The 143,288-nt window shown below is 44.8% G+C and overlaps 6 protein-coding genes across 19 annotated transcripts in view; 3 read left to right on the top strand and 3 right to left on the bottom strand.

Annotated features, from left to right (window-relative positions):
• The window catches only part of nck2a (NCK adaptor protein 2a), a 44,621-nt gene extending 38,965 nt beyond the window's left edge, over nucleotides 1-5,656 (top strand). For 2 of the 3 annotated variants that reach the window (XM_061842490.1, XM_061842491.1), the window contains 2 exons: nucleotides 2,522-3,273; nucleotides 4,769-5,656. In XM_061842490.1, coding sequence (XP_061698474.1) covers nucleotides 2,522-3,273; nucleotides 4,769-4,963 — 947 coding nt within the window. In that variant the 3' untranslated portion in view covers nucleotides 4,964-5,656. The remainder of the gene's footprint in view (nucleotides 1-2,521; nucleotides 3,274-4,768) is intronic. The other variant, XM_061842489.1, reaches the window with a different exon arrangement.
• A 2,241-nt stretch (nucleotides 5,657-7,897) lies between these two features.
• ecrg4a (ECRG4 augurin precursor a) lies at nucleotides 7,898-12,026 on the top strand. Of its 2 annotated transcripts, XM_061842498.1 has the most exons (5): nucleotides 7,898-8,018; nucleotides 8,130-8,540; nucleotides 9,840-9,890; nucleotides 10,003-10,166; nucleotides 11,711-12,026. In XM_061842498.1, exons 2-5 carry the CDS (start codon nucleotides 8,471-8,473, stop codon nucleotides 11,858-11,860), a joined length of 435 nt encoding a protein of 144 aa, XP_061698482.1. In that variant the 5' UTR covers nucleotides 7,898-8,018; nucleotides 8,130-8,470; the 3' UTR covers nucleotides 11,861-12,026. The 2 variants fall into 2 exon arrangements, with proteins under 2 accessions (XP_061698482.1, XP_061698480.1); XM_061842496.1 differs by having other exon boundaries at nucleotides 7,909-8,540.
• uxs1 (UDP-glucuronate decarboxylase 1) lies at nucleotides 10,079-32,789 on the bottom strand. 2 transcript variants are annotated; one of them, XM_061842487.1, is made up of 16 exons: nucleotides 32,099-32,789; nucleotides 29,746-29,773; nucleotides 29,577-29,625; nucleotides 27,253-27,296; nucleotides 26,406-26,466; nucleotides 25,934-26,114; nucleotides 23,078-23,182; nucleotides 22,723-22,782; nucleotides 22,250-22,371; nucleotides 19,093-19,212; nucleotides 18,229-18,272; nucleotides 17,350-17,410; nucleotides 17,030-17,087; nucleotides 15,756-15,859; nucleotides 13,148-13,297; nucleotides 10,079-10,201 (listed from the first exon to the last, which is right to left on the bottom strand). In XM_061842487.1, exons 1-15 carry the CDS (start codon nucleotides 32,184-32,186, stop codon nucleotides 13,148-13,150), a joined length of 1,275 nt encoding a protein of 424 aa, XP_061698471.1. In that variant the 5' UTR covers nucleotides 32,187-32,789; the 3' UTR covers nucleotides 10,079-10,201. The 2 variants fall into 2 exon arrangements, with proteins under 2 accessions (XP_061698471.1, XP_061698472.1); XM_061842488.1 differs by lacking the exons at nucleotides 10,079-10,201; nucleotides 13,148-13,297 and adding an exon at nucleotides 13,309-13,763.
• A 3,697-nt stretch (nucleotides 32,790-36,486) lies between these two features.
• On the top strand, nucleotides 36,487-59,758 carry tmtops2b (teleost multiple tissue opsin 2b). Its single transcript, XM_061841579.1, has 4 exons — nucleotides 36,487-37,089; nucleotides 44,573-44,898; nucleotides 51,300-51,533; nucleotides 59,240-59,758. Exons 1-4 carry the CDS (start codon nucleotides 36,708-36,710, stop codon nucleotides 59,450-59,452), a joined length of 1,155 nt encoding a protein of 384 aa, XP_061697563.1. The 5' UTR covers nucleotides 36,487-36,707; the 3' UTR covers nucleotides 59,453-59,758.
• On the bottom strand, nucleotides 51,589-133,892 carry st6gal2a (ST6 beta-galactosamide alpha-2,6-sialyltranferase 2a). 10 transcript variants are annotated; one of them, XM_061841569.1, is made up of 10 exons: nucleotides 123,933-124,049; nucleotides 110,618-110,675; nucleotides 96,484-96,707; nucleotides 85,193-85,352; nucleotides 84,894-85,032; nucleotides 74,777-75,813; nucleotides 70,672-70,769; nucleotides 70,461-70,562; nucleotides 65,893-66,067; nucleotides 51,589-57,494 (listed from the first exon to the last, which is right to left on the bottom strand). In XM_061841569.1, exons 5-10 carry the CDS (start codon nucleotides 84,956-84,958, stop codon nucleotides 57,247-57,249), a joined length of 1,725 nt encoding a protein of 574 aa, XP_061697553.1. In that variant the 5' UTR covers nucleotides 84,959-85,032; nucleotides 85,193-85,352; nucleotides 96,484-96,707; nucleotides 110,618-110,675; nucleotides 123,933-124,049; the 3' UTR covers nucleotides 51,589-57,246. The 10 variants fall into 10 exon arrangements, with proteins under 10 accessions (XP_061697553.1, XP_061697554.1, XP_061697558.1 ...); XM_061841570.1 differs by lacking the exons at nucleotides 96,484-96,707; nucleotides 110,618-110,675 and adding an exon at nucleotides 133,769-133,787; XM_061841574.1 differs by lacking the exon at nucleotides 84,894-85,032.
• A 181-nt stretch (nucleotides 133,893-134,073) lies between these two features.
• Nucleotides 134,074-140,979, bottom strand: jam2b (junctional adhesion molecule 2b). The gene is made up of 10 exons (XM_061841496.1): nucleotides 140,818-140,979; nucleotides 138,534-138,599; nucleotides 138,182-138,292; nucleotides 137,925-138,074; nucleotides 136,828-137,009; nucleotides 136,580-136,688; nucleotides 136,381-136,488; nucleotides 136,085-136,103; nucleotides 135,971-136,013; nucleotides 134,074-135,891 (listed from the first exon to the last, which is right to left on the bottom strand). The coding sequence occupies exons 1-10, from the start codon at nucleotides 140,858-140,860 to the stop codon at nucleotides 135,853-135,855; spliced, it is 870 nt and encodes a 289-aa protein (XP_061697480.1). The 5' UTR covers nucleotides 140,861-140,979; the 3' UTR covers nucleotides 134,074-135,852.
• Nucleotides 140,980-143,288: the final 2,309 nt, after the last annotated feature.

The raw sequence follows: 143,288 nt of genomic DNA, 5'->3' as shown, positions 1-143,288 counted from the left end.
CCAAGGGACCCCTCGTCTCTTCTCCCGCACGCCGACGAGTTTCATGCTTGTCTTTATTCAACGCCCCCCCCAAATTTCCCCCATTTCCAACGATGGAAATGACCCCAAAGTGCAATCGGAGGCGACATTTTTGCGGTATTTCAGTGGGGCTGCGCGGAAAGAACTGCGAGATTAGCCGTCGAGACGTGCGTACTAACAAAAAGCTTTTTTGACAGAAGCCTCAAACGTCACACGAACCGTTTAGTTGTCAAATACTACGCGTCGTCGTACACCGGGACACCAATTTTTCTGCCTGTGATGTCAAAGCTGTCAGGTCGTACCCAACTTGACTTACCCCGTCTTAAAAGATCAATTTTTATGGGGATTCTTTTGACATAATTACATAAAAGTCTTCTCAAGCACAAAGAAGAGAAAAAGCAATTTTTACTCGATCGTTATTCCATAAACGAGGCCTGTCACGTTAGATATTTTACGGACTCGATAAATTGTCGGACGGCTGCGTCACTAACTGCTATCGGGCTCGTTGAACGGCGTCAAGACTGGTGTTGGCTCCGTCCAAAACGCCGGAGCCTTTGCTCCGTGTGCACGATCCGGCACACTTCAGGAAAAGTTAACCGTTTATTGTGTTCGCTAGCGCGTGAAGTAGCGAGCTAATGCGCTAAACAGGGCTGGCGGCTGTGTTTTAAAGGTCAGCGTCCCACTCGGAGTTGTTAGTCCCCAATAGTTCCGCGGAGTTAACTAAGCATAAGCTCAGCGGCACACGTTATTCTTGATTTCAGAGGCATTAAATAATAATCTTATCGTGACGGGTATACTGTAAACCGGGGGTGTCATTATGACTGCGAATCCATAAAAATGTGTGCCTCATCATATTTACCCAGGAAATTTATGAACTAGTTTTGGAATCAGAAATCAAGGGTAAAGGGGTTTCTAACTTATCGTTGTTTGGTAACACAAAAATAGCTCAAAGTTATCATTTATGACATGACCATTCGAAGTTCTGGGACAGATTTGAACAAAAAATCATGGAAGCCGAAACACGTGATTTGCCTCCGCGGGCCACATAAAATCACGCGGCGGGCCGGATCTGGGCCCCGGGGCCTCGGGTTTGAGACCTGTGCCGTAAACGATGTATTAAAATGATTAAAATACAATCCCGGTCTTCTTCAGATGTGTTTGAAGTTTCCCAAGTGGGGAAGTCGTACAGTAGCTTTGATGCTGGTTGTAGCGGACCCTTGGTGGCTGCTCCACTTTCCCACCCCGACCCCCCCACCCCTCCCTGACTCCGGCTGTCTATTTTCAGCCTTTTGATCAGCATCGGATGCGCATGCTCATGTCACGACTCCACAGAACGGGCAGGCCAAATGTGATGGGGGGGGGGGGGGGGGTTAAAAAGTGCGCCCAGCGGGGCGTCGCGGACAAATCGATCTGCCCTGCGCCGCTCGGGTTTTCTCACCATGTCAAGCGTTAATTTCTTCTCTTTTTCCCCTGAGGAACGCTGACCTGCCTTTTTTTTTTGTCGCCGCGTTCTGACGGAGAGAGGGTTGAAACCCGCTTCGGCACCGTGCCGCGGTTCCCGAGCGGATCCACAGACTTAGAAGCGAGGTTGCGCCGAACGGCGTCCGTGCTTGCGGATTGGTCGTTGACTGTCTCCAAGGTCACGGCCAAGATGTATGTCTACTTAAAAAAAAATTTTAATAAAGTATTCAAAACTTTCATTATGTAATTGCGGCTGATAAGAAAAGCATTATTGAGTAATATAATCAGGAATATAAATCATTCTTTGCACAGGAGGACTAATACTGTAATTTCCAGCCTATAAACTGCGGCTTTTTTTCCCACACGCTTTCAACCCCTGCGGTTTATGCGGCGATGCGGCTAATTTGTGCATTTTTTGTAACGGCCGCAAGGGGGCCGCGCTTTGCAAAAAAAAAAAAAAAAAAAAAAAGTCGCTACAGATACTTCAATGCACTTCCAGCCTAGCGTACTCTACTACTAAAGCATACGTTTTAAGCAAAAAAAAATAAATATATTTCTTAAATTATTTTATTATATAAAGTATTTAAACTATACTTATATTTCTACTATGCAGTTTGTTATCAGGAAAAGCTAAAAAAAAATGCCTTTAAAAGCCAAATGTTTTTTTTTAGGCTTGGAACGCATTATTTCCTTTTCCATTCATTTTAATGGGAAACGTCGATTTCAGTTTTCGAACACTTCACTTTTCGAGCCATTTTCTGGAACGGATTGTGGTCGCGAACCGAGGCATCACTGTTCTTTTGTTTTACATTTAGTTGGACAGTAAACTTCAATTAAGCTCAGCAATAATTGGCTTTCAGTTCATTTTGGGCCTGCTTGTTGTGAAGCGAGTTGGTGCAGCGCTCTCATCTTGAGCTTATCCTCACAAGTCAAAGCATTAAGTGGTCTGAACGGCAGGTTCTCGGGTCTGCAACGGATTCCCTGCAATGAATGGCTGAAGGCAGATTTTTCAAAATTGTGCCCGGTTTTCTTTTTGCCTCAGGTTTGGGAAAAACAAAGAGGAAAACAAGCGCCCGCGACGATTCGCCGACGCCGAGCTCCGACACCGAATACCCGACCAACGGCAGCGGGGGGACGGGAGGAGGAAGCGGCGTCGGGGCGGCGGAGCGGATCAACGACCTCAACATCCCCGCCGTGGTCAAGTTCGCCTACGCGGCGGAGAGGGACGACGAGCTGACGTTGACGAAGGGTTCCCGGGTGGTGGTGATGGAGAAGTGCAGCGACGGGTGGTGGCGAGGCAGCCAGGCGGGCCGCGTGGGTTGGTTCCCCTCCAATTACGTGCAGGAGGAGACTGGAGGGCCCGATGACCGGGAGGGGGGGGATGCCTTACGGATATACCACACGCAAGGGACCCCGCTGGCCAACGGGACCGCCGGCGCCCTGGACCTGGTCCAGACCCTCTACCCTTTCAGCTCCGTCACGGAGGAGGAGCTCAACTTCGACAAGGGCGAAGTCATGGAGGTGGTGGAGAAGCCGGAGAACGACCCCGAGTGGTGGCGGTGTAAGAACTCGCGGGGCATCGTGGGCTTGGTACCCAAAAACTACGTCGCGGTGCTGGACGAGCCGCCCCGCACGACCGTCTCGCCGCACAACCGCCACGTGGCGCCGGCGCGCACGGGCCGGTTCGCCGGGAGGGACTGGTACTACGGCAACGTCACCCGGCACCAGGCCGAGCGCATTCTTAACGAGAGAGGGGACGACGGCGACTTCCTCATACGGGACAGCGAGTCGTCGGTGAGTCCAAACGTGCCATTTGTCTGCGTACGATTCGGTTAAACACGGACAACAAACGGATAAAGTATAGATGCGCAAAAATATACATTGAAATGAAAAAATGGCAATCGCAATGTGATAAAATAATGACTCGCGCTTTGAGTCATCATGCACGGGAAATATTGTGCACTCTCCTTCAGATGAACTCATTCGTCATTTTTAGTCTCTGCCCTCATGAGCTCCGTTGATTCATCACGTTTAGGTTGCTGTTGCTCACGTTGACCGTGTGCGCGTTTGATTTGATGTGCCGTAATTCCCCGGCCTACGGAGCGCACCTGGTTACAAGCCTTACAGAGTACTTTTGTAAAGGAAATACCATTTGGTACATACGTACGCCGCAGCTGCAAGTGCCCAAGTTGAAACGTGAAATATTTACAAAGAAAGACGGCACGCAGAAAGAGTTTAACGCTAGTTGCGGCACTATCGCTAACGCTAACGGGGCCGGTTAAAATAAAACTTAGCGGTAAATATTACTGAGATACGCCAGTAACACAGGTGCAACATGCTAGCACAGCGCTAACGGGGCCGGTAAAAGTCACTTCCTCGGCACATATATTCCACGGATCTCATTCTTCCCTTTTCCGCTTGAGTGCCCCCTCGCGGCTGTTATAAGAAATGCGCAAATCAGCCGCATAAACCGCAGGGTTAAAAGCACGTGGTGGGGAAAAAAGTCGCAGCTTGTAGGCGTTCGGTATTCCAAACCCCGTACGGAACGTAATGCAATAGCATCACAATGTCGTGTCTCAAAAGCGTCATATTGTTTGTTGACTGGGATGCGTCTTGCGAAAACCATGGATAGATTTATTTATTTATTTATTTGAAATCCTGAGTCGCTATTTAGTCGTTAAATAAAACGACCTCGATTTGAAAGTCACAATTCAATTCACATCGGGTGCTGTAAGGAATGAAAAATCCCGAAAATAAAACCTCAGTATTACCCGTTTTAATTCCATTTAGAATAAAAACTGTTTAGTTGGCCTCACAGTTCTGAGGTCCCGGGTTCGGGTCCGGGTCCGGGTCCCCACCTGTGTGGACTTTTGCATGTTGTCCCCGTGCCCGCGTGGGTTTCCTCCCACACCCCAAAACCACACAACAAGAATTTGGCACTCTCAATTGCCCGTAGGTGTGATTGTGCGTGCGGCTGTTTGTCTCCACGTGGCCTGCGATTGGCCGGCGACCGGTTCAGGGTGTACCCCGCCTCTTGCCCGTTGACAGCTGGGATAGGCTCCAGCGCTCCCCGTGACCCTCGTGAGGATAAGCGGCTACGAAAATGGTTGGATGGATGGATAAAAACTGCTCACGGTAAATTGGCCAATAGATGAATGATGCTCCAAAAAAAAAAACCATACACGGAATGTAATAAAACTCACACAAATGATCATGATGTGATCATCGGCACTTTTTTTTTTGTTTTTTCAACGTAAAAGTGAGCCCCGGACGCCCGTTTGTGTTTCAGCCCAGCGACTTCTCGGTGTCCCTGAAGGCGGCGGGCAAGAACAAGCACTTTAAAGTGCAGCTGTGCGACGGCGTCTACTGCATCGGCCAGCGCCGCTTCGCCTCCATGGAGGAGCTGGTGGAGCACTACAAGAAGGCGCCCATCTTCACCGGCGAGCACGGGGACAGGCTGTACCTGGTCAAAGCGCTGCTGTGAGGCTTGAAGTGGGGGGTGGCAAAAGTTGCGCTAACGCCGTTTTACGAATCCGAGCCTTATTTGGACCTCACCTTACTAAAGGCCGTCAGGTAAAACTCACTCGAGCTCGTGTGGCGGGTGAGCACGGAGGGGTCCCCCCCCCACCACCACCACCACCACCACCACCAACCGCCGGGGTCTTAAAACTCCCGACGTGATGTCACACGCGTCACGTTCAAGTACAACCTAACACCTTTGCTCTTAATGCAAACACAGCCGGGGGGGGGACAAAACTCGACAACTAAACATTGATTTATTTGTCTTTCAGTGTCTTCTCTTTTTCCTCGTTTGAATTTCAATTCCTCTTCAGAGGTGTCGACCGTTGCGACGACTGCGGGAAGCGAGCGGAATCTTTTTGTCAAAACATTTTTCAGTCGTCCGCGAATGCAACGGAGCCGACTGACGATTCGTGTGCCAAATATTACGATTTTTTTATTTTTTTTTTTTTTGTTTCTCATCAGATTCCAAGAAAACCAAAACATTGACTTCATTAATAATTTCAAACAATTCTTTTTCTGTCGGGGGTTGGTGACACGCGTTATTATATATAGATATATGAAAAATCTATCTGAATGTTATTGAACATTATTTAATTCTCGTCTCCACTGTATGTACATATTCCTAAATAAGACACCAAGCGCTCGGGCATCCAAATATGGTACTGTATCACTGATGTGCTGACTATTGAAATGCTTTTGTTCAATAAAAAAAAAAAGGAAAAAAAGTGTTTTTTTTTTTTTTAATAAATGACAGGGTTAAACGTTAATTCCCATTCAAGCAGTGCTGGAATTTTGTACTCCAGCGGTCTCTCGATTTACAAATAGAATTTCTTCCGTGACGCCCCTCAAAAGTTTCTCCACCCCTTGAAACACAAACAAAACGTTTATGAAATGTTTGGGGAAAAAAAAAAAAAAATGCTTACTTTTGGATGAATTTCATATTGGCCAGGATGTGAAGTATTAAAACTATACAAAAAGTACAACCATTCAAAAGATTTAGGATTAAAAAAAAAAAAAAAAAAGAGACAAAGTTTGGGGTCTTCGATTGTACATCCATTATCCAAGCCCCTTATCCTCACAAGAGAGCTGGAGCCTATCCCAGGTAGCTTCAGGCGATAGGCGGGCGTTCCGACATCACCAAGTGGGTTCGATCCCACGCTCCACCACCAGTGACTCTTCTGACATAAGGTTTGTGCTTCGTGATAATGTTCAGCACATTCTGCTGTGGGCTTTTTGGCCACAAGGGGGCAGTATAGGATATACAGACGAGAGACGCACTGGCATCTGTGGACGGTTGCCAACTGTTCAGTTTTTGTTTTGCATCTTAAATGGTGCGGTGTCATCCCTCATACCCATATCAGTCATTTATCAATCCATTTTCTGAGCCGCTTATCCTCACGAGGGTGGCAGGAGTGCTGGAGTCAATCCCAGTTATCAGGTCGGAAACGGGGTACACCCTGAACTGGTCGCCAGCCAATCGCAGGGCACATAGAGAAAAACTGTCTCACAAATGATCAGTCACACCGAGGGGCAATTTAAAATCTTCAATTAACGTTGCACGTTTTTGGGATGCGGGAGGAAACTGGAGTGCCCAAACCCTACACAGGCAGTGGCGGGATTTGAACCCCAGTCCTCAGAACTCCGAGGCTAATGCTAATGAGTTGGCCCACCGGGCCAGCAAGGTCAGAAATCACTCAGTGAGACAGAATTTGGCAAAATATTGAATTAAGTGGTGGATCGGAGCATCGCTAAAAACGCCGGGTCTCGCTGGAGCAATGCATCAAAACACATTTTGTTTGAAAATACATTATTAGGGGTGGGGGGTGGCAGACAAAAACAAATATACAGCGATGCCTCGGTTCTCGACCACAATCTGTTCCAGAAAACGGTTTGAGAAGTGATTTGTTCGAAAACTGAATCGATGTTTCCCATTACAATAAATGGAAAAATAAATAATGCGTTCCAAGCCTAAATAATTGGGATTTAAATTTTTTTTTTTTTTTTTACCTTATACTGATAATAAACTGCAAAGTAGAAAAAGATGTATAGTTTAAATACTCACCACAAAGCGCATCATGGGTCAGCTGGTCTGCCCGCGCGCAATGCTATTTCCGGGTTTTGTCGGGGGCGTTCGAGTACCGATTTTCGTTCGAAAACAGAAGCAAAAAAAAAAAAAAAATCTCGAAATGTTCATTCAAAAACGGGGATGTTCAAGAACCGAGGCTTTACTGTATATAAAATATTCTATAAGTGACTATTTTTCTGGTTCAGCCTCATTTTCCTATACTCAGGACTCAATGGAAAAGAATTGTTCAAATTTGGGGGAAAATATACAAAATCCATTCATCATCTGACGACAGCCTCCACCCTGAACTGGTCGCCAGTCAGTCACAGGGCACATCTCGACACCATCACCGAGCGGGAATCGATTCCACGCTGGCCGCGCTGTACCACAAAGTGCAGTATTCTCAAACTCCCACTAGGGTGCAGCAATGGGCTTACCATCACGTTGCTATTCAGCACAGCACATCAAGTACAAAAGCAATGTCAGAAACATCGAAAGGCCTTTTCTTCTTCTAGACGTGGGATTTATGTATTTCGATGAATCCTTCAGTAGACATAAAAAAGGGGACACGTTATATTATTATTATTATTATATATTTTTCAAAAAGGGCAGCACCAACAGTTAAACCGAGTTGACTTCAGTCAATCTTACAGAAGTTTTGCCCCCCCCCGCCTCCTCCTCCCTTTTTCCCCTCAAGGCAATCGCAGCGCACGTAAGCTTTTGATGACCCCGTTTTCAGAGGTCACGGGGGGGGGGGGTGGGGGGGTGTTTCTTCAATGCGCATCTGTTTCCCTTCAGGGTTTTTGTTTGATTTTCCATCTGCGAGAGCAGCTCGTGCTGGAGGACGGAGGCACTTTCAGCTCATTTTTCTGCTCGCTTTGCCCTCAAAAGTCGAATAAAAGGGCTCACTGGTGCGTTCGCGATAACAAATGGCTGCCTTATGAAGTTATCGGTACTGTATCATATCAGGGACAGACGGGGGTGACGTACGGGGAGTTTTGAACACTTCTCTCGCCCTTTTGCGTTTCACAGCAGGCCCCGATTCCGCTTTTTTTCTTTCCAGCTCTCGCATTCCATCGCATGAAACGACTTTCAGCTTCTGGAATTCCCAATAAAAATCTCAGCGACTGAACGCATCAAACGCGGCTCCAAAGGGGAAACGCTTCTCTTCTTTTTCCACTACTGCCGGGGACGCGTTCCCGAGGCACCAAAAGAAACTTCCAGCTGCGGTCCCGTTTCCACAGGCAACATTCCATCAGCGAGGGAGCGTGGAGCGGCGCCCACTTCTCCCCCCCCCCAAAAAAAAGCCCCCCTCCCGGTCGTCACTCCGCAGTTGCTGCCGGCCAGCTCAGCTCCCGTGCAAGACGATTTCTCGCTCGCGTTGAGCCGGGGGGGGGGAGAAAGATGGCATCCCAGCTGTTGAGTTTGAGGGTCTTGGGGTTCGCCGCACTGCTGACTTTCTTGGCTCTAACGGGTGAGTCCCAAACGTTACTTTCGATGTTTACGGCGGGGAAACGCGACGGCTCGGGCAGAAATTGGGAAATTCTAATCAAACTGAGGCATTTCCGAACACGGACGATAAACGACCGCAACTGTATCGGCGACTTAATAGAGGAACCCATTTTGGGCCCTGGAGCTTGGAAAACGGCTGCACGAGGATTTTCCCCTGGCCGTGGGGCCATTTCTGTGTTGCACGTCTCAGCATGCTGAGGAATCTTTTAGTGCAATTTGGTTTATTTTCGATAAATAATTGATGGTTCTTACTAAAAACCACAATAGTGTGCAGAGCTGCAAAATCATTCGTGTAAGGGGAGTCAGCTTTAGTCTCCATCCAAAAGTCAATACATGTCTGGCTCCGAGTTCTGAGGATCGGGTTGGAAATCCGGCTTCGCCCGTGTGGAGTTTTAAAATATATAAAAACAACGTGAATTATTGTAGCATAAAAGTTTTTTTTTTTTAATTAAAAAAACAAATATTTTTCAGCTAAAAAGTAGAGGAAAAAATAAAGATCACATTGGATACGGCACCACCTTTTCTTTCTTTTTTAGGATTCCTTAGTAATTTAAATTCTCTCAGTTTTATGTTGACTGCATCGAGGCGGTTGAGAGGGTTCATCCAGAAGCCCCCCTCCCCCCGGGCCATGGAAAAAAAGAAGAGTGGAAAAAGTGAGTCGCTTTTCAAACTGTGGAAAGAGCGAATTTGCAAAAACAGCACATTCTTCCATCCATCCATTTTCTTTTGCCGCCTATCCTCACGAGGGTCGCAGGGAGCGCTGGAGCCTATCCCAGCTGTCGACGGGCGGGAGGCGGGGTACGCCCTGAACCGGTCGCCAGCCAATCGCAGGGCACAGAGAGACAAACAGCCGCACTCAGAATCACACCTAGGGGCAATTTAGAGTGGCCAATTAAAGATGCGTGTTTTTGGCGTGTGGGAGGAAATTGGGAGTCCGCAGAGAAAACCCACACAGGGGAGAACATGCAAACTCCACACAGGCCGGGATTGAACCCGGGTCCTCAGAACTGTGAGGCCAACACTTTACCAGGTGCTCCACCGTGCTGCCCTCTTTTGCTTTTTGTCCCACACAATATTAGGGACAATTTGTCTTTTCGGTGATTATAAATTGTGTTTTTATGGTTGCTTTGCAATTGCAATGTGCGATGTAAATGGAAAGTTTATTATGGAAGTCAGTTCACATCACCTGCGCGTCCCCGAATGGCTCCCGTTTCGCGCACGGTTGGTCGAGGTTTTGACGTTTTCCTTTGGGTCCTCGCAGAAGTGGCGGGCGACGGCAAAAAGCTGCACAAGCTCTTCACAAAAAGAGATGGCAAGTTTCAACACAATCTCAAAATACCCCACAAAAGTGCACAGTTTCACCTCGACGGTATTACAAAAACAAACAAAATGTGTTATTACCTTTTTGTCGCGTGTCAACGCAGCGGCAGCGGCGGCTCTTCCCGCCGCCTCTGTCGCCGTGTCGCCCTCCAAAGCTCGAGAGTTTCTGGCCGCGCTGAGCCGACGCAAGAGGAACATTTGGGACCGCAGCAGACCCGACGTGCAGCAGTGGATTATGCAGTTTATGTACATGGGCTATGACGAGCAGGTGGGTTGCTTCCTTCGTATCGGGTGAGAGGGGGGCTACAATAAAGCATCCTCAACTCGTCAATTAGTGAAGAAAAATGCGTCTAAATATTTGGAGTCAACATTGAAATACAAAATAATTTACAAAATGTAGATTTTTTTAAAATAAATTCACCCATTAAATTAATAATCATCTTTAAGTCTCATATTATTATGTAACACGTACTTAAATATAAAGAGTAGAAATTAACATTTTTTTATTTTTAACAGTTTTGCTACGGTTGGTACTTGGGATTTTTTTTTCAAGTCTATTTTTATTTTTTGTTGGATGATAAAAACAAATAAAATGTGTTCCCCCCCCCCCCTCTCTGCGGGCATGACTGTCCACACAATGTAAACTTTTTACACCAAGTGTCACAGAAAAACTAAAGTTTTTATTCCTAAAAACTATTTTTTTTAATTATTAAATTCAATTTTTAAATTAAGTGACTACCATCACCACTGGTTTAGATATGGGGGAATTCATAATGATTCAATTAAGTTGCACAAAAATGTTAAATTGTACGAAAATGTCTAAAAACTAAGGCAGTGATTTCCATATACCACTAGAGGGAGCCAGTGTACAACCAGGCATGCTTTTTTTGTTTGTTTGTTTGTTTGTTTGTTTTTTGCAACCGCCCGCCCGGTACTTGGAAGTACATTTATTTTGTGGAGCGGCAGCAAACATCCATTGACAGGGGGAAACAGGGAAGGCGTTGACAGTCATTACAGAAGCTAAATACCAACGGGGCAAGATGGATGCCGTCTGAGTTTTGCGATATGCAGCTAATCATCGGCAGAGGCGGAGACCGGAAGAACCACAGAAAAGTATAAAAGTCGTTTTGCCTTTCAGCTCCTTGCAAGAGAGATGATCAAGTTGGAGGGGAAAAAGTACTCAAGTAAAAAACAGTTGAATTAGTGCATTCAAAAGCATTTAAGATCATCCTGAAATTTCCTTAAAATGATCCAAGTAGCGAATATTGCTCAGTGACTGTTCTCGCAATGTCTTTGTCGTGCTGGAGCAAAAGCAAATACCGGAGACAAATTCCTTCCGTGTTTTTGACAGACTTGGCAAAATAAAGATCATTCCCATAATCACAGATGCGTACATTGCTGCTGTCCATATCCACATCAGCATATATAGCACTTATTATTCATGTACACTTCGTGCTTAACTGTACGCATGTATTCTGATATTCTCGTGCGGCGTTACTTTATGAGTCAAGCCGCTGTGAGAGCCCCCCATTGTGGGCCTGATGTACTTCCGACTACGTCATACGGTATTAAAAAGGGGCACCGGGGGTCAGCCGTTGTCGCAACGTGACAACGAAACCCGAGAGAATGTCGACACTTGAGCCTTGCCCAAGTGTCTCCGAGCACGACCACCTTTGTGGACGACCTTTGCCGCCTCGTCAGACAAAAGGTGAACGCTGTCAAGGCGTCGGCCTTTTTCGTTTGCCCGCTGAGACTCTGCGGGCCGCTTTATCCTAACGTTGTTTTCCGTCCCCGTCTCCTTCCCGTGGCCAGAGGCTGGAGACAGATTTGTCCTACTGGATGGACCACGCGCGCGCCAACGACCAAGGACGTCAGCACCACTACGATGAGAACGCGCCCATCGGCCCGCGTGACCCGACCTCGTACCGGCACGGTGCCAACGTCAACTATGACTACTATTAGCGACTAATGCGCCTTCCTGACGTGAGAAGAACAAAATAAAATTAAAATGCTTTTTCTCCTCCTTTCCTCTGAAATACAAACCGCTGTAAAAACAACTTTGATTTATAAAAAAAGATAGAAAATGTTATCACATGCGAATAAAGTCTCCTGCTCGTTCTGCTTCCTATCGCATTGCATCTGTCCTATGATCATTTCATTTGAAATCCAAGGTTTTCTCGACATCGCTTCATTTTTTTTTTTTTTTGGAGGGGGAGGGGTGCACAAAATGAGGAAAAACAAGCATGTATAAAAAAGATTTTGAACAGAAGTTGTGGGGTTTTATTTAGAAAAGTACAGAAATCTGCAGCTCATTCCACCCCACCACCCCAAAAAGGGCCAAAGAAAAGAAAAATTATATTGGGGTTTTAGTTACATTCCTTTTTCAGCAGAGACCAAGTAAAGTAAAAGGGTTGAAACCAAAAAAGGTGCCCAAGTGGAAGGACAGACAGAGTTAAAAAAAAAAAAAAAAAATGTCAGGATTTGAATCCCGTCACTTCCCATGTAAATCACAGATAACTTGAAAAAGCAACATTGAATTAAAATGAGGAAAACTCACTTTTGTTGCATTTCTTTTATAGACTGTAAACATTTACCTGGTAAAAACTGGCCACACCAACTGAAAAGTAATAGCACTATTTACAAAAAAATAAAAATGATCGCCGATTACTTCCGCATCAAAGCATGCCTAAAAGTGCCACGCTTGAAATAAGGCAATGAAATATGTCGCTGGGCCTTTTGCTTTAAAATTATTTCCCACCATTTTCCGTGTAATGCATTACTGATAACCAAAAACAAACCACACAAAAAAACTTCTGTATTGGCCAGTGGCTGAAGGGGGGAAAAAAAAAAAAAAAAAAATTTAATCTCATTTTCCGTTATTGTGTTATCGACTGGAGTCTTGTCTTTTATTCTGCTTTATCGCCATTTTTTGTAGAAAAAAAAAGCCGTTTGTTTTAACAAAATGAATTGTGCATGAAAAATTTATTTGTAGCTTATTGGTCAGCATTTCTAAATGGCACAATCTATGGTAAATCCCCTGGAGACAAAAAGCTATCATGCATTCTGCAATGCTGTATTTATGTACTTCATATAAGAATATGCAGCCAGTGAAAAGGTTTTAAATTAAAAAAAAAAAAATGTAAAGAAAAAAAAGTTTAGAGGTCAGTGACATAAAAGAACAAGGTTGACCCACGTGTTCTTTTACCACCATCAGTTAATGTATAAATATATTAAAATCACCATATTCACCTATGAATAATGCACATCCTGACGATCCAAGATGTTCCCCAAAGTGAAGCGCGGTGTCACATGCCCGCCCACCCGCCGGTGCCGGCGGGGCAATGAATGAGTCTTTTTCTTCGGCACCAAACGAGAATGACATCTCTTTGATAAATCTATCTAAAAAAAAAAAAAAAAAAAAAAAAAAAAAAAAAAAACGTCAAAAAAAAAATACATAAGCACTAAAGCGCTTCAACAGTTTTATATGGCTTAAGCACAAATTGACAGAAAAAAAAAAAAAAAAAGATACTATAGGCTGTGTTTGAAACGATTGGCTTGTCCGACCTAAAAAGCTCAGGCGAGGGAGGCCTCACAGTGCAACTTGCAACTCCTTATCAAGGCAACAATCAAAAGTCTCGTCACAATAAATATTCCAGAATGCGCCTCTGTGCAAGCTCGGGGGGAAAAAAAAAAAAAAAAAAAAAAAAAAAAAAAATGTAAAAACGGGTCCTGCTCAAATGTGTCTCGGTCGGCCTTTCTTCATGCGGGCCGCTTTGGGTTTGGGGATGTACTGGTTGTTGGCCTGGTGCTCCAGTTCTCTGCTGAAGTACTGGACCGTTTTCTTGAGGCCCTCCTCCAGGGGCACCTGTCAACGCGCAAACACAAAATGACTCACTCCAGCTGGACTGCTTGTGTTACACGGACTGCAACCGCACAATTAAAAACAATAAATACGCCCACGTAACCTACACGTCAAAAAACTGAATGGAAAAAAAGGGTGGAACGGTGGATCAGCGTTGGACACGGGTTCGATCCCGGCCACGCCTGTGCGGAGTTTGCATGTTCTCCTCGTGGCTGAGTGGGATTTCTCCGGGTGGGCATTCCGGTTTCCTCCCACATCCCCAAAAAACATGCAACATTAATTGGACACTCTCAATTGCCCGTAGGTGTGATTGTGAGTGTGTCTGTTCATCTCTATGTTCCCATGCGATTGGCTGGAAACCAGTTCAGGGTGTACCCCGCCTCCTGCCCGTTTACAGCTGGGACAGGCTCCAGCACTCCCCGTGACCCTCGTGAGGATAAGCGGCAAAACAGAAAGGATGAATGGAAAAAAGTTCCCCCTCATTTCTTTATGAGGCGGATGTAGAATAACATCTGTACTGAAGAATTTGCAAGAGTTTATCTTCCTTTAATATGTGAAAAACGGCAATGTAAAATTTATGACGTGCATTTGACATTTGTTTCTCCCCGATGCCAATCGAGAAGGCCGTCTAACAATAATGCAAATACCACGAATTGATTATATGTTTAGCATACAAGCAATGAGCTTCTCCTTCCATGTTTCACTTTTAAAGTACAAATGTATCGTACGTGTACAGTTGCCAAGAACTCAACTTTGACAGTACATTCTATGATGCAAAGTACAAGTTATTAAAACATTTTATGATGTCAATCATCTGGAAATTGTTTTATGGGACACTCGTTTCATAAAAATGCATCCTGTAACAAATCATTGTAGTCTTTTTGTGAGCTTGTACGAGTTTGAGCTTGTAAGTGCCCAGTTAGTGTAGCTCATAATTTTTTTTTTTTATGCCGGATGTAATCCTATGAAAGCCCAACTTCGACTTGAATTTAAGGCTTCAAATCTCTTGTCATACTATTTCAGCTCTCTCAACGGTTTTATTACCTTCAATTTTCTCTCCAATAAAAAAAAGCTGTAAGTCAAACAATTTTTCTTTTACTGCCTGATTCCATATGATATGCGAGGCTAATTCTACTGACATAATGAAAATGAAAAAAATATTTTGAGCATACCAGTACTTATACATGTCTTGTGAAAAAGATGTATTCACTCCAATGCGATATGAAAGGTCTCATGTTTATATATAATGTGGAGGCACGGTGGAACAGCTGAACAGCGCAGTACTGAGGACCGGGGTTCAAATCCCGGCCCCGCCTGTGTGGAGTTTGCATGTTCTCCCCGTGCCTGTGTGGCTTTTCTCCGGGCACTCCGGTTTCCTCCCACATCCAAAAAATATGCATTCATTGGAGGCTCTAAATTGCCCGTAGGTGTGACTGTGAGTGCAAGTGTTGTCTATCCCCATGTGCCCTGCGATTGGCTGGCGACCAGTTCAGGGTGTACCCCGCCTCCTGCCCGATGACAGCTGGGATAGGCTCCAGCACTCCCGCGACCCTCGTGAGGATAAGTGGCTCGGAAAATGGATGGATGGACATATTATGGTAAATTTTCACCACTCATCTGAGAATCATGAAGTCCTCGCGAGCACTGCAATATTGATGAGAAATCCAAAATATTGGGGATTTCACTCTGATATTCTCAGAGAGCTCGGGGGATAATTAGAGATGCCCACATGCATTTTGGCGATGCATGGTTGCAGTTTTGTGTAATTTTTCCTCTTTTATGAGCGTCAATGGAGAGGAAAAGATTGACTCCCCCCAAAAACCCAAATATTCAGGATTTCATCCCGATATTTTCCACAGGTGAAAGCGGGCATTGCTTTTCTGGAGTTTTCCATTGAAAGTCCTGAACGCGAGACCATCGCTATTCACGCCAGAACATCAACAGTTTCGCCGAGTTACTGACAACTTGATCGAATGTTTACGGGGGGGCTCATACCACGGGTTCCCAGCCCAGCATCATCTTGGCTTTTTGGATGTCAGGCCTCCTCCTCTGTGGGTCGTCCTGGGCCTCGGGAAGGAATTGGATCTGACTTTTACTCACTGCGGGAGAGGACAGAAGCACTGAAAACATATCTAGAGCTGCTATGAGTGCAAAACAATTGCATAAACATTTCCATCAAACCTTGTTCTTGTCAGAGCGCGAGTGGTGGAGGAAACTTTTTTTAATTTACTTTTGTTAACAATTTCAAGCTCGACAGAAGTCTCGTCTCTAGAAGGCCTGCTCCCCTTTTTTTGAACTCTCAAATCCAAAAGATTATTCATCTGTTCCAGAACCCACAGGAAAGATAGAAAAATTGGGCTTTTAATGTGGCACATTGTGTTTGGAGTGAAATGGCTAAAACTTTAATAACATGTACAATTATAAACTATTATTTTTGGCCCACCCAATACACAACTTCACTGATGGAAAAAGAAAAGAGAAAGAGAAAAAAATTAAACATTGAAAAACCTAAAACACTGAAAACTTTGCAAAATGATAAATTCTTTCTTAAAAAAATAAATAAATAAAGAAAAGAAAAGAAACCATTTACTCTGCCAGGTCTAGGGCTGGTTTGACTAGACCTTGATCATATACAAAAAACGTTTGTGGAAAAAAAAAAATGCAGCGTGTGTTGTGTATTGGGTGAGCCAAAAATAATAGTTGAAAACTGTACATGTTATTAATGTTTTAGCCATTCCACTCCAAACACAATGTGCCACATTAACACTTTTGATCATACTGTGGAGTGTGCTCTCTTAATCTTATTCTAGCACATCGTAAAGACTCCGTTCCAACACCAATATAGAATCTTGTCCTCCAAGACAGAAATCTCGCGTTAGCCCATGAAAAGAAAGAAACAACATAGCGACAACTGAGAAACACTCGAGGCAGCATGAGTAGGCAAAACATGTTTTGATTAGCTACTCATATGAGCATTTTATGAGTCTGCCTTTGCATTACAGCAATCATCGTCACCTGAATGACATTTGCCATTTAGCTTGCGCACTATTTGAACAGTAAATGACTTCAAACCTTCACAGAGACTTAATCCATTTCTGCAGATGGCGCATTCTTAATCACTTTAAGGAGGAGGGTACGGAAAAAATTGGCATTACAAAATTAGCGGAGAGGTAGGGGGGCTTGACCAGACCACCACTGAGATAGCAGGGGTCAAGAGATGGCGCATAAACAAAGAATGACAACTCTCTCCAGCGATCGGAAAGCCTTACCAACTAAACTTTTGATGAGCTGTGCGAACTCCAGGATGGTGTGCTCCTCTGGGTTCCCCTGTAAATTAAAAAACAAAAAACGTTTGGGGGTTAGAAATGTGATTATGAAGAGTATGCTATAGGTTTACAGTTAGGAGCAAGTACAAGGTCAGATGTAAGGGTTGGAGATGGTGGTTGGGAGTGAAAGAAAGGGTGGAATTTGGGAATTGGTTTGAAAGTTTGGGTTGGGGTTCTAGGTTGTGAATTAGACGTTAAGGAATTAGGTTGGGGTATAAACATTATGAGATAGGTTCCCTATAAAATGCAGAAAAACAACTCACCAGATTGACAGGACTGCTGATGTTACTGTTCATCAACAACACCAGGCCATTAACCAGGTCACTGGAATTCCAATCACACATACAAATGCATTTATAAAGGCCTCTGCTCTTTTTTTAATTTCATAGCGCGAGTGACGTTCCCTGCCAATTATTTTGGGCCGTTATAATAACAAAAAGATGCCCAACTGTTTCAGTGGCTCTCCCGTTCAAGTTCAGCGGGATAAAAAGTGCAAAGAACAGTCAAGACGTGGGAGTTACAAGGAGTGATAGAGGAAAATTAACTTTTAAATTGCTTGCATAGATATGGTGTGTATTGATTTTCAAAGAAATCTTTTATCAGTTGCAAACTTGAACTGTCATATCTCAGAATGGTCAGGAACCGAGGCCCTCCCCTACCTGGACAGACCAAAGGGTGTACTGAAACGAGTGTAATACGTTAAAGAGAAACTTCCTGAATGAGTTTACGTCCATGAAGCCACTTGAGAATGCCGAGTAGCGCTTCAAATACTCTCACCTCTTTGATTACTTCTCGCGAGACTGATCTAATGATCCAATTACCCAAAAGGAATGCGACGCTCCTCTGTCAATGGCCACCGCACCTTTCATGTGCTCAACACGGATGACATTTGAGTCAGTTTCTGCCAGCATGGCGCAAAATTTCATAAACATTAATTGAGCCTTAAGGGGTGTGTATATTCAGGGTAATGAATGCAATAGCATCCATTAATTGAGACCGTTTTTTTTTTTTTTTTTTTTTTTAAAAACACGTGTATTTGTTGCCTTTACTACAAGAACTACAGCTGAATTGACAAACACTCGGTGGCGTGTCAATGGACATAGCAAAACAAAATTTCATTTACGAAGAATGTGCCTGCTTACCTTACATACTGGAAGGCTCTTGTTTGGGAACCAGTGCCGTAGACCTAGCACAGAAACACATTCATTAGCATGGCAATGGTGTAGCCATGTTTCAAAAAATGCATTACATTTTGCAGCAATATCAGTAGTTAATTATTTCTGCCTCGATCAGGTTCTCTGGTGTAATTGCATTTTACATTCATCTAAATTGAAAGACAGCTGCTGCTCCTATACAGTTCTGCTCCAAATCATGTTTTTCCCGTGATAAGAAATTATTTTAATGTATGAATTAGAGTTTCATGCAGGAATGTTCTATTTTCTGTCAACATATAACTTCAGGGTAACTTGACCAACACCAAGACAAAATCAAGTTAACCAATTTGGAATCACTTTTACCATCATGATATATTCTTCAACCGACTCAACACAACAATACAAAAGTCAAAAAAGTCAAAAGAAAATTAAGTATACAAATTCTATTAAGCTATTTTTTGGTGAATTATTTAGGCTAAGAAAAAACGCAAATTAAAAAAAAAAAAAATACCAATGTGTTAGCTCTAAATAAAGGGATTACACCAATTGTCTGTCACTATCCCATACATGCATTAGGGTTTGGTATTTGACAAAATTTCTTGGTCTAGCTATGATGAAATTAATGCTGAAATTGTCTTTACATCATTTTTTCCGAGGATGGGAGAAAGTATCTTAAAAAGTTGTGAACGTCAGTCTCCGTGCCATTTTCATATTATCTTCTTAGATGGAGCTCAACCTCTCCAGAGTCACGTTGCTGTGCTTGCAATGGGTTCAAAGGATGTCGAAAGTGGAAGAGAAACTATCAGAAAATTTTCTTTTGGGGGTGGGGGGTGGGGGGGGGGTGGCACTTACAGTGAGTGGTTCCCCCTGGAGAGCCTGGAGGATGAAATTACTGACAACTCGCCCATCATTCATGTGCATTCGGGAGCCGAACGTGTTGAAGATTCGCGCCACTCTCACCTCCACTCCTTCCTGAAAGCACAGAAAATACAGGAAATCCCTTGAAAAATGTCAATTGTTTTCCCCATTTACTTTTAACATACCAACTCTATTCAGTGAGATTGGAATCGATGCCTTTTGAGCCCTTTTCGATTACATGGGAGCTTTCTGCTAATAAATGTTTCATATAAATTATATAAGTGGAATTTGGTCCAGAAGACAAGATCATGCAAATACACACAGCAGAAAAAAAAACAAGGTCACGGGCATCTCACACACTTTTGAAAATCCTTGGCCTTCACAGGTACACTAATGTATCAACTCTCTCTGAGGTGCGATGTGGAGAATTTGGAGGCTAAGCAACATGAATAAAAACATGAAAATTATCCAGAGGGTTCTCTGCTAAGTGGGGAATTGGGAGACTGTGGACAGGTAACCGCATATATTCAGCGCGATGAAGAATAACACAATGGAAGCAAGATATTGAAAAGGTCATACGAGTTGAGTCGAGTCGAACTGAAAAGTGGTGAGCAAAAGCTACTACTTTGCCATGCATTCCATTCAATATTAAAGCACACACAAATGCACATCTTAAGAGTTTGCGCTCGAGAGAAGGTCAATTATTTCATTCATGTTAATGAGGTTAGACATTTATATCTGTGTAGGCTGCATTACTCCTTATTTAATGTTGTATTCATGAATTACTTGAACGAAAACACAATATCAATCGCTTGACTTCCGGGCAATCACTTGATATCGAATTTTGTTAAAATCTGAATAAATCTACAATGGAAGGAAAATGAATGAATTCTTTAGAATTTCTTATATTTTTACACAATTTGATCAGACTAATCTTCATCTGAATGGCAAATGGAGCTGCGATGAGCACTCAGGAAAAACTGATTGGCAACAAATGTCAGTATATCTACCCAGGCACCTAATGTGTTATTGGTTAAATAATAATAACGATAAATATAATAAATTATATAATGATAAATATATTGGAATACCATGATTACTACATCAATCACCAGCTCCATTGGTGAATTGCAAAAAGCGAGGTTTACTCTTTCTGTTGTGTTATTGTCATTAAAAAAAATGGGAGAACGTAACCCGTTTGTGTGGTGTTAGATAAAGCAGACTGATTTAATTTCACCACATTTAATGACCAATTTGTGTAGAAATTCCATAAGGTTCACAATTTTCCCCTCTCACTGGATTCTTTTGACTGGTATCCATCCAATCCTTACCATACTCACCGTCTTTTGTGACTAAACGTTGCGTGTTTTTCCAAACTATCCACAGCGTAATTATAGCCAGCACATGTAAATGTTAATGGATTTTGATTACATGACTGGCCAATAGATGGACGACGCGATAGTCTCAACCCCTGCGCACCGGTGACTGACAGTTGATTATTGAAAGCAGAATGTTTCTAAGAATTATCCCAACGAGTGTTGGAAAAAAATAAAGAGCAGCTGAGTAGGGAGCAGAGGCTGAGGCCGATAAATAAATATCACTTGCCTGGGGGAAAGGCAACAGAAGTCAATCATATCAGACCATTAAAGGCTGGCATCAATCACATCTAATCAGGGAAAATTCTTCTTGAAAATGACACATCGTTGGATCAATTTGTGCCCTTCCCACTGGTTTGAACTCTATTCATCTTGTGTCCCTAAGATGTTTTGATATGCGAAGGCCAGTTCATATTCAGCTGCTGAACGTGTAACATTTTTCACTTGGAATTACAGCTAATTTAGAGGCATATAAGGTCACTTGTTGCTCATGCTTCAATTCTTCAATTCTCTCCTTTGGAAGAAAGCACACTGCTTCTTGTGAAATCACACAATTGGTCCTGGTTCACACTTACGTTACCCTACTCCGGTTTAATGCCAAAGTAATATAAATAAAAAGCTACAAAGTAACACATCTGCCGCACCAATCTGATCTGACTGACTGGTTCGGCCACACTTTCAATCCCCGCAGCGTGCCGGGCCGTAGCACACCCGCGCAACTCATTATCCTTCGTTGGTGGTCGGCGGGACAAACCTTGAAACTACATACGACCTTGTCCTCGTACGTCAGTGTCAGATTAAATTTTCATCACACGGTAAACCTTGTTTTTTTTTCCACTCAACTACATTCTAAACATTAGCCACAAAATATTTTCTTGACTTTTTCAAAACAAATTTGACAAAACATTTTTCAAGACCTGGAAATTTTTGTTTCAATTTACAAAATGTTCCATGTTTATCATGACTAAACAAAATCTGTAAAACGTTTACAATGTTTTTTAACCCTCAGCTACAGTTTAAATAAGACCGTCACAAGATAGAGAATATTATTTACTGTATCCACAGTGGAACCTTGGGTTAGAGATCTTATTTATTCTTTGACCCCATTTTTAACCCAAAACATGTATAAACCAAGGTCATGTTTCCCATTGAAATGAATGGAAATGCAATCAATCCGTTCCAGTTCCAAAAAACTAAGTTGTACTCTTTTTTTTCCAGTGTGGTTAAAAATAAATAGTGCAATGTAGGAGTAAAAATACAATTGAATATCTAAATAACATGAAAGAAACATAACTGTTTACTGCTAATTAACTAAGAAGAGGGAAATGGGAGGACTACAGCTCATCCTACGATAATATTGGGAAAAATTCAGATTTTGACTCTCCCGCTCACGCCATCACCAGCAAATACTCCTCCTTTCTGTCAGTCTATTAAAGAGGAAAACAACAACAAAGACAATTGAATACCTTAATTTGCTTGGATGATGCAGAACCAATGTTGGTTACACAAAATAAGAAGTACCACAGCACAGAATTTTCTGCGAATCCATGAGAGGTGCTTTCTTCTAAAACTTTTGCAGTTCCTGTTTTCTTCTTCTGACTGTTTCGCCCTCCTTTGGCAAATTTATTGAGGTGCAACAGCCCACAAAACGTGCACGACAATTTCTAGAGATCAAACTGCTGCTCATGCCTGTGATTGGGGTGCCACCCGATAACTATTAAAAACTATAAAATTGTTTGATTGCATGATTGCACAGTTGAGTGTAATAAGGATACCTGCTTCATGTAGGAGTAACACATGGTCTCGGCGACACGTTTCCCTTCGTCGTAGCACGCTCGAGGCCCAATCGGGTTTACGTGCCCCCAATACTCTTCATTTTGGGGGTGTACTTCAGGGTCTGGAGCAAAAAAAATATTTCAGTCACGTCAAAGCTGATCAAATTGCATCATTGAGCACTCTGAAAATAACAGGTTAAAATAGACGTGTCCTGATCCGCTATTTGACGTCAGATAATGAGCCACGATCAGCCCAAAACCCAGTATGGGACGATATCGGAATGCCCCTAACATATGTGATATAAGCACTCAGATCATTTACTGGCCTCGGACAATCTTCAGTCGGAAAGACCCAGCTGTGTACAGAGCTGCAGAGCCGCTTATCAGCACGAGCAGACAGAGGGGAAAAGGGCCCCGGTGTGACCGGAGGGGGGGGAGCGCCGCTGTTGGGGTGGACTAACGGCTAAGCTTACCTCCATAAACTTCAGAGGTAGAAGCCAAGAGAAGCCTGGCGCCCACTCGTTTGGCCAAGCCTAAGAGATAAAGCAGTCTTTGTCTACATGGCACAAAGAAGATGTAACCTTGCGATTAACGGTGAATGCATGCAGAAATATGGTGTGGGCCAAAGGGCACATATTTTTTAGCAAATACACTCACAATGCACAACCACACGTTACTTTACAAGACCAGTGAACTATGGTCAGGCAGTACTCATTTTTTAAATCCCACTACACATATTGAAACTATCATTCCATTTGATATCTAAAACAAATGTTATTTAAGAGCAACGTTGTCGTCGTAGAACCACTACACCCCAATTTCACTCACCAAGCATGTTGAGAGTGCCGATGGTGTTGGTCTTAAGAGTTTTGATGGGGTTATACATATAATTCGGAGGAGAGGCTGGAGAGGCCAGGTGGTAGATCTGATCCACTGCCAAAAGAGAAGAAACAAAGTGTTCGTTCGCGTTTTTCATTTTTCAACTTTTTTGTTTTTAAGAATTTACAAGAATCCGATGCTTTCTGTCAGGCTGGACCAATGAGCTGAGGCCTGAGAATCGTTTTTAAATTGTAAATGACAAGCAGTCCCAGTCACATTTGATTATTTGTTTCTGTTTTACTGTGAGGTTCTAGGAAGAAACTACTTTTCCGAGGCTTCAGAATTAAGTGAGCTTCGAGACACAACGGACGCATTTCCAGAGCAGACAAAATCAGAACAAATCTCCAGAAGAAGCTGGAGTCTTAAATCATTGATTAACTCCATTGGCAAGCCAAACCATTTTTATTTCTGTTTTTGTAAAGAGAGTTCGATTTTTCATTGCAATTTGTCCTCATCTTGGAACAGATATCGATTTCGTTTGTACTTTCTTTTCACAGTGTTACATGACAGGACAGGGTGCCTGATAATAATAATCTGCAAAAAAAAAAAAAAAAAAGCACACATCTGAAAATGTCTTGCCTGTTCATTGAGCTGAGTGACAACTACAAAGGTCATTGCTGATGTTCACATAATTAATTGAGAAAATGTTAGTAAAAGCCCATTCCATGTTCTCCCGTGGGTAAAAGAGTCAACCAGAATTACATTTTTGCATGCTGTAATAATCCTTGCATAAAAGACACGCCTCAACAGTCAATGAAAAGGCGTGGGTCGGAGGGCTTTTTGAAAGCTAATGATTTCGTTCCACTTATAATGTTTGGGATAGGGTTTTGTCCTGGTAAATAACTTTACCATCAAGTGTGCTCTCGAGAAATCTGTTGCACAACATAATTATTGAAATTTTAGGAGCACAGTATGGTCTTAAAATTGTTTCAAATACCACTACATCAGTTTTACACACAAAAAAAAAGAAAAAAAGTCTTGCATTTTTCATTGTTGGTCCATTTAAGTACAAACACATTTACCGTAATTCCCGGCCTACAGAGTGCACCGGGTTATAAGCCTCAACTAGTACATTTGTAAAGGAAATACCATTTGGTACATACATACGTCGCAGCTGTGTAAAAGCTGCAAGTGTCCATATTGAAACCCACAAAAAAAACGAGATATTTACAAAGACGGTACACAGAAAGAGTTTAACGCTAGCGCGGCGCTAACACTAGCATGGCACTAATGGTAACGCTAGCACGGCGCTGGTAGGGACGGTTAAAAAAAAAAAAAATGAACAGCAGCAACGGGCTCGCACAGTGCTAACGCTAGCGCACCACTAACGTGGCTGGTAAAAGTCACTTCCTCGGCACATATATTCCGGTCTCACTCTTACCTTTTCCGCTCGAGCGCCACCTAGCGGCCGTTTAAAAAAAAAAAAAAAAAAAAACGCACAAATTAGCCACATCACCGCATAAGCCCCATGGTTGAAAGCATGTGAAAAAAGTTGCGACTTGTCAGCCAGAAATTATGGTAGTCAAAAGTATTGTTGGGGACTATCACTATCCAATACTAGTTCATCTTTGACAGCTTTCCAAGTTGACGTGGATATTTTGACTTCTAAAGCTGTCAGTGGAAGTCAACGGTCGCAAAAATAAAAATTAAGCCCTTGTGGCAGCTGTTAAACACTGTACGCATGTTGCCCCATTCAACTGTCACCAAGTAGCATTATCATGACCTGAAAATGTGATGCTACTTTGTCAAACATTTCTCTTATGCCCACAAAGTTGTACGTCCAAGCCTTGAAAACATTAACACATAACCCCTCCGGAAGCCACAATACTGCCAGTCGAGTTGTCGTGGGACTATTCTGCGCGACAACAGGTTACTGTAAATTGGACACGAGCCTCAGTCCACGCACTAGCTGTTCACATCTGACTCCCCCCACCCCCGTTGCTCTTAAGAGCGCCTTTCTCTTCATGAAGCGTGAACACTCACAGCCGACGACACATCGTGTTTGAAAGCGTCCACGTCAGCCAGCATACTATCCAAAGGGAAGCTCCAATTCCAAGGTACAGGATATGTATACCTAATTACAGATTGCAACCCTTGATACATATGAAGGTGCTCAAGTGCTTATATAGTTTTATGCTGTATCACTACAATCACGTACTACATTGTTCTCAGTCTAATTTGTGCATTTTTTTCCCAACGGCCGCAAGGACCGGTGGACTATATGTGCTGAGGAAGTGACTTTTACCGGTCAGCCTCTGTTAGCGCTGTGCTAGCGCGTTACTGCCACGTCTCAGTTATTTTTACCAGTATGGTTTTTTTTTTTTTTAAACCGGCTATGTTAGTGCGGCGCTTGCGTTAGCGCGGTGCTAGGGTTAGTGTAGCGCTTGCGTTAGCATTAGCCCAGCGCTAGTGTTAGCGTAATGGCGCTAGCGTTTAACTCTGTGTACCATGTTTCTTTGTAACTATCTCGGGCTTCAATGTGGGCACTTGCAGCTTTCACACAGCTGCGGCCTATGTACGTACCAAATGGTATTTCCTTTACAAATGTACCGGGTGAGGCTTATAACCAGGTGCGCTCTGTAGGTCGGGAATTACTGTATTTAGAAACAAATTTCCAGGGTCTTTAACTGTGTGACAATTTTCCAACACCAAAATCACTTTTGAGAGATTGTTTGAAGCACCTCGCTACAAATTTGAACATCTGTTGTTCCTTCGGCCAGGATGGTTCAATTTCATCTCAGGGTGCAATGTGTCAGGAGTGGAGGGGGGGGGTTGGGATTCAATCAGTTTTTGTCATTCCCTCACCCTCAATGTAGAGCGGCTCCACTACATCATGATTGATGAGCTCAAAGTTTTCGTGGCCAAGCCAGTGCTCCACGTTCCTTTTTCTCCCGGTGAAAAAGTTGTCCACCACAGTCACTTCGTGGCCATCCATCATCAGCTTGTCAGTCAGGTGGGAACCTACGAAACCCGCACCACCAGTAATCTAAGAAAAAAAAACACATTTTGATACAAATAAAAAAAACGGATGACATAACGCAACAGAACAGAAATATGACAGGCCTATAGGAACATTTTTAATGTGAAAAAAACAAACCTGTGCAGGGAAACAAGAGATGCACACATACACGACAATCTGCCCATCCAGCATTGTTATTTTTATAAAGATAAGCCACAACAAAAGCACTACAATGCTCACAAAATGAATAACATAAAAGCAACATCGTGCTCCAGCCCAACTGTGAGTGCAATTGCACATTTTGTTTGTCTTACTTACCAGAATCCTCTTTCGATCCTTCTCTGACAGAAATTTCACAGGTGGATATTTTTGAGAAAAACTGGAGGAGAGAAGATAAACAAAACTTAATATGCTGAAACATCTCCAGGGCAGAACCGTACACGAGGCGGAAGCTAAAATAAAAAGCCTGGGATAAATATTTTGCGCAACACCCGTGTTGCGCTCGTCTCCGACAAAACGTACCACTTTGAATGCGTGTACCTGGAGCGCTAAAATAAAGAGATGCAAGACGCTTTTGATTTGTTGCAGCAGCTTTGACATCCTGCTCTGTCATACGTGAACAAACTTGCCATTTTTGCTGTGGCGACGTCCAAAAAGGAAAAGGGAAAGCTAAACACAGTTGTGGAGCTTATGCTTTAGATATTCAATATTTTTTTTACTATAGCTGCAGAAGTCCTGACACGTTTTTTTTTTTTTTTTTTGAGTGATAGTTATGCTCAAATTTTGGGTTGAATTCCAAATTGTACCACTTTTGACCATTCGACTATGGAGGGTCCATTGTACTGTATGCATCCATCCATCCATTTTCTTTGCCGCTTATCCTCACAAGGGTCGCGGAGCATGCTGGAGCCTATCCCAGTGGGGAGGAGGCGGGGTACACCCTCAACTGGTTGCCAGCCAATCGCAGGGCACATGGGGCAATTTAGAGTGTCCAATGAACGTTGCATGTTTTTGGGACATGGGAGGAAACACAGGCGGGTCCAGGATTGAACCCTGGACCTCAGAACTGTGATGCCAACGCTTTACCAGCTGATCCACCGTGCCGCCATGTGTAAATGTTATGCTTGGGGAAAAAAAAAAAAAATAAGGACAATGAAACAAATACCTGTGCTCCAAGTCACGAATCTTCTCGCGGAGGGGAGCCACAGCCTTAAATGACACGACAAGTGCATGCAATCAGAGCACATTTAGGACGAGTCCCTATAAACAAAAATGTCTCTTGTTCTTTGTTCTTGTTGCTATCCTGTTCCTAGTTCTGTATGTCGTACCAGGGCAGCACCGAGTGCTGGAGAAAAATTCCTTGTGTGTTTTTACACACTTGGCCCATTAAATCTGATTCTAATTTGAGCACGCTGGTGTGACACACAGGATTTATATAAAGTTCTTAAAAAAAAAAACATACATCATTCGACCCTACCAAAATGGTCTTTTGGGCAATTTCGAGTCTTCAGTTGACCTACTAGGCATGTTATTGGGATGTGGGAGGAAAGCGGAGTAGGTGGAGAAACACCACGCAGCCACAGGGAGAACATTCAAAATACACCCAGCCGAGCCTGGATTTGAACCCGGGTCATCAGAACTCTGAGGCAGATCTGCTAACCAGTCATCTAGTGTGAGCTCAGTTATTTTTATACGGGGGTTGAAAATAATGCCACATAAAAGCAGTTTATTACAAAATTACAAAGACCATGAGCATACATCAAAAGTTGTAGAGATTACCCAGGTTAACCTCAGGCTTAAAGACAACGGAAATATCAGACGTGATATGAATGGAAAAAAGACTGAAAAATCGCCAAGGGGTCTGGGGGCTGCAAGCATGATCAAAGGATGATCACCAATTTTAACGTGCAAGTTTTATAAATTGTATTATGAATCAAATATATCTAGTACATCCATAAATAAATGCTATTCTGCTTTCAAAATGTACACAATATGATCGTTCATTACTTAGGTGCATACCTTTACACCCAAAAATTACAAATTCAACTCAGTAAACTACTAAATTGAATTCAGATTTGCATCATGGCATGCAAGTGTGCTTTCATAACGGTGTTTATCGTATCCATTCAACAACGTTTTAATTTCTTGTTTTTGTAAACGATTGATGATTTTTACAAGTGATTGCTTCTGAACTCTCACCTCGTTATTGGCCACCCTGTCTGCAGCTGGGGTTGGTTGTTGGCTTTGGGTTAACATCTCAATGTACCAGCTATGGAAAAGTTCGTTTCCTTGTTTCCAGTTGTTTGATGTGTTTTTGTCATTTCGCGTGAACTTCCAATGCCTTGAAACCTCTTGATCCCTAGTCAATAGTATCCTGACACCACGTGCACGATGCTTTACCTGGTCGATCGATTTTGCGAATGAAGTCGCTTAACAGAGTGGCGACTTCCTTCTTTCCAACGGTATCGACGATCGGAACTTATTTTTGACATTTCTATCAATTTCTTTCACTCGAGAGGCGTCTTTCCTCTTGAGCACCGCCATCGTGATGACTTGAAAATGGCCCCGCGAACCGCCTCGTATACAACAAGCGTTTTCATTGGTCAGGAGGAACACATTGGACCAATGAACAGACGCGTACCTAACGTTCCACCTCGCTTCCAAAAGTCGGACCGGAAAATAAACAAGTGTGGATTCTGGTACGGGTTACAATCAGAATATTGCAGAAAAACGGAGAATACATGTTTTTTTTAATCAATGCCATTTAAAAAGACGGAATTCTGCCTTTAAACAGAAAAATCATCTGAAATATGTAGGATCTTATGAAGGGTGTTGAAGAGATGCTGTCCCATCGGACACATTGGAAGCTTCTTGGCAAGGATTAGTCTGATTAAAGCAATGTTCGTCTTCATTAAAAACAGCTCAAGTAGAAAGGAATTAGTTCAACACCGCCTCTTCTGTTTTATGGCTAATCTTAATTTTTCTGTTGTTTGTTTTCGATAACCATCACATAATTCTCTTCTGGCCTACAACCGGGGCAAGCGCAGCATGATTCTGGTCACCAACAGACCATCTGACTGCTCGTATCGCGATCATTAGTAAATGTGTCATTTATAGCTAACTACTGATGCCGCGGGTGGCTTCAAAGCAGCGGGACATTAGGTTGCGAGACGGCGAGGTATATTTTGACGATACATTTACCTGTGATGCTTGAAACCATAAGGTCACTGCGATCAAGGGAAAATGGGAGCACCTGCTACGCGCGATAAGCCGTGCGAAAAGTGATTAGAATATGCGTTATGTAAACCGCGGCACGTAAACGCGGTGCTATCAAATGGCAGACTGGAGGATGAAGCAAATAGCGGGGGAAAGTAATTATGCCTGTGTAGAATACATAGTGCAAGTTTTTTTGGGGGGGCTTTTTAGAACAACGTAGAGGTCATAGCAAATGGTCAAGTGTAAGCAGGGATAAATGTCAGTGCCACTCACTTCATCAATCTTCTGATCAATCTTCACCTCTCCGTTCTCTTTTATTGATCTGCGACGAGGGAAAATCAACAACAAAGACTAGTGAGCAAGGGGGGAGGAGGATAATGGCGGTTACAATCAAAAGCAGTGGCTCGATGTCATCAAAAAACATACGAATTAAAATCTGTACCTCATGTTTGTATATGTTCCCCAGACGGCTGAAAAAGAGGACAGATTGGATTGAAACAGCAGAACAACCAACCAGCCTAATCATGAATGTTTAATTACATTTCTTGACTTTGCTCACTAAAAAGCTTTGCTTTTGAAGATCCTACGTTTACCTACAGCATGCGTAATCATTGGCTCCAAACAAGCCTCACTAAACACACCTCATACATCCTTGCCCATGGGGCTGATACGATAATGCATTAATTATCGTCCCATAAAATGTGAGACTTTATTTCAACACAAGCAACCTCAGTTAGAGTAGTAGTACTGTGTTGACAGCTAAATGTAGCGCAATATTTATAGGGCTCAAAATGCTAATTTGTTTTCAGAACTTAATAGTCATTCAGACACTTAAAGTACACTTGTACAGTCCTGATACGGGTCATTCCACAGATGTGGTGAAATGTTACGAGCAAATATTAACGGCAAAATAGATTAAAAGGGATCAAATAGCAATCAGGTATCAACATGTAGATATAAACTAATAATGTATCAAGAATTCCCCACCAATTATTCAGCAATAAACCATGTCAAAGGCATTTTTGTGGTTATGGACCAGCGGCTAAGGGTGACAACAGAAATAGTCACAGTATGAAAAATATCGGCAAAATCATGCAAGCACTTCACCATTGTCTGCTAAAAGTGTGTGCCTGCCACTCAAACAAAGTTAATGAAATTCCACGCCGAGATTTCACAAAAGACTCTTAATAAAAATGGGAATGATGCTCGTAACTTTGGCAATCAAAACGCGTAATGAGCAAGTGGCAACTTAATTTCATAACCGTAAAAACCAACAACAACCATTTTACAACAGCAATTTGGAATTGATGCAATAATCTCCCAAAATAATCATAGAAAGATCAACACTGCCTTCCATTTTTAAGTGTCAAAAATGGTCGACTATTTTGTGACATCCATCACCCAGAACCATTTTCAGCTTACATACGGCAGAATTTGAGATTGATGGGCCAGTAGAACCTGGTGTTTGCAAGAAAATATCAAAACGTTTCAAGCTTTGGTCTCAAATGGTCAACTCACTAGCAATGATAAAAGACAAGTTTATGTATTAGTAGATGGTTTCTTTACATTTTGAACAATCTTTGACCAAAGCATAACTTTGTTGATAAAAATGTCAACGTTGTGTGGTGCACTATGGATTGTTGCTAGTGCTTGGAACACAACACAGGCACTGACAAAGACCGCTGGTGTCAAAATTAGGCACAGGTCTAAATGGCTGTATCATCGTTTACCAACAGTGAGTTCTGTAAAGACATTTTGTTCATTTTGTACAACAAATTACATAAAGATAGTTGGTCAAATGATTGAACTGGAAGTTAAAAAGATGGTGATGGAACTCGTCAGCGTTCAAGCTTCAAGTTGACGGTCTAAATATGAAGGGCATCATACCAAGTAAGGAAACTCGAACTGAATAATTCGCTTGTCCTATTAAATTATGATACCCACTGAATTCATTCAGCACCTGTTAGCATTCAGGTCCTTCATTCTCCATATTGTATTTTTGGTCAATATTCAATACATCCATTTTTTTCGCCGCTTATCCTAGCTGTCAACGGGCAGGAGGCGGGGTACACCCTGAACTGGTTGCCAACCAATCGCAGGGCACATGGAGACAAACAGCCGCAGTCACAATCACACCTAGGGACAATTTAGAGTGCCCAATTAATATTGCAAGTTTTTTGGGATGTGGGTGGAAACCGGAGTGCCTGGAGAAAACCCACGCAGGCACGGGGAGAACATGCAAACTCCACACAGGCGGGACCAGGATCAAACCCAGGTCCTCAGAACTGTGAGGCCAACACTTTACCAGCTGACCCACTGGATCCCTTTTGTCAATATTAGACAGTAAATATTTTACTCAATACTTTGCGGTGCATTAACAAGTTGGACATAAATTGGTTTGTGAACCTGCTCTCACCCTAGTAGTTGTTTGAAAACTTTCCAAAGTTTTCATACAATAAACAGCTTTCCATGATCATATCTAGCAGTGTTACAGGAGACCACTGGTCAATAATGGTAATATTACATAAACTATGTATGTTTTTATCCAATGAACCCCTGAATCCAACATGTACTTTTCAAAGTTTTACCAACACATTTTCAACAAAATGACTCAAGTTGTTTAGTTTTTCTTACGTCACAAATTCTGTACAACTTCAGTGGAGTGACCCATGCTGTGTATCAAATCCCACACATAAATCTCGTTCTTCATGAAATCATAATGATACATATCATGTTTAGAAGGGATGAATAAGGTAAATGAGCAACAAATACGGCACTTGGCATTCAGTACTCACAAGCGATGTATGCAATCAACGCGATGGCAAAAAGTAATTTCACCATTCTTCTGTTTAATCCTGTTAACAGCCAGAAGACTCGCTTCATCCTCCGCTAAATGCAACGAGCCACACGTCCGCGCCCAGCTATCGCATTCTGGCTCCCTCAGGTCTTTAGTGTTCTTCAGTTCTCAGAAAAGTGTCGGGTCTTCTGACTTAACTTGTAAAGCAGCTTCACACTCTCAGCTGACAGGCGAGCTAGCTGGTAGCTGCTGCTACGTCAACGCCGATCAGAAGCCGTTTACGTGGCTAACCGAGTAGCACACGTAGGTAACATCTGTGGTCGAGTGGCAGGCTACAACATCGGCCGCTGTCATTTTTACGACATTTCAGCCATTTGATGTCCGACTGCGCTCACCGGCCTGCTCACATTAATCATTAGCGGATGTGTCTTTTGCGAACATTTAGAAAAGTTTATGCTAGGGCGGCGCAACATTTACGCACAGCAGCCAAAGAGCGGTTAGCACCCTGTTAGCAAATTCAGACGACGAGGTAATCGGCGGCGAAGCTAAGGCAGTCACAACACGACAAAAACAAAAGACGACGCTGCTTTTATGTTTGTGTTAAACGTGAGTTTCCCAAATGACACGACCCAACTTGTTCGAATATAAACTATCATCTTCCTGCATGCCGTTATCTTCTTCGAAGCCGATAGCTGTTGGTCAGATGTGAAGCGGCGTAATACCGCCTTAGCTGGTCGGGAGGGATCATTACAACAATATATTCATTAAAAATTTTCACAAGCACATTAGTCATGTTAACCTCACCGATAAACATTCATGATGGTTATAGATACACTATATTTATTTATAATATTTAAATTGATAGACAACAAGGTTGGTGAAAATGTCATTTATCCAGTCGGTACACACACACACCCATCCCTCCTAAAATATTTGTTTTTGTTGTTGTTTGTTTTGTTTTTGTTTTTGCTTCACTTGATACGAAAGAAAAAAAATAATTTTCATGTTTTTATCGGCTACATTATTTGACCCATTGTGTGTGCGTGTGTGTACAGACACCAAAACTACACTTGCTGGGAAGTTGAGTGCGATTACATAAATATTATGTCAACTCGCTTGAGTTGAGTTTAAAATGAGTTTTAGTTTGAGATGAAGCAGATTAACTTCCCCCCCCCCAAAAAAAAAGAGAGTTTGAGAGGAGCAGGGACAAAATACCGTGCTCGCATTTATGAGGCTATCTTTCGAGGGAAGACACCCATATTCAAACGAAGAGATTAATAGCGGTGTGCTGTACATAACTGCAATCCATCCCTTGGTTTAATGATTCATGAAACAGCGATTGAAATTTCCACGAGAGGAGGAGAATCTATATGATGTTGGTGCTGGAATATGAAGAAGTAGCTAGTAACAAGGAACAGAAAGAGCGCATCGAAAGATATGGTAATTGAGAAACATTTGAAATTTACTATTGCTGTTTGATTTTTTTACAAGTGGTGGCTCTAGGACTCCTGTGGTGTGTAATTATGGAGGAAGATGTTTTTTTTTTACAGTACTCTACATACTATATGCTATTATTACAGCATCTTGTCAACGACTGCATAAACAGAGTATTAAATAGAATGTTTGAGGTGGAGCCGCAGTTGGAACATAAATGCACATATTTTTAAGAAATCGGACATTAATTCTTCTGGTGCTGGGTTAGGTTGGGTTGTTTCATTCCATCTTTTTCAATGCAGTGTAGACGCAAAGGTGTGCATGTGCATAAACAACAAGATGCGATAGTTGATAGCAATTGGAAATCAGTATAAAATTGGAAAAACATAATTTTGAAGATCCGTATTTTTTTAAGCCAAGGGAAGAAAGTATGTTACGATCCTAAAACCTTATAAACTGGACTAAGATTTGAACGTTCCTAACTGTTACACAGAAAAGGGTTATGAGCGTGGCTGGAGCACTGCCAGGAGGGGCGTGGCCTGGTCACCACTCTGGGCGGTGCCACCTCTGCCACTCGTCAGAGCGTATTTGGCATGTTAATTCAGCGTGTATTTATGTCGGAGTTTTTGTCATGGGCATTTGCCAGTTCATTGAGTTTGCAACGGGTCACCGGGTGCAGACACTGCTTCGGCAATAAAACCCATTGGACATTATGCCTTTGTCTTGGAGTCCTGCATTTGGGTCCTCCATCCCCGCACCGATGGGTTGTGACATAAAGTGAACACAACGCGAAAAAAATTGTAGGTCTCTAACTTTGGGGTTCAGGTTGTGAAAATGCAAATTTTCAAAAAAGAGATAGAGACATACTCCAGCCTCTGCTGTTTTTTTTTTTTTTTTTTTTGAGGGGGGTGGGGGTGGTTTCATATTATTTTTATTTGATTATGATGGATTTAATGGTGCTCATGGGGTTTATCAAAGATTTGATGTGGATGTTTGAAACCAAAACCTAAACCTTCATTTATGAATTCACAGTTCTGTTATCAAAGACATTCATTAGCAAACATAGCGTCATATTTTGATCTTTCTATTTCCATCCTGTCCCAAGCTGCGTCATATCTTCAGCTGATTAAAAAAAAAATAAAAATCCCCTTCGAGATCATTTACAGAGTAAGCCATCTGTCTGGGCAGATGTTCTGTTAAGGACCATATGACAGCTGTTTATAGAGCTGATTGACATGAAAAAAAAGAAGCCAACGCGGAGCTTATCTACAATAATTTGCGCTTCTGACACATGATCAAATGAACCTTGGCAAACACGTACGCAGGATGAAAGAAAGCGATGAACTCGAAACAGCCACCACACACACTGGTGCGTGCCAAGAGGTGGTGGTTGTCAAAGAAAGTGCAATATTGAGCAAAAAAAAAAAAAAAAAATCCAAATCCATCATGGATGCTTTTCATTGTTTACCGTGCCATGACAAAGAACGATGGCCGCTGTGAAAACATATTTGAAATTGAGTTATTAGGGATGGATACCGAAATAAAAATCCCAGCGGACCAAACTGGCTTTAGAGACGCAGAGGCACAATATTTGCGGATTTTCAGGGAAAAGACATGATTGCGGATTTCAGAAGCTGCGTGAGTATGATACATATCGTGGAAAGAAATATTATGCAAGGGAGAACCGGTTGGGTAACTTGGGGAACAAATGAGGTGAGGGCAAAGGAAAAATATTAAGAGACCAAAAAATATATATAAAAAAATCCTTTCCCACAATTAATGTGACACGTAACATTTAGAAATCATTTGAAAATGAAATATTTTTGCGAGGAAGTAAAAATAATAATATTTGGTTGCAGAAGTGTGCACACCATCCTTGGAACTGGGGGTATGGCCGTTAGGAATTATGTAACCACGTTCAAAATTATGTTAAATGGAAGCCATTGCGGTGGAATGGTGTCTCAGCTTATAAAGCGTTGGCCTCACAGTTCTGAGGACCCGGGTTCGATCCCGGCCCCGCCTGTGTGGAGTTTGCATGTTCGCCCCGTGTCTGCGTGGGTTTCGCAACATTAATTGGACAGTCTAAATTGTCCCTAGGTGTGACTGGGAGGGCGGTTGTTTGTCTCAATCTGCCCTGCGATTGGCTGGCAACCAGTTCAGGGTGTAGCCCGCCTCCTGCCCGTCGGCAGCTGGGATAGGCTCCGACACTCCCCGCGAACCTCGTGAGGATAAGCGGCAAAGAAAAATGGACGGATGGAAGTCATTGCACACTTGCGATCATTACAAGTGCTTCTGATTTACCCCAAATAAATTCAAGTGGTTCTAGTAGTCTTTTCCTGACGTATTTTGTAGTTACAGCTTACAACACAAGTAAATTGTTTTCAGAGCTGTTTTTGGTGGGGGGGGGGGGTCAGAAATGCTTCATTGTTCAAAAAAATTAGACAATGGGTATATTATGGCTGTACATGGACAGTAGCAGCAGAGTCTGGAAAGAAAGTATGGAATAAGTATTGATGTTATTGTACATTTAGCACAATAATATAACAAAATGTCAAAATGTGTGTGTGGAGGGGGGGTGGGGGTGGCGTGACGGAACGGTAATTGTAAATAAGTTCCGGATGCACTGTTGTAGTATACTGCTGTATATCACTTTAGTCCCATCAGCTCTCGAGGTACAGATTTAGACTCATGATGATGTCCCCGTCTATCGCTCACAGTATGAGTAATAGGCTCGGACTGAGAATAGATTTTTACACAGCCTCTTCAGGAAGGATAAGGGGAGGAGAGGAAAAAAATTACAGTCAAACAAGGATGTAAATGAGGGGACAATTAAAAGGAGGTCGCTCCCACTTTATCCGCCCCTCCCCGGCAGCTCGCGTTGGGCTGATGACGTCAAAGACGCCTTTAAATAAAGACACCGGACCCCGCCGAAAAGCGCGCTTTTACGCAAACCCGCCGGCGCGTGGATTACATCGCAACACGGGCGGGGGGGTTGGCAGAAAAACGGGATCTTGGCACGAACCAGTAGATACCAGTAGTCCGTTGACAAAGACTGGGAGAAGCTGGATGGGAAGTAACAGGTGGGACTGTGAGGCATCACCCGCAGCGGGATCGAAAAGCGATGCGCGGCGAGAGCTCGTAAAGTCCCCCAAAGTGCGGCCAAGCTCTTATGCATGGACGCCAGGATGTTCTCGGGCCAGGCGGCTCTCAACTTCAGCTGCTGCAACCTGAGCGACGACCCGGCGCCGGCTCACCCGGCGCAGCCGCCCGCCGACGTCGAGGCGCGCCTGTCGTCCGCGGGCTTCGCGGTGCTCTCCGTGGTGCTGGGCTTCATCATGACTTTCGGCTTCCTCAACAACCTGGTGGTGCTGCTCCTCTTCTGCAAGTTCAAGAAGCTGCGCACGCCCGTCAACATGATGCTGCTCAACATCAGCGTGAGCGACATGCTGGTGTGCGTGTTCGGCACCACGCTCAGCTTCGCCTCCAGCATCCGCGGACGCTGGCTGCTCGGCCCCAGCGGCTGCAGCTGGTACGGCTTCATCAACTCCTGCTTCGGTAAGCTTCGGGGCCGCAGAATTGCGAGCTTCCGAAACAAATATGAGGAAGAATTATGCTTTTATGGATAGCATCATTCTGAGCGCTGTTCATAATTGAAGGGGGGGGGGGGGTCAAGCGGAACGGCATTCAGCTTCTGGGTGTGTGTGTGTGGGTGGGTGGGTGGGTTTGGGTGTGGGCCATCCAATTTGGTCGTCAACTCTAGCTCTTCTTTAATAGGTGGTGATGACTGGTATAGTCACACCCGCATCGCAGTTCAGAGGTCGCGTGGAGTTTCGCATGTTCCCCCCACGCTTGTGTGGGTTTTCTCCGAGTACTCCACTTCCATCCCACCAGTGGCGAAAGGTTTAAAGGTCAAACATGTGCCTTGCGATTGGCTGGGGCAGAGGGGCGTACCCCACCTCCCACTCAAAAGGCTCCAGCACGCTCCTGACCCTGGTGAGGACATGCAGTTTGAAGAACGAATCATTTTGCTATAAATTATATTTAATTAAGTCAAATGAAGAACTCTCGCGTTAATAGAATGGATTTTTTTTGGGGGGGGGAGTAAGAAAAATAAAGCAAATACAATATTTTATTATTTGAGTTCCATCCATTTTCCAAGCCGCTTATCCCTATTTGCCCGTTTTGATTATTTGCATTTTTATTTGATTTATCATGATCGTTGATCAAAATTCAAATGCGACCCTCCAGCACATATTTGCCCAGGCCTGCTGTCCAGTTGGGTGGCAGCGTCGTTTTACAGCACATGTTCGCAATTAAAGAGTGAAACTTGCTGCGTGCCCCCTGCGACCCTCGTGAGGATAAGTGGCAAAGAAAATGGATGGATGGAAGTTGCTGCATGCACACATATTACACCTCAATTCAGTAGGACATGTTGCAGTATGAGTAGTGTTGCAGAATTGGAGATTTTCTATTGCAGTTGGAAAAAAATTAATCTTGGACTTTATTGTTTGGGCAGCGTTTGCCGGTCCGTGAGCGTTGCCAGTCCCGGGTTGATTGGCACCCAGTGGGGAGAGCCTCTTTTGTTTCTGTCGCCGCTCCCAGGAGTGCCCCTCCTGCGCGGTGGCATCGCGACAATGCTGCAGTCTATCGCAGCAACCTCATTCAGGTTTTCAATGCATTCACAAATACATATTTTACGCACGTCTTGCCATGACACTTTTTTTTTTCTTCCTCCCCCACCGGCACCAGCTCGTGCCAGGCCACTCAGCACGGCCGCACATATCGCACATGCCAAAACCCGCCGCTGTCTGTGAGCGAGGCAACAGCCCCCAAACCCACCCTTGAGAAATTACAAACTGTTATTGGCTGCCGATTCTGCTGGCGTGTCCACATATCGATCGTCAACCCATACCAAGTTCAACCTCGTTACATGTCTGCCCTTTTTCACACATAACGGTGCTGTACTCGGGCACATTTTAAAGGGATTTCAGGAGCTGGCAAACTCATATAATCATTATCAGATTAGTGACAGAATTGCAGTGACGTGGCTGAAAATCTGCTTTGTGCATTCCTTTAGAATTTTGCGAGCACTACATTGCCCAATAGAAGCAGGGATATGATCATTTAGGGGAAAAAAACCGACATAAATGATGTAATATTTTTGTTCTAATACATTTGGCACAACTTTTTTAATCACCCCCCAAACCAATAACTGAAACCAATAACTCAGAGTTCAAAGTTCTCCCTGCCCCTGCATGAGTTTTCTCTCATATTCGTAAACCCGCTCAAATGAACACATTTTCATCCATCCATCCATTTTCTTTGCCACTTATCCTCACGAGGGTCGCGGGGAGTGCCGGAGCCTATCCCAGCTGTCAACGGGCAGGAGGCGGCGTACACCCTGAATTGCTCGCCAGCCAATCGCAGGGCACGTCGAGACAAAGAGCCGCACCCACAATCACACCTATGGGCAATTTAGAGTGTCAAATTAATGTCGCATGTTTTTGAGATGTGGGATGCAAACTCCACACAGGCGGGTCCGGGATCGAACACAGGACCTCAGAACTGTGAGGCCAACGCTTTACCATCTGCACCACCGTGCTGCCCTAATGTGAATTATTGTTCGATGAAAGTAGTTTTGTATATTTTTTAATCCAAACAAATATTTTTCAGCTAAAAAGTGCATTTTCTATCTGTGTAAATGGCCGCTTGCTTGTCTATATTTGCCTCACATACATTTCTCTTACTGTACTTGTCTGCCTATTATTTTTGATGTAGATCGATTGCAATATAGAAGCCCAACGAACACCCAACGAGAAAGTGCCGCATGTCCCCGTGCGGCATTCGTACTTAGGACAGTCTTGCGGAGCTCGTTCGCGGGAGCGCAATTCGTAAACGCGTATTTGTGCAGAACTAATGAGGCTTCACGCCGTCCTTGCGGGGAATATAATTTGGTGAGAGAAATGAGGGGCTTTAAGACCACTACAAGGCGAAAGCATATTGTAGTGAGTCGAAGTAAATTCCACAAGATAACAGCCTTTAGAGCGGATTAAAGAGAGAGCGGAAAAAAAAGTGTTTGAAAGCCCAAAAATGGATTGCGCAAAAAGTGAAGGAGAGCGCAACTTTGGATGTGGTTTCATTCAGTAGCAAAATAAAAAAAAAAAAAATCTATTGGAACTAAGTGCAAAATGTATCGACTTCCCAGTTTTCTTGGAATTGGTTGAAGTAGTGCTGTCATTCAGCACTACTCCCCCGAATAATTTGTTTTTTTTTTTTTAAATGACAAAATAGTTCCCAGTTGCGACGACACTGCCGGGGGCTAAGCCCCCCACCCCCACCCCCACCCCCTCACTTTATAAAACCCTGGGTCTGAAGATTAAAAAGTCACATTTGATTTGTCTCAAGTACGTGAATAACTCCAATGTCAATTGCGGAAATAACAAGTCGCTGGAGCCTATCCCGGCTGACTTTGACAGATGACAGAATCCACCCGAGACTGCCCACCAGTCAGTTCGGGGGCACGTCACGAAACAGACCACCACTCACGACGTCGCTAAAGGTGCGAATGGATCCCGCGCGGCGTGTCTGCGTGAAAGTCAGCCTACGTGAACCACTTGCGGCATCAGCGACTGGTCGCATTTCATCTCTCTGTCGACGTCCTTCACTGGGAAGAGAAAATATCCCCCCCAAAAAGATGATTATTCTTTCTGCATTAAAGGTTCTCATTACAGAGTAATGAAAGAAACGCAAAGGATGCGTGCGTGCCTCGGTGACGTGTTGTGACAAAATTCTAATTGGCGGAGGGTCAGATGGAATTCTTCGGTTCTCATGAGGCTCGGAATTCCTTTCGCACGGCAATCCCGTTGCTCGGCCGGCCGTTTGGCGTGCGTTTCTTCTCCCCTCTCTTCCTGTGGATCAATACAAATGCGCGGTTGGCCACTCGGTTCTTTTGGGTCGGCGCACAATGGCCCACCTGATCCAGAAAGAAGAAAGAAGAGAAATAATTCAGTCATGGTGAATATCTTCCTCATAAGCTCCCTCTCAAAGACACTGTGCACTATGGAAATCAATATATACTGCATACCTGTATGCACAAATATTATCATAATTTGAGTGAAGAGACATTCCTAATCGAGTTGCTGTGGAATTTCACGACCGTCGCACCGTGTCTATATGTCCATTCTGAAGGCCGATCATCCCCTCGCACCGTGAATTGCTGACACCGTTGCCATGGCAGGAGCGCATCATTTTGAACTCGCTGCGCACCCTGAAATAGCGGCAATCGTGTACTCGTTGCACCTCCTCCGGTGCTAATTAAGGCTTTGAGGCTTTAATTAAGGCCATCGTTTTTGAATGATCCTTGAAGCCATGGTGGTGCTGCGCTATAAAGAGAGAAAATAAAGAAATCAGATTGGAAACCAAATTTACCCACTGTAATAAGAAACATGCTGTATCTGGGCTGACAGGTTCAGAAGGCCATGTAAAGAATGTCACGATATTGTATTAATGTCAATAACGTAGTTACGCTTCATGACTACTGGCAGTGATGCTTGAGAGTAATGTGAGTTCACCACAAAAATAAATCATAGATAGATAGATAGATAGATAGATAGATAGATAGATAGATAGATAGATAGATAGATAGACAGACAGACAGACAGACAGACAGACAGACAGACAGACAGACAGACAGATAGATAGATAGATAGATAGATAGATAGATAGATAGATAGATAGATAGATAGATAGATAGATAGATAGATAGATAGATAGATAGATAGATAGATAGATAGATAGATAGATAGATAGATAAAATCATCATATCCCAATATAATAAGAGTAGGTAATTTTTTTTGTTCTTTTTTTTGTACTTGAGAAATGTTCTCCAGAAACTCCGTTTGCGGTAGAAATGGATAGGCTGACAGATGAGGTTAGACTAGAATCCCCTCGGAATATGATGTTCGCAGATATTGTGATCTGCAGTGAAAGCAGGGAGCAGGCGGAGGGAACAATTAGAATGATGGAGGCACCCACCGGAAAGGAGAGGAATGAAGATTAGCTGAAGTAAAATAGAGTAAAAGTGCGTGAATGAGAGGGGCGGTGGGGAAAGAGTGAAGCGCCAGGGAGAAGAGATGGCGAGGGTGGACCACTTCAAATACTCGGGGTCAACAATACAGAGCAATGGAGAGTGTGGTCAGGAAGTGAAGAAACTGGTCCAAGCGGGGTTGGAACAGCTGGCGGAAGGTGTCTGGTGTTCTATGTGACAGAAGAGTCTAAAAGGAAAAGAAGAAGAAATGTTCTCCAGAACCAAATCAAACATTCAAACTGCACATTTTCCCACGCCAACATGTGGTGATTAGATTAAATTCTTAGTTATTCCGGGCAAGCGAACTCATCGTCAATACTGCTCGCCAGTGATGAGCATTGTCAACATTGCAAAGAAACGAGCATGCCGGCTCATTGTTGGCATAGACGGGATTGGTTTGAATCGGCCTCTGGCCCTTTTTGTGCTCGTTGCAGAAATGAGAACAAAAACAGTGGATCCTATTTTTTTTTTTGTAGAGAACGCGAGGTGGATTTTTTTTCTTATCCGAGTGAGAAACACGAGCCGGCAGGGATGAAATGTGTCTGTTATTTTAAAAAAAATGTGGAAAAAAATTATATGGATCATGTTGCAATTTTAAAATTGTGCTTGTGAGACTGAGGATCGCATGAAAAAAGATATCATAAAACTCATCATTTGAGGGTTTGGCATTATGACTAAACCCCAGAATGGAAGAAGAACATATTTGGATGTGGCTTTTAAAAAATGCGCTGCGTCCTCGACATCTCCATGTGAGATTAACGTGGCAATTTTAAAGGGAACGTGTGAAGCCGCTTCGATTGGACAGGATGGAAGTCGACAGTTAGCGCTTGCAGATGTCCCAATTTTAAATGCGGTGCACAAGTGGAGCAAAACCGAGCCTAGCTTGCCTCCTCACAGGATAACACTGGATTAATGCAAGTCCAAGACTTTTTTTCTTGTTGATTTTTTTAAACTATTTTAGTACGTATTCTTAGTTTTGTTATTCTCGTTCTTGTAACATGGAAAAAAAGATGTTTCCTTCAGATTAATATGACTTTTGAAACAATCCACATTGATTGACTGATCTCTGTCTCCTCTGTCACGTGTAGCAAGTAGCTAGAGCCAAGAGCAGACGTAGGCAAATGCAAAAATGTACGGATGTGGTCAGTCATGCCCGCAGATATAACGTTTAGGGTGTGGTCCACCAGTCATGCCCGCAGATATAAAGTTACTGGTGTGTGTTCCGTTTGTAATTATGAGTGTACCCCTTTAAGAGCGGAGGGGGGTGGTGTCATGTAAACTAGGAAGTAGAAGTAGGCTGAGCAGCAGCTCGTTGTGCTTCCGTGTTAAAAAAAAAAAAAAGACGTCAGGTTGTGGTTCGCTGCGCTGAATCGGTTTTCTTGTGTGCTGAGAGTGTGCGAGAAGTGCGCAATTACGCAGTGGCGCAGCTTAGAGGTAACATTGCTCAAGACTACACAAAATAAGCGACATCTTTCAATATCTATATATTCCTACTTGTAACTAATTTTCCGCGCGTGATTTTTCGTGCTCGACTGTACAGATTTGCAAGTGTGATGGCGCGCGGGCGCATACGCGCCTGTCAAATCACAGTGACTGTAAATGTAGCCCGATCAAGATTTTATTGAGGAAGGGTTATGGTGGTGGTCCTGGATGTGTCGGCAAAACGCTGGCTTGGTGGCAGGAATGACGTAGGTCAGGGAACCAGGTGAACAAGGAGATACAAGAGCTAACGCGAGACCAAGGAATATGGGGTCTTAGACGAGTCAGGTGGGCCGTGGTACTGCTAGGAGAGGCTGTAGTACTTTAGCGAGGCTCTCCGGGAACATGCAGGCTCAAATACGGCGGCGGTAATGAGGCTGATTGACGACGACAAGTGCTGCAATAACAGAACTGCAGGGCAGTACATGATCTCCTCTTCAATTTCTCAGTCAAATTCACGACTCCCTAGTCCAATTCACCACCTCCAGTCCTTTTTTTTGGATTGTTTTCGCCCCTTGTCCCTTACTGTTTGGTGCAAAATGTGGATAAGTGTTGAACAAAAAGAAAAAAAAAAGCCTTGGCAATATAAAAGCTTAGAATGTGTGCAGTTATGGGTTCAGGGCCCAGTGCCTCAAACATTTCTTGAAAACAGAACCATTTGCAGACATCGCATTATGGTAAATAAAGCACATATTGCATTGTACAGGTTATAGGACAAGTCATTTCTGCCTTGGCGTGATCAAATTCCATTAAATTACATAAGGGCCTATGATCATTACTGGTAAAATTCCTTTTTAGGACGTTACCAAGGGAACAGGCAGTCAAATGAGTTTAATTAGCAGTTAAATTTGCCTGTTTCTGACATTGTGCATGTTATTGTGTCAAATAGCCGCAGTAGAGCGCCGACTACTGGTAAGGAAGACTCATTCGTTGTCAGAATTTTTTTTTCCCTTTTGAGAGCTGGTATCATCAGCCTTTATGAGTACTCGATAGATCGAAAAAAATCTGCTAAAACGGTTCAAAGGTGGCTTTAAGATAGCAAAGTCAATGTTTTGGAGTGGACTCCACAAGTCCCTGATCTGAACCCCATAGAAGATTTGTGGGCATATCTGAAAAGGCGTCTGCGGGCAAGGCAAACGACAATCCTGACTCAGTTCCACCGGTTCCGTCACGAGGATTGGGCCAGGATTCCAGCAGTGTACTGTCAGAATCTTGTGGAAGGTTACGCAAAACATTTGACCCGAGTCATACAGTTCAAAGGAAATGTTTGTCAACTTTTGACCTCCATGAAAATAATATAAAATTCTGATGAAATTGAAATAATTTTGATCCCGAGTGACCTAAAACAGAAGAGTTTTAGTCTGATTTGATGTAGAGTTAGGTTAGGGTAACCCTTTTTTTTGTTGTTGCACAGTGTATGTAAATTTCGGGCATTAACTGTATGTCTGTGTGCCTCACTCTGTGCATTCCCAGGTATCGTGTCGCTGATTTCTCTGGTGATCCTCTCTTACGACCGCTACAGCACACTTACCGTGTACAACAAGCGCGGTCCCAACTACCGCAAGCCCCTGTTGGCCGTCGGCGGCTCTTGGCTCTACTCTTTGTTCTGGACGGTGCCTCCGCTCTTGGGCTGGAGCAGCTACGGCGTGGAGGGGGCCGGGACCAGCTGCTCGGTGTCCTGGACGGTCCGGACGACCCAGTCGCACGCCTACATCATCTGCCTCTTCATCTTCTGTCTGGGGCTGCCCGTGCTGGTCATGATCTACTGCTACGGCAGGCTCCTCTGGGCTGTCAAACAGGTAGAAACTCAGTCTGAGACACATCAAACCGCTGACAGCTTCGAGCTCAATCTTTCAATCTGTTGGACATGCAAGATATTTATTTTGTCTCAAGGAACGTTGGCGAGATGGATGCATTGATTAGTAGATGGGTGAATTATTTGCAAATGGGTTACATATTGATGGAAATAATCTTTAGAAAAGATTTCTCTCCAGTAAGCAGTCTGGGTCTGATTCAGATTAGACCTGGCTACGCATTCTGGCTTTTTACTTTGCTCATACATGTTCAAACGCTCGGTTTCTAGGTCAGATCCAGATTCAGTGTAGGCTTTTTTTTTTTTTTAATGACAATTTTAGAGACTGCATACACCATTACTTAGTCATGGAAAAAGGGATTTTCCATCAGGATCTGATTTGAGTGAAGACTTCGATTGTCTGATTTCACAAAATTTGCTCCCGTCAAAATTTCACTGTATAAGGTTTGAGAATTGTTAAATAGGATTTCCTGAATTGAATTTGGTTTCAAACTACAAATTGTCCTTCTGTATACACGTAAAAGTTATTTTGACTCTAACGTAGTTTGTTAGAAAGCTTCTGAACACAAGAATCGGGATTTCCCATCTTAAATTGGGAGATTCCCCTTGGACCATGATGTTCGCAGACGATATTGTGATCTGCAGAGAAAGCAGGGAGCAGGTGGAGGAAGAATTCGAAAGATGGAGGCACGCACTGGAAAGGAGAGGAATGAAGATTATCTGAAGTAAAACAGAGTACATGTGCATTAATGAGAGGGGCGATGGGGGAAGAGTGAAGCTCCAGGGACAAGAGACACCGAGGACGGACAACTTCAAATACTCGGGGTCAACAATACAGAGCAATGGTGAGTTTGGTAAGGAAGTGAAGAAACGGGTCCAAGCGGGGTGGAACATTTGGCGGAACGTGTTCTATGTGACAGAAGAGTCCCCGCTAGGATGAAGGGCAAAGTTTATAAAACAGTGGTGAGGCCGGCCGGCCGGCCGGCCATGGTGTACGGATTAGAGACGGTGGCACTGAAGAAAGAACAGGAAGCAGAACTGGAGGTGGTAGAAATGAAGACGTTGAGGTTCTCGCAGGTTGGGCAGGATTAGAAATGACCTTATTAGAGGGACAGCCAAAGTTGGATGTTTTGGAGACAAGGATCGAGAGAGCAGACTTCGATGGTTTGGACATGTCCAGAGGCGAGAGAGAGAGAGTGAGTATATTGGTAGAAGGGTGGCGAGGATGGAGCTGTCAAGGAAAAGAGAGCAAGAGGAAGTCCAAAGAAAAGGTCGATGGATGTGGTGAGGGAGGACATGAAAGTCTGTGGGTGTGAGAGAGGAAGACGTACGAGGTAGACTTAGATGGAAAAGATGACACGCTGTGGCAACCTCTAATCGGGACAAGCCGAAAGGAAAAGAAGAAGAAGAAATTCAAATTGGATCAGCTCTGAATTCAGCTTGGCTTGATACTGACACCATATACTGCTGATGTGTCCAAATTTCATACATCTTGAGAAATAATAGCTACTGAAGGTCTAAAATGAGACGTTGTCATTAAAGAGCACATGCACAATCTGGATAAGATCCGGACTGAACAATTTGCATTCAGACTGGGTACCGTTCCGCAAAGAATGTCTTTCCAGATTTCCATCTCATGAGTGAAAAACAGTAAAGACAGAAGTGGCGCATAAACGTACAGATTATTGGGCACACCTCTTTTCCCGTGGCATCCGCTTGTCTTCACGATCCATAAATTCAAGCAACTGGCCTCCCTGTCAATAAAACCCGGTCCGAGTGTGCCGTACATCCATCTTCCAAATGTTGCCAACGGATCCAGAGAGCGGCTGACAAATGAGATGATGTGAGATATAAGTGTAATATTCACCGCTGCCCACTTTGATTGACAGTCCATAAATCAAGTGGCTATCCGCTTGCTCCGCTTTGTATTCGGGGGGAATGTCAAGAATGAAATTTGGCCCAAGGCTAAGGCCAAACTAAACTGCTCCGGTTCACCTCATCACGCATCTGAAGCGTTTTGTCATTGGGTCGTTTCCGTCCAATAGGTGATCAAACATTGCTAAAAGGAAGAAGAAAAATATTTGTCACGGCTGTTTTGGGTTTTGTAATGATGGATTTTGTCGGCCACATCCAAAAGGTTTGGGTTAGGGTCAAGCGGTGGTGGACAGTCGGCGCGCATAACAATTCTCTTTGCTGTGCTGCTTCGAGCAGATGTGGTTGTCAGAATTGTTCTTGTCCAGTCAGATTTCAGCGTCAAAGGTGTTGCCGGGTCAATCTAACCTGCCCAGGACCTGATGTCAGAGGTAAATTAAACGATATTAGCAACTGGACTGTCCATCTACATTTCTTTGTCTTGTCATATTATTGAATAAATTGAGTAAATATTTCTTCTGAATTGCTCCAGATGAGGTCTGCGGCACAGTTGTGTTGTATTTTTTGTTGTTGTTGTTAATAGCCTTGATGGTTTATATGATTGTAACTTGATAGCGGCGGTATTAAAATGTGTCTTAAGTGGATTACGTCCCCACTCAAGGCCCACGTGTCAAACGGACGGTCCGTCGCTGTTAGTTTGCGACCTCTCCTCCTGCAATCAATCTCATTCTATCGCTGGAGTGACTCTCGAGTGTGCATAAGCTGCTTTTAATTCAAGGGGTAAGAATTAGCCTTCACTTGCAATCACGGAGAAGGTTACATTAGCTGGATTACTTATTCAGCGCGGTTTTGTGACCGTCATTCAATTATACACGAAAGCAATTAGCGGCTGAGTGTGTTCGCAAGTTTTCGCCTCCTTGGAAATTTGTCATTTTCTGCGACTTTGATTCAGATGATTTTTTTTTTTAACCATGACTGACACTAGTGAACCCCCCAAATTAGTTTTTTTGTTGTTTTTTTTTAAAGCCATGGCCTCAAACTCTAAAAATGAGAGAAGCTTGGAACTTTTAACGTCAAGATAAATGTCTTTTGCCAAAAAATTTTCAAACATCGGAGTTTGACAAAAACCATCTCAAGACAAGTATGATGAGCTGAAAATTTACTCAAACACAGCCAACTCTTTGCCCGTACCCCAAAATGTTTTATGAACGCAATCATCGAGGCCTTGCCCTGCACGCCATGAACGAGACCGGCTTGAAATTTCTCACGTTCGACTTGATGTCCTGGGGAAAAAAAAAAATCCTTCAAACTTGAGACTCCGGCACCGTTTTTGAGCTTGAAAGTGACACAATTTTATAGGCCGAGGCCCACATCCTCCAGATTTCATCTCCATCCTCAACAAAAAAAATCTAATCTTTATATCGCAGATTCATCACACATGGAAATTGTGAAAACTTGTTTCCAAAGAAGAGTAAAAACAAAAGAGCAAGACCTTCACTCAATAATTTGCCCACTTGAAACTTCTCAAACAAGTCTGGGCTCAGAAGCCTGTATAAAAAAAATGAAAGTAAAATGAATACCCGGTTCTCGAACAAATCGGTTTTCGAACGAAAATTTCTAGATTTTTTTTGGCTTCTGTTTTCGAACGCAAATCGGTACTCGAACGCCCCCGAAAAAACCCGGAAATAACATAACGGGCGTGGCCCAACTAACTGACCCACCACGGGCTTTATTATAAAAAATGAAGAAGTCTCTGTACCCAAACGTGTCCCGGTAGCTACATTTACCGACATTTTTCTTCCAATTGAGGACTATTAACCCTCCCAATCATGGCTCCAAAGAAGTGACGCTAGATAAGTTCTTTGGGAAAAGAAAAGAATTTCCAGGGGGTCGAGTCACCCCCACCGAAGAGATTTGATAGTTGATAATTTTCCATTGCTTTTTTTCTTCTGAACTTTAATAATGCTCTGTTCCATTAGCATTTCTGCATTTTTGTTTTGTTTCAAAGATTTCGTTAACTCAATTTACGGGTTCTTGTTTTTGGATGTTACTTTTTGTAAAAATAAAAAAGTAATTTTCTTTGCTTTTTTCCCCCTCATTATTGCTCGTTTAAAGTTATCCTCCACTTTTGTTTATACAAAAAGGTTGACACTACTGATACGGCAATGTACACCCAGCCGAGCCTACACTACTACTAAATCATACATTTTAAGCAAAAAATAAATCAATTTCCTAAATTATTTTACTACATAAAGTATTTAAACAATACATGTCTTTCTACGATGGAGTTTATGATCAGGAAAAGCTTAAAAAGATGCTTTAAAAAGCCAATTTTTTTTCAGGCTTGGAACGCATTATTTCTTTTTCCATTGATCGTAATGGGGAATATCGATTCGGTTTCCGAACAAATCACTTCTCGTCGAGCACCGAGGTTCTACTGTAGTTGAAAAAAAAAAAAGAAAGGATAAATGTTCCTGTGATCTGAAAATAATGACATCATTTGCTGTATGCAAGCGCACGCATCATAGATACTCCCTAATTCACGTTCTAATCCCTTTTTACCTTTGGGAGTATTCTCGGGGATTTATTCACGAGTGCCCATCTGGCTGCCGAACATCATTCTCAGATTGATTTGCACAGTGAAAGCGTTTAAGCTGTTTGTCTTTGTGTAGGAATGATGCCTTTGCAAAAAGTGTCTTCAGGAGAAGCGCACTGGTGCTCAATTTCTGACGCCTGCTTGAACTTATTATTATTAGGTTTCATATTTGAAGTTTGCGTCATTTGAAGTACGCGGTTTTTGGTAACGCGCTTTTGTATTGTGGATTTGTTCTATTGTTTCCAAAGGTGTTTCTCAATCAAGAGGAGTCTTAAAAAGGCCATTTCCTTTTTTATCGTGATTGTTGCAGTTTTTAAAAATAAAGAATTCTACTGCGTCACTCTGACAGCAACAGTATTTTGTGATAAAAAATTAACATTTTTATCTTGGCAACGGCGGCGTGTTTGACGCAACTCTGCTGTTGGAGCTCTTAAACGGCAGTTCCAAATGTCAAAACGCCGTCGTCGTGCGTGGTTGAGGGTCGCTGAATCTTTTTTTTTGTTGGTTTTTTTTTTTTTTTTTTCAGCGAGAAGGTCAAATCCACTTTGATTGATAGATCGCGCCTTTGTTTTCAAGTTTTAGACGTTCTGCCCTCAACGGCGAGGGAGGACATTTCACCGCCCGTCTATGGAAATGTGACACACATGAAACAGAAAAGTTTAAAAAGGAATCCTTCACCCAGTGGAAGTGAGTTTAAAAACGAAGAGATTTATACAACTATGTAATTACACGAAATGGCAACAAAATTAAACAATTTCGAGCTTCAGCGAGCACTTCGATAACACCTTTGGCCCTCGGGAAAAACAGAAAGAAAAAAACAGGTGGTACCCGAGCGGGGCTGTTACCTGACATCAGGTCCTGTGGTATCTGTACAGCTGACGTTTACAGAGGTGCACTGTATTCATCTGAGCAGAAGATGCGACACTTTCAAAATGGAGGCCATCATTGTGTAGATTCTATTTTAATCGAGATATTTTTGAACAAGTGATTTATTTGAAGAAAAATGTATTGTTTATAGGCGGCACGGTGGATCACCTGGTTCTGAGGACCCGGGTTCAATCCCGGCCCCGCCTGTGTGGAGTTTGCATGTTCTCCCCGTTTGCCTGTGTGGGTTTTCTCCGGGTGGGCACTCCGGTTTCCTCCCACATCCCAAAAACACGCACCATTAATTGGACACTCTAAAATGCCTCTAGGTGTGACTCTGAGTGCGGTTGTGTGTCTCCATGTGCCCTGCGATTGGCCGGCGACCAGTTCAGGGTGTACCCCGCCTCCTGCCCGTCGACAGCGGGGACAGGCTCCAGCGCTCCCCGCGACCCTCGTGAGGATAAGTGGCGAAGAAAATTGATGGATGGATGGATGGTTTATTGCTGATTGATGTTCACCCTCCATAGATGCCATTCTTCCAATTGAAGCAAATTTGGCAAATATTTTATTGCGTTACATTCCTTTTTAAATATATCATTACTGTGCAATATTATAAATTGACATGTTTCTGGAACGACCTAATGGCATCTCCATCCGGCAGCACAATGAACGACTGGTAAGAGCGTTGGCCTCACAGTTCTGCGGACCCAGGGGCCAAATCCCGGAGTTCTCCCCGCGCCTGCGTGGCTTCTCTCCGGGTACTCCGGTTTTCTCCCACAACCCAAAAACACGCATGCTAGGTTAACTGAAGACTCTATGAATGCGAGCGGTTGTTTATTTTTACGTGGCCTGCCCTGCGATTGGGTGGCGTGCTCCGCCTCCTGCCCGCAGATACCCGGCATAGGCTCGAGCTCTCCCCTGTGAGGATAAGCAGCTAGGAAAATGGATGAACAAATTAAGCTCGTTTCTCAAGGAGTCACTGTCGTAAAAAATAACAATGACCCTACCTAAGATAAGTGCATAATTCATCCTTCATAATTTTTTTCCCCGTACAGGTGGGCAAGATCCGGAAGACGGCAGCCCGAAGGCGGGAGTACCACATCCTGTTCATGGTCCTGACCACGGCTGCGTGCTACCTGCTGTGCTGGATGCCGTACGGCGTGGTGGCCATGATGGCGACGTTCGGGCCGCCAGACACCATCAGCCCCGTGGCCAGCGTGGTGCCCTCCCTGCTGGCCAAGAGCAGCACCGTCATCAACCCGCTCATCTACATCCTCATGAACAAGCAGGTCAGCGGACGAAGCGCGTTTAGACATGTAGAATGTTTATTTACATTGATGGAGGAACACAAAAAAAACTAATTTACATCTTAAATCAGTTCAAATTCAAATCTTGATTCAAGTGTAACAAGAGAATGTGCAGACCGGTCACAAAGAACACCCGATAAGGCTGTGAGGATTGGAGGCGGTGTTCCATCATTTCTTACTTCCGCATAAAAAAAATGAAAAAAAAAAGATGTTGGCGTCATGAGCGAGGCTTTGGCCAATGCCAAGAGGGGCGTGGCCAGGCCACTGCTCTCGTAGCTGTTAGGACTGGAATTAGTTTTTGTCACTGGCATTTGCCAGTTCGTTGCCTTGCCTGTGGGACTCTCTGCTTTTACACATAAGTTAGAGTAACCCTAATCACGGTGATCCTGTGCCCTTTTGTTCGATCCTGTCCTGTTGAGTTTGATAGTTCGCTCCATAGTCATCGGACCTTGGTCTATGTCTTTTGGATCCCGCCTAGCCCAGCGTTTCTGTGCCTCTACCTTGTCGAGTATGACGCAGTTTCCGGAATAAACATTATGCCTCTGCCTCGAACTCCCGCACTTGGGTTCGCCTCCGCACCGGAGGTTCGTGAAAGCATGAAGGGGCCAGAACAGGAACCCAGCGGGAAAGACGAGGCATCGCCGGGCACGACGCCGGGGAAGCCGTCCGCCCAAGGACCAAGCACCTTCTATTCGGGCGGGCTTCGTTATATCGCCCTCTCCCGCCTGGTCACCCGCACCGCCCGTGCGTCACGACTGCGTGCCAACCACGACCCGTTCATCACCGCATATCTTTTTGAACTCAGATTTTTCAGATTATGAGGAAGACCTAAATTTATATGACCGGCTGCCTGATTTTGACTCGGACAGCGAATGCAAGTCACTAATGCAAGGCAACGAACTGGCAAACGCCAGTGACAAAAACTGTCTGATTACAGTCCCAATGTGAAACAGAGCAGTGGCCTGGCCACGCCCCTCTTGGCAGTCGGCAAGCCTCGCTCATGACAGATGGGCTCATCTCAATTCTCTTATTTGTAATATTCCTCGCTCCTTGCAACACTGAAAGCGATAGTAATCACTCGGCCAATAATATCATATCATCTTTAGTAGACGCCCCCCAGGAAATGATGTCATCAATGACCGATCTTCTGAATTCGACTGAACATTCCCACCTCCCCGCTCTTCGTTAAAATTTCTGGCGTGGGCGAGCGAGGACCCGGGAAGTCGCAAATAAAGAAAATGAGATGAGCCCGGCGTCACAGGCAACGAGGTGCACGGTCCCTCACATTTCATCCGAGGTCGTATAAAAAGTTAACTCGCCGAGATGTCGTTTTTAAAAAAAAATATATTGAGCGTTGGATGAAATCATTGCATTCCACGAAGTGCTACTAGGGAGTCGTTTGGAGCCAGCAACGCTGCCGGACTGGACGGCCACCCCGCAAACATGCAAATGGCCCCTCCCCAGGCAGGAGGCGGATCAAATAAATACATCTCATAACCGCTCACCACGTGCCACGTTAGTGGTTTCTATTCGCGGCGCAGTGCGGCACAAACTTGTTGACGGCTCTTCTAGGCCCTCGTCCAGGCTGGCACGCCGTGCGCACTTCAATACCTACAAGTATACTCAAGGCTCCCCGCGATTTCGGGCTGTCACAGCCAAATCCGCAACAGCGGCGCACTTCCAAGTTCCGTTCACCTTGAACAACTGATTTGGAAAAAAGCTTGAAAAACAACTTTTGTTCCCGCTAAATAAATAATTCTCTTAACTGCGCCCTTTGTTCCAAGAATCTTTTGAATTGGTTGTCAAGGAGTCCAAAGTTTACAGTCAGAGAAGTATACAAGAAAAGTCATTTCTTGTTTGTTGGTTTTTTTAATCAAAGTGGATACATCTCCCCAATGGTCCACAGTTCTTAATTACAATTGAATCCATTCCACTTGTAGGCGCAGAATACAGGATGGGTGAACATCTGTGTCCGTGTCTTGGAATTGGGGGTCGACATGGATGAAGATATTGGGCCCTATTTTTGCAAACAGCAACTGCGCGCTAGGGGCGGGTTACATCAGTTTTTGTAATTTCGTAGATCACCACAAAATGATAAAGGCCAGACAACGGCACTGCAGGTGCGAGCGGGGATCCTTATTGAATACAAAATCAGCCGCCGGAGACGTAAATATGTCGGCAGTATCAGGATCTGTCTGTCTGTTGGCCTGATCAAAATCACCCAAGTGGTGTTTGGCCACTGGTCCAGGTTACGGTGGCAGTTAGACAGGGTCTTGGACCGGTTTTCGGTGGATCTCTAAGGACACACGCCCAATGGACCTTTCCGATGGTGACCTTAAGCTCCGCCCCCTTAGCCATGTCCTACAAGCTTTCAAAATGGCGATTGAACAGAACATGTTTGAAGTTGATTCTCTCTCGAGTATTGCAGATTTTTGCCAAATGCGTCAAGACTCGTCCAAGAGAGTTCTACAGAGGGGTCTCAACTATTTCACGCAGGGATATGTACACAGAATTAAGATTTTGGACGGAGCAGGACGCAATGTCAGAATTACAGCGAAATGTTGGCGATCGATGCAAAAAACTTTGACGCCTCACAAACCTTGTATTGAAGTCCAGCAGGATAAAATAGTGGAATCGTACTACGCGTGTAAAGCAGGGTGAGTACTTTTTACTTGGAAAGATCACTAGTAATATCATTGTAGTCTTTATAAGTGAGTGGGTGTATTCACCTAGCAGGATATCTTTCATCAGAATCGCACGTTCCCCAAGCGCATCTGAGGACCATTTTCTTCGTAGCGTTAACTTTTCCAAGCGCACGCTACTGGCAACCCAGCATTGCTTGCGGGACAATACGGCGAGAGGGGCGTGTCCAGCCAGGGGTTAAAACAATGCAGCTATCTGATTGGCTATTATTGTACGGGTGATCGACAGGTCAGAAAGGTCCATTGGGAAGCTCCGCGCCTGCACGGAATTCAAAGTCCGGCGACATTTCTGCCCCAATGCAGATGCGGCGTCTATGAAAACAGAGCCAATCATGTCAACCTTCTTTAGGCAGCAAACTAGCTTAGCGTGAACCAAGTCACACATAATCAACAATCATTGACTGAATATAAGAACCAATAAATCCATTTATCAACCATTCTCCCCATACCTAGCCAGAAATGGTTAAACCCAAAAATAGACTCACGATTATTTTGACGTCGATGCGATGCAGTACCTTCATGTTTCAAGTATCCATTGCGCTGGGCCCTAGAGATTATTTATCGTATCCAGTTTCAGTTTTTATATTGCAATACACTGTACCACAGTACACAATTTAATCCATACAAGCCAGTCCTAACGTGAAATATAGTGAAAAAACAGTCATCAAATAGATTACATTTTTTCGGCGCTCATGCGGTATTTTCTCATATCGTGACCTGGGGCGTGTGTTTGTGTAAAAATTAACATATATTATTCTGTCTAAATGTATTCATATTTAATGAATAAATAAAGGCTACTTCAAACATTTTGTACTACAATAGACATCCGTACTTGAAAACAACATAAAAGGACTACGCTCGAGAAAAAAAAAACCAGCCAGAAACCAAAGAAGCCAGGTAGAGCTCGTTGCTCGCGGGAACGTAAACGTGGACGCACAAGTGACTGCGACCGCGAACCGCGGGACACCACAACAGCGCGGCAACCTCAAACTGGTTCACGACAGCCGCGTGGTACCCCGGCGAGACTCATTTCAAGTTACTCGTCCGCCATTTGAGGAAATATTTCATAAAGCCAGCTATGGGAGACCTTGGACTCATTTATTCGCTACCGAAGCCATCGTCTTACAATAATAGAAAACACACGTGACATCACTTCGTATAACAAACAACCGACATTGGCTCAGTAGCATTTTGCAAGACCGGTATGTATTTTTTTTCCCCCCTCTCTTCTGGGCGAGAAAAATACCCTCCAATGGAGAGCTGCCAGGCTAGCGGAAATAAATGAGCTTCCTGTAGCTCGGTGACAACAGAATATGAGCCGAAACCTCCCCGCGCAGTTGCAATCACGACATGCTAGCTTGTCCGGCTCGCCGTTGCGGGTTACATTCAATCACGTGAGCTGGCCGAACCGATCTATTTCGTATACACGGTATCCAAACCTCCGGAAAAAAACAGCCTGACGAAGTTTAAGCTTGTCTGATAAACTACGCTGCGGTTCAAAACTTGTCTAGTTTCACTGCGGTGTGTGATTTGGCCAAGGAGTTATGCAAATATTCCACACATTCAGTTGCGTTAGGACCGGCGATTAGAAATATCAAACAGGTTTAACATTTACGGGCTCGTGATTGAGCAGATGCCAGCACACCGCAAGATAATCGCTGAGAATAATCTTTTTGAGACCGCAGACAACTGAGCTATTTCCGTCTTTGCTCAAAAGACAGAAAATGGTCGAATTTGGCCCGATTGTCAAGTCTTGTGTGTATCCCGCATTCCGGATCCTACCTGCCCACATCTCGAGCTTACTCTACTCTACTTACACGCCGACCTTTTTAACCTACGTTACGCAATTCACCCAAATACTGAACATTCCCATCCTACTCTAGACGATCCCAAGACGCAATAAGGAACGACAACAATGCAACAAAAGCAGCAAACACACACACACAAAAAAAATACATCTGCGCTTCTGTTGCATACGTAAATCACGCCTCATTGTCTTTGTTAAACACGGACTGTGGCCTTTTAATGATTACCAATGTGTACTCGCATCCCAGGAAGATGATTTTGTCATTCTCTGATTCAATCGAACAGGGACTATAACCCTCCAACCGCAAAACAAACGCGAGTCTAAGCGGTCACGCGTCAATAGCGAACAAGTCAGCAAGTTTTGAGACGTACGCTCTCAAAGGGATGTAGTGAAATAAATCCACGATTGTAAATATTTTCCATCAGCTACCCACGAAGCTAAGTTCCTTCCCCCGAGCTCGCTACTTTGACGGATTGTCAACCGAATGAAGTAAACTCGGTACGCGCCGGCGATGTTCTCGCTCGACTGTAGGTGTGGGGAGCCGGGCTGGAGAGAACCTGCAGGGTTGTTAACGTGGCGCGACCAGCCGCGTTATCAAGGTCAAAAGTCACATCGGAGGGGAATGAACCGGTCGTGGCGCACTTCCAAACCCCCCCCCCCCCCCCCGTGAGTACAAAAGTGGTGTGGCCGCTACCAGAAAACCGTGAAACGGGATAAGCACCCCCCGACTATTAAAAAAAAAAAAAAGACACTTTCCAGCAACTTTGTTGAAAATTCCCTAAAAACTCTTTAAAAGCTGTGACTACGCTAAGTCAGCTCCACAGCTAACGTGGCTCAGCTAAAGCAGAGAGATATGTCTTTTTTCGAAAATGTTGCGACCCCCCCACACCCCTCCCTCCGGCAGCCGGTAAATCCCCAAGAACATTTTGATGAAAACGAGCTCTTCCCAAAGCCTCGTTGTTGAGTACCCCCCCCCCTCCCCCACCAGCCCGAAGGGATATGGCTTTTTTTTTTTTTTTTTTCGTCAAATCTAATCCAAAACTTGTAAACCCAGCCGCAACCCTCAGCCCTCCGCCGCGGCCTCCTCGTCTCCAGAGGCTTTTATTGCACTGAACCCGAAGCGGGCCCAGAAAAGGTCTCATCGAGTCACGTCACGCAGGGCTCAGCGAGTCAAACTCTCGTCGGTTCAGATATCGCAGTCGACGGTGCGGAAGCCCGGCAGCGTGACCCGTCCCTTCGCGCGCAGGTCGGCCTCGCTGCCGCCGTTGATCCGCTGGATGAGGTTCTTCTCGTACAGGAGCGGGTGGTAGGCGCCCAGCGTGCAGGCCGCGTCCAAGTAGCGCTCGAAGTAATGGCACAGGTCCGTCTTCCTGGCCGACGGGAGGAACTCGTACACGTGCACTTGCTCGCACAGCGCCATCATCAGGAGGATCCCTGCAGGAACCGCAATTCGGGGGTCAGCGTTAGCCAGCTTCGACGTCAGCAATTATCTTTCTCATAACTTGACCTTTGTACTCTTAATGAAACCATTTTATACTCATAACATTACAACATTCCCCAGTGCTACTACTACATAAAAAAATATGAATTGTTGGAACTTTGCAACGATTCTTATCTGGCTTTCTTAACGTGATGAATTCTTTCTCTCAGCAACGCTGTTGTTGTAATATTAAGACATTTTTTTCCCCCATCAAATTCTACTTTTTCTTCATTTTTTACTTGGAATTTTATGCTCCCCTTATACTCCTTTGTAACATTCCACCCGTGCAAAACGTGCAGTCGAACGTTTTTGAGAGTCTTTTGCACAATCCCATCGGGATTATCAATAATCCCGATCATGGCACGGATTGGCTTTCGCGTAATGAATCACTTACCGGCGCACACAGACGAGCTCTTGTTTTGAGGTAATTCCACGAAATGAACAAAATATGTCGGGCCTTGGGTGTGCAGGTAGTCGGGAAGAGAGAAGGAAGGGATTCCAACGATAAGCAGTCCCATAAATTTGAAATGATTGCGTATCGATTGGCGGGCTAGCCTTCAAATTAGAGCAACAGGGGGCAGATCCCGTGAAATCAGAACGGACGCGGTCAATTCTGGTGCAACTCCATTGCCGTTGTCTGATCGTTTCACATTCCAATTTGAAAAAAAAACTTTTTCTTTTTCGGGGTGGTTCGGACGTGCCCCCCCACTCCCCCCCCCCTTCTTGGATCTACGAAAATCTGATTCCGGACTACGTAATCACCTTCCTCTCGGTTTTCCAGCGTACGCAGCTTTGTCGACGGCGGTCTAGTGTTAAAACGCGACCCATCCAGGTCCAAACCTGATGAGCGTAAATGTGCGCAAGAGCCGACGGGGTGAGCAAAAAAAAAAAAAAAAAATGTGCCCATGTTCAGAAAAACCATCTTTAAGCGACAGCATACATAAATCATGAAGCCCAGGCGGGCTCGGCAGGGTACCGTCCGTGCTGCGTTATCTGCCTAACACAACCACCACCATCCTATGCTCTTATTTTTTTTTTTTTTTTCTCCTGCGGGATTGGTATTCCGCTCACAAGTCTGGTTTCTCTCTAGTCGTCCGAAATCTGACGCTCAATTCCTTCCCGTAAGGCGATTTTTCGTCTTTCGAACAAACATATACCAGGTAATGATGTTCAGTCATGATCGTCGGAGAGGCGATAACGTGCGAGTCGCGGTAGCGTCCATCCATTGATTGATTCAACTATTTTGTACGATAGCCACCCGAGTTACCTAACGTACAAATCCTTGTTTAAATCCTCCCCACTTAACGTCCTCCGTTTGATTTACGTCCACATGACTGCTGTGAAAAAAAGCTCATAAAAGCAACGAATTTGCACAGTATGTACCGTATACGCGCCGGTCTCATTAACATAAGCCGTAATTGGCTTCATGTCCAGGAATAAACGCGGTATCCAGGAAACGGGCCTCAAGAACTGTCGCATGTTTCCAAATCAGACATTTTAGTAAACCACTCAGACCGTCGGAGTCCACTCCGAGGCATGCACCGGGTCATTAGGAGGCCATTTTCCCTGCTCTCACCGCAATGACGGCGCTTTGAGCAATGATTTACGCGCCATCAAACGCGCCGCCGCCTCGTATTTGTGAGAACAAGGTCGCTTGCACTTGCGCTGACACTAACCCGCTTGCCGCCTGCCCCGCCAGTTCTACAGATGTTTCCTGATCCTGTTCCACTGCGACCACTGGTCGGGGAAGAAAGGCAACACCACCATGACCTCCAAGACCACCGTGATCCAGCTCAACCGGCAGATCTCCAGCAACACGGTGGCCTGCGCCCCCCACGTCTCCAGCGACGCGCTCAAAGCGAGCGCCGCGCCGGCCGTCAAGCTGACCACGCCCCCCGAGGTCATCACCTGAAGCCGGCGACGCTTGAGCTGGGAAGACCCGCATTTTCTCATTTGTGTTTGAAGTGAAAAGAAAAAAAACATAAACATTCACATTATGATCCAATGTACAATATGTGGACACTCGAGGCTTCATCTCCAAAGAAACTCTTGACCTTGGTTTGGGGTTCTTCAAAACAGCACCATGTGAAACTGCCAAAACCACATCACCTTGAACGCATAAGTTGGAACGAGGTACCCTAAAACACGACAAATTCCCGTCTCAGCAATTCCCTCGAGAAGAGACTTGAGGGTCACGCCGGAACGGCTAACGTGAGGACAACGCAGCGGATCCACAGGCTAACATTAGCATGCGTGTTGACTTGTGTCGTTCCGCACCTCGAATGTTACAACGGCCGGCGGGAGACCAAAAGTCGGACTGTACTGCATCGTACTCCGTGATTATTCCCAATGAATTCTCTCGGTTCAAACTCTGCAACGACTCACCTGTTTCAATGTCACGCACGAAAACATTAGCCTTGCTAAAAGGAGCAAAACGCTTAACCACCAATCCCCTTATGTCCTTTATTTGGAGCCAGTTGCCTAGCTACAAACTGAAAGGCCGCAATAAATATAAATAAATAAAATAAAATAAAAAAGAATTGCTTCGTGCGCCACGTGGTTGTCATGGTTGCCTGGAGGGGTTGGACTAAAACTATAAAACCGCATGCATGTATAATCACCAACGCAACCGCTGTGTAACAAAAATGATGGTTCGATTCGTGACTGGGTTTTAAGTTTACGGTTTTTGTTCGAATTGGGGCCACAAAGGGAATAAAATCATTTAACGGCATTTAAAATCAAATAAAATGTTATCGCCAGCTTGAATCTTTTGCTGCGATTGGCTGGCAACCGGTTCAGGGTGCACGCCGCCCGCCTCCTTGCCTGATGACGGCCGGGATTGGCTCCAGCACTCCCAATGGCCCTCGTGAGGATAAGGGGGCTCAGAAAATGGACGGATCAATCTTTTGTTTTCAGGAATGTAAAACATGAATAGTTTGGCTTGCGTTCGGGGAAATGCTGCGCGCCGACAAGTACAACGGTAGCAGAACGAATTAGTATTCCGTTTGCTCGCTTCGGATCGCTCCAGGCTTCTCCCTTGCCTGATGTTCCTCAAGTTTTATGCGGAAACCCCAACAATCACGTCATCGCCCTTGCATTTATTTCTTATTTATTTGGCAAATACAAAAAACTGTGGCAAGCATTCTTGGGCCACAAAATGATGTGGAGGACTAAATCCGGCCCGCGGGTCTTGCAGTTTGACACACGTGACTTAGTCTTAACCCAACATGCTTTTGTATTCCCAAAAAATAAGAAAATAAGTATTTGAACACCTGAGAAAACCAATGTTAAAATTTGGTACAGTAGCCTTTGTTTGCAATTACAGAGGTCAAACGTTTCCTGTAGTTGTTCACCAGGTTTGCACACACTGCAGGAGGGATTTTGGCCCACTCCTCCACGTGGATCTTCTCTAGGTCAGATTGGTTTCTGGGCTGTCGCTGAGAAACACAGAGTTGGGTTTAGGTCAGGAGACTGGCTACGCCAAACCAGAACCTTGATATGGTTCTTACGGAGCCACTCCTTGATTTTCCTGGCTGTGCGCTTCGGGTCGTTGTCATGTTGGAAGACCCAGTCGCGACCCATCTTCAATGCTCTGACTGAGGGAAAGAGGTTGTTCCCCAAAATCTCACAAAAACACCGCCAAAGCATGATGCTACCACCTCCATGCTTCACAGTAGGGACGGTGTTCTTGGGATGGAACTCATCATTCGTCTTCCTCCAAACGCGGGTAGTGGAATTATGACCAAAAAGTTCCATTTTGGTCTCATCTGACCACAAAACCTTCTCCCATGACTCCTTTGTATCATCCAAATGGTCACTGGCGAACTTAAGACGGGCCTTGACATGTGCTGGTTTAAGCTAAGGAACCTTCCGTGCCATGCATGATTTCAAGCCATGACGTTTTAGTGTATTACCAACAGTCACCTCGGCAACGGTGGTCCCAGCTCTTTTCAGGTCTTTGACCAAGTCCTGTCGTGTAGTCCTGGGCTGATTCCTCACCCTTTCAAAGCATCATTGAGACCCCACGAGGTGACATCTTGCCTGGGGCTCCACTCCGATTTGAGATTGACCGTCATGTTTAGCTTCTTCCATTCCAGTGGAGCTGCTTGGCAATTTCTCCGTAGCCCTTTCCAGCCGTGTGGAGTCGTACAATTTTGTCTCCGGTGTCTTTGGACAGCTCTTTGGTCTTGGCCATGTTACAGGTTTTGAGTCCTACTGATTATATGGGGTGGACAGATGCCTTTATGCAGCTAACGACTTCACACGGGTGCATCTGACTCAGGATCATACATGGAGTGGAGGTGGACTTTTAAAGGCGGACTAACAGGTCTTTCAGGGTCAGAATTCTAGCTGATAGACAGGTGTTCAAATACTTATTTGCAGCTGTATCACGCAAATAAACTGTGTAAAAAAAAAAAAAAATCAGTTCAAATACTCGTTTTCTTCACTGTATATAAATACAAAAGGGTTGTCATCCAAGATTCTAACCGGTGAGCCCTCGACTGCGAGGCTACGTCACCGACATTCCCCACAGTTTCGTTCAACAACCTGAAAAACATTTTTTGATCTGACAGCAAGTAGTAGAAATAAGGGAGCAACAGCACGGCGGCTTCCTTCCGCATTCTAAAAACAAGCATGTTCGTTTCAAGACGCCAGCTCACCCAGTGACGACAAGCATGATGGTAAAATGGATGCGGGATTTTCTAGGCAGGTACTCAAACATTTTCCCGTCCTGCCCCCAACGGCTTCGGATTCCGCGGCGTTTGGAGTGACGACGACGACAACACGGTTTGAATTTTGCTGTCACGTTCGCAGGCTTTTCGTGCGGGCAGCTTCTCCCGAAATCCACAACACATCAAACGTGACTCGGCGGGAATAAAAATGCATGACGCCGTTTAGATGTGTTGAGAGTGGATGAAGTTTTTTGTTTGTCAGTTCGTGAGGTTTTCATTTAACGCCCCCCCCCCAACCCGTCGGCCTCGTCCCTTGCGTATACCGATCGGCTCCCCCCAAGCTCGCGTCTCGTCCAGGTAAGCCTCGTTGTCTTTATCTGAAGAGCACTTTAAAGCAACCACAGCTGCGCGCAAACAATTTGAATAGTCAATTTGTTTTTATTTGGATCCCTGCTTTCTTTCAGTCTGTGTCAGTTTATTGTCCTGCCTCACATCAAATTTCCCTTTCGTTATTAGTGGTGAGTGATTTCTTTCTTACTTGGAATCTTCCCTTTTCAGGACTTTGTGAATTTACTATTTTGATTCTTTCACGGGCCTTTTTTGGCAGTATTTTTTTTTATTTTGGGTTAGGGGTGCTGCCTTTACCTATGTATAACGCGCACCATTGATTTTTGACAATTTTTTAGGGGGAAAAAAAACAAGCATTATACACGAGAAATTACAGTTTTTGCCATTGCTGGGAATGGTGGGAAGTCTGCAAATGCTGGACAAATCTCATTTGCGTATTTGTAGCCTCTTCGGTCCTCAATTCTGGGTTTAGTTCTTAAAACCTCCCACCAGACCATAGACATCTTCTGTCATTTCGCTTAAAACATCTGCCTGGAGGCTTTTTGAGAAGCATTTATCATGTTTTCCTTAATATCTTATATTTTATCCATCCAACCAGCCATTTTCTTAGCCGCTTATCCTCACGAGGGTCACTGGAGCCAATCCCTGTTGTCATCGGGTAAGAGGCGGGGAAGACCCCGAACTGGTTGCCAGCCAATCGCAAGGCACAATGAGACAAACAGCCGCACGCACAATCACACCTACGGGCAATTTAGAGTGCCCAATTAATATTGCATGGTTTTGGGATGTGGGAGGAAACCGGAGTGCCCACCCGGAGGAAAGCCACGCAGGCACGGGGAGAACATGCAAACTCCACACGGGCGGGGGCGGGATCGAACCCGGGACCTCAGGACTGTGAGGCCAACGCTTTAGCAGCTGATCCACCGTGGTGCCATTTTATCCATCCACCCATTTTCTGAGCTGCTTATCCTCACAAGGGTCGCGGGGACTGCTGGAGGCTTTGCCAGTTGTCAAGGGGCAGGAGGCGGGGTAGACCCCGAACTGGTTGCCAGCCAATCGCAGGGCACATAGAGAGAAACAACCACACTCACAATCACACCTACGGGCAATTTAGAGTGCCCAATTAATATTGCATGGTTTTGGGATGTGGGAGGAAAGCGGAGTGCCCACCCGGAGGAAAGCCACGCAGGCGCGGGGAGAACATGCAAACTCCACACGGGCGGGGCCGGGATCGAACCTGGGACCTCAGAACTGTGAGGCTTTACAGCTGATTCATCGTGCCGCCTATATTTTATCTATTAAAATTAATTCATTCATCTTCCGTTCTGCTGATCCTCAACAGGGTCACGGCTGTTCTGGAGGTTATCGCAGCCATTCTTCGCGTAAGAGGCAGAGTACGCCCTGAACTGGTCGCCGGCCAATCGCAGGCCATATAGAAAAAGGCCAACAATTCTTTCCCATTTCAGTACACAAAGCCCTCCATTGGGCCGACGTTTCCACGAGACGCTTTTTTGAACAAATGATTTTTGTTCTCTTCCGCCCGGTGAGTCAGCCAGTAACGCTTGTTAAGCTCTTCCAGCGCTTTCATCTCGTATTCATTTTCATCCCCGCAGACGCGCGAAAAGATCAGCGCGGCCGCACATGAATGCGCAATCGGAGGAAAGTCGTGACGGAATGCGCTCCGTCCGCTCCGTTTCCGTGTTTGCAGAGACTAAATCAAATGCAAATCACGCAAAGATCAGAGACAACAACAACAAAAAGGGGGGGGGGGGGGGGGGCTCGCTGTCACCGTCGAGGGGCTTGACTTCTGAAGGATCATTTATCAATTAAACGATAGGATTTTTGAGTAGGTATGCAAATTATTTCCCTCTCCCTGTCAGCATTCATACGTTTTATGGCGCAGGTGTCAAACTCAAGGCCCGGGGGGCCAGATGCGGCCCGCCGCAGGATTTTGCAAAAAAAAAAAAAAAAACGAAACGTCAACGTTTATCGACCGTCGCGACGACCAACCGCCGCGATGTCAAACGGCGTGAGCGACTGTGGCCGTTTTTTTCCCTCCCCCCGACTGTCGCAGAGTTGGAAATTGCGCCGCTCGGTACGACGCCCGCCAGACATAAAGTCGCACGCTGTTAGAAACAACTCTGAGCGTTTGACATTCTGGGCGTGGACTTTCAATGTATGTAAAATGTGATGAGGAGGTGCGACGGCGACGGCGCGCTTGTGAGATTAGTCTGCAGTCCATCTCGGCTCAGATGTTGGATTTTGCGCGCGAGTGCTCATATGCGCGTATCGCCGGTCTTTGTGGAAATGGAAAGATAAAACACCGGAGGAAGCGGCAATAAGACATGTTTGAAGCTACTGTCGGTGTGGGTCCTCGCTAACATATATATATATATATATATATATATATATATATATATATATATATATATACACGTGTTTTTTTTTTTTAGGCGGCATGGTGGATCAGCTGCTAAAGTGATGGACTCGCAGTTCTGAGGACCCGGTTTCGATCCCGGCCCCGCCTGTGTGGAGTCCCTGCAACCCTCGTGCGGATAAGCGGCAAAGAAAATGGATGGATATATATATATATATATATATATATATAGATATATATATATATATTATATATATATATATAGAGAGAGAGAGAGAGAGAGAGAGGAGAGAGAGAGAGAGAGATAGAGAGAGAGAGAGAGCGAGAGAGAGAGAGAGAGAGCTGTATATATATATATATATATATATTTCTATTTTTTTTTTTTATTTTTTTTTTTAAACTGGAAATTGTCTTGGGGTCTTCAAACAGACCTTTCAAACAATACACACACATTTAAAATATTAAAAGACCCTAACCCTAACCCTAAAACTATCTACATAAATAGCAAACTAAGTGTTTGCATGGCAGAGACACGATGAGTACTTAACTGGTAAAAAATGTAGAAATATACAAATCATAAAAAAATATGGATTATGCTGTGCAAAAAAAAAAAAAAACGAAAATCACGCTACAGCAAATTTCGAACAGAGATTTCCTGTATACCTTAAAGAGATGAGTCTGGAAAATAAAAATAAAAATCATAAATAGATAATGCCAAATAAAGTTCAAATTCAAAAATTTCTACAACAGGCAGATGCATAGAATCCAAAAACGTGGGCGCTCGAGCGATGAACAGCGATGTAGTGGGGGAAAACTGTAATGGCAGTCATCGTACCGACAGCGTTTTATGAAAATATTCAAACACCCCTCATCGGATGGACCCAGCCCGGACTGCAATGTTGTACTTGCCGAGGATTCTACACGTGGCAGCGAGCGCGCGTGAGATGTGCTCACCTATGAAGCCAGTCGAGGGCGGGTTGGGCTGGATGTTCACCAGAGTGTTGGCCTGGATCACGTCCCACAGGCCCCAAAGGTACCTGGGATGGAGGATGTAGAAGGGCTGGTCGGGGTGGGACTTGCGCCGTTCCACGTACGGCCCGAACAGGTTGAAGTCTGGACCGGTGAACCACTGGCAAAAAAAAAATGGAGGAGGGGCAACGGGGGGGGGGGGGGGGGGGTGCGCTTTAGACCTTAGAGAGGTTCACGTTCCAGTGCTATGCAAAAAAAAAAAAAAAAAAAGTCGCAAACTTTATATCTTCTACCCGAGATTTGAAACTGTTCGCCCTCCCGCACACCCCCCGCCGCCGCCCCGCCACCACAAAAAAAACATAAATTTACATCAACGGACGTCAACACCAGCTCGTCGGTGATTTGCCACCCGTTTAAGTCTGAAATGCTTTAATGACATCACAAACAAAGCCAACAAGAACGCTGCAATTGACTCAACGCCGCACAGCACTCGTTGCGTTAATACCTTTTTTTTTAAATTCATATTTTATCCTTCCCCTCATTTTACACTGAATAAGCTGCAATTTTCACAGCGGGGAAGGCGATTTCGGACACGAGTTGCACGTATAGACGGAGGAGTGCGTGAATATTTTGCAGCCGGCACGAAAAGAAAAGCGTTTCGGAGTGCCCCCCCCCCCCCCCCGACAAATATTAATATTACGAGATATAATCCGTCGATGACTGATGAGCGCGCTGAACGTCTACTCGATTATTTGCCGATGAAAAATGTCTGCCGGGCGTCGGCGACTGAGTAAAACTTGGGCCAAATTGATTTTCCTCGTTCGTTTTTATTTCCCAAAACATAGATTTGTTTCATTATCCTCGCGCTGGACTCGTTTCATTTCATTTTTGGCTCCCCGAGTAAATCTATATCTACATTCTGGACGTGCGACCTTTTTTTGTGAATCACCGCACATCATCGGTTGAGCGACGCAAGCAAGGGGCCATGCAATATTAATAAACGGAATTCTCATTTGCATGCAGCTGGGTAACTCCTGGGCACTGCGAAAGTCGGCGCTCGCCTCTCACAGGCGGACTACAAGTTTTAAATGCGGTTTTAGGCAGGACGGGAACATACGTGGACGTGCAATTGTCTCACGCTTGGGACGGCAGTCATTAAATCATACAAAACGTAGCTTTTATGCGGTTGCTGGCTATCCTAAAACGATCCGCGCAATCAATTTGGGAAGATGTGCGATTCTCTTTTCCACTAACAATTCCAATTCCATCACTTCAAACCGATGTTCCCTCTCATTTTTGACGCTAAACTCGTGAGCGCCCCCTTTGACCGCTGTGAGCAACGTCAGGCGTACGCACTGTGGTCAGATTACTGTTATACATTGAAGTTACATGCCTCATTAAAAATTGAGATTACAGTATCATCAGAAAATTTTTAGAACATTTTTATTTGTGATTTTTGCAGTGAAAATGTCAACAAACGGGAAAAAAATACATTGCTAACCAAACCAAGCCAAGTATGAACTGTAAATTTGAAATGTCCAACTTTGTTTTATTTATCTATTTTTAATATTATGATATCCCCCCCCCCCGTCTGTTTTTCTTGGTGTAAAACTGAATTATTGCTTTTGCAGAACATCTTTAGCAATGCATGTTGAAAGCTTGAATGATGCTACCAAACAGTTTTAAGGTTAATGTTATGAGGTCTCCTAATTTTAAAATACATAAATAGCTTTTTGTGTTTCCATCCTCTATCAGGCTGCGCCAAGGTGGGATTTTAACATTACACACCATCTCATCCTGCACTTTCTACTTTGGCTTCAGACCATACCTTTTTTATTCAAAAAGAGAAAATCTCGCCCACTTTCACCACTTTTTCTTCTATTATTCGCATACCCCGACATTCGTTAAAGCAACAGCACTTTTTTTTTTTTTTTACTTTTACCATTATTATCGAGAGTAAACACAAGCAGCACGTCTAACTCGGCTTTGCTCTATGTTGCCCAGGCTGTGTTTCTAACTAAAGCACCGGCGGTGGGCGGGGTTTCCAATTATGAGTGTACCCCTTTAAGAGCGGGAGGTGGGCGGTGTCAGGTAAACAAGGAAGTAGTGTGTGGCATGGTGTGGCTGACAGCAGCTTGTTAAAAACCGCGTGATTGGATGGGTGGATAGATAGATAGATAGATAGATAGATAGATAGATAGATAGATAGATAGATAGATAGATAGATAGATAGATAGATAGATAGATATAGATAGATAGATAGATAGATAGATAGATAGATAGATAGATAGATAGACAGACAGACAGACAGACAGACAGACAGACAGACAGACAGACAGACAGACAGATAGACAGATAGATAGATAGATAGATAGATAGATAGATAGATAGATAGATAGATAGATAGATATAGATAGATAGATAGATAGATAGATAGATAGATAGATAGATAGATAGATAAGGTAAACAAGGAAGTGGATTGCGTGGCATGGTGTGGCTGAGCAGCAGCTTGCTAAAGACCGCCCGAGATCGGTTTTCATGTGCGCCACGAGTGCGCAATTGCGCAGGTGCGCAGCTTAGAGGGAACGTTGCTTCAAACCTCGTTTCGCACATGTGAACCTTTCCCAAACGAACTCGTGTCCGTGTCCAATCTTGGAATGAAATGATTTTCTTTGGGAAGAAAAACGACCGCTGGGTTGTGGGTGGGGAACAAATGATCAAATTAAGCAGGAAATGAATGTTTTTAACGACGACCAACACCAGCGCAATATTGCTCGCATTTTTTACTGCATAACGTCAAAACTAGTTCACCATCATTTTAGTGTGTACGTGATATTACGAAGCAATCGTACACTAATATGGGTTCACGCTCATAAAAGCCCTCTGAGGAAAATTATAACTACCATGTGGCCCATGAGAAAAATTAATTTGACACCGCTCGACACGCTTGAAAATAAATCCACAGCTTTATCTCCATCCTCACCTTTGTTTACTTCTCGCTGTTTTATGATGACACGATAACTCCTCGACAAAGGTCAGTAAAGTTATGAAATTAGCGGTGGGCTAAGTTTTTAATTTGTATCACAGTGAAGCAACTCAAATAACTCAGCGGAAATTATGGTATCATAAACTTTGCCCGTCAGTGAAAAAATGGCCGTTTTAGTGTCTTGGAAGTATTCGGCACGCGGTGACCGACAAAATGATGAGCGCCGCAAATTGGAGAGGTGAAGCGATCGTGCGGTACGCAGGACAAAGCTGCGGCTCCAAAACAATAATTCAGCGTTTTTTTTTTTTTTTTTTTCCGCTTATGCTATTAGTTTTCAATTCCTCTGGCGTGTACTGTAGTGTTGCTGGATGATACTTCTGGACACGTCTAAATAACCATAAAATGAGGCTGGCTTATCTTGGAATCGGGGGGAAGCGTGACTGAGGTTGTACAAAATTTGGGCGTGGAAATAAACATCAAAGAAGTGCAGACTGGAATGTATTAACTGTTATCTATTGTTTTGTCGTAGCACTGTTATTAAACGGGGCGGCACGGCGGCTCAGCTGGGAAAGCGTTGGCCTCACATTTCCGAGGTCCCGGGGTTCAATCCCGGACCCGCCTGTGTGGAGTTTTGGATGTTCCACCCGTGCCCGCGTGGGCACGCCGGTTTCCTCCCACATTCCCAAAAACGTGCGCCATTAACTGGACACTTTAAATTTCCCCTAGGTGTGATTAATTGTGAGTGCGACCGTTTGTCTCGACGTGCCCCGTGATCGGCTGGCGACCAGTTCAGGGTGTACCCCGCTTCCTGCCCGTTGACGGCTGGGATTGGCACCAGCACTACCCGTGATCCTTGTGTGGATAAGCGGCTAAGAAAATGGACGGATGGATTATTTTTACTGGAGAGCAACTGAAAAAAAACGCAGAAGACTTGACAGACAAATTGACTGTTGGACGGTCGGATAAATGGCGAGGGCTGGTCGGGAGCCATCAGAACTTTGCCCGTAAAAAATAAATGTAAGCGTTCGTCTAAAGAATTCGATCCCAGATCCGTCGCGGCCCGGGTTAACAACATCCACCCCTGGGATTGTCCTGACATGAGAATGTCTGCATTCATATCACTATCGCAATTTTTATTCAAGCAAAAGGAACCATGTAAAAAAAAAAAAAAAAAAAAAAAAAAAAAAACTAGCAACAATTCACTGTCTAAGATTCACCGTCCGTGCCACCGGGTCAGAACCGAGCACCCGGCCAATCGCAGTTAGGCTTTCTTAGTCACGTGACATCACATACTAAGAAAGCGTAACTGGATTGGCTGGCTGTTTGGTTCTGACCTGAAGTAACCCTGCCTGGTTGGGACAGACGGCGAATTTTAGACAGCGAATAGGTGCCGGTTGAATTGTTAACATTGAAAAGCTACACTGAAATACAAGGATTGAAAATGTGATCACTTTACATTTCAAATTTAAATTCTGTTTTCTGTGGCATTTCAAATTCAAATCCCGGTGGCACACATTTACTTCCATAGGTTAACATCCGGATGCAATCCAGGTGTGAGTGAGCCAACCTTGTGCAAGTTGAGCGAGTAAGGCGGAGGGTCCCAGGCCACCAAGGTTACATTCTTGTAAAGGGGACTGGTCTTGAAATGGTGCTCCGGACTTACAATAACCTGTTGAGGAGAGCCAACAACAACAACAACAACAAAATGGATTCAGTAATTTTTTTTCCGTGATACGTCGGCGCCCGTCGACCTCATCGCGAAACATTCCCGTTCTCACCTTTGAGTTGATGACACGGATGGTGGTCTTGTTGCCCACGTCTTTCTCGTAACCCTCGGTGGGGGCCGCGTTGAGCCTCATCACGGCGTCGTGAGCGTCTGAAAAATCACAAACACGTCGACTGAAATATTGTTCTCGTTTCCCGTGGCGATGACTATAAGGTCCATCAAAAATACAGAATGATAAACATTTGGCCACGTGAGAGACAAATAAAAAATGTCTAGACGAGGAAAAACAAGTGGAAATAGATTCAACTTATCTCAAGGTGCTTATTGTTAAATCATTATTGATCATTTCTGTTAGAAATCACAAACATAATCACTGTCTTTACAGAGGAAAAATATCAATAATTTTAATTGTATTTTTCTTTAAATCTCGAAAATGTCTATAAAAACTTCGCATCACTCAGTACCTAGGAAGTAAATAATAGATTCAAAACGTTTGGTGACCCCTGGTCTATGTTTTGGCTGCCAAAGGTCTTCTTTTGCAGAATAAAATGTGTCACAATGATGTTGCACCATCGCCCTCTAACGCTCAGTTCTGGTAATTGCAGTTTTGGGATGTTCTGACACCTGCTGACTTTTTGAGGGAATTTGGCGCTTACATGCAGAACCCATAAGGTGGCGCTAGAGTGGGGAAACAAAGCTTTTCCTCATCGGTCAAGCTTCATTTGACAATTCTTTCATGTATAAGCTCAACGACCTTGATATGCAATGAACATACAATTGAAAGCGTTCATATTTCTAAATGTAAAAATCCTTGCTGCGTATTCCCACGTCTGATGAGGATAAGCGGCTCAGATGGATCGATGTTGTGTATGAAAGTCAAACTGTATGTGAACTCTTTTTCACCCCTCACAACCTCATTTAAAAACCTTCACAACACAAAAGATTAACAGATAGATAGATAGATAGATAGATAGATAGATAGATAGATAGATAGATAGATAGATAGATAGATAGATAGATAGATAGATAGATAGATAGATAGATAGATAGATAGATAGATAGATAGATAGATAGATAGATAGATAGATAGATAGATAGATAGATAGATAGACTAACTTATATAAAAAAAAATATGCAGCTCAACGAACTAAAAATAAAACTTGCCCCAAGTGAGCGTTTGAACCCGAGAACTTTTTTTGTGGTTCTGAAGCCTGTCGTGCCTCGTGATGTCCACACGGTGGCACTAAACCTCTTTGACAGTCTCTCCGGAATCTTTTGAATTTGTCAGCCTTCAAGTAACGCAATCAAATGTACTCTCACTTCTATCCGTGTTTACATTTCATTCCCGCACATTCGGTCACACATGTGAGTCCACAGCATTTTGAAACCGCAAGCGTGAGAATAAACGCGCAGGTAAAAGAAAAGTGGACCAATCAGAGTACAACGACAGGACACTGTTAGCATTGTTAAGGCAACATTTTAGGAGTATTTGGATCACAACGGTTGAATTAAGTTCCTGAAAAAAAAATGAAGCAGCACGATAAAAGTTCATTTATTAACCCTATGTTAACCCTAAGTGTGTGCATATATATATTCATTCATAAAATCAGGGATGGGGAGTGATTATATCTACTGGGATGAAGTAATTACATTACATTTTTTTAATTAATTGTAACCGATGACATTACTAGGAAAATGTGGAATTTACAGTTGCTATTATAAATTATGACAATTTTTGTTACATTGCAATAAGAGTTGCAAAGGCGCAGCTATTTTTTTTTTCCCACGTCACTTCAGGTGTATTTTTTCAAGATTTTTAAAAATATTGTATACCACAAAAACATATATTGTATTTTGATACATATGTATTAATATGATGATCATCCTCATCATCTCCATGTCGTGTACGTCTCGGCAGAATCCTGGCCAAGCCGCTAACACCGGCACAATTTCCACTGAATGTTAAATTCTTTACATTCTATTTAATAATATCATTGTTGCATTTTGAGGGTTTTCTTTTTTTTTTTTTAGTGAGACGACTGGTTAGCATAACTGCCTCGCAGTTCCGAGGACTGGGGTTCAAGTCCCGGCCTCTCCTGTGCCTGTGTGGGTTTTCTGCGGGCACTCCGGTTTCGCAACAACTGAAGGCTCTAAAGTACCCGAATGAATGAATGAATGTTCACTCACTGAAGGGCGGCTCGACAACGTCAGCTTTACAGTTGCCACGTCACGCGCGACATCTAGTGTGCGGTAATTACAGCCATCCACGCATTTGACTGGAGGCCTATATCAATTACATAGATTAATTAACACATGATGTATTTCACATCAGACGCGTCGCGGAAGTGTCGACTTTCCGGGTCCTTCAAGGACTCCCCCCCGCGCGGAGCCGCCGGAATCAATCAAGATCAAGAAGTCGACGCGCCGTCGACGTTAGCGGAAACATGTTTAATGCATTCGAGAATGAAATTCAAAGAGGCTCGATGTGATGCGAAGACACCTGATGGGTTGCCAGAAGGGGTGGGTGGAGTGGGGGGGGGGTACTAACCACAACCCCCCTCTCCCCCCCCCCTCCCCACACACACACCTTTATTTTTTTTCCCCTTGAGTGAGCCATCTGTCATGGATTTCACACCTTCTACACCTTTCCTCAAGGCTGACAAGCCCCCCCCCCCCAGCGACCCCCCCCAAACCAGCGTGTGTACGCATTCCAAAGGTGTGCACGCTGCTCACCGCAGGCGGGCCCGCTTGAAATACCGATCCGTGCGGTAATCACAACCGTACTGGTTCAACCGTCCGATGAAAGCGAGCACGATCGCGCTCATTCCCAAGGCTGCAGTCGGCAGCGCGGCATTTTAAGTCAACGCCATCACACCGAAAGCAGTCGCTCGCAAAGTGTCAGTCTCGGGTAGCCGACCGGAGCGTATCAAATTTTTCAAACAGCTCATGTGCGTTTCCTGCGTAATCACCACAACCGGCACTTGCCGTCGATCGCGGCCACAAACATAACAACTACGTGACAACTCGCCGTACATTGTCACCTCACACGAAAGCAGACGCTCTCTATTGCCTGGTTGATCTACGTTCCTACCCTGACCTGCGGTCACGAGTTGCGGGGTCGTGACCGAAAGAACGACATCCTGGATACAAGCGGCCAAAGTGGTTTCCTCCGCAGGGTGTCTTAGACACTTGAGTCTTAGAGGGTGAGTAGTAGAGTCACTGGTGCTAAGTTTTCTTTCGGCTCGTCCCGTTAGCGTGACATCTCAGATCAACGCTCATATTTTTTTGGGCACAGTTTTTACACCGGATACCCTTCCTGGCGCAACCCCTCTTGGGGAGGAGAAGCCCCCAGTGAGATACCAACTCACGACCCCTGGGTTACCAAACCACAGAACTGTGGGGCCTCTAGAGTCAGTCTAGAGTCACCGGTCCTTAGTATTAGTGATCCAGATGATTCTAAGATGGCGCCTACCAGCGTGCCAGCCTTCGGCACGTTCTCCCTGGTATTGTTTACATTTTTTGGGCGTCTCGGGACTCAAGCACACAAGACAGGACTTGCTAACCGCCAGAGAGTCTTCTCCGAACATTTTTTCGACAACCTTCGCCTATTCGAGTATGTTCCTGGAAATAGAAACGTCTCTTGTTCTTTGTTCTTGTCGCTTTGTTGTTCTATCTTCTGTATGTCGTACCGTATCGGAGCGCCGACTGGCGGGGGAAAAAGTCCTTGGTGTTTTTACACACTTGGCCAATAGAGCTGATTCTGATTTCGATGAGGTGGCTGGTGCATCTGTTTAAGGAAACCTCCCCGTGGTGAGGTGTTAAGGGCACGTTCCGCCGGGAGGAGACTCCGGGGACGCCCGAGGATACGCAGTCTCTCGCTTGCTTGGGAAAGCCTCAGGATCCCCTCAGAAGAGGTGAAGGAAGTGGCTGGGGAGAGGGGAGTCTGGGCGTACCTGCTCAAGTTACTGCCCCCATGACCCAACCTCATATGAGCAGAAGAAAATAGCCACTGCAAACGATTTTTAACGGGGATTTCTAGTTTTAGTGACCAAAATTCATATGCAATTCCTTTGAGATTTTTAGTTCATGCTTTTCAAATTCAAGCAATTATTCAGGAAGTGACATCAAATTTAAAAAAAAACTCCAAGACTACTCACCGATCTCTCTGCCCAGTCCCGATCGTAGAATGGAACCGGCAGAGGAGACCACGGCGCAGGTCCTGAAGCCGTTCCCACTCTGAGACCTGTGCAGCTGCTCCAATCCGAGGGAGGGCACCAGGCGGGCCCACCCCAATGAAGAGAAGGGCTCCTCTGACCCGTCTACCGTGCTCAGCCGGGCCTGAGTCTTCATCTGACACAGCAGCTCCTTGGCACTTTGAGAGGCCCGGCGGGGCCCCTTGTAGGCCACATAATGGTTGTTGGCATTCAAGAACCCTTTCTGGACCCGCTGCAGCCAAGGGTCCAGCATGTCGGCGGACAGGCGGCCCTGCCAAAGGCGCTTCAACACCGATGCCGACCTGGAGAAGTCGTTCTCTTCCAGATCGGAGGAGGCGTCAGCGGCCTTCCTGACACCTTCGGTCTTGGTTTCATTTCCCTTCTCTTCATCTGCGTTTTCCCTCTCGTCATCCTCTTCTCCTTCGCGGGGGCTTGAGTTTTGATGTCCCGCAGTCTGGGAAAGGCTCTTCTCGTGACTCTGGGTCACCGGGTCCGAGTGAGAGCCCACATTCTCTGTGCCGAAGGAAGACCAGGCCGCCAGAGTCTGGGGGTCCAAGTAGTCTAGGCGACTGCTCTCCTGGCTGCCGTAGGCCGCGCTGTTGGGGCTGCGGCTCACCTCCGACCCGGTCCGAGGCTCCGGTTCGGGCACATCTCCCGGCAAGGTCGTGGTCGCGACACCGTTCTGCAGATGGGAGGCCTGGATGGAGGTCAGGCGGCGGGTGTCGGGGTGCTGGGACAGCAGGGACCCGGCGGAGGTCAGCAACTCATTGACGCGGGCATCCAGTAAGTATGAAAAAAGGGTGAGAAAGATGAGACCCCAGGCCAGGATTCCCACCAACACCAGCCTCCGCCACTGCCTCATGCTAGACTTCATTCCTAAAACGGGGTTGAGTGACAACAAAGCCCTTACAGCTGAAGCAGGGGGGAGGAGAGGGCGAGGGGGGAGGGCAGGGGTCAGCCCAGACGTCAGCCGGGTGGGCCTGCAGGAGAAAGAAAGATCAGGAGGGAAGAAGATCCGTTCTGGCGTGTCCACACTGTGACTTCAACTCACCTCAGAGGACGATTCTAGTTCATCACACAATGAGAAAAAAGTGGAACTGATGAGTACACTTTAGGGATCGGCAAGAAAACTGATAATATTGTAATGCAGTTATCTGGTAATTATGAGACAACAGGTCCTTACTGCCCGATAAAAAAAAAAAAAAGTAAGTTTTGAAGTCAGGGCGAGGGTGAGAACTTTTACAGTCAGGAAATCAAGACGGTAAATTAGGGACACGAGACACAACTGCTGTCGTATGAAAACACGTACGAGCAAATACTGTGGTTTTTGTCAAATACGAGGCAGTTGCAGTTCATGAGAAAGTAGGAGAGGAGGTGGGAACGCGTACGCGCGACATGCGGGGCGAGCTTGTGCTGAGATCAATGCGACGGAAATGGCCTCAGCACATTTGCGTAAAGGGGAAAAAACATTTTCTTTTTGTCCTCTTCGGGACTGTTGGGTCAAAACAGAATGGAGGATCTGGATCCCTTTCATGCCAGAAAACTTCGACCGTGTCACGGCAGAGTTCCTCAGCCGCCAGTGTGGTTTCTTAATATCGTCATTGACGTTTATCGAGGATGAAAGAGTCAGAATGTAAAGAAACCGAGAACATTTCTCTCAGCTGCTGCTGTTCTTTCCGTCACAATAAAAACACTCAAGATGTCAACTTATGTGATTAGTGATCTAAGTATACGCTGAATCATCACTAACAACTGCGTCGGCTGTCAAAATGTTATGTGACGCTGGTGTATTGTGAGGCATATTTTTGAAATAACGACCGCATAATGCCAACTGCGGATGAGCAACAATTGTTACTGGTTATCGAAAATGTTTGATCAAATTGAGCTATTTACAGGTTTGTTATGGTTTCGCGCCTAGAAAGAGTACCACAGATGCATTGTTTGCCTTGAGGATGCTCGTGGAAAAGTACAGAGAAGGGCAGAAGGAGGTACATTGCGTCTTTGTAGACCGAGAGAAAGTCTACGACAGAGTACCAAGAGAGGAACCGTGGTACCGGATCCGCGAGTCTGGTGTGGCGGAGAAATATGTTAGAATAGTACAGAACATGTATGAGGGCAGCAGAACAGCGGTGAGATGTGCCGTAGGTGTGCCAGAAGAATTTAAGGTGGCGGTGGGACTGCATCAGGGATTCGCTCTGAGCCCCTTCCTGTTTGCGGTAGTAATGGATAGGCTGACAGATGAGGTTAGACTGGATTCCCTTTGGACCGTGTTGTTCGCAGATGATATTGTGATCTGCAGTGAAAGCAGGGAACAGGCGGAGGAACAATTAGAACGATGGAGGCACGCACTGGAAAGGAGAGAAGTAAAGATTTGCCGTAGTAAAACGGAATATATTTGTGTGAATGAGAAAGGTGGAGGAGGAAGAGTGAAGCTCCAACGAGAAGAGAAAGCGAGGGTGGACGACTTCAAATACTTGGGATCAACAATCTAGAGCAATGGTGAGTGTGGTAAGGAAGTGAAGAAACGGGTCCAAGCGGGGTGAAACATTTGGCGGAACGTGTTCTATGTGACAGAAGAGTCTACGTTAGGACGAAGGGCAAAGTCTATAAAACAGTGGTGAGGCCGGCCATGATGTACGGATTAGAGACGGTGGCACTGAAGAAAGAACAGGAAGCAGAACTGGAGGTGGCAGAAATGAAGACGTTGAGGTTCTGGCTCGGCGTGAGCAGGTCGGATAGGATTAGAAATGAGCTCATTAGAGGGACAGCCAAAGTTGGATGTTTTGGAGACAAGGTCGGAGAGACCAGACTTAGACGGTTCGGACATGTCCAGAGGCGAGAGAGTGAGGAAATTGGTAGGAGGATGGCAAGGATGGAGCTGTCAAGGAAGAGAGAGCGAGAGGAAGACCAATGAAAAGGTTGATGGATGTTGTGAGGGAGGACATGAGGACTGCGGGTGTTAAGAGAGGAAGATCCACGAGATAGGCTAAGATGGAAAAAGACAAGCCGGGACAAGCCGAAAGGAAAAGAAGAAGAAGAACAAGCTTGTTATAGTTGTAAAAGAAAATACGAGTTATAATTAGAGGTTCTACTGTACAGAGTATAGGAAGTGAGTGAGTCAAGCTTGAAATACACATTACAGCGCCGCAACCTCCTCAGCCAAACCTAATTAGAAAAATATGGCCTCTTAATATGAGATAGGCTTTCCTCAGTGGATGGGGTGGGGTGGGGCGGGGGCGGGGGTTGGGAGGGGGGGGGGTGCCTCTTGTCAGAGTGAAACCTCTCTGTAATTACAGCTTCCTGTCGGTCCTGCCAGGACTTGCAGAGTACAGCAGAAACGATCCCAAGCGCCGCTGACATAAACCAACAACCCCCCACCCCGGACACCAACGCCCTTTAACCCTCCACATCCACGTCCACATCCGCTGGCACACTCACACTCGGTGCCCTCGGCCACACGGGAGGCCAAAGCTCAGGCGCTGACCGCCCTCCAGCGCCAGGAAAACAGCAAGGAGCAAGTGGGCCAGAGAGTAGCGATTGCAAAGAGACGCAAGACAAACATGGAAGGTGACGGGCTTGGGAAAAGCCACATCAGGTAGGAGCCGTGATTCATGAGCTGCCAGGGTAGCAGTCCGAACACGTCTACGGTGGGTCAAACGGTTTCCTGGTAGGAAAATGGGAGTTTTTAAAAACCAAGAAAGTATACGGCACGTATAAAACAAGCACACAACTGACCAGAGAAATCCAACGGCGTCCAAAAGGTGCCCGATGTGAACGTGTGGCGTTCCCCTCACCTGGCAGGACGACGTTCGGGGGCAACAACGTGCAACAGTAAAAGGATAACCAAGATCCCAAAATGATGGGTTAGCCACCTTGAGAGCAAGACCGATGTATTTACGCCATTTGGGCTCTTAATTCGTGTAAGTCAAATTAATTCTCGCTGAGCCTCTCGTTCGGTTTTCTTCTCAACATCCATGGCGGCTTCTTACTTTGTTGAAGGTTAGGTTTTTTTGGGTGTTGGGGGGGGGGGGGGACAAAATGTTCTATTGTTGAAGCTCACGAGGAATTACTGGAAGTGTGCGGAGTGGAATTTGACGAAGACTGTAAAAGTCGTTTATTGGATTTATAAAGCTCAAAATGGGTGTTCAGTGAGTCCGTTTCGTTTTTTTTTTTTTTTTATATATCAAATCAAATAAAGCTTCCTTTACAGAGCACTTTTCATAGTATGACAAGGCAACTCATAGTACTCTCCATAATTCAAATCAACCTCCTCCCGCATGTCACATCCATATACATGTAAAAATAAAAATAGTGGTGTAATAATAATGTAATAACCAGAATTGAGAGCACAAAGTCTGAGCTCACGGTGGGATTGCAAGCTCAGCTAAACTCTGCCTTCAGCGGGACTACTCATCAGTCCGCCATCTGTTTGCGGTTCTGCATTCCCTCCATCCATCCATTTTCTATGTTGCGTATGCCGTGCCGCGCTGCAGGGGGGGTGGGAGGGGGGGGAGACGGAGCCTTTCCCAGCTGGGGCGCATCCACGGACAGGCCATCAGTCAATCGCAGGCACGGTTCTGCAGTCTTAAGATGTGGGACTCGCCCGGTGGGAAGTCCAGAAGAGAACCGGAGGGAAAATGTCATCATTCCATACTGGTTCTCAAAGTCTCAATGCAAGGGAGGACTCCTAAGGGGTGATGGTGGTGGTGGGGGGGGGTGTTTTGATTTATGCACACGAATGGACAGGCGGGTCCTCGAGCAGAACCAAACCATCATGACTTGTTCCACCAACGTTCTGTTCTGTGTAATCATCCTCCGCAGACGGCATCGGCGGCGACGTCAGAACGGAACGTTTTTCCGTGCCTACCGCCAGATGATTGCAGACTAGCGTAATTGTCAAAATGACGGCACTTAGAGCACCTGCGAGACGGACTGTGAAAATATTGCTACCGCCGTTTTGATGGGGGGCTGAAAGCGCGGACGGGTCTCCGACCGGTACATTAAGGGACAATGTCGGCAGTCCTTCATGAGGATGTCACGGACCTCCGGTGCGGGGCTGGACCCAAATGCAGGACTTCGAGGCAGAGGCATAATGTTCAGTGTAGTTTATTCGACAAGGCAGAGGTGCAGAATCGCTAGGCTAGGTGGGATCCAAAAGACGCGCAGCAAGGTCCATGAATATGGGGCAAGCTGACAACTCAACAGGACAGGATCGAACTAAAAGGCACAGAATCGCCGTGACTAGGGTTACTCCAACTTACGCATATAACGGAGAGTCCCACAGGCAGTGAATGCAACTCACTAACGCAAGGCAACGAACTGGCAAATTCCAGTGACAAATCTCCAACTTAAATACTTGGTTTGATCAGGGTCAACACGGAAAACAGCTGTGGTCGGTGACAGGTGTCAGAAGTGACCCCGCCCAAAGCAGGGACCTAGCCAAAAATGTGATGACTCAGATAATGACTGGCTGTCGACAACGTGGTAGATGTTTTTACTTGTACCAGGCGTGAGTGCTATAAAAACGAAACTTTTTGTAACGCACCATTTAAATGTATCATCAACTGCATCATCCATTGGCAACAACGTAGCGGGTTGTGAAAGTTTGTGAGCAACTTAAATGAACTTAAAACTGGCTGGGTTTGAACCTGGGTCCCCAGAACTGTGAGGGTGAAGTTTCAACACATCATCCACTGCTAACGCTCATACGCGCAAGGTTTGACGTTGTACAGCGAGTCCTCGAGCTACGACTGAGATCCGTTCCTAGAGTAGCGACGGATTCCACCATTAAAGTCGGAATTGACCTCAAAAACTTTGTATAAAAAAACCCCCCCAAAAAACAGTGAAATAAACAAGATGGCATACTTAGCGTTACCGCTGAGAGGTGGAAGGAGAAGAAGAAGGGGAGGCTGTGCTTAGCTATCGCCAAGGAACCTGGTCCTCAATCCTCTCCATCTCAACAAGTACCAAAGAACCTTGTTTTGTGATCATTGTGTCCGACGGACCGGAAACCTTCACGTGCTCTAGAATACAGAAATACAAAATGTTTTGCTAGATCAAAAACAAAAAAATGTCTGCGCTGCGAGGAATTGTGGGAGGGCAGCCGCTTCCGTTAGCCTCATCATGGCTGCCACTGTACGTATGTAGCATGTTAATTGAGCGTTTATTTAAGTTGGGGTTTTTGTCACGGGCATTTGCCAGTTCGTTGAGTTTGCACCGGAGACTACTTCTGCAATAAAACCCACTGGACATTATGCCTCTGTCTCGGAGTCCTGCATTTGGATCCTCCACCCGGACCGATGGTTCGTGACGGTCACAGAAACTCCAGCAGAACAACGGGATGAGGTCCAAGCGGATGACATGAATACTGCGATTACTGTGATGAACAAATGCTAAATTTATTTTATAAAGGGGCTCTATGAATTGATAGGATAATCACTAAAAGACTGAAAAATATAGATATTGGATAGCGCAGCCGTCATCTAGTCATTCTAAAACTTTGAATGCCATCCAGCCACTCATTTTCGATTGCGCCGGTCCTCTTGGGGGTCTCGGGTCTCGAGTGAGCTGGGGCCCCTCCAACAATTCACACTCACGTTCTTACCTATGAGCAATTTGACCTTACACGTGGAAAGCCCACACAAGCAAAGCGAGAACATGCGAACTCCACAAAGAGCCGAACTTCAAACCCTCAACCTCAAGTGTGAGGCAAGCTAACCACTTGTTTAACACACAACTCGAACACGACCTCCAAAAAAAATGTACAGTTATTACCTTCAAATTGTACAACCCAAAATATGTTTTACAAAATTGCAGTCGCACATTACAGTGGATTTTATGCAATTTCTTTACTCTTTGCGTTTATTCTTTATGCCTTTAAGCACTGTTTTTGAGTTTTTAGGTACAAAAACGGTTTCTAACGTCAAGATGTTTAGCCATTATATTTTAATTTTAATAAATTTGGTAACGTAATTATGTAGTATTTCATGTTCGCAATAAAAAAAAAAAAAGGAAGAATCTAACAGCCTGTTTCTCCAAAGTGAACGAACACATCGTTCCTTCTTGAGCAGGCTGCAGAACCACTCGAGTAAGCGTGCACACGTTGTGCTGACTAAAACACTGACCGGTGGCTTTGTTCTTCATAAAGTATTGAACGCCCAAGGGGGAGCTTTTTGCCAGCAACTCCCAAAATACAGCAAAGTGTCAGTGTTCGCCTCCGAGCAGCTGAAGCGTGCGACCAACGAGCCGGTGCTGCACCTTGCCGCGAGGCGGGTACATTATCCGCCCAGCCGTCATCTGGGGCGCTTATCCTCACAAGGGTTGCGGGAATGGACGAACCTAACCCGGCTGTCTTCGGGCAGGAGGAGGGGTACCCCCCTGAAGCGGTTGCCTGCCAACCGCAGGGCACATACGTGGAAACGAACATCCAATCGCACTCGCAATCACACCTCCGGGCAATTTACTGTCACCAATGAGGGCATGTTTTTGGGATGGGGGAGGAAACTGGAGTGCACGGAGGAAACCCAGGCAGGAACGGGGAGAACATGCAAACTCCACACAGGCAGGGTCGAGATTTGAACCCAGGACCTGAGAACTATATATATATTTATATATTTATTTATTTTAAATCACTCCCGTGGACCTTGTGAGGATAAGTGGCTCAGAAAATGGGGGAAAATATATATATATATATATATATACCGGTGGGAAGATGCAATAAAGTAAACAAGATCAGATTAAACTTCTCTTCATTGTTCGCACGTCTATTTGCATCAGCGTGTTCGGCTTTGCCAAAAATCGCACTTGGATGGCGATCATGGCGAACGCACCCAAAACAAAACCGTCGGAAAGAAAGCAGCCATCAGGACGTCATTCCCGGCAAGTGCGGACGGGCCTGTCGGTCTCCCGTCCCCGTCGATCTGGCACCGCTTCCCGCACTCTGGATTGCGTAACGGGTACTTGATTTGCCTTCAAGCACGCAGACAAGAACTTCAATTCGGGATCACGTGTCGGATCAAGGACTTTTTTTTTTTTTTTTTTTTTTTTTTTAAGAGCATCTGACAGCTGCTGCTGGGCGTAAATGAAAAGGAAGGATGAAATTCTTGTATGAATTCTGCCGATTCTGTGAAATTACCGTGATCGGCAAACGAGGATTAACGGCTTCATGTAAATCTTTAAAAAGAATTGAATGTATCCATCCATTTTCTTCACCGCTTATCCTCACGAGGGTCGCGGGGAGTGCTGGAGCCTATCCCAGCTGTCAACGGGGCAGTCCGGCGGGGTACACCCTGAACTGGTCGCCAACCAATCGCAGGGCACATGGAGACAAACAACAGTCGCACTCACAGTCACACCTAGGGACAATTTAGAGTGTACTATTAATGTTGCGTCCTTTTGGGATGTGGGAGGAAACCGGAGTGCCCGGAGGAAACCCACGCAGGCACGGGGAGAACAAGCTAACTCCACACAGGCGGGTCGGGGATTGAACCCGGGACCGCAGAACTGTGAGGCCAATGCTTTTCCAGCTGGTCCGCCGTGCCGCCAAAACAAATACATCACACACCAAAATCAGTACAATACAACCCCAAAATTATGTTCGACTGCTCGTAGGTTGAAAAAAAAAAAAAACCAACAACTGTCGTTAAAGTGGTCGGTCAGCGGTGCCAGCTTCCACATTTTGCGCCCACGGCAACCACAGGACCCCGACAAAAAAAGACCCTCGCAATAGACAAAGGCGAACGACTGCAGTTACCTCATCTTCCCAAAGACTTTCATCGCGGTGAGTGATGCCATAAAGAAAATGATGAGATGACTCAGCAGTGTCATAGGTGGAAATGAATCAATACACATTTACAGTACCGCTGCGCCTGAAGCGCTTCCTTCTCCGTCCGAGCAGCGCACCTATGTACATGTACTTTTGAAGAGGATCACTTTTGTGGATTTAACCTATTTTCACTCTTTATTGGAAAAAAATAATAAATCCAAATATTCAGACAGGTTCGATTTCTTCTCAAGCTTGTTGACAGTCCTTGGAAAAAAAACGATCATATTATCCCAAAGACGTGGCTTTACGTCTTTTATTTTTCGCGCAATAGCTAACATAAGGCGCTGACATAATTCCTCATCAAAGGATTTGACCTTTTAATTCATAAAAGTAATTTTGTCATAGGACAGAGAAACGGGCAGCCCGAAGCGTTGGCCTCACAGTTCTGCGGTCCGGGGTTCAATCCCGGACCCGCCTGTACCCTGTCTCCTGCCCGTTGGCGGCTGGGATAGGCCCCGGCGCTCTCTGCAACCCCTCGTGAGGATGAGCGACCGAGAAAATGGTGGATGGACAGCTAACGACCTCACACATGTGCATCTGGTGGACATTTAAAGGCGGACTAACAGGTCTTTGAGGGCCAGAATTCTAGCTGATAGACAGGTGTTCAAATACTTATTTGCAGCTATACCACGGAAATAAATTGTTAAAAAAAAAATCATAGATTGTGATTTGTGGATTTTGCAGATTTTTTTTCATGCACCTACGATGAAAATTTCAGACCCCTCCATGATTTCTAAGTGGGAGAACTTGCAAAACAGCAGGGTGTTCAAATACTTATTTTCTTCACTATAATGGAAGGGCGAGAAAAAAAAAAATCATCACCATCGACCAATGTTAAATGAGTCAAAAAAAACAAAACAAAAAAAAAAAAAACCACGACGACGATGAGAAAGGAGAAGCGCAACCACCGCTGAGCAAGCTTCGAGTTCCGCTGGGCCGCGTGCTTAGCGAAGCTCGCTCTCAGTTTCGCCCGAGCCCGCTGACGATTCCGACAATCATGAGGAAGTACGTGCTAGATATTAGCTTGAACAACCGCCGAATCTTCATATTTAATAAGTTGAAAAGGTGATTTGATGTTTGTGTTTGTATGTGCGAGAGAGAGAGAGAGAGAGAGAGAAAGAGATGGGGAATATGGAAACTGAAAAACTATAACCAAAATATTTTGTAGCAATCGCATATTTCTAGAAATCACAGCTCACGGATCACGCATAATCCGCACCAATGTATAATACGCACCCCAAAGCACCGCGATCACAGCAGCAACTTGGCAGAAGGAACACTTTTTTCCTCTCCTTGATCATGCCACACACCGCTTATCCTCACAAGGGTTACGGGTGTGCGGGAACCTACACACCATCAGTGACTCCTCCTAAAACTAGAACAAACCGAGTCCGGAATTAACGCGGGCTTACCGCGCTCGAGGCAATCCAACAGCTGCATATTCTCTTCCCGTACACCGATGAAATATTTGGATAGCGTTTCAATCGACCCGGGGGGGGGGTTATGCCGAATCATTTTCAAAGCTCCGGACTCACCGCGGCGGCTGCGTCGACTGGCGCTCTCTCATCCTTTAATGAACCCCGCGAAAAAGAAATTCCAGTCCGTGTCGGTCTGCGAAGCCGACGGGAGTCGCGATGACTGCGGGGCATAAAAGTAGAGGCGGCTCCAGTTCGCCGTTCATCACGCGCCAGGCAACTGTTGGTCAAAAGCAGTTTCCACGGGAACGACTTTAAACTTCAGTTCAGCGTTCCAAAAATCAACAAGTTCACGCTTGTCCCGTTAGGGGTCGCCACAGCCTTTTAACCAAAACATTCAAATGCAAAAATCATTTTCCTCAGACAAAATAACACCCATCCATCCATCCATCCGTCCATCAATCCATTTTCTGAGCCGCTTATCCTCACAAGGGGCACGGGGACCGCCGGAACCTGTCCCAGCTATCTTTGGGCAGGAGGCGGGCCCGGGACGCCCTTGAACTGCTTGCCAGCCAATCGCAGGGCACAGCGAAACAAACGAGAATTCGCACCCACAATCACACCTGAGGGCAATTTAGAGTCTCTAATTAATAATTCCCTCCCGTTCCCTCGCTCATTTTTCTGAAGTGCTTGAGCGTTTGATTTGAATCCCATTGAAATTAAATTAAATGTTTCTTTAAAGAATTGTCCCCATCTTACAAGTTCTGCCTGGGTAATAAAACAAATTTTCAAAATAAAAGCATCGTTGTACATTTCGAAATAAGAGCTGGTACATTGAAAAAAGCATCATGCGTTCAAATAAAAAAATAAGAAAATACATGACATACTTCATGTTTTAATCACATGTGTCGAAGCAAAACTATGGATTGCAAAAATGGATTATACATAGGTAGAAAAGTTTTTCAGAATTTCGAGGTCAGCTTTAGGGGTGCGTATTATACAAGGGTGCGAATTATGCATGATAAATTATCGTAAGTTACTTGTAACATCAAATAAGTATAGTCCATCCATTTTCATAGCCGCTTATCCTCACAAGGGTCGCGGGGCGTGCTGGAGCCTATCCCAGCTGTCAAGGGGCAGGAGGCGGGGCACATCCTGAACTGGTCGCCAGCCAATCGCAGGGCACACAGAGACAAACGGTCGCAGTCGCAATCACACCTGGGGGCAATTTAGAGTCACCAATGAATGCGTGTTTTTGTGATGTGGGAGGAAATTGGAGTGCCCGGAGAAAAGCCACGCGGGCATGGGGAGAACATGGAAACTCCAGACAGGCGGGTCCGGAATTGAACTGTGAGGCCAACGCTTTTCCGGCTGAGTATAGTATAGTAGAGTAGAGTCACTAAGTTCATTTTTCAACCTAATTGTGGCCTTTCACCCAAAGTCAGCTGGGCTAGGTCCCGGCACCCGCGGCCCTTGTGAGGATAAGCAGTTCCGAAAAGGGACGGATGGATTTTTTCTTTTTCTGATGCAATCACGTTCAGTACAGACAGTGTGTTTCCTCCCGTTTAGCTTCCTTTTTCTACACCTCCGCGATTCAAAAGCACCCGACCCGAACAAAATCCAAGACGAGAAAGATCACTTTTCTTTGGCCAGCGTGAAGGATTAAAGGCGTAAAACGGAGTCCGCCAAGGTCAGACCGGGGAGCACCAACTCCATTACAAAGTGATCCCGCTGAGGCAGATTAAGCCGCTTTCCGGCCGTAACCGCAGCAGCGATGCAAAAGTCCATTTCTGCAAACAACCCGTTAAGCCCGCTCTTTGGAGGCCAACTACACCCATTAGAAAAACCGCTCGACTGTTGCAGCCAGGCGAGAACGTCCACCGCCCCCACCCGGGTGTACGGTCAAGTCCCAGGAGGATTTGGACAATTTACGATTCAAAGTTTTTTTTTGTTTGCGCCACTAACGATCGACGCGGGATTGAATTGTGGACGTTCAGTTTTAATTAAGGAGGTTGTGCGTGCCGTTTAGGAATTGCACCTTTTTTTTTTTTGTTGTTGTTGACCTCAACAGCAAATCTTTCCAAAGGCGTCGGTGAGTTGCAATCCATTTAAATGGTTCCGCGAGTCAAGTTTAAAACGCTCATAAATGGAAAAACGGCGGGTAACTTTCAGAGCAGAAGGAGAGAAAGGAAACTAATGTACAGTAATAATATGGATTTATTATTGCAGTTGCTGTTTGCGTTTCTATTTTTTGCAGTTGTCCGGGGACGGAATTGTAGAGTACCTCCTACGAAATTTGCCAAAGGTCCTCATAATACTTGCCACAAAACCATAATTGCACAATACATCGGAGTAAAACCGCCTGCTATAAAATGTGATATTTGATGTCATCTTGCTAGTGAGCTACACAAAATGTTATTAAATTGAATACCCGTAATTTACGGCCTATAAGCCGCTGCTTTTTTTCAAACGCTTTCAACCCTGCGGTTTATGCGACTAATTTGTGCATTTTTTTCTAACGGACGCAAGGGGGGCACTCGAGCGGAAAAGGTAAGAGTGAGACCGGTGGAATATGTGTGCCGAGGAAGTGACTTTTACCGGTCCGGCCCTGTTAGCGCTGCGCTAGCGTGTTACTGCCGTGTCTCAGTGATTTTTACTGGTGTGTTTTTTTTTAACCGGCCCTGTTAGCGCGGCGCTAGCGTTAGCATCAGCGTTAGCGCGCACAGCGGCACTAGCATTAGCGCGGCGGCGCTAGCGTTAAACTCTCTGTGTACCGTTTTCTCGTGATTCAATGTCAATTTCAATGTGAGCGCTTGCGGCTTTTACACGGCTGCGGCCTGGATATGTACCAAATGGTATTTCCTTTACAAATGTACTGGATGAGGCTTATAATCAGGCGCGCTCTCTAGGCCGGGAATTACGGTACTTACTTGTACATTTAATTGACATTGGAATAAAAACCATATTTCCACAAATAGTTTTTCCAGACTGTGTTTACACAATTGCACATAGAGAAGACATTTTGGACTAATATTTAAGTATTTAGGATAAATCAAAAGACAAAGCAAGAATCAAGACCAACAGAAGAGATTTCTGGAAGGTAAAATTGTTTAACGGTTAAACGTCAGCGCCTACCGTTACGGTACTCGTCGTGAAAGACGACATCTCCACGAAACGTGAGATCATCTTTCATACTGCACGGTGTTTAATTTTTAGTTCATCTGAGGGACTGTTTACACGCTGCTGTTTTGGTTAGCAACACGTATTGCGGTTTATCGATCCTGTAACAAAAAAGAAAATAAATTGTTGGATTGATATTTTGGGCATATATCCGCCAGCGAGCGACGACGACGCGGCCAAACCGCCTCCCTGTCCGATCCACTTCTGCGGCAGAGATGAGCCACCGCGGCCCTGCCACGACAAGCCACCCCGCCCGACAAGGCCGGCGGCCGGCTCAGCCTTGTCGACGAGGAGCGTGGGGATTCACAAGCAGACGTTAGCCACAACTGCTACATTGCTAGCATGACTCGTTGGTAACGGACTGTTGCTATAACACGAAATGTCATCCATTGAGGATTTACATTCTGGTGTCTGAAAATTAATTAAAAATCAGTCAAAAAAAATACAGTCGATCGGAATTGATGCTAAGTCCACCTCGGATTTGAATTCCCTCAACTGGATGCCGCCTCTCAACTTCCAAGCTAGCTCTCATCCTTGTTTTGTTACAGGATCTTACGAATTCCTTTTTTTGTTGTTATTGTTTTTGAAATTTTTTGCTTAAAAGCAGAATCATCTCTGCGCAATTGGCCCTTTTGCCGCGAAGATTAGCACCCACAAGCGCAAGCAAGGTCACCGCGCCACCAATTAGCGTCCCTGGCGAAGTGCTCCAGCTCGCCGCATAATTGCGGGAGCAGAGGACGCGTTTCGTTCAGTCCTCGAGAGAGAGCGAGAACCGTGTCCTCCTGACTTCATCGAGCGGCAGACGCCGTTTATCCTTCTACGTTCGGCGCCCGAGCAGGTGGAAGATTTCAAGATAGAATGCAGCAGACAGCATCGCTCGGGAAAGAAGAAGAGCCACGCTAATGTTTGGAGAGTAACGTCCCCCTTTTTTAAAGCTAGAGAATAAATCAGAGGGAAACACGCAGGGAGAAAGAGAAGAGTTGAATCATCCCGACCTTGCGGAGCGCATCAGGGGACGCCGGATCCCGACGCCAGCCTTTCACCGCGCCCGCGGCAAGGACCTACGCAGGAAATACGGCCGTCGCGGCCCGTAAATCCGGCTGAAGGGGGCGGCGACGTCCCCCCGGCGGGCTCCCGTTTGATCTGAGAGGGTCCACTCGGGGTTCAACTCGACGCTCGTTCCCTTTGTCGTGGCGACATGGACGCAAATTAGCCGCTCTGTGGTTTCGAGTCAGTGGGATTTGTGGACACGGCGACCTCGCCGCCAAAATTCGGCGTCCCAAATGATTTTGACGCTGCGATTTTCACATCCCATTATAGCAAATTTTGGCCTCAACATGCGACTATTTATTGCCTTGAAGATATGAAATGCAGGATTTTTAGCATGTTATTAATGAAAAACGGCAGCCGGTATGGACCCATCTGTTTTTTCACCACAAAACAGGATTTTGACGTATATGGCTTTTCGTCACTCGCGCCGTGAAAATCCTCTCGAGGGATCTGTTTTTCGAGAAGAAGCAGGAAGTGACGTACAGGGCAGTAGCGCACTCGAGCGGTCTCCTCTGTTTATACTCGCTCTACACGTTGTTCCTTCGTGTTAGCCAAAATGGCGGCTTGTCGTATTGCTGGATATTGCTCGAACACTCGGGAGGATGGATTCGCTCTTCATGCGTCTCCAAAAGACCCGGTTCGTCGTGAAAAATTGATTGCACAGGTGCAAAGGACGAGAGCTACGTGGGTTCCACATAACAGCTAGGTGTGTATACAGCTACTAAAAAAAACTTGTTTGGGGGGGGGTGTAATCCATAACTCAGGGGTGCTAAACGTGTCGACGTGCAGATCGGAAGCCCTCCGTGCAGCAGCCGCTAAAGGACGCCTCCGCAGGCCTTGTCGACAAGGCTGAGCCGGCCACCGGCCTTGTCGGGCGGGGTGGCTTGTCGTGGCCGGGCCGCGGTAGCTCATCTCTACCGCAGAAGTGGATGGGACAGGGAGGCGGTTTGGCCGGGTCGTCGTCGCTCGCAGGCGGCGTTGTTTTTATCACCGCCGCGCGGAGGTGGATCGGGCGGGGAGGTGGTTTGGCCGTGAGCCGCATATCATCTAAAAATGGCTCGAAACAATAGGGTAATATTGCTGCGGTCGCTTCACTCAGTTTTGAGATATTCTCTTCTTCGAAAAGCGCTTCCGTGTCAGAAGGGGCGTGTCCCACGGTAGGGACCACAGCGTGTTTTGAGTGGCGAGTGTTCGGGGTGACATCACGGGCAGGAGATGCAGCCGATATGACGAACATTTGGATGTCAAATGACACTTCCGCAACTTTGCACATGGATGACACGCTCTCCGCTCATATTTATTTTTTCGTATAGACATTGAAGTGAATAATGTTACAGTATATGTATTATTCATGACAATATCTATTTTAGAATTTTTATAGGGATGACACTTGGGCTTCAACTTTACATTCAGAGTAATGTGACACAGACACGTTGAAAATGTCACATTGTTTTGTCGGGGAAAAAAACCGCTGGGACAAAAAGTGAAGTGAACCACAAGGGACCGTTTAAGGCCCTGGCGAAAAGCGGCGTTCACGCGGCCGATCCCGAACCCGAGCGAGGGGCAGCGCAGCCGTTCCCGATGACCGCGGCACCGCACTACCGCTTTTGAAGCTCGCATGACTGCCGCCGCGGCCATTTAACGAGCATCTGAAATTACACCTCCACCTCCCCGCAGCGCCGTCCCCCCTCGTCGCAGATGAGGGCCTGGAAGTGATGAGAGGGGAAACTTCTCCCGCGGCTCCCACCGGCAGTCAAATTACATCCCGGCTTTGATAGGATCCGACCGCCGAGCGGAGTCTTTTCGCGCGGGCGCGGTGGCGCGCCAAGCCCGTTTAGCACAGGACATTTGCCGAGGGTCACCGCAGACGCGAAAACGAGCGTGGTAATGACCGGTGAACAAGAAACGGAACTTAACGGGACACAAGGAAGGGTCATCTGGTTTTTTTTTTTTTGTTTTGTTTGTTTGTTTGTTTGTTTTCATATTCGTTGCTCGTTGTCTTCGTTGTCCTCCCGGAGACTTTGGTGCGTCGCGAGCGAGGCTTCGACGCGAGTATCTTTTACACGTTTGCTACTTTTCACTTCGCAAGGTGAGGAAAAACCCGCCGTGGGCGGGCAATCAAAACCATTTTTGTCTCTCGTCAAAAGATTTGTTTGCCTTCTGGTCGGAATCTGGAAATTTAGTTTGTGCGATTTATTGGCGTGATACGATCACGGTTATTGGGGTGAGTTTTGAAATAAAACAATAACCGATCACCGACCCGATCACAAGACGGAGCGATGAATCTATTGAAACGACCTGTTCATTTGCTACCCAAAAATAGACATATCTTTACAATAAATAATGCATCTTTGTTCATCTATTTATGCCAGTGAGGAATCGTGACAGACAGAACATATCAATGGTGTTCTATTAGATTGCAGGAAATACAGCACGGCCTCGGTTCTCGACCACAATCCGTTCCAGAAGGCAGTACGAGAACCGATTTGTCCGAAAACCGAATCGATATTTCCCAGGTCTGCGTACAGATGCTGCGTTATACACGATAACAACGTGCATTGTGGATCAGCTGATCGGGCCGCGTGCGATAAGTTTTTTCTGGGTTTTACCACAGGCGTTCGAGTACCGATTTTTGTTCGAAAACAGAAGCAGAAAAAGAAAAAAAAAATCTCTAAATTTTCACTCGAAAACCGATTTGTTCAAGAACCGAGTAGTCACAGCACTTACAGCAATTAATGTATCTACATTTTGTTTGTTGGTGTGCTGTAATATTTTTAAATATGTGCTTTGGCTCCTTAAATGTCCGGTCAGATTATGTATTCCAATTAGTGAGGACAAAACAACATTACAACATGACAGAAAAAAATGGGTGCTAAATTAATGTCATTAAATTAGTTTATTCTAATTACATCGAAACAAATTGCCTTTATTTTCGTGAAAACTTAACCTAAAAGAAATAATTATTGTTGAGTAAATTCATTTATTGGCGGCACGCCCGATCAGCTGGCTAAGCGTTGTTGGCCTCACAGTTCTGAAGACCATGGTTCGATGCCGGCCCTTGCATGATCTCCCCGTGCGAGCCTGCGTGGGTTTTCTCCGGGCACTCCGATTCCCCCCACTTCCCGAAAACTTGCAACATTAACTGGACACTCTAAATTGTCCCTAGGTGAGATTGTGAGTGCAGCTGTTTGTCTCAATGTGCCCTGCGATTGGCTGGCGACCAGTTCAGAGTGCGGTCCGCCTTTCGCCTGAAGCTAGTTGGGATAGGCTTCAGCAATCCCCGCGACCCCCGTGAGGATAAGCGGCAAAGAAAATGTCTGGATGGAAATCGGCTTTATTTGAGCAAAACTTTAACCTATACCAAAGAACAATTATTGGTGAGTAAATTTGATTGTTTATTGCAATACTGATAATGTTTAATGCTTGTGTTTGTTGAAAAACGCATGACAACGGCACCCTTGTGGGTGGGGGGTCACAATTAGATTATTTTCCAAAATAATTCGCCCCGAGTCTGGAACAAAATATGAAACAGAGTACAATATTATTCCCTCATTTTTGCTACTTTTAATGACATTAAGGTTACGAGTTAAGAATTTGACCAACACACCAAACGCATCTTTCCATCAGTGACGGTCACCGCTGGTTGCACACGTTTAGTGCCCCCCCCCCCCCCCCCCCCAGGACTTCCTGCGCGTTACCCACTTACGAGGCCACTCAGTCTGTGACTAACTACGTTCTCAGTTCATCACCGACCGCAATTTTACATTTCATTAGTTGCAGCGCTGCGTCGCGGCAGCCAGTCAGCCTTCAAAACGTCCTTTTCCGGCCACTCATTCACACCTTGGCGAGCACGGGAGGGGGGCCGTGAAGGAATCATCCCGACTCGTCTAATTTGGTACCGGCATTGTTTTAAAGTCGCGTCGTACGCAGGGGAATGACCTAATTTATAAATCAGAGTGATGAAAAAAAATAAAATAATTCCACTCCAGTTCTGGAGGTGGCGGTTAGATTTTAGGGCCTACTAAACGAGTTATTCATGCAAAATGAATGAAAGTTACCATGATCATAAATAAGAAATGCGCCGTATGTACCCGGCCTCGGAGGCTGGTAAAGTGGTGACACGACGTGCGTTTTCAAGCTGGTGATCTGGAAATCTGCAGTTTTTCCCAAAACAGCGCCGACGGCCTTTTGGATCTTCAATAAATTCGTAGGATTCTCGCGTTGTGCTACCGATTACGCTAAACGTCGAATGCTAGCAGAGAAATGACTATGATCGCTGAAGCGTAATACACGGGTGTTAATTTTGTAACATTTTGGTGAAGGAACCCAAACGCGATGGGTGGGGATGACATCGTTACTGCAACGTTATCAGAATCAAATTAGCATTAGCATGCCCTTGACACCAGCACCCTCGAGAGCTAACAGGATCCAGGTCGAGTACTTGGGGTTGACCCCGCAGACGAGCGTTGGTGTCGTCCGTCGTGCCACCTTCTTCTCCTTTTGCCGAAATTTCCTTTTCCGTAACAAAAACATTGAAGGGAAAGCCAATTTTTTTTTTGCTTCAGCGGCCTCACTAACAAGGCCTCGGCGTCGCCCGCGTTCTCCTCATCCCGACCGGCGCGTTTGTCCCGCTCGGGCGTGTATGTGGAAATATGGCTTCCATCTTTTTCTTTTATTCCCTCCGCTCTGATTTTGCAAGGACAGATATAAGACGCGCGCATGCACACTCTTGCACGAAGCTCATTGTTAGCGGGCACAAAAACGGACGGAGGGGAAAAAAAAAAAAAAAGAAGACGACGACGACGACGGCGGCGGCGCAGCTTTGCGGGTCTCTCCCACACACCTGGAACCGCCTGGCACACCCGGTCTCCTTATGTTATGAAAAAAAAGGGTGTCACCTATTACGCCACAAAAGCCAGAAATTGTGCATATGTTGCGTTTGCATTCACGCTTTCATTATGCATCATTTAGACTGCGGTCGAAGATTATTATAATCACCTTATCACCTTTAAGCAATCGTAATATACTCTGCAGACCTACTGTATGTTTACCAACTGTCAAGTTTAGTGCTAATCTGATCATATCAGGACGGGGGTTGACTGGGATTAAACATTTTCATATTTTGATGAGCATTGTCGCACTCGATACTGATTCAAGGGCATTATAGTACCATTAAATGATTTACTCTATATATGCAGTGGTGAGGCTGCACAGTGGAGGAAATGATGAGAACGTTGGCCTCGCAATTCTGAGGACTTGGGTTCAATCCCGGCCACACCTGTGTGGAGTTTGCATGTTGAAGTCACGCCTGCGTGCGTTTCCTCCCGCATCCCAAAAACACGCAATAATTCGAGAGTCGAAATTGCCCGTCGGCGTTTGATTGTGAGTGTGAATGGTTGTTCGGTTTTATGTGCTCCACGACTGGCTGGCAACCAGTTCAGGGTGTACACTGCCTCCTACCCGATGGCAGCTGGGATAGCCTCCAGCACTCCCGTGACCCTTGTGAGGATAAGAATGTCTAAGACCGCCAACCGATATGAGGTTAATGGCAACTGACCTAAATTAACAGCATACTAAATTAAGGTTTCTCGAATGGTTAATGGATCCTTAACGCAAAGGATATGTTAGTCGCAATAAAGTAACAATATCAATCCATCCATTTTCTCAGCTGCTTATCCTCACAAGGGTCACGGGGAGTGTCGGAGCCTATCCCAGCTGTCAACGGGCAGGAGGCGGGGCACGCCCTGAACTGGTCGCTAGCCAATTGCAGGGCACACAGAGACAAAACAACCACGCTCACAATCACACCTAGGGGCAATTTAGAGTGTCCAATTAATGTTGCATGTTTTTGGGATGTGGGAGGAAATCGGAGTGCCCGGAGAAAACCCACGCAGGCTTGGGGAGGACATGCAAACTCCACACGGGCGGGTCCAGGATTGAACCCGAGTCCTCAGGACTGTTGGGCAAACGCTTAACAGCTGGTCCACCGTGCCGCCCTAAAGTAACAATTCATAATAATCAGAATAATAAGTGTTGTGAACAAACCTGCCAACTTGAAATGTTTTTTTTGTTTTTTTTTAAACAAATCATCATGCTGCAAAATTATGGAGAGACTCAATCTTGCCTGAAATGGGCCACACGTCATGTTTTGAGTCCTTCAATATGTGCATTTTCAATTTTACAGTAAAAAAACAAAAACTATAACATTGTGGGGGGGGGGGGGTTGAGTCACAGTTATGGAGTACATTAGTGTAAAAAAAAAAAAAAAAGGTGTGGCGGGGGGGGAGTACATCTACTTCTTACAGCAGTGGCAACCAACCCTGCCTGACAAAAACTGAGCCCATTTTGGACCCATTTGCTAACCAAAACAGCAGCACCAACCAAGAAATCAGATGACTCCCAATTCCTGAGCCGAGTTGAATTCAGACGCTAACAAAAACAGCAGCGCATCGTTATGCACTTGCACAGACGAATTGAATAAATGGCAAACGACGGCAACACACAGTAGCAGGATTTGGCCAAAGAAGTCAAGAGTGCAGACTTTTCTGTTGCCGACCAAAACGGCAGCACCGACACCAGATGCCAGGTTACATCAAATGCAGTTTTGCTGAACTCCACCTGGCCACAATTTACTCATGACTGCACATCCGAGACATCCACTTGCAATATTCCAGTACATTTCCCTCACCTAACCTAAAAGTATGAGATTGATCTGGATTATATTTCAAAATAATGAAGCACGGGTTCAACCTAACACGTTTGCATATCGGACGCAAGTTGTGCGAAGTAAAGTGCACGCGCAGAAAACTAACAACACTAACCACGAGGAGGAATCCTTCCTTTGGGGGGCGGGGGGGGGGGGGGACGGGGGGGGTCAGCTTTGCATATTATGATCTGTTTGAATTGCCGCACCGCGCACGCGCTCCTCGTGTGGGAATGCAGTTTGCTGCGCGTAACCGGGACAAAGACCTCGTGCACGGCATGCAATTCATTCGGACGTTGTTGTGGTTTTGTTTTTGTCGGCGTGCGCGCGTGTATTTGTATGTGTTTGTGAGTGTCCGCGCGCGCGCGCGCGCGCGACCAGATGCTGTCTTCACATAGGCACATGCAGCGAACCCGGCGGATGTCGGGAAAAAAAAATGTAAAAAGAAAAGAAAAAAAAAAAAAAAAAAACATCTTACCTAAAAGGCGCTAAGGGGGGGGGGGGGGGGTTGCAAGCAAGGTCGTCCGGCGGGACGCTGCGCTGGCGGCGCGGTTGTGCCTCCGCAGGTGCCCGCGAGCAGAGCCGATGGTCCGCGCGGTGTGGGTCTGTCACATAGTTGCTGCTGCTGCTGGAACGCTTTTCTTCTTTCTCTGCCGTTTTTTCTTTTTTGCATGCGCATCAGAGTGCGAGGGGCGGGCGGAGCTGCACAAAGCCACAAACGAAGGAGGCGGGGGTGGTGGTTTGGGGGGGGGGCTAGATGGCGGTGTGGGTGTTAAACCAGTCAGTTAGGAAAACAAAAGAAAATGAACAGTTTTTTTTCCCCTTCCTTTGTGTCATTTGATTAATAAATTTTAAAAAATGGCTGCAAAAGACGTAATGTGCATGCCAGGACTCCAGTTGGCAGTGTCACCTTTTTTGGTTTGGTCGTTTTAAAGATCACAAGCTATCAAAATCCATTTTTTTATTTTCTCCTGGTCAATGTCAAAATGGGTCTGTGACGTGGTTTCAGTTTGGCATGTATGCACTTTGGTGATTGCATGCAACGGCGTCGCACACCTTCCGGGTTAGAACGCGGGCGCCATCTTGGTTGGGTGAATTCGCGTAAACGCGTAACTGAGCAGTAATCGTTTCGGAAAGGCGTACGAATGGGGGCGCAATGCTACGTTATCGGTTGCTCAAAAAAAAGTGGGCGTTGTAAAGCGCCTTTCTTTCGACTGCCAGCCGTGATCGAGAACCAGTGCGAGAAAACGGAGCAGTTAGCAACCAAACGGCGACAACTGTGGCCGTCTCGTATTAGCAGAGCCGATCTAGCAACCAAGCACAATACCCGTGTGTGAATGCAATGCATGTCTCCAAAATCTTTTTTTTCTGTTTTATTATAATAAGCTTGCAAAAACGAGTTCCCGCACTGCTAGCTGTTTTTCGTGAGTTGAGTTAAAAATGTAGCCGTGGAAGTGGAGGAAAAGGTGCAGACTCCACTTGGGACTCGTCCCGGTCGAACCTCTCTCTTTCTCGGTAACAAAAGCAAAAATAATAATCTACACCTGTTTCGTTGGTAGAATCAACATAATTGAACACGACGCTAACTATAATCATGCGGTACTTGGAGTGGGGGGACAGGTTGCTTCCAATGGATAGCAAACCCCGCCATTGATGAATCGGTTGTAGGCCTCCAGACCTTTGTAATTCTTTATTTGGTCCACGGTATAAGCGCTTGTCGAGAAGAGGAGATAGCGGACGATGTCCGGATAGGTTAGCGACGCCCACAGTTGTGCGCTCCATTTGTGTTTCTCCAAGGCGTTTCTAAGTCCTTTTAGCAAACACGCGTCGCTTTTAACAGTCGTGCAAACATTTGTGTAACTCCGGTCCATATACAAAAGCCATAGAGTGAACAGATCGTCAGTAGACTGAACCCATCCAACATGGCCGAGGTGCCCCGGATGTAATCACGTGGTCGAAAACAGTCTATAAGAAAATCTCGCAAAATGAGTGGATCAGAATTCAGCGTGGTTGCGACGTAGATTTACTCGCCGACACAATTCAAATTCGCGCGACGATGCGTCGCTACGGCCAACCGCCGTCGCTAAAATGCTGAGTCATTCACATTAGCCTAAAAAAATGGCGGACGAAATGATCAGCGCGATTTGTGGACTTTTTGGTAACTGATGCTAAAAATAATGCTACATTTTCTTGCCGTATGGTACCTTCTTGACTTACCTGGTCCACCATGTTTGCCGCATAGGTGAGGCAAATTATAGCTGATCGCTAATTGGTCGAGCCACATCGCTAACGTTTGATGATACACAGCTAGGGATGACAAAATCAATGACACGTGCTAAAGACTGCGTGCCCCGTTGTTAGGCATTCACCTTAGAAACTGTAGACCTTTCCAGAGTCTTCACTTTGCTGCAGAAACCAAATGTTCTCATTCTCTTCAGTTTCCTCTCAGATAAAATCCGCTGTAAGCGGAAAGTCCCGTGACCAACCCGGAACCCGGGATAGCTGGTTTCCTATCTATGCTAAGTAAACCAATAACTAAGATCGCTGATGTGATTGTTTGAGGCCAAACTTGCTAAAATGTTGTTTTCTTCATAGCTGCTGTCTTCAGACAAACGTGAAATTTGTGTCAATCATTTATTTTGCAAGTATATAATAATAAATGTAAACATAAACAGCAAAAACGCCATCCATTACCATTCTTGGTGGCACTCTGGTGACATGTTTAAACGCGTTAAAGACATTGTACGTTCAAAGTTCCAACAGGTGTTTTGGAAGCCATTCAGCAGCCACCCGAGCGAAGAGGAAGTGCTTTTTTCTGTTGTTGTAAAATGCAGAACGACAACGCAAATTCCGATGAATTTGCCACAGTGTTAAACGGAATACAGTGATTCGGAAAACCAATGTCAGTCAATACAATTCGGCCGTACATTCCCATGCGCAACTAAAAACTCTACTATGCAAAGCAAAAGCCATCGATCAACAACTCCCAGGCAACACCGCCGTCTTCTCTGGAACAGAACTCATCTGAGATGGACTGATCCAAAGTGGAAAAGTGTTCTGTGGTCCGACGAGTCCACGTTTTTGAGGGGTGGGGGGGGGTGGGGGGGGATTGCGGACGCCGTGTCCTCTGAGGCAAAGAGGAAAAGAACCACTCGGACTGTTGAGGACCCAAAGTTCAAAAGCCAGCATCTGTGATGGTATGGGGCTATGTTAGTGCCGATGGCATGTCTAACTTAAACCTTTGTGAAAGCGCCATTAATGGTGAAAAGGTCCATACTGGTATCGGAGAAACATATGCTGCCATCCAAGCAAGACAATTCCAAACCGCATTCTGCACAGTGCGGCTTCGTGGTAAAAGAGTGCTGGTATTCAATTAAATATGGGTCGAGCCGGATTTGCAAATCGTTGTGTTCTGTTTTCATTTATGATTATTAACACAACATCCCAACCTGGTCTGTTTTGAGGTTGTCGGTTCCGCTTACCGGATTAATCTCCAATGCAGTACAGGACAGCAGCGGTCGGTCGCGTTTGTTCGGTTGTCTCATTTCAACTGATGCCGCTTTGTTTTTTGCAGTTCTGTATTGGAAAAGTGCTTTGCTGTTGTTCGTTTGTACCTTTGAACTTGAATTTCAACATCCACAGGCTTCAAAAGCTGACGAACACGCCAGCCCAAAAATGAGCCTGTTTTCTCTTGTTTTGCGTTGAAACTGCCGCCCCCCCCCCCCCTTGAATATTCAGATGGAATTGTCTAAATGGGTCAAAAGAAGGTTGTTTTTTTTTTTTTTTTTTGTGTGTGTGTGTTGTCGGTCAGCTTGGACGGGATCTGGCCATGAATGGTTAGCAGGGCCCCGAATGGGCCGTCCTCTTTTCTTCGACAGAGCTTGGCAGCGCACAAGATGGAAGACATGATTGAACTCTGAATTGACTCCAATTCGGTCCGGTCGCACAGCAGAAGTAACCCTCCGCCACCAGCGCCGCCCCCCTCCGCTCCCCGTCCCCCCCCTCGCCGCCACCGCCACCTGTTTGTTTTCTCACGGCTCATTTGCCACCTCGAAACTTTTTCCTCGATGTTCCTTTGGTCCCCCTTTGTCAACCGCCAACTTACCTCCCTGGTTTTGCAATTTTATACGAGTTGCTGTATGTATTGCTGTACTTTCCATACAATTCGGTGGCGTGACTACTCGTGTGGACAACATACTTATTAAAATTTCTTTTAATGCATTTTTTTTTAAAGTTTGTTTTTCTGAAACATGCAATGCGTGCACGAAAAAAAATCAATCTGATAAATGATTTTGAAAATAGTCATCAGTTATGAACAATTGACTATATTCCTTTAACTCTGGTGAAAAATAACTTTTCAAAGCATTTTAATTTTTTTTAATGAATAATCAAATAAATTGTATTTTAATATAATCCAATTTAGATCACATAAACCTTAACGGAATTGGACTTTTTACACATTTTGAATCTCCATTTTCGAATAATTAAAAAAAAGAATAATTATCAAACGCACGACAGTGGACATGGTTCGGGTTTCAAATGGATGGATGGAAAATTATTACATGAATATAACATCATTTCTGAAATCACGTTGGCTTCTCTTGATAGCAAACTACCGAGTCAAAGCGGCAAGCGCCGAATCGAGTACTCCATCAATTCCACACAATTGAGAGATTTCTCAACAATCAATCGACTGGCTTTATCGATTGGCCAACCCGAGCGGAGCGGGCGATTTTCTTCTTTCAGCGTCGTTATTGTTTTGTGCCGAGCACCCCGGTTAAAAAAAAGAAAAGTAAAGAAGAGAAGAGAAAATGCCATTCATTATGTTGTTCATGATGCAATTTTCTCTACCCCACACTGCACTGAATCTATATTGACAAAGAAAGACAGTACACAGAGTTTAACGCTAGCGCCGTCGCGCTAACGCTAACACTAGTGCCGCCGCGTGCGCTAACCCTAACGCTAGCGCGCTAACAGGCCCCGTTAAAAAAAAAAAAAAAAAATCTTCGACACGGGAGTAACACGCAAGCACAGCGCTAACAGGGCCAGACCGGTAAAAGTAATTTCCTCGGCACATATATTCCACCGGTCTCACTCTTACCTTTTCCGCTGGAATGCCCCCTTGCGGCCGTTAGAAAAAAAAAAAAAAAGCACAAATTAGCCGCATCACCGTATAAACCGCAGGATTGAAAGCGTGTGAAAAAAGTCGTGGTTTATAGACCGGAAATTACGGTACTTAATGTGTATGTAGTGGTGAGAAGTACGAAGAAAATGACAATGTGAAAACTACTGACAAGCCCTCCTGATTTGACCCCAGATCTATTGAATTGATAACCCATCCATTTTTTTTCCACCGCTTATCCTCACAAGGGCCACGGGAGCGCAAGAGCCCATTCCGGGTATCTTCGGGCAGCAAGGCGGGGTACACCTCAATAGATGGATAATCCCGTCCTCTAAACTTCTGAGAACGTTTGTGAGAAACGACGATGGGACGCCGTCGATAGCAAGCTTAATTTAGATGACTAATGAAGTGATGCCATAGACGTCAGCGGTGTAATTAAGTGTCACGAAGCAAATGCCAATCGCTTGACCTTGCCGTTATCGCGTGAAACCAGGTAGCGGCTTGCTGGGCGCTGACGTTAATCGTGACATTTGACATTGGGCTTTAGAGCTGTAAGACATTGCTGACAAATTGCAAATTGGAGTCAGCGCAACTCTGATGAAGATCAAGCACAGTTTTTCCTTTGTGACTACAAGCTGCGATCAGTTGTTAACGCCAAAGTCGTACTTTCCCACGTCTGAAGCATCTCCCGCCACGTCCGGCCCTGTTAGCGCTGCGCTAGCGTGTTACTGCCGTGTCTCAGTGATTTTCACCGGTATGTTTTTTATAACCGGCCCTTTCAGCGCTGGCTAGCATTAGCTAGTTAGTGTTAGCTAGTTAGTTAGGGTTAGCCTGGAGCTAGTGTTACTGTGGCACTAGTGTTAGCATTAGCGCGGTGGTGCTAGTGTTAAACGCTCTGTGTCCCGTCTTTCTTTGCGACGCTAGCATTAGTGTTAGCCCGGAGCTAGTGTTACTGCAGCGCTAGTGTTAGCATTAGCGGGGTGGCGCTAGTGTTAAACTCTTTGTGTACCGTCTTTCTTTGCGCCGCGCTAGCATTAGTGTTACCGCAGCGCTAGTGTTAGCATTAGCGCGGTGGTGCTCGTGTTAAACTCTCTGTGTATCGTCTCTCTTCATAAATATCTCGTGTTTCAATGTGGGCTGGCGGTTTTTACACAGCTGCGGCGTATGCAAGTACCAAATGGTATTTCCTTTACAAATGTACAGGGTGAGGCTTATAATCAGGTGCGCTTTCTCGACCGGGAATTACGGTAAATCACTTCAAAATGTTGTATTGGGTCTGTAAGATTGTTTGAGATCGCGACGTGAATTATTTAATGAAGTCGTGACTTTGGTTTGAATGGAGTCAATGTCATTCAAGTACGGCGCAGCGTTGATCATCGAAGCCGACCTTGTTGAAGGTCTTCTGTGCAGCGTCATAAAAATAACGTACGGCTGGCAAGCAGTTCTGCAATCATTTGAAAATGTGCACACTTGCAGAAATTTATAGAAACGCTATTATCTATAATTATCTGTTTCGGTCAGACGTCTCTGGCCCGACTCCAACGAGCACAAAACGCTTCTGCGCCGCTTTTAACCGGCACAAAGCAACAACAAGACATCACGCCGACTTTCAAAGTCACGGCACTGGCGTCCGGTACATTTTCAAATTGCTTTTCGAATCATCTTGCTCGTTTTGAAATCTCTTCATCGGGGTGTCAACCTCATTATTGTTGTTATGACACACTGTGGTTACAGCTTCCCTTAGAAAGCCGTTGTACCTGTGAAACCATATAAATATTTAATCACCTCATATTATTGTTCTATATACACAAGAAATTGACTAGTATTGGAATCAGAAAATCAAGGTTTGTACTTTGCTCTGCTGTAGTTCAAGTTACTGTAAAAAGGGTTGTGGTAGCAAATAAAAACACAATGTGTCAAGTTATTATTTATTACATATGACAATGTTAAATCTTGGCAAAGATTTTATCAATAATTATTGAAGATGATACACTTGATTTGCTCCCGCAGGCCACATAAAATGATGCGGCGGGCTGGATCTGGCCCCCGGGCCTTTAGTTTGACACCTCTTTCTTCCATCGCCAGACGAATGTTAGCGTGTCGTTTCTAAGTCAAAGAGAAAACTTTGAGGGGACGGCACATTCTCGGTTGCTGACCCCCAAAGTCGTGGAATGAGCTACCGCTGTACCTTCGGCAGCCGATTCATTTCCTGTCTCTACTCTCAGATTTTTTTTTTTTTTCCATTTTTTTTTTCCATTTTTTTTTTTACCTCAGGCTGAGATGTTTTTGGGTGGTTTGTTTCGATCGGTGTTCCTCCGAAAGTGATTGCAAGTTATGCATTTGCGACTGCGTACGAACATTTCTCAACTCACCCTTGCGGACGTGACACGAGCACCTTCGTCTGGTGTGAGACGGACGGGGCGGCGCCACTTCCGCCGCAGTTTGCGCCGATTGTATTCGCCGTGTTTGCGAGTCGCTCCCCTTAATTGCCTCATCAGTAAATGTCAAACGTTGGAACGAGTGCACTATTTCGATTTATTCAGTTGTTTGCGCTCCATCAGGCGCGGGCTGCAGCCGCGCGCTTGTCAACAATAAATTTCCGCGCAAAAAAGATTTAAGCCCCCACCTGTGAATTGTAAGACCCGAGTGGAAAGTCAGCTCGCACTTGCGTTTGTAATGACAAACAACCTTTTGCTCCATCGTAATGTTTTTTTCATAGGTATTAGTGATATTAGTCATGAAGCGTCATAACACTTCAGTTCTGGAAATGGCTCGCTCCTTGACGCAAAACCACCTCCTGGGCTTTCTTTTGACCAAGTAATTTCCCAACAGTGCATTCAAAACTAGTTTTTGTAGTCAGCCAAAAAGGCAGAAAATAGAGCAATGCAGCCGAGTGGAGATTAAGATAACAGCGTCCAAAGCTGCAGTACAACGATAGAGCAAGCTAAATGTTAGCATGTGGCGAGGTGACGGAGCGCAGCAGCAAAGAGGACACTGTGGAGTACAAATACTGCAATGTCCGGAGCTAAAGGCCCCGTCACACCATGACGTTCTGGTCAGCGTATAAAATTAAACGTCGATGAACGCTGGTCTCGGTGAGAACTTTTGTGCATGTCCAAAACTTTTTTTCCCCCGGACCGGCGTTCTCCGCCGCTTCCCAGCGGTCATTGACGTTCACTAGCGTTCAAACAACGCTCTTCCGGCGACCACGGGCGACTACCAACGTTTCCTCAAACGCTATAGAACGCTGACCAGAACGTCATGGTGTGACGGGGCCTTCAGGCACATCAACAGGTAATGCTAATCTTAGCATGTGGTGCGCTAAGTATGTATTAGCTTGCCAGACCATAAAATAGCAGAGCGTTGCAGATATGATGAGATTGGACCTGGTTTTGCTTGTGGACGTCACATGACGGATTATGGCTAGTTCTGGGTTTGGGATGTAAAAAAAAAAAAAAATCTCAGTGACAACAGTTAGCAAAACTGGGAAAAAACACTCAACCTACCGGGATTAGTACATCAGGAATTTGCATCGTTGTGCTAAAAAGCAACTAGTGATGAATACATAACTTCCTTTGCACCTTGGCAAAGATCCTAATGACAAAAAAAAGGAAGTCTTGAAGCTGACCGCAAACCCGTCACACAACAAGAAGACGTTCACTCTCCTGTTTTCTGATAAGAACAAAATTAGCTCGAGGCGATGTTAAGAACGTAATACCGAAGGTCGTCCGGAGTTAACCGCTCCGTTTGGTTCACCGAGCCTCTGTCGAACAACTGACTGGGGCCGCTTATCGTCCCTTTCCAGGTGCTTTTTATACTCAAACACTTTTCATTACACTGTAGCTTTTGTAGCGCTTGCCAAGAAAGTAGGCGAAGGCACCAGATGCGAGAGGTCAGTCGCGACAGAGGAAATATGGGAGATTACGCGCTTCCGCCATTCACTACTTTCTCCATTCGGTGGGTCGACGGTCACGTATAAAGGATTTAAAAAATATATAAATATATATATATATATGAATGTTGTTTTTTTCAGGGCCTAAGATAAGAAATATTTCCAATTATTTGTAGAAACAGGATAGACAAAAGGCACTACAAAAACTCAGCGGTATGTTTGTAACCATCTCAAAATTGATTGAAATCAGTGGCAATCAAGATAATTTTACCAATAAAAAGTGCAAAGTGAAATTAAAAAAAAAAAGTGGCTGACTGACAAATGTACTAAAATGAATAGAATAATATGCATTTTATCTCGTGAATCCGCTCTCATCGCGTCCACCCGCGTGCACGGCAGCCTCGTGACGTATACGGAACGCTATCCGAGCATCTGGCCATTCCTCACACCGGCGCCGCTTTGATTGTCTCTCGACTAATTGACGGCCATTAGTAACCCTCGAGAGTGTGACGGTCTCCATGGCGATGGCGATGCGCACAAGTGTTTTCGGGCCTTATCTCGGCCGTCGCCCGCCATCTGTTTGTCCCGATTGCGCACTCGTGACTGATTTTGAAATGGTCCGAGTCGACATAATGGCCTCATTCACATCGACTGGTTGATTTTAGTGGGTTTATTCATTTGTGTGTGAGTGTTTATGATGCCACCAGCACAGCTACGATAGCAGAGGAAATGTGTGATGATAATCATTGAACAGCAAAAGACATAGGAAAACATATAGTAGCTGTTCGGAATAGTGGGAGGGACATCAATATCTATTCCACACAGAAATGGGTCGGCCCGAGCAAATGTTAATGTCGATACAATTTTGTGCTGAAGGGACAGCATCCTGTTCCCGCTGCATTACCCCTCTTCAAACCTTCTTCTTTTCCTTTCGGCTTGTCTCAATTAGAGGTCGCTACAGCGTGTCATCTTTTTCCATCGAAGCCTATCTCGTGCATCGTCCTCTCTAACAACCACGGTCTTCATGTCCTCCCTGACAACATCCGTCCACCTTTTCTTTGGTCTTCATCTCGCTCTCTCTTCCTTGACAGCTCCATCCTAGTCACCCTTCTACCAATATACTCAAACCATCGAAATCTGCTCTCTCTCACCTCGTGTCCAAAACAGCCAACTTTGGGTTTTCCTCTGAAGAGCTCATTTCTAATCCTATCCAACCTGCTCACTCCGAGCGAGAACCTCAACATCTTCATTTCTGAGGTCTTAAAAAACTGGAAAACTATATACGGGGATCGATGGTCAAGTCCGTGGATGCAGAGCACTACAGCGATGGCCTCTCTGCGATCCATCAAACTGCCGTAGCCGACCCTAACCCGGCTTCAAACCCAACATCGCGCCGTGCGGCTACCCGTCTCCAGCAGCCGAATCCGAAAGACGACTCCCGCGAGATCGTCGCTTTCGCAACTCCGTTCGGGCCTGTGTCACAATCTCAACAACTATCAGCATCGACTCGACAACAACGTCGTTGATAAATGCCCATTGTGTGACGTCGCCCCCCCCCGCCCACGATATGCATCATCTCTTGAACTGTGCTCAAAAACCGACCACGCTGACGGTGGAACACCTGTGGAGCGCCCCGGCCGACGTGGTTCACTTTCTGGACCTTGATACGGAATAACGACCGTCGTAATTGGCTACAACAACAACAACCACCGATGGTCACTAAGGGAAAATAATATTTAATATATGACTTTCTTCCCTGGTGGAACTTTGACTCCATCACCATGTGACTTTACCTTGACAAAATATGACTTTATTCCCATAGGATTGTGAACTTTGTCCCAACAAAATACATCTTTGTTCTTGTAAAGATTACACATTTTCATCTTGCAAGAATATGACTTTGGCCTCAAAACACTCAAACATTTTTATCTAAATAATACGACGTCGACTGTCTGTAGTCAACAGCTGTTGTTTTAGCAACAAATATGATAAATCGCTTCCTTTTAGCAGCGTAGACAATTTGACAGTCGAAGTTATTAACATGCACGGCATCACGGTTGAGCTCATAAAGGATCAGAAACAATGTGCAGGGAAATATGGATTTAATAAAGCTCCCAGCTGTCGATTTTGACCTGCTCTGCTCTTTAGCCGCTCCTCCATCGTGCGACTGGATGGACCCATCCCGAGCCACACAAAGCGAAAACCACGGGAGGTTACATCGCTGTCCCAAAGCCGTTTTTGAGCAGTTTAGTGTGCAGACGCAATCTGGTGAGGCGCCGCTGTTTCCTCGATGTTATTTTGGATACTAATCAATCTGTTTTTCTCTCCAAATGAAACAGCTTCCTCAAGTGAGCATGGGAAGACAACGGCCCCCCCACCCAAAATACACATTGAATTCCTTTCAATTACACAAAATTCCGACTGGCCGCTCCAAAGAGATTCGGTCTTGTCGGGTTTCCTGTTCTTGCCGTTATCTGGATCACAACATAATAATGCTTTTAATGTTGAAATCTTTGCCGAATGAGTCGCACAAATCTGCGAGTTGGTGTTATCCTTAGAAAAGCTCGAGGCTCTTTCTTTGGCTGTTGTTTTTTTTTTTCCCCACACTTATTTCAAAAGGAAATCCCTCCGCCACGCAACAAAATAACAGATGTCACCCAATTCCGTATTTGGTGAAAGTATTTACTTTGCACCCAAGGACAATGTGGCTTCTGAAGCCGTGCGAGTTAGCCTGTCAACCGTTGGTGTGCAAGAAGGATGCCAGGGCCAACTCATTCATCTGCAAACAGCTAAGTCTCCCACAGAGGTTTTTGGCGACGAGCCTGCTCAGGTGGAATTTATTCCATCTTGCCCTGAAATCCATCACTCCTGGCTTCCAGCCGGTGATGGAGTAAAGAGACTCCCCTGACAGTGCAGTAAGTGATACGCAGGTCAAAGTAGCAGCTGGAAAGAAATGGAGGGAGGAAGAGGAAGTGCAGAAGAAGGGGAGCAGGATGCAGCACGAGGAGACGGTGGGCGAATCCAAACACGGTGGACGGGCCTTGGTTGGGTTGGTCCACCTTTCATATGGTCTAAAGCAACCAAGGACCAGACGAAGGAGCTGGTTGTCTCTGAGATCACCAGGATGGAGGTCCAAGAATAAACTGTGAAAACTGTTGTTACTTTATTGGTTGTTGGACTTTGGTCAGTTGGCAGGGCTTTTTTTTTTTAATGATTATTATTATAGATATTTTTGGAGACTTCTGCCTTGCCTCCACTTGGGTCCTCCGCATCTCTGCCTTCCTTGCCTTCACTAGCCCCGACTGTGACAGGAGGTCTGCCATGTTGTTGTGGCTTGGCTGCTTGCTTGAACATGCTCCAGTCAGTGGTGTCTAACCGGTCCATGAGTACCTCTGATGACTCCTGTGGCCACACCTGGATCTCCTTCTTGGCTGGCATTGTCCCATTAACCAGCAGTCTGTTGCAGAAATTAGCATGACAGTAGTATGGTCAGAGGCTCCCATGTTTTGGGGGTAGGGTTTTGTAGGCTCCTTTGTAAATTGTGAAAATATTATCCAGGATGTTGTTGCGCCCTGTGGGAAATTGAACATGTTCATGAAGTTGTGGAAACACAGTCTTGAGGGTTGGTGTGGTTAAAATCCACCGCCAGAATAAGGAAGACATCAGGGTGGGATGTCTGCTGCCCACTGATGAGCCGGTGGAGTTGCCAGTTCCCCGCTCCTGTTGTTGGTTGATCTGGGTAGATTTTAAATGACTGCCAGCAGAATAGCAGTAAATTCCCTCGGCGGGCAAAAAGGCAAACACTTGATGATCATCAACTCCAAGAGCGGTGAACAGTCTTTGAAAAAACCACGGCAGCGTCACGGCACCGGACATCACTGATGTCCCCCCCGCCACAAGTCTTCCATCCCTTGACTAGTGCTCTGTCTGCCCGGTAACGTTAGCCAACCTAGCCGAATGCTGCGGTTCGGGATCTATCTTTGAGTCTTGTTTCCACGAAAGCAAAGACAGAGAACTCGCTCGTGCTTTTTGTAGATGTGCAGAATAAACAGAGTCCATCTTGTTGTCCAGCGAGCGTACGTTGGCCAGGGTGACTGAAGAGAGAGCTGGTCGGTGTGAGCTATCTGCCACACTAGCTCGGACACCTCCGGGTTTCCTCTTCTTCCGCCCATGGCGCTTCCACTGTGGACTGGGTGCGGGACTGGAGGCCGGGGATTGTGCTGGCCTCCAGAGCAGACCACATTCACGTAGCACTTCCACGATCGCTGGATTTATGTCCAAAAATAATATTCTATGAATGTCGAGCAGAAGCACTTTGGAGTTGATGCACAATGAGGTGTGAGGGAACGACAGACACAAACTCGGTTTCTGTACAGAAAAAAAAAAAAGAACACGAAAAATATCGTGTACAAAGAGAGAGAAAAAATTTGGGATCATCCAGTTATTACTGACACGACACCTCAACTGAACTGTAGGCTGTAGAGATCTGGGGACAATGCTACATATATCTGTGTGTCATCTGCATAGCCATGATAGTGAACATTTAAGTTCTGACGAATTTGACCCAAGGGTACCACATACAGGCTGAACAGCAAGGGTCCAGGAAATGACCCTTGAGGGACCCCATAGGTCATTACCATTCGATGGAATTTAACACTTCCAATGGTTTACAAAATAACTCCTTTCCTCCAGGTAGGACCTGAACCATTTAAGGACCGTTCCGTTTAGACCTACCCACGTTTCCAACCTGTTCAGCAGTATTTTATGATCAAAGAGGTCAAAACCCGCCCTGAGAGCCAACAAGACCAGAATTGACACCTTTCCCGAATCAATATTCAACCTCATCATATTTAGCACTTTGATGAGACAGACTGTGCACTGTGATGAGTTCAGAAACCTGATTGAAATTCGTCAGATAATCCAATTCAGTTCAAGAAATTGCTGAATTGATTAAAAACATCCTCAACGATCTTAGCAATTTATGAAAGCGAGATGTGAGATGTTTATCTGTGGCCTCTGGAATTCCACGGCAGCCTGTTTGAAAATCAGCGCAAGAATGGATTGTGTTCAACTTGGCAGGTTCCACATTTCTGGCAATGTTTTAATTAGATGTTTTTTCGTATCTATCTACGCAAAAGGGAACAACAGTATTTTTTATTTTTTTTTGGGGGGTGGGGGGTGAGCGATTCATGGCTGTATCTTCACGCAGCAGATGTAAGGAGGTGTCATTTCCCAGGAGATGGCAACCCAATTTTCCCCTCCTCCCAAAGCCATCCAACCTTTTGTTAGCGCCTACGCTACCTCTTTCTCACGCCACAGCTCCCAAGTTTCAGGCTTCCGTTTGCTTTCCAACGAGACGTCCGCGAGGCTCTGCAATTCCTCACCGACGTCCTGCCCGTCGTTCCGCGGCACCGTCGCAATGACTGACTCTTGTTCTATTTTCGATCTTCGGCCCTCATTTTCTGGCGGTAATCTGCTTGTTATCCGCCTAATAGGATCTGCTAATGATACCGTGGGATAAGATCCCATCTCTAAATCTGTTTATACAACAGCAGTAGTGACTTAATATGACAACGTGATTTGAAAAAAAATACATACTGTATACGTGTCAGCCGGAATTGGACTTTTGCTGCCCTTCGTTGTCACTTCCCTGAAACTGGAAAAAAAAACAAAACTGCACACCAGCCCTTTAAGAACATCTCCTCCCCAGGCAGACCAGGCTCCGTCTGGTCCTCCATTATATCGCTGCATCTGCCATGCGCCAGCTGAGAACTGGGTTGTTTCCATGGTGACCACATATTTGATGGACGGGTCGGCGTATGCCGGCCGGGATGCCGAGCGTATCTGCGCGCAAAATGGATCCTTTCTTGCACTTTGACTAACCGGCTGTGAAAAGAACATTTGTTCACATTTATCGGCTCAAATGGACCTGACTGTGATGCGTGTCTTTTAGCATTATTGTGTAATCCACGCGCAGTTTATTTACAGCAAGGTTCCCTCCAACGTGCTTTCAAAGCCTAGTGAAGTGTATCATTCCATAATGAGCGGTATGATCGTTCGCAGCTTGGAAAAGGGCCTCAGATTCAAAACTGGCACTGATTTGGGAAACGTTTTGTTGATTTTGTTTTCCTTTTGAATCATTATTACTGACGATAGTTTTTCAACGTTGAAGTTATTTGAGATAATTTGCAAATACTCTTAATACCGTAATGCCCGGACTACAGACCCGCACCTGGTTACAAGCCTCACCGAGTACATTTGTAAAGGAAATACCATTTGGTACATACAAATGTGTTTGATTATTTCATCGTGCTACTTATTTATTTATTTTTTTTAATTAAGCACAATTATTTTTGAGTGTTAGGTCTGGGGGTAAAAAAAAAAAATGTGTTTGTTTTAGGGAGACTGGAACGGATTCATGACATTTCCATTCATTTGAATCAGTAAAGATGATTTGGAATAGGTTGGGTTTTGAATTGTGAGCATTGTCATAGAACAAACTAATCTCATGTCTTCAGGCACCGCTATATTATAAACTGTACGCGATATTTTTTCCCCTCTATGTTTTTTTTAGTAGTTTAGTTCCAAGCTCGTCATTCCAAGGTCACACAGACCTGTAACTGCCCCGTGTGCCGACCTTGACCTTTGAACCACATACCTGCCTGGTTGTTTTGGCAACACAAAGCTTGTGAGGTTTATTTGTTTTGACTGGCTGAACAAGTCGGTTAGGCCACATATAAGTAGCTTTTGTCATGACAACAAAAAGATAATCTCATTTTTTTTTTCTGGTAATCACACTAAACACCTTTTAAATCATCATGAGCAATCATTTTTTCTCTTTCTTATTTTTGCTTCCTGAATAAAAACCCAATAGATACATACACTGTGTAACCATGGGGAGGGGGGGGGGTAGAAAATATCAATAGCTCCAATACCAACACACTAATTGATGTCACATATCGATATCGTCACTCTGTCTTCTCCAAGTATGCGCAGTTGATCTGATTTTACAGAGGGTTGTATCTCGTATTAAAAGTCTTGAGGATGGATAGTTTCAGTATCCGGGGTAGTAGGCCTTTGGTTTCTAAAGTAAAAACAATGTAAATAAACGAGGTACAATAAGTAAATAAAAGATTTCAGTGGAAATATGACGTGAGACTACAAATCCGCATCGTGTACCACAGCTCAGGGAATGTCCCAAAGCTCAAACTGTGTTTTGATTTTTCTTTGGCTTTTTGTATAACTTGGGTGACATAAAAACCACAATATGTTTTTTTTATTTTGGTGAGGATTTGTCTTAGGAACTGAATGGGTGTATGATCTCCTTTTGGGGAGAACTGTTCTGCGATTCAAACAAATAACATTTGTTAAAGCTTTCACCGATGTAGGAATGGCACTGACTGGTGCAAATTTCAAAAGAATTCAATCATGAGACATCGTCAACATCCATACATCGCAGATTCCAAACTCCTCCTGCTATTTTATCTGGGAACTATTTTGGGTGACTGACTATTGAGTAGTTTTACTATCTGGGCTTAGAATTTGGCCGTGTTTATGACGTGATTGCTTGCTGAGTGAGTTCCGACGTGAGCAACGTGATTTTGCAACTGTACTGGGAAACACTTTCGATTCATCTGTCCATATTCCCGTTCATTTTATATTGTTCTTGTCCTCACTTCGGTCACGGTTGAGGTTGACCCAGCAGAAATGTTACATATGGAAGTAAATATGTGCCACGGGGATTTGAATTTCAAATGTAAAGAGATCGCATTTTCGATACGTGCTACAATTCGCTGTCTGAAATTCACCGTCCGTCCCCCCAGGCAGGGTTACTTCAGGTCAGAACCGAACACCCAGCCAATCGAGTGACGCTTTCTTGGTGTGTGACGTCACGTGACTACGAAAGCGTAACTGGCATTTGCTGGGTGTTCGGTTCTGACCTGAAGTAACCCTGCCTGGTGGCACAGATGGTGAATTTTAGACAGCGAATTGTAGCCAGTTGAATTGTTAACGTTGAAAAGTTACACAGAAATACAAATTCAAATCCCGTTTTCTGCGGCATTTCAAATCCAAATCCTGGTGGCACATATTTACTTCCATATTACACCCATGAGTGGTCACCAGCCAATCGAAGGGCACATCCAGTCAATCAATCATTCACACTCACGCTCACATTTAGCATTTAATGAAGTTCACGTCCGTTCCAGAGACCGCAATCCATCCTACGTGACCAACTGCACTTGCTTGGACATGTGATGTTAGTGCGTCAATATTGATATTTTCGACCACTCGAGGGTACACGGTATATGTATGCATGTACGTCCTCTATGGGTACGGTATGTACAGTATGTGTGTATTAGGAGCTTTAAAAGCGGTTTTGGTGTGGTAGAATCTTTGAAACTGAGAAATAATTACCCGATAAGAGTTTGTCATTTCATCGTCATGATAACAACTGCGCATTTGTGCCGTAACCCACATGTTCTTGTTGCCAAAATAAATGGCTGTCACAAGTTTTGTGTTGGCATAAAAAAAAAAACAAAAACGGGCAGATATGCGAGTGGAAAGGTTAGCACACAAGGCAGTGAACAGGTTTTTGTGACCTTGAAAACATCATCAAGGGACAATGTCAACAAATACAGGAATACAGTTGAGATGGGAGTCGTTCTGTTTATTAAGAAAGAAATAATGGCCATATATCTGGCCTATGGCTCGTATTTTTGGAAAAACATGTTCAATTGGGTCATCTGTATCTGAAGGCCCCACTAGATTGTAAATAATGGAATATTTTACAGGACTTCAATGTGCGGTTTTAACCTTGACAATTTATCCCAAAAAGTAGAAAATCAGGCAGATATCTTTCGTGTTACTAACATCATAGCATATAGACAAGGAAATAATGAAGCCGTTTGGCTCATATCGACATCGACAAAACGCTGACCGTCATTAGCATGAATATCGATGATTATGCTGATGTGCCTTCAAGTACAAGTACTTACTTGCTCTGTCTGTATGGTTGTCTTGTAAGCAAGCTCTTCATCAGTCATCTGGGGGGGGGTTGGAGTCTTTCACAAGTGAGGTCAAGGACCAAGAACCACCCATTCCTCAGAAACTCTCCTTTGTTCTTGGGAACCCACAGAATCCAAGGGTTAAGGTGCAAAACGCAGGCTAAATGGTAGATTTGGCAATGGCCTCCCGTCTGGTCAAAACGTCTTGATCTCGCAGGGCAGAGATGGTGACGTTCCACTTCTCAGGAGCCGGCTTCTGTCAGTCACCGAGGATCGGATCGTTGTCCATCTATTGTGATCGATATGGTGGGCCTGTTAAAAGCTTCTTCTTTTCCTTTCAGCTTGTCCCGATTAGGGATCGCCACAGTGTGTCATCTTTTTCCATTTAAGCCTATCTCGTGCATCCTCTTCTGTAACACCCGCTGTCCTCATGTCCTTCCTCACAACGCCCATCAACCTTTTCTTTGGTCTTCCTCTCGCTCTCTCTTCCTTGACAGCTCCATCCTTCCCATCCTCCTACCAATTTCCTCACTCTCTCGCCTCTGGACATGTCCAAACCATCGAAGTCTGCTCTCTCTATACTTGTCTCCAAAATATCCAACTTTGGCTGTCCCTCTAATGAGCTCATTTCTAATCCTATCCGACCCGCTCACGCCGAGCCAGAACCTCAACGTCTCCATTTCTGCCACCGGCTGTCTCTTCAGTGCCACCGTCTCTAATCTGTACATCATGGCCGGCCTCGCCACTGTTTTATAAACTTTGCCCTTCATCCTAGCGGAGACTCTTCTGTCACGTAGAACACCAGACACCTTCCGCCAACTGTTCCACCCCGCTTGGACCCGTTTCTTCACTTCCTTACCACCCTCTACATTGCTCTGTATTGTTGACCCCAAATATTTGAAGTCGTGCACCCTCGCTATCTCTTCTCCCTGGAGCTTCACATCTTTCCCCCACCGCCCCTCTCATTCATGCACATATACTCTGTTTTACTTCGGCTGGTGGGCCTGTTTAAATATCAGACCATAATAAAAACAATGTCGGATAAAAAAATGCACCCAATTTTTTTTTTTTAAGCAAACTGTTCTAAAACCTTCAATGCAGCTGTATTTTACTTGTAAGTTAAGTAATTAAAGAATGTGTTGCACTGGATAAAGACGTAACATACCGAGCTCGACTTTGAGAGTCACCGGTGTAGACCACATAAGGTTGTTTTTGGTCCAAAATTGGATGAAAAAAACATTTCCGTTGGTTCCCTCTGCTCCAGCCTCGGTGTCAGTTATTTTCCAAAGGGATGCGTCAAAGTGTTTCAGCGCAGAGGCCCCGCTGACTCCTCTTAAGGATTATCCTCCGTCGTTTGCCACGCAGCACATGAAAACCACAGTGACATGCCTTCTTCTTTTTATATATATAAAAATGAATAAATAAAAAGAAACAGGGCGTAATTATCCAACACGCCGTCAGCATAATTTCGGACTTGTTGGACAACTGCAGGTCACACAAATGCCAGTCACTCATATTTGAAAATTGTAGACGTGTGGTCAGTCATGCCCGCAGATATAAAATAGCGGGTGTGATTAGGGATGGAATCTCAAGACCTTAAAATAACTTACTGAGTTGTTATGCCCGAGTATGTAGTTGTTACCTGATACCATAATCCTAATTTATTGACACTGCACAGATTGAGACAGACATTTTTCAAAATGTCAATAGACATTCAATTACAAAACTAAATATAGTCTAACGTTACAACTTAGACCAAGTCAACGTAAATCACAATTTCATACTGATTATAGTTAGATACTGAAACAATACCTGTGTCATATCCCAGAAATGTTTTCAGTGTAGCTAAATTTCCTGTGTCACGGCTCATGTTGATGACTTTCGACGTAAATGCGCTCGCAGTACGTGAAGAAGCTCCGAACATGCGCTTTTGGCACCACTTGCGAACATGCTCAGTTCGGTTAACTTGCATTTCCTGTTTCTGGGGGAATACTGAATATTTAGGATCAGGCTTGTTTGTTACCAACATTTATGAGATAAACACGTGAATTAGTGTCAAAACTGCACAAAGCAAGCGACGTCTTTCAATATCTATTTCTACTCGTAACAATTTTTATGCGCGTGATTTTTCGTGCTCGAAGTGCGATGACGCATGGGCACACGCCTGCCTTTGGTGGGGGGCACCGTGGGATCGATTCCCGCTCAGTGATGGTGTCATTATCTGCCCTGCGACTGACTGGCAGCCAGGTCAGGCTGTAGTCCGCCTTTCGCCTGAAGCTAGCTGGGATAGGATCCAGCTTTCCCGCAACCCTTGTGAGGATAAGTGGCTTGGATAATGACATGACCGGCCAACGTGCATATAGCCAAAGTTGGTAGAAAAATTCCTCATTCCCGTAGTGACGAGCCTAGCTTGAATCCTGCCCTGTGCGAGATCTCCCTTTCCCCTCCTTCCCCTTCACCACCAAAAATCCACACACAATGACCACACAATACATTTTTAATATAATCAAAACGAAATTCTTTGACGTACTTACTTCCGTCACCCTGTTAGCATCCACGCAGGAAATATGAGGGAATGCTTTCGGGGCTGAGGCGAAGGCCAGATCGCGAGCGCGGCATCTGCTACGTCACCTCGTCGAGCCCGCCAGGTGAAGCAGCAGATGTGCGCCGCGGTGCCGCTCGCCGGCGTTTTACCGCCGCGTTCATTCCCACGAGCACAGATGCCATTAAAATGTGCGAGACTGTTGTGTAACCACTTTAACGGAGACAAAATCTACAGTCGAAATGTGCTACGACACGACTTGCGCGGCCATCGTGACCGCCGAAGCAAACAGGTTTTTTTTTTAAACGTATATAAATAAACACCGTGTGATCTAAGCTTTTAAATGTCCGTCCAGAAAATAGCCCCAACCCCCCTCCAGATATAATGAGGGATGGTGGAGGTCTGACTGGTAATGACTAAGGCTTTCCTGCTTCTGCGCAGACCGAAGGACTGAATTAGGACGGCAGAATTAGCCATCGGGAGACAGTAATAGGACACGTTTGGCTGCGGTGCGCAGGAGGAGGACTGGAAGGGAATTTAGCTCAATGTTTGAGAAACTAGCAAAGCTTCAACGAGGTTTTTGTTATATTTTTACTAGCGATCTTTGCAACTTAGCGGCACAGTGGGTGAACTGGAAACCGTTGGCATCACAGTTCTGAGGACCCGGGTTCAATCCCGGAACCCAACTGTGTGGAGTTTGCATGTTCTCCCCATGCCTGCGTGGGTTTTTGTTTTTTTTTTTTTTTTTAATAAATCGACCACTCCGGTTTTCTCCCATATCCCAAAAACATGCAACATTAATTGGACACTCTAAATTGCCCCTAGGTGTGATTGCGAGTGCGACTGTTGTCTGTCTCTTATGTATCCTGCGATTGATTGGCTGGCAACCAGTTCAGGGTGTACTCCGCCTCCTGCCCATTGACAGCTGGGATAGGCTCCAGCACTCCCTGCGACCCTTGTGAGGATAAGCGGCTAAGAAAATGAATGGATGGATGTTAGAAGTTTTGTAGATGGGATTCTTTAATTTTTTGTTCTCATTCTTGCTTGATCATCAACATCCACTGCTCAACAGTCTGGGGTCTCCGATGTGTTTTTTCTTACCAACATGATGCACCTGCACACATTCGGAATGAGGGACAAGTGTGGACTGCTGGCAGGCTAGTCTAGTATTCACACTCTTATTACTAAGACACGCAATCGGAACACATGCAAATAAACACAAATAGCAATACTAACATTTTTATCATGGCATTACGAAATTTAATTCAGAAAAATGTTCAAAGTGAACACAAACCGGTACAAAATGGAATGCGTTTGTGCTCTTGTGAAACTCAAACGCACCACGGGATAAATAAAACAAAGCAAAAAAACTGGTTCCAGTTTCATGTAAGCAAAAAGCAAAACGATGTAAGACCATCTGTGGCCAACATTTCGCTTCCGAGTCCTCGGTTAAGCCAGCGACTCGTCAACTTTTGAACACGTCCACCCTTCACCGCTTCGAGTTGGATAACAAAACGTCACATTTTACCTTCCACAAGATATCATCGGATCATTTGCACATCATTTGGCACAGGGATGGAAAAAATAATCCGTAATATCGTTTTAGAACAAAGTCACTTGCAGAATGAGCCAAAAAAGGTGCCGTATCAATTTTCCACATGATTCATCATCAAACGTAATAATACAACAAAGCAATACAAAATGTTTTGTTTTTGCTGTCATTTTATTTATTTTTTTAGCTCGGACTGTTAAGCCTGATACACACACAGATCATTGGGCTTTTTTTGTCGGGATTCTGACGCTGATTATTTTATATTTTGTGAGATTATCCTATCATCTTATGCCCAAACAAAAATATTCAACACATTTAATATTTAACATTGTTGGCCTGACCCATTCCGGAGCCTATCAGGATAATATTCACTCTCAATGGACCTCAAAGTATGTGATAGCACCAATCCCTGTTCCAGGACAGTGGTGTGATAAATGTGTACCGTAATTCCCGGCCTACAGAGCGCACCTGGTGACAAGCCTCAACGAGTGCATTTGTAAAGGAAATACCATTTGGTACATGCATACGCCGCAGCTCTGTAGAAGCTGCAAGTGCCCATATTGAAACACGAGATACAGTATTTACAAAGAAAGACAGTATGCAAAGAGTTTAATGCTAGCGCAGCACTAATGCTAGCGCTAACGCCAGCGCCGCACTAAACCTAGCACTAACGCTAGCGCTAACAGGGCCGGTAATTATCACTCAGACACACCAGTAACACAGCAGCAACGTGATAGCACAGCGCTGACACGAGTACAGCACTATCAGAGCTGGTAAAAGTCACTTCCTCGGCACATATACTCCACCGGTCTCATTCTTACCTTTTCCGCTCGAGTGCCCCCTTGAAAAAAAATGCACAAATTAGCCGCATCGCCGCATAAACTGCAGGTTTGAAAGCGTGTGGAAAAAAGTCACGGTTTGTAGGTCGGAAATTACAGTCATTCAATAAATGTACGCTACGCATGTTCTCGACCGATACAGAAAAGCGCGAGCGACGGTCAACAACAAGGTGCTACACATGAGGGGGTTTGGGGGTTTTCTGCTTTTCCTCCTCGATTCTGCCGTCCCACAAGCCTCAGGGAGAACTTGAGCGGCATGAGAGAACAACTTTTTTTTTTTTTTAATTTCTCTTTCTCACATAAAGTTGAAGGGAGCGTTTGGTAAATACTGATCTGGAGCGATTGTAATGTCCTTAAATATTACATTTTAACATGAGCCGCCACTTCTGTTCCGTCAAACCGCGTCCCACAGTATCATTAAATGTTTCATGGGATAACTGCAAAGTAACGAGGCGACCAAACCATCCTTTTCAGTTTCCTGTTGGAAAAGTCGTAATTCCTGCGTGACTTTCCGGGCCTTGGGCCGAGCCGGTGACAAGTTTTACAAATTGTCTTAACTCTCGAGCGGGGAGTATTTTGCCTTGGAGCAGTTGATGGCGGGGGGGTGTTTGGTAAAAGGACACACTTTTGTGATGTACGACGGCGCCGACAGTGTGAAGAGAGATGTCGATGTGCGGTGAAGACGGCGCACTGAGGGGCTAGACGGCGGGAAATGAGCAAACGCAGATGATGCGTTCGTGTCTGCGCGCGGAGGGTCGTTCGTGATCATCCGTGCTTGTGAGGCCACATTTTAAAAGGGGACCTATCACATGACGTACGCCACAACTGGATTTGTTAGCTAGGGTGCCTCTAAACTAATTTTTATAACAACCGAACCCGAGGAAACTTAAAACAGAATATATGCGCGTGAATGAGAGGGGTCGAGGGGGTAGAGTGAGGCTTGCGGGGAGAAGAGATGACGAGGGTGGGCGACTTCAAAAACTTGGGGTCAACAATACAAGAGCAATGGCAAGTGTGGTAAGGAAGTGAAAAAACAGGTCCAAGCGGGGTGGAACAGTTGGCGGCAGGTGTTCTATGTGAACAGGGCAGGGATTAGAGATGGTGGCACTGAAGAAAGAACAGGAAGCAGAACTGGAGGTGGTAGAAATGAAGATGTTGAGGTTGTCGAGGTTGGATAGGATTAGAAATGAGCTCATTCAAGGGACAGCCAAAGTTGGATGTTCAGGAGACAAGGTTGGAGAGACCAGACTTAGATGGTTTGGACATGCCCAGAGGCGAGAGAGAGAGCGAGAGTGAGTATATTGGTAGAAGGGTGGCGAGGATGGAGCTGTCAAGGAAGAGAGAGCGAGAGGAAGACCAAAGAAAAAAGGTTGACGGATGTGGTGATGGGAGGACATGAGGACAGTGGAAGATGCACGAGATGGGCTTGGACGGAAAAAGATGACACGCTGTGGCGACCCCGTACGGGTCAAGCCGAAAGGAAGATTCAGAGCCCCTTTTGAGCGATGGCCAGAATCCTGCTGGTGCTTCAAAGTTAGCAAAACACACCCAGAAAAAAAAACACCCTCAGATGCGAGATCATTGCTTTCATGTTCAAGACAAAAAGGTAAGCAGAGCTGCATTGACTTTTGGTGGAGGCGTTGATTTGCTTCAACTAACAGTGCTCGCTTCTGATACGAGTTGTTAGCATTGGTGAAGGGTGGGCCAATCATTTGATTTGGATTTTTTTTTTTCATCCAAATTCCACATACAAACAGCGTAGAATATGAATAGGTGCTTCTCAAAGTTTTATTGTCTTTATCAGCATTTTTTTTTCCACATTGTGGCTGCAGCGAGGCAGACATGATATCAGAGAAGTGGGGAAAAAAAAGGACAGCGCTTGATAACTGGTCGCCACTGGCAATGAAAGGATAATAAACGATGCCCATTTACGGAGGGAGGAAGACTTGCCTTTTCACCCGTTTGCCCATTTGTTCCCTCCTTCTCCCGTCAGTTCATTTGCAGTTTTTGCTCGAAAAGAATCATCATTATCATCGCGCCGATGTGACTCGACATGTACGCCTACTGGCCACAGCATTAGGAACACCGGCAAATTGGAACGATGTCTAATATCTGGCAATACTGTAAAATGGAGGATTTTTTTTTTTTTTTTTTCACGTAACCACTGTTGCAATATTTGTTTGGAAAAAAAAATTTGGGTCGTTGTTTTTGTGTTCAGTTCAGTCCAAAGCGATACAATGATTGCAGTGTTTTTTTTTTTTTACTGGCTGCCAATAGTTTTTCACATATTCTGCAAATTATAATATTAAATTCAATAACACCGCTAAGCATAGCAATCAAAATCCATCCATCCATCCATTTTCTTAGTGGCTTATCCTCACAAGGGTCTCGAGGAGTGCCGGAGCCTATCCCAGCTGTCAGCGGGGAGGAGGCGGGGCACACCCTGAACTGGTTGCCAGCCAATCGCAGGGCACATCGAGACAAACGACCAATCGCGCTCACAATCACACCTCGGTGCAATTTAGTGTCCAATGAATGTTGCATGTTTTTGGGATGTGGGAGGAAATCGGAGTGCCCGGAGGAAACCCACGCAGGGACAGGCGGGGAGAAGATGCAAACTCCACGCAGGCGGGGCCGGGACTGAACCCGGGACCTCAGAACTGTGAGGCCAACACTTTCCAGCTGATCCACCGTGCCGCCGCAGTCAAAATCTTTTTATTTTTTCTGTTTAAACGGCCCATTTACCGAATCTCATCAGATCCCACGAAGGTGCCAAATGAGGTTCAGGTTCAAGTTAAAGAGCACGCAACGTGAAATCCTTCGCACGGAACATTATTTTTTTTCCCCCCCCGTCCTCTTGGTGGTTGACATTTTTAAGAGAATCGTTAACGATAATGTGTGAAAGTTAAAAAGGCAATCGCGGTTCAAGGGGGATTAAGATTTGGAGCAAAAAAAAAAAAAAAAAAACCATTTCCTAGCAGGGGAGGAAAAGAGACTCCCTGGAGGATTTTTGGCACTCGTGTGGTTGCCAGGCAACCAGGAAGGACTCAGCCAAGATAGAATCCTGGAGTTGACTCAAATGTAAAACCAAGAAACAATCGCACCCCAGTACCGATTCCCACCCGAGACCTGGTCTTAGTTGGAGGAGGGTAAAGTGCTGGAAATGGGAATTTTTCTTCCCGTTTCAATCAGTTTTTGCTTCACATTGCAAACTCCCCTTTCAGTCCATCTGATCGGGATTGTGATTCGTTGTGAATTTTCCAACCAACCTCGTAAGACGCCAGCTCGGCCTTCCCGTTTTTAAGACTTTACGCTTTCACGCAGCAGCTTTCAACAAGCCTAATTTGCTGCGATCTAACCTGCCCACTTCTGCCTTTTTCTCTGCATTGCACGCTCTTGTATTATTTATTCCCTCAGACACTTGCGTGGCTCTGTTCACCCAACCTTCAATCAAAAACGTAGTCAGTTGCCTTTCATCACACGCACCTAGCAAAAAAAAAAAACGATAACCGAGATGCGCTAGCTGCCACGTTGCTTCTTCTGGGACGAATCGGGCGCAGTCAAACTCGATGTTCACGCTATCTTCAGCGTCTTATCTGCACGATGCCGCGCTCGCTTATTGTCCTCGCCTGGATGGATTCTTGCAGATGCATCATAAGTCTGCAAGTGCAATCTTCCGGAGAGGCGGGAGAAGCGAACGCGTCGCCGGTGATATCGCTGCAGACGCCGCCGTATGTGGCGACTGACGGCTGCCGTTCGTACGCTGCAGAGTGCACATGTGCCCACATTAAAACCCACATTGAGACACGAGATGCTAGCGCCGGGCTAAAGCCAGCACTAACGCCAGCGCCGCGCTAAAGCTAGCACTAACGCCAGCGCCGCACTGAAGCTAGCACTAACAGGGCCGGTTAAAATAAAACTTACCGGTAAATATCACTGAGACACGCCAGTAACACAGCTGCGGGCAAATCTTTGAAGGAGAATTCAGGCCTACAAGCAGTCGTCGTGATAATCTTTACCGTAATTTCCGTCCTATAAACGGCGACTTTTTTCACACAATTTCAACCCTGCGGTTTATGCGGTGATGCGGCTAATTTGTGCATTTTTTTTCTCACGGCCGCATGGGGGCACTTGAGCGGAAAAAGTAAGAGTGAGACCAGTGGAGTATATGTGCCGAGGAAGTGACTTTTACCGGTCTGGCCTTGTTAGCACTGCGCCAGCGCTAGCGTTAAACTCTCTGTGTACCGTCTTTCTTTGTAAATATCTTGTGTTTCAATGTGGACACTTGCGGCTTTTACACGGCTGCGGCCTATGTATGTACCAAATAGTATTTCCTTTACAAATGTACTCAGTGAGCCTTGTAACCAGGTGCGCTCTGTAGGCCGGGGATTACGGTATACGTACAAAGACTTGGCGCAAAGCTCCTTATTTACTGTTACAAATGATTACGCAGGTAATACTCGAGTCCATTTTTTTGCAAGTCATATTTTAACACTAACAGTAAACAAAGAAAAAAATTAGAACACACATTGGTATTTATTATTAAGATTGTCAGGACAAGATTAAAACAATGACAAAAATATGCAATGAGAACGATTATATGTTGTATCTCCCCTTTGTTGAGACCCAAGACCTCAAACGCAGATCGTCAAAATCATAATCTATAATCAGCTTGCTGTTATCAAAGATTTTTAAAAAACGGATTTAATTTGAAATCATAAGTCTTGGAAAATCATGGCAAGCAAATATTTTCAGTGGCATTCAATTGATATTAAAACGGGATTGCATGAAAAATAAGCGACTAAAGCAGTGCCGGGGTGGGGTGAGACCCTGAAGAACTTGATCAACAACATTAAAAAATGTATTCTTTATTCTAAATTGATCTATTTGTCTGTCTTTTCTACTTTCTTCAATCTTTACAAGGATTAAATTAGGTTATCCCTTCTTGCTCCATGTTATATCGAGGTGTACTCACGGGGCCGCAGTTGGGGGCTTCGGTAGGGGTTTTTTTTCCCCCCTTTTTCCTGGGGGTGGGGGGCTCATAACAGAAAATTGTGAAGCTCTGGATGAAAGTGAAGAAAACTCACAGTTTCTGTAAAGAAGGAAAAGAACAAGACAAATGATGCAGACACGATTTGCTTTACAGGACCACAGAAAATGATGTGGCGGGCCAAATCTGGCCCGCGGGCCTTGAGTTTGACACCAGTGCTTTAGCCCGATGTCGGGTTTTGATCGTTAAGTCTCCCAAATGAGCCTCATTAAAGGAGGGTGCTCCGCACCATTAAGCAAATCATCGTTTTCAAGCATAATGAGAAAAATGTGAAAAGCAATTAAAACAATGAACATTTCAAGAAAGAACGCCAACGCTTAAGGACAAAGAAAATGAAGTCAGCCATTTGTTTCGGAGTACATTACATATTCGGGGCTAACTGCTGAAAACGTGCAAAGACTGAGAATAGCAGTACGCAGGAGTCCAGCATGAGTCGACACTTATTTAATCATTCAAATTTGGCAGAGTTGTTAACAACACTTGACCCCATGACGAGCAGAATTGTGATGACCTTCATTTTGACTTGAGATGGAATTTAAACATTTTGCATGAATCAAAGTGAAAGTTCCGAATAAAGGACGACTATGCAAAGTTTCAGGCAAACGAACTTGAATGACCGTTGGAGGGATTCTAGATGCGGAACGTGAGGAAGCGAGGGCGCGGTGGCAAGAGTTTCTTGATTTGGCACACGGGAGAATTTGAGCGCTTAGATTGTACCAATTTACCAGTCGATCTATGTTCCTACCCTCACCCATGGGCATGGGCTGTGGGTCGTGATCGAAAGAACAAGATCCCGAAATGAGTTTCCTCCGCGGGGTGTCCAGACTCGCCCTTGGGGATAGGGTGAGAAGCTCGATCAACCGGGAGGGGCTCAGTGTCGAGCCGCTACTCCTCCGCATTGAGAGGAGCCAGATGAGGCGGCTGGGGCATCTGATTCGGACGCATCCCTGGTGAGGTGTTCCGGGCATGTCCCACTGGAAAAAGAGACCCGGAGGACGATCCAGAACACGCTAGAGAGACCATGTCTCTCGGCTGGCTTGGGAACGCCTCGGGATTCCTGCGGAAGAGCTGGAAGAAGTGGCTGGGGAAAGGGAAGTCCGGGTATCCCCGCTGAAGCTACTTCCCCCCGCAACCCGACCCGGAAAAGCGCTAGATGATGGATGGATGGATGGATGGATGGATGGTATAGAAAATGGACAATGTTTTCATACTACTGCAAAGCAAACGTGTGTTAGACTGACAATTTCAAAATAAAACTGATGGAACGACTTTCAGGTTTAGTTTCGTTTTCTTTCTAGATTTCATTCAAATCAAACAATACAATTGATAAGCACAATAATCATGATATGAAATGTTCATATGGTTTCATCTCCAATGTGCACCCATGATTATTGAGCCCACTAGTAATCAGAACCATAAACGTTTTCTTTTGAAGTAGTAATTACTAGCTCCCTTCACTGAGCATTTTTGTGACGGTAGAAGTACGAAATAAATATTTTATCCAGCTCTTGTGCTACATTCCAGATCTACTTAACGGTGCGGTTCTGGTTCAGTTCTGCTGCCAAGGTCTCCGTCAAACGGGGAGGAGACGCAGTGCAAAGAGAAGTCGTCATCAGGGAGGACGCTTACGCTGTAATCACGAAGACCTTGACGGGGGGAGGGGGGGAGACGCAGACAAGTGTGGCAAGAGAAAGCTAAACATCGTCGGCCCTTTAATCGGGCCGGGCGGAGGGCACAAAAGACGTGCGGTGGTGGCGAGAAGCCAAGAAAAGTCAAGAGCACAGGTGGAGCGGGTTTTGGGTTTCTCATCATCCGAGGGAAGAAAGGCCACAACGTGGATAGAAGGAGAAGATCTGATGCGTTACGCCAACGAGGAGACAACGCTCCCTCTCATTTCCTGAGTGGGGGGGGGGGGGGGGGGACTTTAATAAGTCGGAAGGGGGGTGGTGGGGGCCCAGACCAGCCCGGTTTCCGTGTGGCTCATCGGTCTGAGCGGAGCTTTGCAAAAGAAGCACATAGATGAGTTGTCGGCAAGAAGGGTGAAAGGTGAAATTCAGAGAGGACTGTGTGTTTTGGCCTCTATGCGCATGTTATTATTGTCTTTCTATGCTCGCATGGCACAATATTTCATATGCCGCCTTTATTGTGGCTCCATTTTCTTCTTTGTCCCCAGAAAGAAGAAAAATGGAGCATTTATGACTGGTCCACACGCAACCAAATTCGAGTACCACAATCATTTCCATTCCAAAATCACGCATGTCCGCTTCACTGAAGATTGTTAATTGTCCGTAGGTGTGAATGTGACTACAGATGGTTGTTTGTCTACAAAGTGACCCCCCCCCCCTCAGCCCCGCGTGAAAATCCACCTTTTGTCTCCCGATTGTAAAACGCTAACTAAACATATGATTTTACATTTGTACAGCAGAAAATACTCATTCAACTGGACTCTGTAAACAAAAACAATCATTGTCACAAACTCAATGAAAATTGATAATTCGCTCTTCAAAATAAATAATCCATCTTTTTTCCCCTCCAAGCTGTCATTTTAAAACAGAATAAAAAAAAAAAAAATCAGAAAGGAGGGACATAAAATTGCGTCACGCCGAAACAACAGCAGACGGAATTCCATTTTTACATTTTTTTCAGCTCTAAATCTTTTTATTAATTTTTTTGGATCGAGTGCAGTACATTTCTTAACTACATATCAGTTGTACTGTATTTATCTTTTAAGTAAAATAACTCTAAATTTATTTTATTTAGTACAGAAAAATGATGGATGGCTTTATGAATGGATGTTTTCAAACTTTTTTGTTGTTAAATATTGTTAAAATGCGCTTCATAACGTTTATGCGCAATATATTGTTACATCAGCGCAATTTTTTTATCTGCCTATATTATTTCTTCAAACGCATATGTCAATATTTATGTATGTAATATCTAAATGTGTCATTTTAGGAATACAACCGGTCTCGTTCTCGATACACTTTTTTAAGGTGGTTCAACCGCTGATTTTGGAGTATCAACAATCTCCAAAAATCGGCTCACAAATGCATATATAATATGCGGGAATAATTACAAGAAGAATTTTTTTTTTTTTTTTTTGGCCTTGAGAGGTCTGCGCTCTACTGTCCTAGTTTTCAAAAAACGTGGCCAGAAGATCTGAAGCTCTCGGCGCTTTGAGCGCGATGAATAAATTGTTTCCTGTTTCTTTATATAGCGTTGATAAATATTCATCTTGGTGCAAGGGGGGGGGGGGGCGGGGGCGCTATTGATGAGTTGAGCGAGGATGATCAAGTCATAATCAGCCCGGAGAGGGGTATCATTTTTCAGGTAAACGGTGGACGTTTGAAAAGAAAAAAAAAAAAAACAAAAAAAAAATCCTGCAATGCGATTTGGAAATCGAACCCAAGTGGCGGGACAGCGTGGCGCAATCTAGTACACGCCGTCTCGTTTCTCTGTGAACTGTCAATAATATTTGTCACGGAGGGCCGAGAGTGGAGCTTTTTTTTTTTTTTTTTTTTGAATTAATTTTGGGGATTTAAATTTAAATCATGACGGGAAAAGCGCAGTCTTTTGTCTCGTGAAAATGTTCCACCCTTCTGTTTCGGCCTTCTCGTTTTCTTTTCTCTTCTGCGGCCCCCCCCCCCCCCGACCCCCCCACTCGGTGGGGGAGTTAAAGGCGCAATACTGGGAGCACTTGAGCGTGGAAGACTCGTCTTGAATGCCGAGCGGCGTTCAAGAGGCGAACTGCGAATCGGGACTTCCGGGCAGGGCCGTAATTCAATCATTTGGGGGCTCAACGTAAAACACCCCCAGCCCCCACGTCTGTGTGCCATTGTGAGGATAAGCGGCTAAGAAAATGGATGCATGGATGGATGTTTACCATCAACTAAAGAGTGTACACCTCACCAAATGTTCCCATTATTATTATCCTCCGATTATTAGAGCTCGTTAAAGTCTTTGAATTATAATATAATATTTATATAATGCTTAGTGAAGCTCAAGAGTGGAATACAACAATGTTGTGTAGTGACTTTTGAAGCGCTCTGTATGTAGTATACATTTAGATATATATATGCATCCATCCATTATCCAAGCCGCTTATCCTCATAAGGGTCACAGGAGAGCTGGAGCCTACTCCAGCTAGCTTTGGTCAAAATGCAGACCACACCCTGAACTGGTCGGCCAGTCAGTCGCAGGGCAGATATCGACACTGAGCGGGAATCGATCCCACGCTGCGAGCACCAAAGTCTGGCGTGTGTACCACGACACCATCCATCTATCCATTTTCTTAACCGCTTATCCTCACGATGGTCACGGCAGTGCTGGAGCATATCCCAGCTGTCAATGGGCAGGAGGCGGGGCACACCCTGGACTGGTCGCCAGCCAATCGCAGGGCACATGGAGACAAAGAGTCGCACTCACAATCACACCGAGGGGCAGTTTAGTGTCCAATTAATGTGGCATGTTTTTGGGATGCGGGAGGAAACCGGCGTGCCCACCCGGAGAAAACCCACGCAGGCACGAGGAGAACATGCAAACTCCACACAGGCGGGCCCGGGATCGAACCCGGGACCTCAGCACTGTGAATCCAACGCTTTCCAGCTACCCCACCGTGCCGCCCATTAGAGCCGACAGCACCTCCGAGCGCTGCATCCCAAATTCCGCATTTACAATAAATGAGAATAATCTGTCGGGGATATTAAAAAAAAAAAAAAAAAACAAAACTGTATGTATTTCATTCACTGACACATTTCCGAGTATTCCCGTGGCTCCCGGAATCCAAACCGAACGCGACCGTTCATCGTCGGGTGACAAAGTGTGACAAAAGCGCTCGGTTTCCATGACTCAGATCAGCGCTTGTACATCCCCAAATCCCCACCGCTGTGACGCGCGCACACAAATTTCATCCGGATGCGTCGCTGCCTACACTGATCCTATTTGGGTTCGAGTAGGAAGCTGCAGTGGGAGGTGGACGATGCGGATGGAGTGTGCAATCTCACCCCCACCCCAAAAAAAAAAAAAAAAAAAAACACAACAAAACCACACACGTACACTTTGTTGCTGTTGCTATGACCGTCGAGCTTTCTGGACGTGCTGGAGATATGATACATACAGCAGTGCCAGCGCCGCGCTAATGCTTGTGCTAACGATAGCGCCGCTGCGCTAACACTAACGCCGCTATGCTAACGCTAACGCCGCCATGCTAATGCTAGGACCGCATTCCGCGCTAACACTAGCACCGCGTTTTGCGCTAAGGCTAGCGCTGCGTTCTGCGCTAACACTGCCCTAACAGGGCTGGTTTAAAAAAAAAAAAAATACCAGTAAAAATTACTGACACACAGCAGTTACACGCAAGCGCAGCGCTAACAGGCCCAGACCGGTAAAAGTCACTTCCTCTGCTCATATATTCCACGGGTCTCACTCTTTACCTTTTCCGCTCGAGTGACCCCTTGCGACCGTGAGAAAAAAAATGCACAAATCAGCCGCATCACCGCATAAACCGCAGGGTTGAAAGCGTGTGAAAAATGTTGCGGCTTGCAGGTCGGAATTTACAATATGTGGTCTTGCAGACATTCATCCATTCATATTCTTAAACGCTTATCCTCACAAGGGTCACAAGCGCGCTGGGGCCTATGCCAGCTATGTTGAGTTTGTCACCTAATTTCCTGGAGCCTATCCTAGCTAACTTCGGCTAAGAGGAGGGGTACACCCTGAACTGGTCGGCAACCAACAACCTTTGCCACTCATATTCGCAGTTATGGGAAATTTAGTCTGCATGCATGTTTTGGGGATGTGGGAGGAAATCAGAGTACCCGGAGAAAATCCACGCATTTGAACATGGATACCCCGAACAGTGAGGCAGATAAGCTAACCAGTCGGTCAGCGTGCCACTGCAGTTAGCGACACCTGGGTCCCAAATCTAGCTAGTGACCTGACCCGAGGCAAAATATTATTTTCCACAGCTTATAATATACTTATAGTCTCTTGCATATGATGAAAAATGTCTTCATATTTGATGAGTACTTGCATATTTGGAGGTTTTAAGCTTTCGGCTCGCACCTCAGCGGTTGTACACGATACGGCTGTCATTATCTACGCATTTTAGAATAGATTCTGCTATCGAGTATTAGTACAACAATAACAGTATCGAATATCGCATAACAACGGGCCCCTGACAAGGGTCTCCGGCCAAAAGCTTGACATTGCTTCATGTCCCAAAATTGTGATTAATCGCCCCCAAAATTTATGTTTACACCTGATCTAATTTACGAGGCCGGTATATTTGTTTTTTCTCTTCATTGACCATAACTTGATTCAAATGAAGATGCGTATCATCCACAAAAATCATAAAATGTGAGCTGACATTTCCATCGCTTGAAGGAGGCAAAATGAGATTTCCGGTGATAAGTGATGATGGCTTCCTAATATTCATAAGTCAGGTTTAGCTTGTTCACCGAATTCAACAAAACCCTGGACAGGAAAGTCTGTGACCTGCGCTCCGATTGGCCAGTCGGCCTTTTGGGGCGGGGCAGGTCGAAAGGGGTTCGATTCTGACGACGGTTTTTGGTCGCGAAGCGCGTGAAAGTCGCGGTGAGAGCACTCAGCCCGACACCCGGGCGTCACTCAGCAGGCCTCGTGGCATTGTGACAGCGCGACGGCATCAAGATTTCATGGAGCAGTGGGGGACGCCGTCTGCGAGCTTTTCAATCTTTAAACGTTGCTATTTTCTTTCCCGCTTATGGCGGGAAGCCAGCGGGGGGGGGGGGGGGGGGGGGGGCGCCGCCGCCGGGTGGCCGGTCCGCTTCCCGTCGGCAGTCGCCGCCGCCGCGATCCCCCCGGGGCATCCGCCAACTGCCGTCCGCGTGATGGCAGCTTTGCATAAAAGCCGCCGGCGCCGCCGCCGTTCCCGATTTGCAAAGGACGACGACGCAAACGGGATTTACATTCGTGTCGCGTCTGATCATTTTTGCTGCGGTTTCGACAAAACGACAAACGAGTTCTTCTGCTCGTGAAAAATGGACTGACGGTTTTCTTTTCGATGAGCCAAAATTTCAAAAATGACATTCTAAAATGAACGCAACAAAGAGATTAAATGCTAAACGTTAAATTGATGAAATTCAAATTAAAGAGACATCAAAAAAAAGAAACATGATGCTGAAATAAGTGGTTAATAGAAATAAAATTAAATTAAATGTGCATTTGAATTTTAAAAAAAGAATTTGAAAATGTCAAGTCATAATAAAAATATGACGTGAGAGTAAAAATTAAATGAAATAAGGTAAATGTAATGAAATGTTTTAAAAATAAAGACATGAAATAAAAACTGACATTGAATTTAACAAATAGATTACATATGAAATGGGCATTAAAAACAATACATTTCATTGAAATTAATATTAAGTAAAGGGAATAAAATTGATTAAAAATATGCAGAAAAATGTTTAAAATATAAAATGAGATGAACATTTTTTTAAAAACGAAATTGAAAACAATACATACAAATTCTAAACAAATTTATTCAATTAACAAGAATTATTATGACAATAAAAATACATGGAATAAAATGACCTAAAAACAAATGACTAAAGTATTTGTATTTTAAAACAAAATAGAAATTTAAAAAAAGACATCAAATCAAACAATATTTTTAACGTACACAAATTCTCACATTAGTGTGTTTCTTGCAGTAAAGAATAAGAATCTGTGCAAAACCTTAAAGTATGTATATGAATATGTGACGTGCATATGTGATGAATTGACGATATTGTAATACTCTGGTACAGGGGTGTCAAATAATTTTTTGTCGTGGGCCAAAGTGTAGTTACGGTTTCCTTCAGAGCGCCATTATGACTAAAAACATGAACCTTTTATCGCCTCATCGTATTTACATATAAAATTTATGAACTAGTTTGGGAATCGGAAAATCAAGGGTAATGAGTTTTTCCCATCTATTATTGATGTTTGTTAAGCCAAAAATGCTCGCAACATCTCAATGTGATCATTTGTGATATGACGATTTAAAATTTTTGTACAGATTTTAACAAGAATCATGGAGGTTGGCAGACGTGATTCACCTTCGAGGGCCAGGTAAAAATCCCGTGGCGGGCCGGATCTGGCCCCCGGGCCTCGAGTTTGATACCTATGCTCGAGCACTTTATTGGCTGTGCTTCCCATTTCTGGTATCCAAGAAATGTATTCTTGTCGACGCGGGAACTCAGTGACGGCGCCATGATGGAACGCGTCATGTGACCAAAGTCGGCGAACAAGCACACTTTCTTCCATGGTTCCATCTTGATAAAACAGCAGCAGCGGCGGGGCCGCCGCCCACTCGCGCGCTCGTTTTTCTCACACTTCCTTTTTCACACTTCTCGGCACCCCCCCCAACCGCCCCCGACAGATCGCTTTCCGCGCACGATTTAAAATGGGACGTACGAGCCCCCCGTAAAATGAAAACCGAGGAGAACGTCCAACTGGAAGTCAGGGGAAAACGCGCGTGAAGATTTCATTTCCGTCGAGTGCGCAGGCACCCGCACAGAAAGACCTGTAGTGGTGCTCAAGGATTCCCCCTTTCCGCTGGAACCCATCTGCATTCATCACTCATTCCTTCATCTTCCGCTACGCTTATCCTCACAAGGGTCGCTAAATACGCTTGCCCGTTTGTTCAAATTAACGAAGCGCAACCATACATAATGTATCGCATACACGTTTTGAGCTAGCAAAACAGACAGAAAGAGAAATTAAAGACTATTACTGTTTTACAATTTCAATTCTTCATTGTTTTGATCTATAAGCTTGAATCAAAAAAAAAAAAAAAAAACATGACCACAAATATTTTGCCGTATAATGTAATTTTGGCAGAACGGTGGATCGGCTGGTAAAGCTGGGATTGGTGACCCTTGTGAGGATAAGCAGCTCTAATAATGAATAATTGATGATGATGATAATCAATTGTGAATAGAGTCTTTTACAAGGATAATTTAATAATGATGATACTAATCACAATATAATGATTTAAATGTTAACACAGCACAGTGGACCAGCTGCTAAAGCGTTGGCCTCACACTTCTGAGGTCAAGGGTTCGATCCCGGACCCTCCCTGTGCGGAGTTCGCATGTTCTACCCGTGCCTGCGTGGCTTTTCTCTGGGTGGGCACTCCGGTTTCCTCCCACATCCCAAAAAACATGCGACATTAATTTGACACTCTAAATTGCCCATAGGTGTGATTGTGAGCGCGGCTGTTTGTCTCTATGTGCCCTGCGATTGGCTGGCGACCACTTCAGGGTGTACCCCGCCTCCTGCCTGTTGACGGCTGGGATAGGCTACAGCAATCCCCGAGACCCTCGCGAGGATAAGCGGCTAAGAAAATGCATGGATGGATGGATGGATATCTGATGGTTTTGGTCAGGGTTTTTTTTTTCTCTCATTTTTAGGGCTGAAGCTTAGGACTTTACTACTGAATTGTTTTTTATAACCAAATATACATATTTTGTCAAGTACGCCAGTAGATGCCCCCTCCACCACTAAAATACATTTTTTTCCTCATTCATGGAGACTGGACTTCCACGTGTTTGTACTAAGTACGTGTATAGCATTAACTGGATTTGAGACTACAAAATTAGCCCTGCTGAATAGCTAGCTTTGTCAATTAACAATAATGCACTGGCCCCTTAAATTTTTGGGTGAAAAAAACGCAAACTACAATTCAGCCGAATGCATATTTTAAATGGAGTACTGTTATGTCTTTAAATATTACTTACATTCGCTTCTGTTGGGTTTTTCCACTGGGCCTACTGAGCGTCCGTCTGCAACAAACGTCCGTGCGGTAAACAGGGACAACTGATAAAACGGTTCCGTCCGGCGCAAATTGACTTTTATTAGAATTTCATTCGGGAGAAATTTCGCGTAACCAATTATTTTTGTTCGAGATGAATTAGTCAATGTTTTTCATAACCCTGTTTTCTTAAAATACTTTTGGCAATGGAGGCCCTTTGTTGTTGTTGTTTTTGTTTTTTTTTTTGTTTAGGTGCGCATGCGTGGAAGAGGGAACACTATAAGAAACGAGTGCGTGTCAAAACTTTTAATAGTCTGTGACAGAAATAAAAGGGGTAACAATCTCAAAGGACAGAAAGCAAAATCAGAAACGATATTAACTCAACTACTGTTCATAAACTTCATGCAAAATGAAGGAAGGCACCAAGAAGGCCTTCAGCTTATCATGCCACCAACACTCAGTAAAATAGCTCCCCCTTGTGGCCATATACTAGTAGTACAACACATATGTAATGTCTCGAGAAAGCTTGTTTTTGTGCGATTTCGTAAATTATACAAATACTGACGTCAGGATTCAATACACACTTAAATATCACTTTTAACTAATGGTGTAAGACCCTTAATACTCTTATGTTGCACACTGTGTACACAAATGTCAAAGGGAATTTGTGCATTTAGTTTTATGTAATGATTTTATTTAAAAGTAAATGAATAGTGGGAATTTGTGGGCATTGTTTATGTCATTATTTATATTTATATTATAAAGGAAATTTATGGGCGTTATTTGTGTTATTATTTTAATATTTTAAAACGGGAATTTGTTTATATTTTTACTTAAATTATTGTGATTTTAAAAGAAACATAATTGGAATTTGTGGGTTTTGTTTATTTATTTTTAGATTTTGTTGGATTTGCTAATGTAATTTTTTTTTAGGGTGTTATAATAAATAAGCAATGGGAATTCGGGGGTTTTATTCTTTTTCCATTCTTTTCCATCATCCAAGCCGCTCATCCTCACAAGGGCGGCAGAAGTGCCGGAGCCCATCCCAGCAAGTATCGGGGAAAAGGCACCCTCGACCCTGAACTGGTCAACAGCCGGTCACAAGGCACGTATCGACACCGGCAGTGAGCGGGAATCGAACCCGCGGCGCACCATCGGTGACTCTTTTAGTAATTATTTTGTTCATTAAAAATAAATCAACAACCTTAATTTTTCAACTTTTTTCATCCAATTATTTGTAATATTTTAAAATGAACATATAATGGTAGTAACTCATTTATTCGTTTATTAAAGTCATAATTGATCATCATGAGAATGTTGGAGCTTCATGAATGTAGTTATTTTGTTGTTTTAAAATAAATTCACTTTTTTTAACAAAATAATGGGATTTTTTGGTTTCATTTATGAATTTATTGTATCATCTTAACATTTTGTTCACTTTATTTAACCTTTTCGTTCATTCAGACAAACCTCTTTGACTAAAAAAGACAAACTTCTAATTTATTTTGAAAGATGAGGGTTGGAATTTAGAAATAAGCGACTCCAATTTTTTTTCGGCTGAAGAGGCTGTCCGATTTATGAAAACATTGTTGAAATCAATTAAAAAAAAAAAGATGCTTCAGTGTTTGCAGACACCTGTCCTTTTGTTTCCGAGTTCTCACGCAGACAAAAGCGAAAGAGAGTAACTAGAACACATTTACACACAACCACATACAGATTTTCAAAACAAGAGCATTTGAACATGATAATGTCAAAAATAAAGGTTCTGTGTATGAAAAAATAGATAAAAGGCAGCGGGAATCCTCGTTAGTTTGCCGAAATAAGTGATGATAGAGGGCACGAGTCGGTCGACTCGTAATACTGCTGGGGCCTGAAGCGGAAGTCGAACTTCTTCGCTCGTCACAATAAAAGCACATCGTCATAAAAAGAAGTTACGTAGACATCTCGCCCTTTAGTCTGCTATCCGTTTTTTTGGTCGTTTAGAAAATACCAGCGTGGGCTACACGGTCCGGCGCATCGGTCGGTCGACGAACGGCGACGTTCGGAAGCGCGTTGACGTCCTGACGCCGATCAGATCATGAAGGACTGAGTCGGTTTGTAGGTTTTGATCTGCGGAGAATAAGAAAATAAAAACGAGTCAGCTCTTTGAGATCTGCGGGGGAAGCGCGTCGAAGGCAACGCGACTCACGTTGTGGATGGGCGGAGGTGGAGGAGGGCTGTACGACTTGGGGCTGGAAAATAAAGTTCTTTCGTTAGTACAAAACAAAAACAAGAAAGTCAAAACAAAAGACTGCAAACTCACCTTTGGGTTTTCTTCTCTTCTGGTAAAACATGTGGGGGGGAAAAGGAGATGGTCAGACATCACAATCCAATGATTTATCTTGGTCTCGTTTTTTTTTTTCTCATAAAACTGGCATTCGAAGAAGTTTATTACAACTTTATTACTATATTATTACATTCGATGTTACTCCTGGTGGTTCTTGGTTCCACACAGCGAAATATATCTTATTTTGCATCCCGGGTTTCCATCTCAAACACGTTCCCAATAGTTTTTGCGTTTCTGTTTTGTGCACGTTCCTCGGGCGAGACGTTACTCACTCTCGCAGCATCCTCGACGGCGGCAGACGCACACGGAGATGAGGCAGAGGAGCGTGACGATCACAAAACCCGAAGCGACGGCGATCAAAATGGTGATATCCACCGGATCTGCAAAAATAAAAACATATATATATATATATATATATTTGCAAACAGACATAGCAAAGCACATTAATTAGGGGCTGCAATAAACACTTACGCTCAATGACATTTAGTTGTTGCGCCACGCAGCTCTTGGGCGCCCCCACGCTGTTGGAGGACTCGCAGCGATACATGCCGGAGTCCACTTTGGAAACGCTTGTGAGCTTCTGCTCCGAGCGACGTTCGGAAGGCGGAGAGAGGAAAAGCAACAGCTGCGTTCATATTTTGCTCCGTCAGGCGGGTGTCGTCCCCCCCTTGCGCAAATGTCCGAAGTGTGTGGGGGGGGCGGGGGGGGGACTCACTCACCAGCGTCCCCCTGCGCGTGTCCACGCTGTAAGGTGCGTCGGACGAGACCTTCAGGGCCCTGTTGTCTTTGTACCAGCTGTACGTCGCCGGGGGCGCGCTCTGTTTGTCTTTGCAGAGGAGCTCCAGGTCGGAGCCCACGAAGACCGAGGGGGGCACCTCGCAGGAGGGGATGTGGGGGTGCACTGAGGGCACGTGCGCGACGGCAGCGTTCGAATCACAAATGCTGTCATTTACGTATAGCTGACATCGACATTACGCCAATTAATTCAAATGAAAGAGAAAATATAGCGATACAATCTAGAACTGAGAGAAATTTCTATTGTGGAAATACTGTTTGAAAAATAAATACAAAATTTTTCACATGAATGATTAAAGAAAACAATTCAGATAAAATATATACTTGGGTAAAATAAGGGTGAAATTACATGGAAATATGAAATGTAAGGTATAAATTATATCTAAACATTAAGGTTATGTCATGTTTTCAACTCCGGCATGCAAAGTCTTGAGTCTCCTGAAAATATATCTGTACAAAAAATACATATTTAAAGATTTCATTAAGTCGAGTTACGAGTTAATGTTTTTGTGTGTTACTTTTTATAAAAAATAATTAAAAGAATTTGTTTTTGCTTTTTCCCCCCTCTCATTATTGTTTGTTTGAAGTTATTCTGCACTTTTGTTGATTAAAAAAAAAAAAGTTTACCAGTCTGGAGTTGCTACAGATACGGCAATGCACTCCCAGCCTAGCGTACTCTACTCCAAAAGCATTCATTTTAAGCAAAAAAAAAAATGTATTTCTTAAATTATTTCATTATATAAAGTACTTAAACTATACATGTATTTCTACTACGCAGTTTAATATCAGGAAAAGCTAAAAAAAAAAAATGCTTTAAAAAGCCAAATGTTTTAGGCTTGGAACGGATTATTTCTTTTTCCATTCATTGTAATGGGAAATATCGATTTGGTTTTTGAACAAATCGCTTCTCGAACCGTTTTCTGGAACGGATTGCGGTCGAGAACAATAAATGTGTGTGTATACACAGCTTTCGCATTGTACAGTGCAGGTTTACCCAATATTGCGGATGACCGACACCTACCATGTACATCGAGGGTCACCGTGGCCTCACCGAAGTTGACGTGGTCGTCGCTGGCGGTCACCTCGCAGCGATACTCCCCAGAATCTTTCTGCGTGACAGAGTGGATGGTCAGAGTGGCGCCCTCCATCTCGGCCCGGCCTGCGTACGAGCCTGCGGTAGCCGGGAAACGAAGGACGGATGAAAGACTGCTACAGCTGTTTCTCATGCCCCCCCCCCCCCCATAAAAAAAACAAAACAAGATGGAGGTCATCACCCACCGATGAATTTGTTATTAAAGTAGACAAAGGTCACAGCTTTTTCCTTTTTCTTCCACTCGATTCGAGGGTTCTGGTCCTTCTCGGTGCGGAAGTCGCAGGACAGGACGGCATCTGGGGGGACAGGACACACTCCGGTCCAAAAAAGGGATTTGATGATGCACGAGTTTCCCGTTCATGTGCGGCCTACAAGTGTAACTTGTCCCGGAACCGCTGTCGCAACTCAAATCACGAATCAAGTTCCCACAATGCAAAAAGCATTCGAGCAATTTTATGAAGTAATTTAACGACGGTTATTGTTTTGAAAGCAATGATCAAAACCCGCCGAAAACTACGCCGGAGTTGGATTACTCACCTGTGTGTTCGTGGACCTCCACTTTGGTTTTGGACGAGCTCACGGTCACTGACATACTGGCAGGACCTGCAAGGGAGCCAGATCAGGTTTATAGGCAAAAAGGAACCAAGAGAAAAAAAGAAGGGGATTTGAACCCGCAACCTCAAAGGTGTCTGACAACACCCGCTGAACATTTTCGCAGACAAGCACGTAGATTGCAACGCAAGGTAGCGTTTTGAGGCCATATTTGGAAAAAAAAACGGGTCCAGAGAGAGACAATCACAAACTTTGGTTTCAGGTTTTGCAGGTACAGCACAGGCTCGGTTCTCGAACGTCCCCGTTCTGGAGCAAATCGGTTTTCGACCGAAAATTTCGAGATTTTTTTTAGCTTCTGTTTTCGAACGAAAATCGGTACTGGAACGCCCCAGATCAGCTTGACCCACGACGCGCTTTGTTATTGTGAAATCGAACGAACCCCCAGAAATTCAGTTTTCGAACAAATCACTTCTCGAAGCGCCTTCTGGAACGGATTGTGGTCGAGAACCGAGGCTGCACTGTAATTTTTAAATCGAATTAAAATTGACGGCGGCACGGTGGAGCAGCTGGTAAAGCGTTGGCCTCACAGTTCTGAGAACCCGGGTTCGATCCCGGAGTTTGGATCTTCTCCCCGAGCCTGCGAGGGTTTCCTCCCACATCCCAAAAACACGCAACATCAATTGGACACTCTAAATTGCCCCTAGGTGTGATTGTGAGTGCGGCTGTTTGTCTCGATGTGCCCTGCGATTGGCCGGCGACCAGTTCGGGGTGGACCCCGTCGACAGCTGGGATAGACTCCAGCGCGACCCTCGTGAGGATAAGCGGCGAAGTAAATAAATGGATGGATGGATTTAAAATTGAAAACGTCGAAATTCCTGAAACCAACCGTAATGTAATCATGTAATGTAATGTACTCATATTCTCCCAGCAATGTAATAGATTACACTTACATTTATTTTGCAACCAAATGACATAATCTAGCAAAATATTACGTAGCATAAATTATGATCTCTGACGCTGACATTCACGCACAATTTGTGAAATGATTTGCGAGTCGCAATCTGACACCGAGTGCGTATCGCAATGGACCGTGTGTGTGCGCGCGGTGTCTGGCGGTACCAGGAGCGCTGCTATGTTTTGTTTTGGAATGCAAAAGTGATGGACGACTTTCAGACGGGGGGGCGGATTCACCCCCCTGAGACCGGTAACCAGAATGAAGCAAAAGTGGACCGAAAACTCTTTGAACACTTTGCACGATAATGTCGCCCTGCACAGTACACGAAAGCGAGTCTGGTCCCGATAAACCGCCGTGGAGACCACACACGTCGGCGCCCTCTCGTCAGACCCGATTGCGCATCTCGGATTCAAACGGGATCGGATCCGGCACCCGTTTCCACGTAAACGCTATCCGTGGCTCTCGAGTATGGGAGTGGATTAGCGCCACCGGGGTTTGAATTTGAATGGTAAAGCGATCACGTTTTCAATGGCCACCAGGGAGAACAGCCAGCCAATCGCAGTTACGCTTTCTTAGTCACGTGACGTCACATACTAAGAAAGCGGAACTGGATTGGCTGTTCGGTTCTGACCTGAAGTAACCCTGCCTGGTGGCACAGACAGTTGAATTTCAGACAGCGAACTGTAGCCGGTTGAATTGTTAACATTGAAAAGTTACGCTGAAATACAACGATGGAAAATGTGATGACTTTATATTTCAAATTCAAATCCTGGTGGCACATATTTAATTCCATATCTCAAGAGCTTTCACTCCATCACAATCGCATCACTTATGTGCAACAAGATATTCATGCAATGAGAGAAAAATGAATATCTGAGCTTTAAGGGAACACAGCGCCGTTATAAACTGGGGCGGGGGGGGGGGGCAAACTCAAAGCACTGTGCTAAAAAAATCAAAACATTTTTTTTTATAATTCACGCTCGGGAAAAATGGAAATTTAGTGCTGCTTGTATTGAACGTTTTAAACATGAGTAAACCTACGAAACTTACACCATTTCCACTTTTCCTTTAGCTTGGAGTTTACTTATCTTGTGAATGAATATCGCAAATATCGCCGTTATGAATTCCATTTCAAAGTTGAAAAAGCACACCGTGGATACTGCATTGGGCGTCTCGCATGTGCCCGTTTTTTGTATTGCAACCGTGAAGGCGACATTTTGCAGCGCTCGTTATCAAAACGAGCAGAAAACAACACGCACATGAGATGAAAGTTGTTGTTTTGTTGTTATTGTTGTTTTTTTTGAAAACACTCACAGTGTATGCAGAGTAGAAGAAGAAGCGAGAACATCATCGGCATCGTCGTCGTCCGCCGCCACGCGTGGGTTCGCTCGTATGACTCTCGTGTGAGCTTCGTGTGTGCTGCGTGGGCGTGTGTGTGTGCGTGTGTGTGTGTGTGTGTGTGTGTGTGTGTGTGTGTGTGTGGACCTTCTTGAGTTTCACGCTGGGGGGTGGGGGGGGGCGGTGACAAAAAAAAAAATAACAGCGGCAGCGTGTGTTGGGGAGCAAATGATGACACGTGACCGTGACGACACTTTGTTTTGCTTCAACGTGATCATCGTCATCATCAACATCGTTCGACCCAACTCAACGTAATGTTTGAATAACTTCCATGACTACGCAAGTTAGTAGTAGTAGCCATATCCATCCATTTTCTTAGCCGCTTATCCTCACGAGGGTCGCGGGAGTACTAGAGGCTATGCCGGCTGTCAACGGGCAGGAGTGGGGGTACGCCCTGAACTGGTCGCCAGCCAATCGCACGCCGCGGAGAGACAAACAGTTGCACTCGCAATCACACCAAGGGACAATTTAGGGTGTTCAATTAATGTTGCGTGTTTTTTGGGATGTGGGAGCAAACCGGAGCGCCCGGAGAAAAGCCACGCAGGCACAGGGAGAGCGTGCAAACTCCACACAGGCGGGGCCGGGATCGAACCCTGGTCTTCAGAACTGTGAGGCCAACGCTTTAGCAGCTGATCCACCGTGCTGCTAAAGCGTTAACATTTAAAACATTAAATTGTAATTGGTATCGTTATTATATAATCATTATAAAAGGCTATGCTCACAAATTATTATTATTATCATCATCCATTCATTATTTGAACCGCTTATCCTCACAAGGGTCACCAATCCCAGGTATCTTCGGGAAGGAAGCGGAGTGCACTCTGAGCTTGTTGCCAGCCAATTGCAGGTCACATAGAAATAAACAAGTAGTAGTAGTAGTAGTCATATGTTGCTGTTTTATATCACGCAAAAAAAATGTAAAAAAAGTAAAATGACGACCACCAATGGATTATCCTTTGAAAATGTTTGTGTTTTATAGAAAATAAAATTTCAAAATTCTGAAAGGTAAATGAATAAGTTTTCAACAGTGGAGCACTAGAATGACAATAAGACAATTTTGTAAATATAACTGTACACATTTTTTTGTTTTTTTAAGTTTACAATTTACAGTTTAAATTTACAATAAATTTGTATTTTATCGACGTCAAAACAAAATATTCACCGTAGAAAGAGGAAAATGTAATAACTGTAGAGGTAAAAATTGGTCATTTTACAATCAAAAGTAACCATTTTATGACAGGAAAGTCAAATTATTAAAAAAGACGCTGTGCAAAAAGAAAGGGATCATTGTTATATGATGGGAATGTCATAATTTTACAGGAAAAGGGAAATAAAAGTAAATAGCTAAAGTTGTAACAGTTCAAATAAATTATTGGGGTACTGCCAAGTCCTCGTTAGTTAAATAAATCATAATCATATGACGGGATAGGCTCCAGCACTCCCCGAGACCCTTGTGAGGATAAGCGGCCAAGAAAATGGATGGATAGATTAATGAATATATATTCAATACTGGAACACTAGAATGACAATAAGAGACTGTAAAATATTGTAAATATAATTTTTTTTTTTAAATTCTTGGGTTTTTAGCAGTTTACAATTTACAGTTTAAATTTACAATAAATTTGTATTTTATCGACGTCAAAACAAAATATTATTCACCGTATAAAGAGGAAAAAGCAGCAAGCGTAGAGGTAAAAATGTTCATTTTATGTATTATTAAAAGAATAAAGATGCTTTGCTAAAAGTAAGGGATCATTATTATATGATGGGAAAGTCATAATTTTACAGGAAAAGGGAAATAAAAGTAAATAAGTCGTAACAGTTCAAATAAATTATTGGGGTACTGCCAAGCCCTCGCTAATTAAATAAATCCAGAACTCCCCGCGACCTTTGTGAGGATTAGCGGCTCAGAAAATGGATGGCTGGATAATCATGACAATATGTGCAGAAATATGAGGCAAGTCTCATTTTTTAGGATCATTTCTCATTATTTACCAACCACAGCACTTGGGGTTCATCCGGAATGTAAATAAAACTTAAACAATAATGTTTAAAAAAAAAAAATTAATAGTGGGGTTTAATTTTTCTGAGGAGAAAAATATGTCAACGTGTGGACGGTTATTTGGCTAAACATGAGACGGTCCAAACATTTAATAGCACATAATCCATCATCCCGTGTCCACGACGTGGTTACTTGGTGGCGCAGACGCCTCCCGGTGTCATCGCCGGGATTCTGCCCGCAGCGGGAGCGGAGAAGAAGCGGCAGCTGCATCCTGAGCCGCGCGGCCGCGTCCTCGCGTGTTGGGTTTCGCACCCGCGTCGGCCGCACAAGCGCCCATTGTCGCCGGTGCCGCCGGCCCGCGCCACATGCTTCCATTTGACGACGA

The sequence above is a fragment of the Syngnathoides biaculeatus genome, chromosome 14 (assembly GCF_019802595.1).
Source record: "Syngnathoides biaculeatus isolate LvHL_M chromosome 14, ASM1980259v1, whole genome shotgun sequence".
NCBI lineage: Eukaryota > Metazoa > Chordata > Actinopteri > Syngnathiformes > Syngnathidae > Syngnathoides > Syngnathoides biaculeatus.
Note: the sequence above shows the minus strand (reverse complement) of the source record. Positions and strands in the feature narration are given on the sequence as shown.

Coding starts and splice junctions, on each gene's coding strand:
- ecrg4a (XM_061842498.1), top strand. CDS start 8,471: ATGGCATCCCAGCTGTTGAGTTTGAGGGTCTTGGGGTTCGCCGCACTG. Junction 8,541..9,839: donor GACTTTCTTGGCTCTAACGG/GTGAGTCCCAAA, acceptor GGGTCCTCGCAG/AAGTGGCGGGCGACGGCAAA. Junction 9,891..10,002: donor GCTCTTCACAAAAAGAGATG/GCAAGTTTCAAC, acceptor GTGTCAACGCAG/CGGCAGCGGCGGCTCTTCCC.
- uxs1 (XM_061842487.1), bottom strand. CDS start 32,186: ATGAAGCGAGTCTTCTGGCTGTTAACAGGATTAAACAGAAGAATGGTG. Junction 23,183..25,933: donor GGAGCCGCTCTACATTGAGG/GTGAGGGAATGA, acceptor CTCTTTTGGCAG/TGGATCAGATCTACCACCTG. Junction 22,783..23,077: donor CGGCACTCTCAACATGCTTG/GTGAGTGAAATT, acceptor TTTATCTCTTAG/GCTTGGCCAAACGAGTGGGC.
- tmtops2b (XM_061841579.1), top strand. CDS start 36,708: ATGGACGCCAGGATGTTCTCGGGCCAGGCGGCTCTCAACTTCAGCTGC. Junction 37,090..44,572: donor CTTCATCAACTCCTGCTTCG/GTAAGCTTCGGG, acceptor GTGCATTCCCAG/GTATCGTGTCGCTGATTTCT. Junction 51,534..59,239: donor ACATCCTCATGAACAAGCAG/GTCAGCGGACGA, acceptor CTGCCCCGCCAG/TTCTACAGATGTTTCCTGAT.
- st6gal2a (XM_061841568.1), bottom strand. CDS start 124,000: ATGAGCCCCCCACCCCCAGGAAAAAGGGGGGAAAAAAAACCCCTACCG. Junction 75,814..123,932: donor AAGCCCCCAACTGCGGCCCC/GTGAGTACACCT, acceptor TTTCTCCTGCAG/GCCCACCCGGCTGACGTCTG. Junction 70,563..70,671: donor TCCGTGTCATCAACTCAAAG/GTGAGAACGGGA, acceptor TCTCCTCAACAG/GTTATTGTAAGTCCGGAGCA.
- jam2b (XM_061841496.1), bottom strand. CDS start 140,860: ATGCCGATGATGTTCTCGCTTCTTCTTCTACTCTGCATACACT. Junction 138,075..138,181: donor CTTTAATAACAAATTCATCG/GTGGGTGATGAC, acceptor CGGCTACCGCAG/GCTCGTACGCAGGCCGGGCC. Junction 137,010..137,924: donor GGTGACCCTCGATGTACATG/GTAGGTGTCGGT, acceptor ACGTGCCCTCAG/TGCACCCCCACATCCCCTCC.